At 41.8% G+C, this 126707-nt stretch overlaps 2 protein-coding genes, 1 non-coding gene and 1 pseudogene across 5 annotated transcripts; all 4 read left to right on the top strand.

Annotated features, from left to right (window-relative positions):
* The first annotated feature begins 17150 nt into the window (after positions 1–17150).
* LOC122489259 (desmoplakin) lies at positions 17151–65886 on the top strand. 2 transcript variants are annotated; one of them, XM_043590862.1, is made up of 24 exons: positions 17151–17469; positions 31704–31806; positions 34157–34305; positions 35306–35480; positions 38772–38900; positions 40085–40135; positions 41301–41462; positions 42271–42375; positions 43414–43509; positions 44082–44207; positions 44538–44690; positions 47280–47434; positions 49834–49960; positions 50744–50945; positions 51211–51437; positions 52309–52475; positions 53171–53309; positions 53866–54059; positions 55120–55282; positions 55969–56052; positions 56609–56716; positions 57524–57622; positions 58669–60963; positions 61952–65886. In XM_043590862.1, exons 1-24 carry the CDS (start codon positions 17276–17278, stop codon positions 65198–65200), a joined length of 8652 nt encoding a protein of 2883 aa, XP_043446797.1. In that variant the 5' UTR covers positions 17151–17275; the 3' UTR covers positions 65201–65886. The 2 variants fall into 2 exon arrangements, with proteins under 2 accessions (XP_043446797.1, XP_043446798.1); XM_043590863.1 differs by having other exon boundaries at positions 17152–17469; positions 58669–59166.
* Positions 56103–56209, top strand: LOC122490650. Its single transcript, XR_006299194.1, has one exon. It is a non-coding gene; the product is annotated as a U6 spliceosomal RNA (small nuclear RNA).
* A 4125-nt stretch (positions 65887–70011) lies between the features above and the next one.
* On the top strand, positions 70012–88770 carry SNRNP48 (small nuclear ribonucleoprotein U11/U12 subunit 48). 2 transcript variants are annotated; one of them, XM_043590861.1, is made up of 9 exons: positions 70012–70456; positions 73841–73954; positions 74202–74262; positions 75558–75632; positions 80708–80896; positions 81336–81457; positions 85160–85248; positions 86088–86252; positions 88505–88770. In XM_043590861.1, the coding sequence occupies exons 1-9, from the start codon at positions 70283–70285 to the stop codon at positions 88551–88553; spliced, it is 1038 nt and encodes a 345-aa protein (XP_043446796.1). In that variant the 5' UTR covers positions 70012–70282; the 3' UTR covers positions 88554–88770. The 2 variants fall into 2 exon arrangements, with proteins under 2 accessions (XP_043446796.1, XP_043446795.1); XM_043590860.1 differs by having other exon boundaries at positions 70014–70519.
* Positions 88771–90407: 1637 nt separating this feature from the next.
* Positions 90408–90531, top strand: LOC122490687 (annotated as a pseudogene).
* Positions 90532–126707: the final 36176 nt, after the last annotated feature.

The raw sequence follows: 126707 nt of genomic DNA, 5'->3' as shown, positions 1-126707 counted from the left end.
GAAGTTGCAGGGATGAAAAGTCCAGCATAGGGAATATAATCAATAATATTTCAATAACTTTGGTGACACGCGGTAACTAGAATTGTCATGGGGAGCATTTCATAGTGTGTACAAATATCATACCCTAGGATGAACACCCGAACTAATAGGATATTTTATGTCAATTATACTTCAATAAAAACTATCTTCCATGTTATGAAAACCCATTACGTCACCATCAATTAAGTTTTCTGATTAAAATGACAACTTTTGAATCATCTAAATCCCTATTATTAAAACTAGTCAGCGGGGGCTCCAGGGTAGCTCAGTCAGCTAAGCATCCGACTCTTGATTTTGGCTCAGATCATGATCTCACGGTTTGTGAGATTGAGCTCTGCAGTGGGCTCCGTGCTGCCTGCTTAAGATTCTTTCTCTCTCCCTTTCCCTGTCTCCCACTTGTTCTTCTAAGTAAATAAATAAATAAATTTAGTCAGTGAATTCAATATTCCATGGTGTCATTTTAATATTAATTATAGTCATATTTTCATATAAGAGAAATAAGCATATGTTAAAAATTGTTTATTTAAAGATTTTATTTTTTTTTAATGTTTAATTTTTATTTTTGTAAGTGAGAATGTCAGCGGAGGAGGGGCAGAGAGAGAGGGAGACAGAGGATCCAAAGTGGGCTCTGTACTGCCAGCAGCAAGCCCGATGCAGGGCTCATACTCACCAACTGCAAGACCATGACCCAAGCCCGAAGTCAGACACTGAACTGGCTGAGACACCCAGGCACTCCAACATTTTATTTTAAGTTTATTTATTTATTTTGAGAGAGAAAAAGAGAGACTGGGCGGGGGGGGGGGGGGAGGGACAGAGAAAGAGGACGAGAGAGAATCCCAAGCAGGCTCCATGCTGAGCCTCAGAGCCCAATGTGGGGCTTGATCTCATGAACCATGAGATCATGACCTGAGCAGAAATCAAGAATCAGATGCTTAACTGACTGAGTCACCCAGGTGCCCCCCACCAAGATTTTATTTTTAAGTAATCTCTATACCCAACAGTGGGGCTTGAACTCACAACCCCAAGATCAAGTCACATGCTCCACCAACTGAACCAGGAACCACTAAAGACTTTTTTTTAATGTTTGTTTATTTTGGGGAGAAAGAGAGACAGTGAGCAGAGGAGGGGCAGAGAGAGAGGACCAGAAGGCCAGAAGTGGGTTCTGCACCAACAGTAGCACACCCGATGTGGGGATTGAACTCATGAACTGGTGAGATCATGACCTAAGCCAAAGTTGGGTACCCAACCAACTGAGGTATCTAGGCGCTCCACCCCTAAAGATTAAAAAAAATTTTTTTTTAATGTTTATTTATTTTTGAAAGAGACAGAGACAGAATGAAAGTGGGGGAGGGGTAGAGAGAGGGAGATACAGAATCAGAAGCAGGTTCCAGGCTCCAAGCTATCATCACAGAGCCCAATATGGAGCTTGAACTCATGAACCGTGAGATCATGACCCGAGTTGGATGCTCAACTGACAGAGCTACCCAGGTGCCCCCTAAAGATTTTTTTTTTAAAGACTATAAGAGGGGCCCTTGGGTGGCTTGGTGGGTTAAGCATCCAACTCTTGGTTTCAGCTCAGGTCATGATCTAATGGTTTGTGGGTTCAAGCCCCTCATCAGACTCTGTGCTGACAGCACAGAATCTGCTTGGGATTCTCTCTCTCCCTCTCTCTCTGCCCCTCCCTTACTCACACTCTCTCAAAATAAATAAATAAACTATAAATACATAAATAACGATAAGAAATTTAGACCTGGAAGGGGGAAATGAGTAGAAACCCAACTGTTAGAATGTATGGCTTTTTAGTTATCAGCCTGAGTCTGAGCCTCTGTTTTCCTTGAATAAGGGTGGAGTGTCTGGGTTTAGACATCTGTTTGCTGAAACCACAGACATCCCATTTACTAACTCATTCATGAATTCATTTTCTGAGCCTTATTATGTGCTAAGCATTGTGTGAAGGCTGGACTTTCCAAGGAAAAGTTCTGTTCTTCATATAGGACAGAGACTTAGGAGCTCAATAGAATATTTATAGATCTGACCTTTACAGTACAAGAGACACCTCACCTCTTAAAATAGACATTTGTTGCTTTTAATTATGGCATGCACATAATGAGAGCTCTACATACATTTTGGGATGAAGATAATAGTTTTGTGCATGTTTCTCTATAATAAATAAGTATAAACTTTGGATGGGTTAGATTCAAATAAATCCAGATCATTATTACTTTTAAAATTAAACCTAATCACTTTGTCAATTAGGCAACAACAATGGATTGCAGCCTAATGAGTGGGCCTGTTTCTTCGTGGGGTAATTGCTTACTGGATTTTAGGCTGCCCTCTCTCCTTTCAGCTCTACTACTCTGGTGAGAGTCACAGCCTACACTTGTGTGTTGCCTATGGTTTAAAGTCTCATGTCAGGAGGATCTTTAGGCCTCCTTAAGGAAGCATTAGGTAGATGTATGAAAAAAATACTGAACAGTGTTTTCCTGTTATGCAGTAAGTCATATATTTGGTGCTTCCAATGATTTCTTGCAGGCACATTCACAAACACTCTCTAACCAGATAGTATAGCCTTGCTTTATTTTTTTTTTAATTTTTTTTAACGTTTATTTATTTTTGAGACAGAGAGAGACAGAGCATGAATGGGGGAGGGTCAGAGAGAGGGAGACACAGAATCCGAAACAGGCTCCAGGCTCTGAGCTGTCAGCACAGAGCCCGATGCGGGGCTCGAACTCATGGACCGCGAGATCATGACCTGAGCCGAAGTTGGCCGCTTAACCGACTGAGCCACCCAGGCGTGCCTTGCCTTTAGATAAAATACAAAGATTTATGATAAAAGTTTCTACAGAAGGCAAGAGAGGTGAGAGGGTGATTCTCTTCTTCCCATGGCATCCATTCTGTTATCAATTGACAATTAGTACATTTTCAGCTTTGACCAAACCCGTATCTGTTAGCTCAAACTTTTGTGCGATCTGTATTATGGAGAGGTAAGTGCCAGTTAAAATGAATTTGCTGAATTGGGTATAAATTTGTTCCACTGAATCCACTACTGTTAATCCCATTAACACCTGTACTAATTGCATTGCGTAATCAGTGAGCTGGGACCCAACCCCCTTTTGTATTCTTGTTGAATACAGAAGACACATACAAGTCAGAGCTCTGCCCTAAATTAAGATTCCTCTTCATAAAAGAATTCTGGACTCAGAAGGGAAGAATGCACTTTACTAGGTGACATCATCCTGTCTACTCTCAGCTCAGGGTCAGCAAACTCCTATCAGTGGTTTCTAGTCTCTGCGATGTGGATGCCTGAAGAGACCAGAAGCGTTTGTCATGGGTTTGCAAGCATTAAATATAACTGCATAAATAATATTTTATACCTACGTGTATTATTTCTCAACAGTATTGAGATACACAATTGTATTTGCTCCGTCAGTTGCAGTCAGAAGTGTAACTTTGCTTACGTGCAGGTTTGCAATTTTTAACAATAAAGTGGTCCTCATAATTTAAAAGTTTGGGAGTCATTGTTTGCAAGTGTTAGTGATTTGTATTTAATGTATGGATGGTCTCCTCCTAGTTCAATAAAGTATTGAGGTGTTGACATTACAAAGCTGTTACAAGTGGAAAAAATATATTAATCCTACTCTGTAAAAGTCATATTTTTTACCCCATCCTTTCCTAATTCCCTCTGTCTCTTGGCATTTGCAACTCTAATTGGGGAAATATGGTATAAGTATACAAAATACCAAATAACCAGTCAAGGAAATGTGAAGAGAAAATGTGTAGTACGTGATCAAAATTGTCAAATGCTTTGAGCTCAGAGGAAAGAGTGGGAGGAAGGAATGGGGAGAGAGAAAGAGAAAGAAGTGGGTAGTGTGGTGAGAGAGAATGTGTCACGTAGGAGTCAAGACCTTAGGACGGGTTTTTATAGACTCTTTTTCTTGGCTCCGCTAATTACCATGTGAATGACCATGGACAGGTAACCTGACACTGCTGAGACTCCATTTTATCATCAATAAAATCAGAATCTCAATACCTCCCTCACAGTGTTATTCTGAAGATAACTATGGCAAAATGTTTTAAATGCTTTGTACTACACCTGGTATATAGTATGTTCACAGTAAATGGTAGCTACTATCTGTTCTATTATATTGTCAATCCTGCCAGCATTGGAAGGATGACTTATTTATTTTTGCTTCCCCAAAATTTAGTACAATGCTTGGCTAAGTACTCAAAAAAAAATTTTTTTTTTTTTTTTACTAAATGAAGGAATGGATGGATAGACAGATAGATGATTAGATGAACTTTGAAAATGAACCACAAACTTTGGTGACCTGGGAGGATCTCATAAAGGAGGAAGACTTGACGTGAACCTAACAGAATGTGTGGAAAAGGTAGGAGGGCATTGCAGTGGGAGATGGGTACAAACCAAGGTATGGAGGCAGGGAAACACAGTGTGTGTAGAGGGTAGATTGGAATACAGTTGTGGAGGGCTTGGAATGGCAGGCTGGGGAGTGTGTCTCTTATCTACTGACAGTGGGGAGTCCAGGAAGGTTTTGAGGAGGAGAAGAACATGAGGAGAACTTTCCATAAGGTTAGTCTGGTGCTGGTGTGTGGTATGGAGTGGGGAAGGGAATGGGGCAATCCACTCTGAATAGGACATGATCAAGTCCCTGTCCATTGTGACCACTATGGGAACAAAGAGAGACAAAGGACAGAGTAAGGGAAGGGCTGTAGTCCCTGTGTCTTCTCTATCCTTTATGAATTTTTAAAAAAAATTTTTTTTCAACGTTTTTATTTATTTTTGGGACAGAGAGAGACAGAGCATGAACGGGGGAGGGGCAGAGAGAGAGGGAGACACAGAATCGGAAACAGGCTCCAGGCTCTGGGCCATCAGCCCAGAGCCTGACGCGGGGCTCGAACTCACGGACCGCGAGATCGTGACCTGGCTGAAGTCGGACGCTTAACCGACTGCGCCACCCAGGCGCCCCTCCTTTATGAATTTTTAATATGGCCATTGAAACCATTTACTAACATGCATAGTGACACTTGAAATATACACAATGGCATTTTCATTTTCATTGTAGCTGAGTGTTTAGCTGGAGAGGAGACCAGCTTAAATCAGAAGGTTACATTAATGAGATATATGGAGCATGTGGCATTAACTTAGTCAAGAAGTAAAGGTGACTTAGGGACCAGGCTGGGTTTTGTTTTCGTAGAGATTTTGGGAGATAAACAGTGGTTAGGGTTAGGAAATGGATTACTCTATGGAATGGATTAATCTATGGAATGTGAAACTGAACTGAGACAGCTCGATTGCCAGCAGGAGAGATTCACTTGAATGGAAAAAGGTGAATTAGATGAGGTAGAGAGCCAGGTGAGGGGTGGGGGGTGGGGCTGACCTGCTGAGAAGGGATGGACAGCAGGTGCTCGATGGCTCCCCTGGTGATAAAGAGCACAGGTGAAGCCTGGTGAGGTCACTCCTCCTTCTCCTGTCACTGGGGTGGCCTTGTGGACCTCTCTTGCCACTCCATTTTAATTTGACCAGGAGCAAGTAGGTGGAGCCTAGGAAGTAGAGTTAGAGCAGGCTGCTTGCTCTTGTTACATTTCCAGGAGAGAGGTCTGTCTCCGTGGAGGAAATGATTTTTCCCAGATAAAGAAACCATCTCTGGAAAGAAATAAAGAGAAAGAGAGATGGGAAGGAAGGGAGGGAGGAAGGAAGGAAGGAAGAAAGGAAGGAAGGAAGGAAGGAAGGAAGGAAGGAAGGAAGGAAAGAAGGAAGGAGGAAGGATAAGAGAGGAAAAAAGGGCCCTCTTTTCTCCTCATAAGGAAGATTCACTCATTTATTTACCGTATGTGTTAAATTAAAAAAAAAATCCACTTTCCTCTTCTTCCAATAACTGCCATGTTTAATGACTGCTGACCTTGTTCCTGTCTCTGAGAACCGTAATATACTCTTTTTCTCCTGCATTGGGGACCAAACAAGAATGGTGTTTAGGTGGAACTCCCTAAATTTTATTATCTAAAAATAGTAGAACATCCTGATTACTGAAAGTTTCATAAAATGTACAGAGAACCAGAGTGGTTCAGAGCTCAGAGTGGTTGCAGCAACTCTGCAAACATAAGTCAATAGAGCCAATGCTTCTGACAATCTGAGGGAAAATGATTTCCAATCTAGAATTCTGTACTCAGTCAAATTATCAGTCAAGTATGTGGTGGAATGAGGACACTTTCAGACACACGAGTTCTCAAAAAAAGGTATCTCCCATGCAGTTTTTCTCAGTAAGGTTGGTGGAAGGCAAGTGCCATCAAAATGAGGGAATAAACCAAGAGAATGAAAGACATAGGATCCAGAAAACAGAAGGTATAGCCAACACACAGCAGGCAAAGGAAGCGTGACAGTGAAGGATCTCCCAGGTCAACTGTGGAGAAGCGGGTCTGAGAAGCGGTCAGCTCGGATTAGAGCAAGCCGTAAGATTCCAGGAAGGATTTTTTTTTTTAATCACAAGCTAGTTTAACATCCATCACCACATATGGTTACAATAAAAAATGTTTTTCTTGTGATGGGAACTTATAAGACCTACTCTCTTTCAAATATGCAACACAGTACTATTAACTATAGTCACCATGTTGGGGCACCTGGGTGCTTCAGTCAGTTAAGTGTTTGACTCTTGATTTCAGCTCAGGTCAGGATTTCACAGTTCATGATGTCAAGCCATGCATCAGGCTCTGCTCTGGTAGTTCAGAGCCTGCTTGGGATTCTCTATCTCTCCCTCTGCCTCTCCTCAGCTCTCTTTCTCTAAAAACAAACAAACAAACAAACAAACAAACATTTAAAAAACCCTATAGTCACCATGCTGTACATTACATCCGCATGACTTATTTATTTTGTAACTGGAAGGTTTTTTTTTTTTCAAATGCTTATTTATTTTGAGAATGAGAGAGAGAGAGCATAAGCAGGGGAAGGGCAGAGAGGAGAGAGAGAATCCCAAGCAGGCTCTGCACTGTCAGCACAGTGCAATGGGGGGCTTGAACTCACAAACCATGAGATCCTGAACCAAAACCCAAGAGTTGGACGCTTAACCAACTGAGACACCCGGGTGCCCTTGTAACTGGAAGTTTGTCTTTTGACTTCTTTCTCTTGGTTCACCCATCTCCCACCACTACCCCCTCGCCCCCAACCAGGAAGGATTTCTTTAAGAAGATGAAATTAACAGAATACCTGTTGTGGATGTTTGTGTTGAAAAAATATTTACTCAACTAGGGGAGAGTTTGGGAATAAATTAGTAATAACAGATAGTGAAGCAAAAATAAATAAATAAATAAATAAATAAATAGGACAGTTATTAATTCTGGGAAGAGGGGAAGTTATAAAGGGAAGAGTAAGTTTATAATTATTTTACTACTTAAAAAACAACATAGTAGCATTATTTGTAATAGCCAAAAGGTAGAAGCAACCTAAATGTCCATTGACGGATGAATGGATAAACAAAATGTGGTCTATACATACAATAGAATATTATTTAGCCCTTAAAAAGCAGGGAATTCTGACACAGGCTACAACGTGGTTGGACCTTGAAGACATCATTCTCAGTGAAATGAGCCAGACAAAAAATAACAAATATTGTATGATTCACTTATATGAGGAGTCTAGAATAGTCAAATTTATAGAGACAGAAAATAGAACAGACGTTCCCAGGGGCTGGGTTAGGGGAGGGGATAAGGGTGTTAGTGTTTAATGGGTACAGAGTTTCTGTTCCAGATGATGAAAAAGTTCTAGCAATGGGTGGTGGTGGTTGCATACATTGTGAATATACTTAATCCCACTGAATTGTACGTTCAAAAACGATTAAAAGGGTAAATTTTAAATTATATTTATTTTATTACAATTAAAACATTTTTTTAAAAACCCTGTAAGGTGTTGTAGAAATAAATGAATTTATAATTTTTATTCTCACATTGATGAACACCAAATTTTTATGACTCCAGTATTGGGGAATCTCCCCTTCATTTTCAAAACTAGATATGGAAGCTACCATTTTCCTACAAAATTGCATACCTTTATTTTAACCATCTATTATTAGAAATGTATACTCCAACAAATAAGTGTTCTATGTAGCCGCTTCCCATCAATAACGTCTACACCTTAAGATCAACTTCATATGTCTTTTCTAACACATACTTTTTAATGTAAACAATCTGACCACACTGTATATGTGGCTTAAAAATTGCCTTTTAAAGAAACAAATCACTTTTTTTTTTTTTTTTTTCAACATTTATTTATTTTTGGGACAGAGAGAGACAGAGCATGAACGGGGGAGGGGCAGAGAGAGAGGGAGACACAGAATCGGAAACAGGCTCCAGGCTCTGAGCCATCAGCCCAGAGCCCGATGCGGGGCTCGAACTCACGGACCGCGAGATCGTGACCTGGCTGAAGTCGGACGCTTAACCGACTGCGCCACCCAGGCGCCCCAGAAACAAATCACTTTTTATGTAGAGTTTAAGATACAAAACATATGAACACAGGGGAAGAGAAGGAAAAATAAAATAAGATAAAAACAGAGAAGGAGGCAAACCATAAAAGACTCTTAGACAAACAGACCGAGGGTTGCTGGAGGGGAAGTGGGTGGCAGGATGGACTAAATGGGTGATGGGCATAAGGAGGGCACTTGTTGGGATGAGCACTGGGTATTATAAGGAAGTGATGAATCACTAAGTTCTACTCTTAAAACCAATAATACACTGTATACTAACTCACTTGAATATAAATTAATAAATTGAAAAAACCAAATTTAGGTGAATTCTCAAAAAAATGAATTTTAATTTTTTAAAATTTATTTATTCTTTTCAAATAGGCTCCACACCCAACATGGGGTTTGAACTCATGACCCTGAGATCAAGAGTCAAATGCTCTATGAACTAAGCCAACCAGGGGCCCCCATCGTTTTGTTTGTTTGTTTGTTTTACTTTACAATACATTTACCTTCTTTCTACATCCCTGATTATATAAACACATTCATTTTCTTAACATTTATTTGTATTGATAACACTGGGATGAAGATGTTTTTCATATTAATATAAGTCCCTCTTACAAAGACAACTCCCTTTGTAGTTAAAAAGGTTTTAAAAAAACCCTCCTTTTGTATATTACATATTTTCTCACGGCTGCAAAACCAACAGAAATATTGATTTTTTGTTTTAGGATGCAGTAATTCTAATTTTGAATCAGGAGGTTACTTTTCCCTTACTCAGTAAAGCAAAATAAAAGATTGTTTGGAGATGACAGGTGACATGTCTCCTCAGTACCTTGGTGGGAAAGGACTCCAGATGCTTTGCTTGATTCCACCCGAAGCCAAATTGCTAAGCAGTTAAAACTTCAGGGAGCTACCAGACAGGTTTAACGAGAATGGCAGAATGGCGCGTCTCTCTCCACACCCACCTTTGCAAGACAGAACTGCTTCGCAGGTTTGCTAAAACTGCTGCAGATCTGTTCTCTCTTTCCCAAATGTGAAACGTTTCTGTCTGACGTCAGCATGGTTTGCACGTTCCAGGTGAAACTTCTTCCAATCAGTAAAAAACACACAAATCAGATCCAGTTGAATTTGTTGCAATGGGCATTAATTGATGGCAGAAGAAACAATCCTGTGGGCTCTCCTCCTGATGTGCATGACTTTTTCTTGAATCCAAAGCTTGCTAAAGGGAAGGTTTTTCATTTGGAGATGAGTGTTCAGTTCACTAAATCCTGAGGAGCTCATTAAAGAAACCAGAAGTGGCCCAGTCTCTTAGAGCTTCCACAGCACCCATTTCCATGGATTACTCAAGGTTTCAGGAAACAAACCTCTGGTTTCTGACGTCTGTAACCCTTATACTGAGGGCTACAGAAGGATTGCCAGAAGACCCTGCAAGGACTTGCTGGGCTATGACAGGGCAGGATTGTTGTCCTAAACATGTTTGATGTTGTTGTGACTGTCTTCCACGAAGCGATGGCTCACTGCTTCATTTCTGCCTCACCCTGTCTCATTTTCCATCCTCAGTGGATACTATTTGCCACTGATGTGAAAAATTCTAGAATGGGGAGGATCTCTCATATAGAACGTTCCAGGATCTGCACATAGCCACTGTAAAAGAACCTTTAAAAACAACAAAATGGTACGCACCTTTTAAAATAATGCTAATAAGACATTTTAAACGAGGCTGGGAAATGTTCATGGTATAATGCTAAATTAATGCTGGAAACAAATTTATATAATCTGACATCAGGTAAGAAATTCAGTGGAAAAGAAAACTAGAAGGAAATCTACCAAAAAATGCATAGTGTGATCGCTTCATCTGGGTGGTATAATTATAGACAAAATTTTCTTAGCTTCTCTGCATTCCTTTCTACCATTTGTGAGTTTTTGTTTTACACCAAAGAAACATACTTTTACAATGATGGGGGGAAAACCCAACTTTGGATTCATCCTTCTAAGCAGGTCTTTTACTTGATTTGTTAGCAAACTCTCAGCTCTAATCTAGATTTTGCCCCTCATAGGCTGGGAACTTGATAAGGAACGTAAATTCTTGTCACCTCAGTTTTTTTCTGGGTGCCGTGGAAGAATCTGCATAGAGTTTTTTCCCTGAGATCTGTAATCTTACCAAGTCTCCGACAAAATGAAACTATTTCAACCCTAGATCAGGAGAGTCTACTGAAGCTGAGAATTTTTCTCTCCAGCTACCGCTCTGTTTAGATGCTCACTTTGTGTCTTTGTGAATACTAGCAGTTGGTTTATGTTTCATATTTTGTCTCCTGCTTTAGATACTTTAGATGTCAAGATAATTAAAGATAGGAACTTACTCTTTAAATTCCCTTATGTGGATATTTCTCTTTGCAGCAGGGAAACAATGTACATGCAATAAATCCTTCCTGATGATAAAATGATAATGGTTGCAGGAACTTGCTATTTTGCCTGCGAATGTCTCTAATTTTGAAAGATGATCACTTCAGAGATCAGGTGACATTTCCTTTCCATTACACTCTACCCAAAGTTAGATGTCAGATCATCTATGGCTTTGTTTCCATCCTGATTTTACGTTGTTTGTATATGAATCTCTAATTTCACTTTTTCTAAATGATGAAAGCTGTATTAAAAAAACAACAACTAGGGGTGCCTGGGTGGCTTAGCTGGCATCCGACTTCAGCTCAGGTCATGATCTCACAGTCAGCGAGTTTGAGTCCTGCATTGGCTCTGTGCTGACAGCTCAGAGCCTGGAACCTGCTTTGGATTCTATATCTCCCTCTCTCTCTGCGACTCCCCCACTTGCGTTCTGTCTCTCTCTGTCTCTCAAAAATGAATAAACGTTAAGAAAAAAAAAACTAAAACTAAACAAAAATATGCACTGTGATTTAAAGACACCAGGAAAAAAAATCACCTCACCTATGCTATAAGAACAGGACTAAAAATAATGAACATGTTTTTTTGGTGTGACTTCTGTAGAGCAGGCTGATTACTTTTACTGCATTTCCAGACATCCTATATGTCTAGTGTAGGAGGATAACAATCAACAGGATAGTTTGTTGGGTTTAAACTGATAACAAATCACTGCTCAGAAATAATATGCTTTCATGTCTGATTGTACAGGAATTTTGACATAGTGGAAAGGGCATGAGGCCAGAAACAGACAGAATTCTAATATTTTATTTATTAAATAACTCAGGAAACTTTCTTAACCTCTCCAGGACTATTTTCTTTCATTAAAATGTGTGTTTTGGGGGTGCCTGGGTGGCTCAGTTGGTGAAGTGCCCAACTTCAGCTCAGGTCATGATTTCATGGTCTGTGAGTTCAAGCCCCACATCAGGCTCTGTGCTGACAGCTCAGAGCCTGGAGCCTGCTTTGGATTCTGTGTCTCCCTCCCCTGCTCACACTCTGTGTCTCTCCCGCAAAAAGAAACATTAAAAAACTAAAAACAAAAGAAAATAAAATGTGGATTTTAGTTTATATGGCGCTTTCGTTGGGGAAATCTTTCTGGGGCCAGAGCATCAGAAGGCATGGGGCAGGTCCCATGGGTGGACACTGGGTTCCACCAAGCTACGACTAGTCTGGCACTATCATGATCTATTTCGATTGCTGGCTGTTTTCATAGGGTTTCTTTTATAAAGGGAGTTCCAAGGTTCTAAAAGTTTTGAGAAGAATAGGTATAAAAATTCTTTAAGGCAGCTTTGTTTCAGAAATTCTCTATGGAACATAAATTTTGAATTCCTCCTATAAAGGCTAAGTAGCTAGTCACAATTTTCTTCATGTGGCTATTAGCACATTGTATATTGATGCGACATTTGCTGATAACTGGCTTTACCAGCAATAATCTGCATCCTGGTTTTATATTTATAGAAGTCTGCGTAAGTGTTCCAGTCCCAACATGACAGATCGACAGTTCCTAACAATCATGGCAAGCTTAAGAAATTACTTTGAGAGCATATTGAAAAGGCTAACTTAATTGGCACATGTATTATATTTATTGACTGTGTGGCTTACCTACTAAAAATTAATGTGAGTTATTGTTTAGGATGGTGGGTCAGAAGTCACTTGGCCAAGGGTAAGGTGGCCTCTAGGTGGTCCATAGCTGTGCTCACCATCATCCATACCCTTAACCTCAAGACGCCCTACCTTGCAACATGGGCTCTTAATGAAAAAGAGGATCAGGCAGGACAGCATGGATGAATCCCCAGTATCCATGCTATCCAATTAGAGGCAGTCAAAAAACATACTCTTAAAACCTAAATGATAGGGGCACGTTGGTGGCTCAGTCTGTTAAGCGTCTGACTCTTGGTTTCGGCTCAGGTCATGATCTCATGGTTTCATGAGTTTGAGCCCCGTGTTGGGCTCTGTGCTGACAGTGAGGAGCCTGCTTGAGATTCTCTGTCTCCCCTTCTCTTTGTCCCTCCCCCACTCACGCTATCTCTGTCTTCTCAAAATAAATAAATAAACTTAAAAAAAAAAAGGATAGTACCATTTATTAGATATCACCTGTGCGAAAACCCAAACAAGTGGCATCAACAACAAAATCTTTTCACTACAGTGGCAGAAAATGGATTTGAGATGTTTCTCTCAGCTTTTAAAATTTTTAAAAAGTTAACCACCTTCTCCTGGTAGAAACGGAAAACCACTACAAACAGAAACACCTTCGTGTTCCTGAAGGACATTTGAACCAAGGATAATAAAAGTAGAATGGGCTAATGTATATGTTTGGCCAACGTTTTCCTATTTCTGAAGTGAAATTTATATGGTTTATCAAATTGCTTTCTGCAATGAGTAGTTTCAACTTGAAGAAGGAGAGATCAATCTTATTTTGGGGATATTGAGAACCCAGATTTAATTATTTGTGGAGGATTCTAATTTATTCATACAAATGGAAGAGTAAGAAAGAAAAGGCAAAGGTATATGCAATTACCAAGAATTAAATTATCTGCTATTTTAATAGGCATTTTACTGGCATTACAGTTCCAATCCTAGCTTCTGTGGTTCTCATTTGTTAAGATACTGTTCCCCTGGCGGGCAGAATAGCCATTTTAACTCATGGGTTGTAAATCTTCTCTGTGGCCAAGGGATATCATTTAACCAACATAGAGATATGAGAGTTCCCATGGGATTTTGAGCAAGTAAATGATCCCTCCTAATCTCATTGAAATCAAGGTGCTCTGTTTAGTTTCAAAAATATGCTCAAGATATGACTGATGCCTCTTACCTAACCACAAGGTCATCTCTAAGGGCAGCCCGAGAGAAAGTTACATGTCAGTGATCTGTCTCTAACAGTACAAGGGGAGGTATCTACAAGTGGCAGGGAAAAAAATAGCTGACCTTAGTCAGGTCAGCTCGTGAGGACTTTGCCAGAGTTTGGATTGGGACCTTTTAGAACTTGGTGGTAAGAAACAAGCTAAACCTTCTGCTGTGCTCCCACAGTTCTATAAACATACCTTTGTAATAACGTATGTAACATATTGCAGTGATTTATTTTTCCTATTACAGATGTGATATCCCATAGAACAGAAGCCCTGCCTTATTCACCTTCATGTGATCAGTGCTGAGCTTATTGTGTAGCACATAGTAGATGCTTAATAATTGTTTTTAAAATGAATGAACGTTAAATGTCTCCCAAAGGGAGTTTTATTGATTCATGGGGGATTAAAGACAAAAACACTAAAGGTTAAAATTTCACAGCTAACAAAGAGCTTTTGGTTTCATGGGTGATACCTTAGCTTTATACAATATTTCTATTTTCAAGAATGTTCACATATTATAAAGTTGGCAGGGTATGTATTATTGTTTCCCTCCTGCATGTGAAGAAATTGAGCTGTTGCCCAAGTAAATTGTGGCACAAAGATCAGAACTATGGTCTTCTGATCCCCAACTTCACCGTGGAGCCTTCCATGAGATGAGCCAATTTAGACAACTAATGTGTGTACATCTGGATTCCATCTCTCATGCCAATCTTCTATTTCATCCTTTTCTCTTCCTTTATCATCCTTAGAGAAAGATAAATGGAAGCCATTGTCTTCCCAAACCTGGAATGTTTGGTTAGCTGGAAGCTATTTGCCTTCCTGGGAATACCTAAAGGAGTTCAGGAAGTCAGAAGATAGGCTGCGAAGAAATGGCAGCCAGAGGTGTGTAATTGGTGGATTGTACTTTTCACCTCTTCTCCTGTTTTGTAAACAGATTGAACAGCGCTGTGAGTCTGGGTGGCGTTGGGTCTATGTGTAGCCGGTGAGTTAGGTGGAGCTTTGGTCGTCACTGGGATGTGGTTCACAGATGTGTCTTGTTTTTAAGGAGAATTCCGTGCAATTGCATGACCTTCTTATTACACATTATTAGAATAAAGGGATCCCTGAATCTTTTTAATTCAAGTTTTACTGTATATTTAATGGCAGTGATTGTGCCTTATTCATCTTTGTATTTTCCAAAGTCGAACATTGGCCCTCCCATATAATAGGTTATATAATTATTTGCTGAACAAATGAGATGCATAGGGGCAAAGCATCCTAAAGCAAATTATGTGCATTATGCCGTGGCATCCCAAATGGCTTTTCTCCGCTCCAACCAATGGATATTATGAGCTATTTTGTGCTGATACTAACATCCAGCCATTGAATATTCAATTTTCAGAGGAAATACCGTTCCTGCCTGTACATCAGTGTTCGTGTGATCATCTGAATTTAAACTTTATCACATTCACATTTACTAAAAAAAAGGGGAAAGTGACACAATGGCGGAAATTACTGAGTGTGCTAACAGTAGTTAAGCTTTTATCTCATTGTGCTTAAACTGGTCAACTCAACTCTGTGGTGGATTGCGAAGAAAAAGAACAGGGCAATTCATTTGTTAAAGATTTGTGCCTAGGGGCACTTGGGTGGCTCAGTCGGTTGGGCGACCCACAGACTTCAGTTCAGGTAGTGATCTCGCAGTTTGTGAGTTCCAGTCCCAAATCCGGCTCTGTGCTGACAGCTCAGAGCCTGGAGCCTGCTTCGGATTCTGTGTCTCCCTCTCTCTCTGCCCCTCCCCTACTCACACTTGGTCTCTTTCTATCTCAAAAGTAAATAAACGTTAAGAAAAATTAAAAAAATTTTGCGCCTAAAAAGTGAGCTGTAATTAGGGGTGCTATAATACGGGAACTTATATAACTAGGGGAACTACAATATGAGAAAACTCCCCGGCTGCCGTCACAACTTACACATGCAGCTCCATTTTTGTTTTCAGTTCTAAACATTTCAGTATATTGTATAAGAAGTTAAGTTAACGGATGTTGCTAGGGAAGATGACAAATATTTATTATCAGGACCTTTAAATGGTGTTTATTAAAGAGTAATTTTAACAGTTTTCCAAATTACAAAAACAGCTCTTTGTGGATAGTGTGACTGAGCCTGTGTCTCAATCATGGTCACAGAGACTGCAGTGTGGTTTGCACCTGGCCACTAACTGGGAGGGGCCCTGGAGTAAGTTGCTGGAATGTTCTGGCTCAGAGTTACTCGTCTGTACCAAGCGGATGATGTCTGTCCAGGGCTCTTCGCTGCTTTCATTTAGACTAAAGTCCCAGGAAGGCCTCCGCCACTGACTTGTGACAAAAGTTGACTTTCGCAAGGGATGGGTCTTGAGAGAAGGTGCTCAGGGGCGCGAGATAAGCATTCCCAAGGCTCTTTCACAAAATCTGAAAAGTGAGTCTAAAGGTGGAAGTCCTTTGCAATTTCTTGTTCCAAATGACCATCAACAGGCAAAATAAAATGAACTACAACTTAGATTTTCCCATTACTTCGTAGAAAGTGGGTAGTGTTTTCTTCTCTATCTTCATAGCAAGGAAATGCATTACTAATGGTGAAAACTTCTCCAGAAACTGATGGCTCCGTGTAAAAATCGTTTTATACGTCAGAAATCGAACTTCCAGACAATTTTTCTGGATTACTGGAATACAAAAATTCATAAAAACTCCCCAAACGAAAATCTCATCATCTAAGCATGCTCTTCTCAATTATGTTTCTATTCAAAGCTTGGCTGGCACGGTTTCAAGGGATTGGCAAAAGTAAATGTTTAATAAGTAACCGTCCAATCGAATGGCCCTCGTTTTTCGGCTTACTTCCGCCCGGGGACCGAGGAAATCCTGAAAAGCAGGGGCCGCGCTTTCCCGGCGGTTGCAGCCGAAGCGCTGAGCGAGCGGCCCCCGCCAGCGCAAGTCCTCCCCTCGGTGGCCGCGCCCGGCGCTCGGGTCTCGGGGACCCGCCCCTGCTCTCGTTCCTCCGGCCTCGGAGGCGCAGGGCGGAGCCGCGGGCCGGCGGGCACAGGTGGGGAGGGGCGGCCCGAGCGCGTCGGTGACACCCGCGGGGGGCGGGGAGGCGCGGCGGGCGCACCCCGCCCTGGGAAGAAACCGGCCAGGTGTGGCCTTGGTGCCGGGTGCCAGCGGGGAGGAGACTCGCGCCCCCACCGACCAACACCAACACCCAACCGCGACCCAGCTCCTCTGAGCCCTCGCCGCCCTCGGAGCCACAGCTCTTCCTCCCGCGCCTGGTCCCTGCCCGTCGTCGTCCCCGCGCCCGACCTCCGCCCGCCGCGCCGCGCTCGCAGCGGCCGGGACGGCCCTGGTGGCGAGGAGCGTCCCCGCGACCCTTCTGCCCCCGCCCCAGTTCTCGGCTTGGGGCCTCTCTTTTGAACCCCTCCACCTTCTCCGAGCCGGCCCGCCCTCGCTTATGCCTCGGCGCTGAGCGGTTCTCTGAGTGCTCGCCAACATGAGCTGCAACGGAGGCTCCCACCCGCGGATCAACACGCTGGGTCGCATGACCCGCGCCGAGTCCGGCCCGGACCTGCGCTACGAGGTGACCTGCGGTGGCGGCGGGGGCGGCGGCGGCGGCGGCGGGGGCACCAGCAGGATGTACTACTCCCGGCGCTGCACGGTCACCGACCAGAACTCGGACGGCTACTGGTGGGTACCGGCCGGCGGGCAAGCACCGGGAGCCTGGGACCGGGGGGGGGGGGGGGTCTCCGTACTCTCCTTGCCGAACCCCAGCATGTTAGGAAAGGGAGGCACCGAGCCCTCCCTCCTCTGACCGACGAGAAAAGCCAGGTCCAGAAAAAGGAAAGCCGTTTTGCTCGAGTTCATGAAAGCATTGCTTGTTCGCGCCGGGGCAGAGCCAGGTGTCCTGCCGCCCTGTGCGCTGCGCACACCCGGGTGGGTGTGTGTGCGAGCGGGGAGCGGAGCGGCTCCTTCCCTGCAAACGGGTTCTCGGTCCCGCCCTTCTCCCTTCCTGCCAGCCAGGGCTGGAGGCTGGCCAGCGAGGCGTGCAGGAGGACGCCGCAGGCCGGCCGGGCCGTGGGGGTCTCTGCCTCCTGGATTGCCCCCTGCGCCGCCGGGTCCGGCTGGCATCCCTTTTGTCCCCGCCGGCAGGTGGGAGGTCGGGCGGGCGGGGCTGCAACGACAAAACCCAATCTCTCCAACTGTAACCAAAAGTAGAATAGTAAAGCAGCGGGGGCTCCGGCTAGCCAGAGTCGGATTCGGGGCTCCTCGGGCTCCAGTGGCTTACTCCAAATTCCTGGTCACCCCGAGACCACCCCAGCTCGGGCGCCAGGACTGCTGCGCCAACCAAGGGCTTTTGTGTAGAGGCCGTGCGTCCGGCCGCGCGGGGTCCGGTCCCGAGAAGGCCCCGCCTGGGCCTCCCCTGTTACCCAATGGAGCTTCCCCGCAGGGGCAGCAGGCCGACCCCAGGGCCCAGTTCACCCGGGACGCTCCGGTCGCCCTGGCCCCGCTGCGCCGCAGCCCCAGCCGGCGAGCGTACCTGTGGCCCCGCGCCTGCGCCCTTTGTTTCCTCCTTTTAAAACTCGGAGGAACGACCTCGGTGTATTGCTAGCAGAGTGCGGGCGCAGGGTTGGCTTTTGGAGCCGGCGAGCGGGAGCGGGGACCTGTGGCGCGGAGGGCGCCGCTTCTCACAGCGCGAGCCCGCGACGCTGGGAGCCTGTCCCGGTCAGGGGGCCCAGTCGGGGGCCCAGTCGGGGGCCCTGCGGGATGGGGGCAGGGTCTTCTCAGAAACATCGCGGAAACTGATCGCGGGGGTCATTTGGGAGGGTGGGGGAAGATCATGAGGCTGCATTGACTCGGTCCCTAGAGCTGGACTTGGGATGCCCACGGCAGCCGTGAGAATTCCGCGGTCCGCACCCTCCCCCCGCCCCCCGCAAGCCCTTCCCCAGTAGGGCTTTTGGGAAACAGGCCGGCGTTCCAGAAGATTATTTACCCTGCCTTGTGGCCTTAGGCTGGGGAGGAGCAACCTGAATACACTCCAGGGGGTTTTTGTTTTACCAGCAGTTTTGAAGGCAGGACCAGTCAAGTTGCGACCTGTTTCCTGCTTCGATTTATTTATATATTTATTTTCCCCGAGCATCTTGATATTTTATTTTCTCTTTTTAGAGTTAGCGAAGACTTGTCTTAGCCTTGGCGCTCTTGTTTTCTGAACAAAATGCGCCTGGGGATTTCCAGGAAAAATGTGCCAAGTAGTAGGGAGAATGGGGAGAAAATTTTACTAGTTATCACTTTGATTTTTAACCTTGTTTTAAAACTTGGCCAAGCATTTAAATCCGAAACTCCACTTTTCCCTCTCAGTCTTCCTGTATTTGGGAAGGACGTTCTTTTCATCTACCCATTTAAATCCAAGTCAGAATTTTGCAAGGATTCTTGAGCAGCAGTGCTTTCTGGCATTTTACGAACCAAGTGTTTTATTTTCGTTTTATATTTTTAAAAAATATGAACCTGTTAATCTAGAGTCCTTATATTTTAAATTGACAATAAACATTACTGTTAATTGACCATTTCACTCCCTTGGCTCCTTGTAGAAGTAAATTTGTAATGAATTACTCTATTGGTTAACGAACTGCATAAAGATACATGATTTATAAGGATTCTTCATGGAAACACTACATTTTGAGGGGGCTCAATGTTTTCTCATAGCATTAATTGCCAACCTAAACGCTGTTTATAAACATGCCAAGTTTTAAGTCTCTCTGAGAAGGGGAAACAGACTGGAGTTTAGAATTACTTACTTTTGGGGAGGGGTGTTTTTCTGCACTTTGAGGTCGATCTGCTAGGGCAGCGGGGTGTCTTGCTTGGAGGCCTGAGTCATTGTGGGGCCATTCTTTCGTGATCCAGTAATGGAGATTCTCCCAGCCTGCCCCCCCCCCCCCCCAGTGGTGCCGCTAACCCTTGCCGGATTCAAGAATTAGCACACGAAAAAATTGCCTGCAACTGCTGACTTCTGCATTTAAAAAAATAATGGCGACTGACTTAGGAGACTTGAGGCTTTCACGCACCCAGTTTCGTGTGGTCCTTTTTTTTAATGGTTTTGTGCCCAGGGATTTGTTGTCCCCCGGCACGTACTTTCTAGAAGTAGGATGCCATGTATGACCCTGACTGCCCTCTGCCAAATGAATAAGGATTAAGAATTTAATAAGTGCTTTCTGACCAAAAGTTTTTCTAAATGAAGGTTTTTTGTTTGTTTTTAAAGCACCAAAACCTGTATGAAACTACTGGTTGAATTTAAACTTGTTTCTTTAAAACACTGCCACTTTAGGGGCGCCTGGGTGGCGCAGTCGGTTAAGCGTCCGACTTCAGCCAGGTCACGATCTCGCGGTCCGTGAGTTCGAGCCCCGCGTCAGGCTCTGGGCTGATGGCTCAGAGCCTGGAGCCTGTTTCCGATTCTGTGTCTCCCTCTCTCTCTGCCCCTCCCCTGTTCATGCTCTGTCTCTCTCTGTCCCAAAAATAAATAAACGTTGAAAAAAAATTAAAAAAAAAAAAAAAAAAAAAAAAAAATAAAACACTGCCACTTTATTGGCAGAATCAGATTGCTGATTTTTTAAACAATCTGTGTTTGTATCTAACCTTCCCCTAAATAAACTAATTTGAGTGTGTAAGGAGCCTAAATCTTATTTTTCTTTTTAAAATGACTTTAAAACAACGTCCTGTGTCTGTGCTTTGCATTGATAACACTTGTCAGTTCTTAAGACAGTATTTTATTTCATTTGTGGTTCTCCTTCTTCAGTGCCCACCCACCTTTTGTGTTTTCTTTATTTTAGGCTGAATGGAATCACAACTACTTTAACTTTGTTTTGCTCTACTTGATAAAGTTTGGTAAATGTTACGTGCTTGATGATGTAAGAGATATATTTTTGAAAATTTAAACTGTGGATTTTCTTATAGGATGTTACATTAATATCGCTTTCAATGAAAGCCAACTTACTGTCGCCTTGTTCCTACAGTTAAAAGAAATGATAAATCTGTAGTGAAATTTGGTAGCAAAATTCAGTTTGGTAGACAAAGCCCCACAGTTAGATCTCTCACTGATCAAAGTGTGGATATTGTAGGAGGATTAAAAGCCAAATATAGTCATTAAGCTTCAGAACTATGTGGTTATAAAGTTAATGCTTACTTCTCCCCAGAACTCGTGATTTCCAAACCAAAATACATGTGATCTATATTTTAATATTTGATATATATTTTAAAGTTTGTTTTAAACTAAGTGTCTTCCTTAGCAGGAGATAAACAGGTCCATTTGCATTGAATTTTAGAACTGGAGAGAGGGCCGAGGTGTACAAAGTTTCACTCTTCCACTTTAGAGAGAAGTCGAGTAAGACTTGCCCTAAATCCCAGAGTCTGCTCATGGCTAAGTTGGCAAGAGAACCCAAGGCTTCTCACCTTTGCCCTCCTGTCATTCTGTGCCTTTAGACCATGTGTACCTTGGGTATTAGACTGGACAGCCCTGTACTTAAACAATGAAAGAGTCTCAATTCCAGTCATTCATTCATTCATTCATCCAGTGATTACTGAACATCTGCTGTGTATTAGGTGTCAAGGAGTGTCAAAGGTGAAAATACAAAGACTTCTTTTTATTTATTTTTTTTTAAATTTATTTTTGACAGAGAGACAGAGCATGAGTGGGGGAGGGGCAGAGAGAGAGGGAGACACAGAATCCGAAGCAGGCTCCAGGCCCCGAGCTGTCAACACAGAGCCCGATGCCGGGTTCCAACTCACGGACTTCGAGATCATGACCTGAGCCAAAGTCGGATGCTCAACTGACTGAGCCACCCAGGCACCCCCAAAGACTTCTTAAAAGGAACATAGCTTTTTAAAGAAAAATAAGTACTATAATACAAAAGTATAGTAGAAGGTATAAATGACCGAGAGGCTCATACTGTACTGGAGGTACTAGTGAGATTTTATAAAGAAAGTTGTGCTGAATTAGATGTTGAACAGTTTCAGCTGATAAAGATGGGTGGGCAGAGAGAGCATTCCAGGGGAAGGAAAGTCTGGGAGGTGAAAAAGCAGCAGGTCTGCTTTTTGAGCAAGTGGGAAGCAGTAAGACTCAGAAGAAGGGTAGGTTGTGGCCAGAGCCTGGGAGACTCCGTGGTGGGGAATGTGGATACAATGTAGAGGGGAGCCACAGCAGGACAGGTTTTCTTCGAAGCCAGTGATGGTCTCCTACGTTGAAGGAACAGGGACATAAGACTATCCTCGCAAGCTGTAGCACTGTTTCTGTGGTAGCAGTGAGCAGGGTGGAGAGGTGATGAAAGCCTGACAGGGTGGGGGCCTGGCCGCAGGATAGGAAAGTAGATGGAGTGGAGTGGCAGCTTCAGCTGAGAACTGGATGTGAGAGGCCGGGGAGAGCCTGAGAAAACAGGCCTGGAGTCGGGTGACTCACAGAATGGATCTTCTAAATATTTTTCTGGGAAGCGATTGCAAAGTACGATTCAGTTTAGCTCAATCTATGGCTGATAACACTTCCATGGTTATTATCTTTGAGTAAGTTACATATTTTATAAAAATATCAGATGAGTGGTTAATAATAGCTACCATCACCTGGCAAATACCTACAGTGTGCCAGGTGTATTATATATGTTTTCTTAAGCCTCCTGACAAACTTCCCATTTTACAGATACAAAACCGAGGTTAAAGTAGTTAGTTTATGATTTGGCCTGCGTCACACAACTGGTTAGTGGTTGAGCTGCACTTGAATCCAGTATACTACAATGGATCAAGAAAAGATCAAATCCTGGTTATTAGAATTCATCTTTTGGGGGCGCCTGTGTGGCTCAGTCGGTTGAGCTTCCAACTTCGGCTCAGGTCATGATCTCACGGTCTGTGAGTTCGAGCCCCACATCAGGCTCTGTACTCACAGCTCAGAGCCTGGAGCCTGCTTCAGATTCTGTGTCTCCCTCTCTCTCTCTGACCCTCCCCCGTTCATGCTCTGTCTCTCTCTTTCTCAAAAATAAATAAACATGAAAAAAAAAAAAAGAATTCATCTTTTGTCCTGGTAAACTCTTCTACCTAAACCGAGTGTTTGCTTCTTTTTAACCTGTTGCACTCCTGTGAAATATTTATTTCATAACCAATGTATTCTTTTGTTAATACTCCAGTAGGGTTTCCATCGGCCAAGGAAAAAACACAGCATGATGCTGTATTAAGCCAACTCATGTTGGTCAGACCTACAAAGCAGCTTTCAACAGCAGTTAATTTTTTTCTCTAAATATGGGCATAATTTCATTGTTGTTCAGGTGATTGAAATGTCTTGGGGAGGAAAAAAAACTGCTGATGCCCCTGATGCCTCAGTGCTGACTGCTTAGGGTGGAGCAAAGGAGGGCTTGGGTGTGACCTGGGGAGTCTAAGTCAACCCTCAGCCAACCTGTCTTTCCAGATGAGGAGGTTCTAGAAGGAGTGCTTCAGTCTGGAGGCCCAGGTGCTTAGGGCACTGCCCCACCCTTTGCTTTTCTTTCTCCCTCCTGCACTTGGTGGGAAATGGTCAGGTGTGGTTCTGATGTTGAAGGCACCGCCCCACAGACCCTAAGACTCAGCGAGCCTCTCTTTGAGACAACATCCTGTAAAATGTTAGTGCCGCCTGGCAATTTACATCTTACCACCAACAGCTTGGACTGGTCGGGTCCAGAACCTGCAAGGACCTCATGGATGTGAAATCTACATTTCGTGAAAATGATGATGCTTTTGCAAATAGGTCTAAGTTCTTGCTTGGAATTACATTTTTAAAAAACATTTTATTTACTTTTGAAAGTTTATTTATTTATTTTTTTAGTAATATCTTCCCCCAACGTGGAGCTCAGACTCGGGATCCCAATGTCAAGAGTCGCATGCTTTTCCAACTGAGCCAGCGAGGTGCCCCTGCAACTAAATTTTTTACATGCAAACATAACATCCCTGACTTCATCTGGCACCTGAAAAAAATTAAAAAGGAGCTGACTTCTTGATGGATAAGCAGATAACCTGTCAATGATTTTTTTTTAGGCTTCAGAATGAATGTAAGTTTTCTCATAGGGGAATAATTTAAAATAGAAATCCTTATTGTGGTATTGAGTTTGTAAGGACCAAATATTCCTAAGTCATTTCTGCTTCATGAAGGATAAGAGGACATCTTTTTCTAAATTTTCTCATCTCTTTAGGAAATTTCTTTCACGTTGTTAAAATGTATCAGTTTCTTTGAATCCTCTCAAGGTGTTATTTTCACATCTTCTCTTTTTTTAATGTTTATTTATTTATTTTGAGAGAGACAGAGAGCAGGGGAGGGGCAGAGAGAGAGAATTTCAAGCATGCCCTGCCATGTCAGTGTAGAGCCCCACATGGGGTTCCATCCTACGAATTGTGAGATCATGACCCGAGCCGAAATCAAGAGTCAGATGCTTCACCTACTGAGCCACCCAGGTGCCCCTTTTAGGTCTTGTAATAACCTCTGAAATGCCTCATATTTACTGCCTAATCCATTTCTTCTTTTTCTTTCTTTCTTTCTTTCTTTCTTTCTTTCTTTCTTTCTTTCTTTCTTTCTTTCTTTCTTTCTTTCTTTCTTTCTTTCTTTCTTCCCACCTCACCCCGGTTTGATGCAAAACATCTTTGGGAAAAGTTCAAAATTATGCATTGAGACAGATGCAAAATGAAAAATAAAACAAATCTGAGAAGCCTAGCCTAGCAAGCAGCAGCAGTGAGGATTGAATTTCTTCTGGGCTTTGTGGGCCTTTACTGGCTCCTCTGAGTGTCTTGTCAACCCCAGGAGGTGGGTGTGTTCCTACATGTTGCAGACGCAGAAACTCCAGGCACTGGGAGTCTAAGTCATTTATTTGCTCAAAGTCCCAGGCTGTACAAGTGGAAGTAGCTGAGCAGAGAGCGGAATCTGTCTCCCCGACCTCGAAAGTGTTTATATGAAGTTAATGGTATGTGATTCGTTTGCCCCGTGATGCTCTAATCCATGGAAAACCGTGTGAAGATAATGAACATGGGAAGGATGTGGAACTTTTTTTAGAGACTGCTTCCAAAGCTTATGGGTGGGGACAAAAGGAAGGCTCAGAGGAGACCCCTTTCTAAAATTTATAGAAAAAAACTCTCTTTGTACGTTGTTGGGGTGGGAATGGGGGTAGGGGGCAGAATAGATGCGCCACCTGACTTGGCTTTGGAGATCTGGGTAATGAGAGAGTGGTAGTATCCTCAGATCAGCCTTTTTATTTACCGTCGTTTTGCTTCTCCTTTACTAAACCAAACAAATACACATTAAGTACCTTCTGTGTGCAAAACTGTGTTGTTAGGTGCGTGTGTGAGTCAAGGATGACTAAGATGTGAGACTTTGCTCGACAGGAGTAGGACGGACAGGTGTGTAAATAACTAGTGCAGAATGAGGGCAGAGGTGTGAACCTGAGAGCCTAGTGGAAGAGGCAGCAGTTTGGTCTGTAAGTTCTGAAGGACTTTGAGCTTGTTCAGTGACATTTCGACTGATACGTAGTGTGTTTATTGTGTCTTGGAGGTAGGATATTGCCCTGAAATGAAGAAGTAAAGATGTTTTCTTTTTTCAAACGTTACCTTTCCACCCTTTTTACTTAAGATCCTCTAAAGAAACTCAGAATAGTTTACGTGAAAATGCTTTGAAAATTAGAAAGAGCTGGGGCTCCTGGGTGGCTCAGTCGGTTAAGCGGCTGACTTCGGCTCAGGTCATGATCTCACCGTTCGTGGGTTCGAGCCTCACATTGGGCTCTGTGCTGACAGCTCAGGGCCTGGAGCCTGTTTCAGATTCTGTGTCTTCCTCTCTCACTCCTGCTCTCTCTCTCTCTCTCTCTCTCTCTCTCTCTCTCAAAATTAAATAAACATTAAAAAATTTGTTTAAAATTAGAAAGAGCTAAGCAAATAGGCTTTAAGATCCATATTCATGCATTACATAATGATAATTTCCAACAAATATTTATTGAGCTTTTCTAAAGCCATTATTCTGTGAACCTGAATACAAAGAGACATAAGGACCCTGTGTTGATGGACTGAACAAAAGAAAGGCAAGAGATAAAGATGGTGGTAGAGCTAGACAGAGAGGGAGAGAGAGAGAGGAAGGAAGAAAAGAAGGAATCCAATAGGAGAGAAAGTGTATACACAAAAGCAATACAGAATTAGTGGGCACGGACCACGTGTGCAATGAGCAGTACCGACTATTATAAAATGACTTTGAAAATCGGAAAGTAAATATTAAATTTTTTTCTTTTACCTTGTAAAGCTGCATGCACTCAAAATATTTGTCTTGTGTTTTTTGCTTATATTCTCGGCAACAGGCATTAAACTTAATGTCTCAATACAGCTAATGTTGAAGTCTTATTTCTAAAGAAAAGAATGTTATTTGGCAGTAGGAAAATAAAACATGAAAAGCTCTCTAATATTGTTCACATAATCATGTGGTCTGTCCTTAAAATTTGGATTAAGATCCAGAATGGGCTTTCCTTTTAGCCATTGATGAAGGGAACTTTATGTAAACAGTTAGAACCATTACTTGTTTAAACAAGTTTTAGAATGAATTTTTTTTTTAATGTTTGTTCAGGCAGGTTCTTTATAGTATGAACCACTTGCCTTTGTATGTTTGAAGATAAAACAGAATTTCTGAGAAGTTAAAAACTTTGAAGGACTAATGTTATTTTTTCAAGGACAGTAATTAATTTTAGTTTAGAAGTCAGTATTTTTGATTGATTTGACCCAAGTAAGTTTTGTCTTCTTGTGGGCTTTTTTAAAACATTTTTTTTTTACATGACATCTTTCATCTCCCATGCCACTGATGTGGAATTAAAAAATTGAACTTTGAGCTTTGTTAGTTCAATTCCCAACATGGTTTAAAATCGCTGCACCCCAACACCTATACATACCAGTATTGACAATTTTTTTTGAGGCCAGGGATTTTTAAAATCTCTATATGCTTGCTAAATACGTACTTTTACTTAAAAATTATTTCTTCATCTGTGGTAGAATTTTGCATTTTTCCAGTCACCCTGTGAACTGAAGAGGAAACTTCATTCCCTACCATTAGAAGAGACTTTTGTATTATGATCAGTAGGAGTGAGTTTGGTGGTTTCATAAAACAGTTACAGAGGAGTGAGCTAAAGAAATCTTAGATATCCTACCTAGCCTAACAGATGAGAAAACTGAGGTCCAGAAATTTCTGATGTAAAAAAAAAAGTTCTGAAATCGTGATGTGGTCAATTAAAAATATGACTTGACTTAAAAAGTTTTGAGTGGCACACAGCTGTAACAAAAAGGCACGTGCTCCCTGAGCAAGCTCTCAGGGAGCAATATTCACTCTTTTCTGATTTTTCTCCTGGCTGTCATGCTGACGGATCCTGCACAGTGTTGAGCGTCTGATGGCGGACTGACTTGATGAGTCACAGTCCATTCGCCTGCACTTTCTCCCTGATTGAAGTACAGCCATTTCTACGTGGAGTCTTCCTAGGGCCGCAGACAAGCAAATGGAACGTGAAAGTGGATTCTCTTTTCCCCAGTCACTAAACCTCAGTCAGCCTGAGCCTCCCTGCCCCTGATTTTGCTGGACCCACCCATTAGAAAAGCCTATACCTGGCTCCCTCTCTCACCTAGCTCTGTGCCCAAAGGGTGTTCCTGGCCACACTGCAGGCTGAAGTGGGATTTTTACAGATGAGAGACAAGAGGGGTAGATTTCGCTTTGAGAATCAGAGGAAGTCTTGGGGTGCATGGGTGGCTCAGTCGGTTGAGCAGTTGAGCCTCTGACTCTTGATTTCCGCTCAGGTTACCATCTCATCGTTCATGAGATCAAGCCCCGAGTCCAGCTTCACGATGAGGGTGGAGCCTGCTTGAGATTCTCTCTCTCTCCCTGTCTCTGCCCCTCCCTGTGACATGCGTACATGCGTGTGTGCGTGCGTGCTCTCTCTCTCTCTCTCAGTAAATAAACTTAAAAACAAAAAAAGGAACCAGATGAAGTCTTGAAAAGTCGTAAGTTGAAATTTGGTTAATTAGGTCATATTTTCCTATGGACATATAGCAAGATGGAAAATTCTTCATTATGTTTTTCTAACACTTAGCTTTCCCTTTTTTTTGCCCCTTAAAAAAATTCAATTTTTGTACATTTCTCTTTCCTGTACAGTGGTTAATCTATTCGCCTAATTGCCAAGCAACACATAAGGGGTTTTAGTGGATGTCTAAGGCATGCATGGTGAACATAGGCAAGTCCTTTAGTGAAGCATGAAGGTTTTTTTTCAGAATTATTAGCAACATATGGGGTTACCTGTTTTTTTGATTAAGCTCAGATCTTTGTAGGGGAAAGGAAGCAGATGACTTATCTTTATATAGATGTCAACTGCTCTCTGGAGTAAAAATGTCTTCTTTTTTTTTTTAATTTTTTTTTTAACGTTTATTTATTTTTGAGACAGAGAGAGACAGAGCATGAACGGGGGAGGGGCAGAGAGAGAGGGAGACACAGAATTGGAAGCAGGCTCCAGGCTCTGAGCCATCAGCCCAGAGCCCGATGCGGGGCTCGCACTCACGGACCGCGACATCGTGACCTGAGCTGAAGTCGGATGCTTAACCGACTGAGCCACCCAGGCGCCCCAGTAAAAATGTCTTCTAAAAGCAGGAGGGAACAAAAAACATGTAGAAAGACCATGTATTAAAAAAATTTTTTTTAAATGTTTATTTATTTTTGAGAGAGACAGAGACAGAATGTGAGTGGGGGAGGGGCAGAGAGAGAGAGAGAGAGAGAGAGGGAGCCACAGAATCTGAAGCAGGCTCCAGGCTCCGAGCTGTCAGCACAGAGCCCAATGCAGGGCTCGAACTCAGACCCGAGCTGAAGTTGGTAGCTCAACCAACTGAGCCACCCAGGTGCCCCAAAAGTCCATGTATTTTTAAGCCAACATCGAATTCCCTCACCTCCCTTTTTGCTGGATACAGTTCATTCCTATGTCATGGAACTACTCTAATAGTTGGTTTAAAAGCAGCTGGTGAGTTTTCTGTTTTGTCATCAAGTGAATTTAGTGTCATCACCTCACTCTTAAAAAGACTCGTATGTACACTTTGGTCCATTCATCCACAGCTGAGTTTGGCCTCCCTGCCTCTTTTTTTTTTTTTTTTTTTTTTTGTACATTTTTATTTTAGGATAATTTTAGATTTATAGAAAAGTTGCAGATCCACTAGAGAGTTTTCATATGCACTTCACTCAGTTTCTTCTGTCAGCCTCTGTCTTGCAGCTTAGTTTGTGATACTTTTTACAGTAGCCCATGCTATTAAATCATTTGAGGAACTCTGACTTTACATTGCACTAAGAGATAGCCCTTTCGTTTATACACCGGGGACTGGCTTGCTTTGTGGGAATCACTCTCTGGACCAGATTGCTGGAAGCAATCACGCAACATTTCAGAACAAAGGCACTCTCATCGCCTTTCAATAAAGAAAATAAATATAATTACACGGGACCTTCCTAAATTCCTTATCCATCCTCGGGTTCTAAATGAGGTTTCTGTATTTCCTAATTTTTTCCTTTGTCTCTTGAATTTCTTTTCTGTGATTCTTAAGTCCATTGGAATTTTGCACAAGTTTTGACAACTGATGCAGTCCTGTTTACATCTCAGCGATATGAGAAGTGTGCCAGGTTTCTTGTATAATTCTGAGTGGAAGAAAGAGAAGGCTGTGCTCATGGGGGGGTGAGGGGCAGGGTGTGTGGGTTTTGGTAGGTGGGCAGTTCAGGCAGCATTGTGCCTGGGCCTGCCTGGAGAAGCCGTGTCATCATCCGGGAGTGGTTCCCAGGGAGAGCTTCCTCACCCACGTACATCAGCTAGTGCTGGCTTGTTGAGAAGCCTTCCTTGGAGAGAGGGACCGAAATAGGTGGCAGAGAAAGTCAGTTGCTTCCCCAACATGAAAAGACGCAGAATCAGGTGCTGTGGGAGAAGTTTCTTGTGATCTTATCCCATCTACCCATGGGATAGCCTGTGTTTTACAAATCCCTCCTTTTTTTCAAAGTGACATTCTTTCTTTACAGCACACGCAGACACACCCACCCCCCACATGCAGGCACATATACACATAAGAGAAAGTCCAGTGCGTCCAACAGGCATCAGTTTTATCTGCAGGTGTAGACCAGTCCTGGCTGAAGCCCTGGTGGCTCTGAAGCCCTGTGAGGAACTCAGGAGGCCTTTTCCCAAACATTCAGCAATAATTTAATATGCTTTAAATCTCTTTCCACTAAGCCTTAGGAGGCTATGCTGTAGCATAATGAATGTATCTTGGCAAATTAAAAAATAATACTTTTATTCTACGTTGCTCTTTTTATGTATATCTGGAGCACATTATGGTCTCGTAATCTCTTTCTTTAAAATATAGAACATCTACAGGGGTGCCTGGGTGGCTCAGTCGGTTAAGTGTACAACTCTTGGTTTCTACTCAGGTCATGACCTCATGGTTCATGGGTCGAGCCCCATGTGGGGCTCCGCCCTGAGCGTGGAGCATGCTTGGGATTCTCTCTCTCCCTGCTTGTGCTCTCTTTCTCAAAATAAATAAATAAACTTTAAAAAAATATGGAACATCTACAACAACACCTTTTAAAAATTTTTTTTAATGTTTATTTTTGAGAGAGAGAGAGAGAGAGAGAGAGAGAGACCGAGCACAAGTGGGGGAGGAACAGAGAGAGAGGGAGACAGAATCCGAAGCAGGCTCCAGGCTCTGAGCTGTCAGTACAGAGCCCGACGTGGGGTTCGAACTCACGAACTGCAAGATAGTGACCTGAGCTGAAGTCAGACGATTCACCTGGGTGGTGCCCCGCGCCTTTTTTGTTTGTTTGTTTAAGGTTTCTGCCATGCATCTGCCAGGAAAATGTTTCATGTGAGATGTGCATTTGGGTGATTATCATTGTAGAGGAAAATATTCCGTAGGGTCATCTTGAAAGGAAAAGCAGCTTGTTTTTGCATTCAAGATGTTTAAATTTCCTGTTGCTTTCCTGACACATATTTCTTTATCAATATTTTTTGTAGAATAAACTCTTCTCACACCTCCTACTGTTTTCCTCAGCCAGACTTTACTGTGAAACTTTCCTGTTCTGGGTCTGATCCCTTGAGGTCTTCCCTTGGAGGGCCTTGCATGGATAATCCGCATTATCAGTTATTATGGGATGAAGCAGGAAAGGTGATGGATAAGCTGCTGGAAATGTGTTTTTATAACTCAAGGGAATATTTCTGGGTTGGATCTTAGACCTGGGGGTAGGGAGGAAGCTTGCTGTGAAGGACATTATTGGGCTAATTAGTAAGATTGGAAAAAGTTCTATAGATTAGAAAATAATGTTCAATTTTGAATGTCTTGATTTTGGTAACTGTACTGTGGTTATATAATTGAATGTTTATTCTTAGGAAACATGCTGAAATATTTTGGGGTAAAGAGTTTATGAATATTTTTAAATGCTTCAGACAAATGTATATAAGTTTTTTTCTTAATGTTTATTTTTAATTTTTATTAATGTTTATTTATTTGTGAGAGAGAGAGCGAGAGCGAGAGGGAGAGGGGCAGACAGAGGGAGACACAGAATCCGAAGCAGGCTCCAGGCTCCGAGCTGTCTGCACAGAGCCTGATGTGGGGCTCAAACTCATAAACTGAGAGATCATGACCTGAGCCGAAGTCAGATGCTCAAGCGACTGAGCCACCCAGGCGTCCCCAGACAAATGTGTATATATGGCAATAAATACACCTGCAGAGAGGGGAAGAGCGATAAAACAAACATGCAAAACGTTAACAATGAGGGAATCTGCACAAAAGGTCTACAGGCGTGTTTTTGTTTCATTTTTGCAGCTTTTCTGAAAGTTTGAGATTATTTGGAAATGGGGAAAAAAATAAATTTCACATCGATTTCTTTGTGTTTGCTTTGTCAGTCAAACCGGGACGATGTCCAGGCACCAGAACCAGAACACCATCCAAGAGCTTCTGCAGAACTGCTCGGATTGTTTGATGCGGGCCGAGCTGATTGTACAGCCGGTGAGCTTTCTTGTTCTTCGAGAATGCCATCCACCTCTACCTTTGTCCCCGTTAGCTTAGACTTCTTGTCCTGATCTGTGCATCCTTATTCACTGATGTCCTGCATACTTAGAGATTATCTTTTTCAAAACAGACTAGAGAGGGAGGTGTATCTTCTTCATCTATTTGTTGGTTTAACAACGGCCATCAGTTTCCAACAAATGTTTACGGATTGCCACCCTTTTGGAATTGCAACAACCTGTCATTTATTTATTATTTTGATGATTATTGTCATGCTTTCTCTTCCTAGAAATGCAACCTGACATGTTTATGTCACTGGATTGTGACGCATGCCATCAATATAATAAGTTTTTTTTTTTTTTGGTCAGGAAATATTACTGTATTGGGAGAACAATTCTATTTGAGAAAAGAAAAAGAAAGGAAGGAAGGAAGGGAGAAAAGGAAGGAAGGAAGGAAGGAAGGAAGGAAGGAAGGAAGGAAGGAAGGAAGGAAGGAAGGAAGGAAGAAAATGAGCAATGGAAAATTGAGGAAAAATGGTAACATTTATGAAAGCCTCATGTTATTTCTGAGTATTAGCTTAAGTTCTCATTGAAACAGGCTTAGCAATCATGGATTGTACTTGTAAAGTTTTAATTTTAAAACACTGTAGCTAGCATTCAGATTTGCTCTGGTTTTGCTAAAAACCAGAATGGTGGGGCTGTAGACACCTTTTCTCTGTTTCCCTTGATTTATCGTATCTCTCCAGGGAAGGAATTGAGTTTCAATCTTCCCTATGCTGACATTAATGTAGGGGTTACACCTGGAATCTGGCCCATCACAAAGCTCCCCCTGTGAAATACAAAGAGGGATTTTAACCAAGTAAATTTATGTGTTCTGTCTGGAGAATATCTTAATGTTCTAATTTCTCAATTTTAGAGATCTGTGTGGGTTCTAGTTTATTTTACCCAGTTAAAAAATGACTTCACTTTAATCAGTATAAAAGGATATTTGGGGCTCAGCAAACTAGCTTGACTCTAGTTCTGGTTGTTCCAAGTCCCTGGTTTATTTTTTTATTTTTTATTGACTTATTTTTTTAATGTTTATTTTTGAGACACAGCGTGAGTGGGGGAGGGGCAGGGAGAGGGAGACACAGAATCTGAAACAGGCTCCAGGCTCTGAGCTGTCAGCACACAACCCGATGCGGGGCTCAAACCCACGAACCTCGACATCATGACCTGAGCCAAAGTTGGACGCTAAACCGACTGAGCCTCCCATGAGCTACCCCGCCCCCCCCCCGCCAAGTCTCTGATTTAAAACACATTCTTCATCACAGAGCTGTGATTCCTTTACATAAAGCAAAATAGGAGGCTCCATGCTTCAGATTCTGTGTCTCCCTCTCTCTGTGCCCGTCCCCTGCTTGCACTCTCTCTCTCTCTCTCAAAAATAAACATTAAAAAAATTAAAAACAAAAACAAAAACGGGAGTCTTCAGTGACTTAATATTGAATACATACACACCACAGTCCTGGACACGATTTGTAGTGGCTATGGAAACGTTTTACATTGTGGTTGTAAAAATGTACCTGGCATCATATTCTCAGTGTATTTTGACTTATATGCATTGAAGTGTAATAACATCAGGAATAGGTAGCATACTTGCTTCATTTGGCTGAAGTCGAATGAAAACAGCAATTGTAAAATTCGAGGGAAAGCTCAACTATGGCCCTGAAGCAGCGGCCTCTTGCATGTGAAAAGAGGAAGCTTTCTTTTTTTAAAACAATTTTTAATTTTGAAATAATTATAGACTCATAAGAAGTTGTAAAAATGGTACAGACCACCCTGGGGTACCCCATCACCCAGCTTCCCCCAGAGGTGACATCTCACACGACTGTGATGCATCATCAGAAGTGGGAAATTGATTAGCCCCATACCATGAATTAGATAGCTTCCTTTTAAGAACTGAAAATCTGTGTTCCTAGAAGATTCAGGAAAAGCTCAGTGTGTGTGTAAAACACTTTATCCAGTAGAGTGTTCTGACCCCAGTGAAATTCCCATTGGATGGATGTTCTTTGTAAATATGAAAGATAGCATTTAACATATTGAAGCAAGGGAAAACTCAGTGTTCCGTAACTTTGCCTTTAAAGGCCTAGTAAAAATTTAAAATATAGTCCACAAATTTTGCTTCATGAATCCGCCCATATTTACCTACCTGTCCCACCAAATTAATAAGGTAATTTTCAGTTAGTCACATGCAAAATGGCATCTTCTACTATTTGTCAAGTTTACAGCAGAAGCTTTTGCTTCCGTGAACACAAGTGAAAGTCTTCCTCTCCAGCATCGTGTGTTGCCTTCATGTGGATTCTTTCCTTTAGGAACTGAAATATGGAGATGGGATACAGCTGGCTCGGAGCAGAGAATTGGATGAATGTTTTGCCCAGGCCAACGATCAGATGGAAATTACCGATAGCTTGATCAGAGAGATGCGACAGATGGGCCAGCCCTGTGATGCCTATCAGAAAAGGTATTGCCTTTATCACAGAGCACACTTACCGGCAGGCCTCATGAAGAAGAATGTCATGCACCCACTGGCACTCAGTCATGTGGCCCAGGTCTTCCCTTGAAGGAACCACAGCCATTCTGGAGGAAAGGCTGGGCACGCTTGGTGTTTGTGCAGCTACTATATACAGTAGCTGTATAGTGATTCTATTCTACTTTCCTCTTATGTGGAATCACAAAGCTGCCATGAAAAGAATTAAACAGAGGTGCCCGAAGGAGTGGGCTTGTATTGATTGAGGGGTTGAGTTTGTTATGAGATGTTACGTGTACCTCCATGTTTTAGGGGGCAGCGAAAACCTTGGGCACAGCATTTGACTTTCAAGAGTCTAATACCAAGGCAAGCCCTGTTTGATGCATACAGAACTGAGGCGCGTAGAGTTGAAAAAGCAGTTCAGAGCAGAGATGGGTGGTCTTGATTTTGCTGTCATGGTACTTGGGGCCCATGGCACGAGGCAAATTCCCAGGGTGAAACTTGGGGGGAAGCAGGGGGTGCTACCGGGTTAGGCAAAGCCAGCAACACTTTCTGTGATGTTTCAGACTCGGAGCATCATAATATTGAGGTTCTTGTATGTGATTGAGATTCAAGTCATGTGGTAAAGAAAAGAAATCTTCAGGGGCACCTGGGTGGCTCAGTTGGTTAAACTGGCTCTTGGTTTTGGCTCAGGTCACGATCTTGCACCTTCATGGGTTCAAGCCCTCCATCGGGTTCTGTGCTGGATGTGCAGAGCCTGCTTGGGATTCTCTCTCTCCCTCTCTCTCTCTGCCCCTCCCCTACTCACCCTGTCTCTTTTGCTCTCAAAATAAATAAACTTAAAAAAAAAAAGAAAAGAAAAGAATTTTTTAAATAAGACATTTGTGACCTCCGTGCTAATACAAAGGAGACTCAGAAGGGGGGACATTTGTCCAGAACATGTCTTCATAGGCTGTTTTCCTGCCACAGTGTAATTGTTTTCCTTTCCTTTCAGACTGCTTCAGCTCCAGGAGCAAATGCGAGCCCTTTATAAAGCCATTAGCGTCCCTCGAGTCCGAAGGGCCAGCTCCAAAGGTGGTGGAGGGTACACCTGTCAGAGTGGCTCCGGGTGGGATGAATTCACCAAACGCCTCACCAGCGAATGTCTGGGGTGGATGAGGCAGCAGAGGGTAAGCAACTTCCAGACGAGGTTGGTTCTGGAGTGTTCCACACCTGGGTGTCAGGTGTATAGAACATGGCAGGGTTGGCCCCAGTGGTCTGGCCACAGAGTGGTCTGGGACCTCAGTTGGCAGTAGAAACTTGCTGTTTTCCGTATTTTCCTGATATACAATTTAAATTGAATGCTTCTTTTTTGAAATAAATAAAACTTCAGCGTTTTTTTTTTTTTTTCTTCTTCTCTTCTGTGGCTTAGGGAATCAGCCTCATTGTTTTATGGTCCTAATTTATCATACAGGTAACATTTAACAGGTATAATTTAATAAGTAGATTTTGAATATCTAGCTCTTACCATTCCCAACCTGAAAATGTGTTGGAGTTCATGGGTCATTGTTCTTTCTACTTGAGCAGTGGTAAGGTGGTAAGTGACCTCATCTGTGTTACTGATAGGTACTTAAAAAAAATCTTGTAGAGGTTTATTTAAAATGTTAAATTGGAGGTGCTGGAAACAGTAAAACTGGATATTCTGGTTTGGGCTCATCGGTTGCTTACCTTATACTTTTGAAGTATCAGTTGCCTTGTGCAATCATTACGTCATGGGTGTGGGAGGGGAGTAAAATAATGGCAACCAAAGTATATGCTGAGCCTTTCCCTACAACTGCAGTTTCTACAAAGTGTTTTCCAATGCTAATTATTGTTTTGTTGTTTTATGTGGTCATTAGGCCCTTTAATGAACAGGTGGCATTAGAAATATATCATAATCATGTAGATGGGGATTTTATAATGAAAAACCTGATGCTAATAACCCACCCTTCTCTCGAGAAGGTGGATACAATAGAATGATAAGTTGTGCAGACATCGTTTGTTATCCCATGTGGTTGTGGTTGTAAGAAATACTGGTTTTGTTGTTTGTTGTTGGACCAACTGAGCAGTGGGTTCAAAGTTTCTCAACCACTTAACATTTTTTGTATATGTTTTTACCTAAGTGGCGAGGGTTACGGGTCTGTACATTCATTCATTCAATTAAGCTTTTCTCCTACTTGTTATAAAGACTATATAATACTATTATACAAGGTGGGGCTTATAGAGGAGAAAAGTCAGTTACAATCCCAGAAACATAAATAAGAGTCCTATTTGCATGTTTTCAGATTCTCTTCTCATCTTTGAACACACATTCCTTGAGCTTTTTTGTATCTATTGGCACCATACCAGAAAGGGTGTGTTCAAAATTATGTTTCGTAGTCCTGGAAATGAATGTTATTGAAGAAAACAAGACATGTACACCCAAATGCCAGATTTCTGTCCAGAACAGTGTGGGGTTAATTGCTGTGTTTGAGCTGTAATAAAATCCTGCTCAGATAGGGCTGGGGGAGGGGTGGTGCTCCAGTCCCTGTGGAATGGAGCCCTCAAAGGAAGGCTTGCTTGGCAGAACCGGTGGGGCTTGAGCTACATCATAAGTGATGTTAGGTGAGACAACCTTTGAACCAAGTTACTTGTTTGGTGTGAAAACATCCCATCGCCTAATTCCTCCTTAGTATGACAGTTATATAAAATGACAGCCCATCACCGGTCATTTTCTGTATTCATGTTGGGTGTAGCTTGGCAAGAATCCTTTGCAGCAAAGGCTCAACATTTTTAAGTTTGGAAAATGGCATCGTCCCGTGGGCTCACTTTTCTGTCATGGTGGGGGAGTGTTGTTTTAATAGGTGCCATTGATGAGCAATGCAGTTCAGATCAGCTGGCCCCCATGGTTTGAAAGGAACTAGAAGTAGTTTTATCACTTACTGAGGGTTTGCTCTGGGATTCTCTCGGGGCCCTTTTCCTCTTATCCCTCTTCCCCCAAGCACAGCCTGCATTCTTTCTCACTCCCAGGAGACTGGGCCACAGGCCCAGCTAGCTGATAAGGGAGCAGCAGTGTCCCCAGCCACATGATCAGTAAGCAGTCACACATCTCCTGTGCCAGGTTTTTCTTGTTTCCCAGATTTGTGTCTCTGCTGATGGGCTGCTCAGATACTATACACCTGGCTGGTAATGAGGGGCGTGCACAGGAGCCTGGTCATCCTATTAACTTCCTAGTGCACTCACCTGTTTCTGCTCGAAAGCCGAAAAGAGCAATGGAGAGAAAGGTCAAAGTCCCTGGTAACTTTCAGCAATCTGACTGAAATGGCTCCCCTTTCTGAAGGCTTGCCAAGTGTATTAGAACATGGATGTGGCTTAGAACAATGTGTGTTATGTTCTTGCTGCAATACCAGACTGGGATGTTTGCCCTTGGCGTGTGTAAGAGATGACACAGGTGATTTGAAAATTTACATGAGCTCGTGCAAAAGAAACGTGAGATAATAGACCTGCCTCAGTATGAAACTTGTGGAATAGTACGCTTGTTTCTTATTATGTGGCATTCTTAAATTTGAAGTAGTGGGGACTCAAATTAGAAAGTCAGGTTTAATTCTTAAAGAGCTAACATGAGACTTTGAGTATGTGCTATAGTAACTTCTCTTTGAAGTGGGCCATAGGGAGTTTTGCATCCTGAAAGGTAATGGTAAATGCCAAGTTTAAAGAGTCAACAATTAACATGAATCGCAATAATTTAAAGAAATGAACAGTGAAAAATACTTTGAGGTCAGCCGTTTAGCTTGGGAAGTAGTACATGACTGACCTTAATGAGCTATTTCTGATGCACATTTTAAAATGAATATAGGGGCACCTGGGTGGCTCAGTCAGTTGAGGACCCGACTCAATTTCAGCTCAAGTCATGATATCACCGTTCGTGAGATCGGGTCCCGTGTCAGGCTTCACTTCACTTCACTTCAATGACAACGCAGTGCCTTCTTGGGATTCTGTCTTTCCCTCTCTTTCTGCCCCTTCCTGCACCTCAAAACGAATAAATATTAAAAAAAATAAAATGACTGAATATAGGAACTTCTATCAGTATTTTCTAATATATCATACACATACTATACAGATACATGCCACTTGCATGTGCACAGGTAGATATTTTTTTCGTTAGAGGACATAATCTAGCTTTCAAGGGTCTCCTTCCTGCATCATCTCTCCTCAGCCGTGTTGAGCTGGGGTTGAACAAGTTGTGGGAAGTATTGGGCAAGCCCTGTTTGCTATTCAGGAATTCCAAGCCTTTACAGTTTTTGGCAGGGGGGGGTGGTTCAAGAACATTGAATATTTACATCTTCATGTTTATCTGAATGGAAGCTATGGCTGTCCCTTGATACTCTGACCCCTGTTGCTGGGGCTAAGGTGAATCTAATGGAAGGGATTGGAAATGAAGGGCACACTCTTTCCCTTGGCAGGCGGAGATGGATATGGTGGCCTGGGGCGTGGACCTGGCCTCCGTGGAGCAGCACATCAACAGCCACAGGAGCATCCACAACGCCATTGGGGACTATCGCTGGCAGCTGGACAAAATTAAGGCTGACCTGGTACTTTGAGATGTTTTCAGTTTTAGAATCTTAGAAAAGTATATGGAGGGATTGTGGAATTTCTTGATCCTGGGCGTTTTTGTCTGAAACATTAGCCTAAGATTTCTTCCATAACAGACTGGAAATTTCTAAAAATCCCATTTCATAAATGGGGAAGCAGGCTCAAATAGACCTGCTAGAGACTGTGTTAATACTCGAGGGAGAGGTAAACAGAAGGCGAAAGGTGGACACACATGCATTTGGGCACAGTTTGTAGAATAGGGTATTTGAGGGTGGTAGGGTTTTTTGTTTGTTTGTTTTTAGAAAGCAGAGCATCTCTTAAATAGAGAGCTACAATTATAAAATTTGTGTGCTTGGAAAATCCTTTCCTATGTGGTAATTCAATGGATTTCTAATAAGGGAAATCGTGTCTCTTCCTGACACTTTTCCTTTGTCAAAGGGCTGACTTGCATCTGGCTCAAGAAATACAGGATGAAATAATCACTCGATTTTAAGTACTTGGATCCCCCTGACCAGATCTCCTGCTTTTAAACCTCTCACTTTTTTACTTAGACCAGAGATACTCATCCTCACTTCTGCCTTTTTTCCTCCCTTACTTTTGTCTACCTGAATATCTCACCAAATTTCTCCCTTTTTTCTCTAAGGTCTAGAGAGTCCTAAGTTGTCTTGTGAAACTTAACAAATGAATTAACATGTGAGTCTTTAAGTGATCAACCTTTTGTGGTGATAGCAACAAAAGCACAGTAAGGGGGCGCCTGGGTGGCTCAGTTGGTTGAGTGTCTGACTCTTGATTTTGGCTCGTGATCTCATGGTTTATGAGTTCAAGCCCTGCATCAGGCTCTGCATGGAGCATGGAGCCTTCTTGGGATTCTCTCTCTCTCTCTCTCTCTCTCTCTCTCTCTCTCTCTCTCTGTCTCTCCTCTGCTTATTCTTTCTCTCTCTCTGTGTTTCTCTCTCTCAAAAAAAAAAAAAAAAAAAAAAAAAAAACCAGTGAGGGAAAAGGTCCCTATGAGTAAAAGGGATTTTTACTGAGAGATTTTCTGAGATTTTTCTAGAGCAAATACTTCTTTCTACTGAGGAATCTGAAGTCAATATCTGACAAAAAGGAGGTTTAGAAGGGCTGCTCTTTTTGTACAAACCCACGAGGGGAATTAACTACTTGCTCGCTGTTTGTCTTTTTCTAGCGGGAGAAATCTGCCATCTACCAGTTGGAGGAGGAGTATGAAAACCTGCTGGTAAGCAGACTTATTTCTGACATCTCTGCATTCAGTTCAGTTCAGTTCCATAAAAGTGGAGAACAGCCTGGGCGTTAGCACCTAATAACCCAGGAAGTACCCGGAAGTAATAGTTAGGGGCTTGTAGATGCTAACTGCATTTCCACTGCTGGGGTTCCTTCAGAAGTGAAGTTAGGAGACTTTTTCTCTGAAGACAGTATTCACTGATATTCTGTTTATTTGCAAGTTGAGGGTCACGTATATAACACAGATTAAATACTTGGTGTTAAATAAAGCTTTTCCATTGGTCAATTGCAGCCTTTTTATGAAGTATAAACAAAAATAAGACTTGTTTTCCCTAGATAGAGAGTGATTAGACCGTCATCACCATTTTATGACAAACGTGAAATCAGTTCACTTGACTGGTAAGAAGAGCGGTTGCCATTTTTTTCACCTACTTGTGACACCCTGGCTTCACGTCCTCAATATTTTCTTGTTGGCAGTGATCCTTTTAAAATAATGTGGCTAGTGGGACACAATGTAGGACACAATTGTCCTATTAGATCCGGGGCATGACTGATGGCACCTTGAAATTTTGGGGTGCGGCAGAGGGCAGGAAAAACTTGGCTTATCTTTCTAAGCATCCGTTTTTCCCTTTGTAGTCTAAAACTAATTCTCAAAACCAAACATCAGTGTCTGAATCAAGACCCTTTTGGGTTAGGCTATTCCACTGAATCTAAAATTGCTCCCTTGTTGATCATAAGTTTGGATGGATTTTTTTTTTTACATCCTAGGTGGTCAGGGAAGATTTTACCGATTCATGTGATTTATTTATTTTTTTATTTTTTAATTAATGTTTACTTTTGAGAGAGTGAGAGAGACAGAGCATGAGTGGGGGAGGGGCAGAGAGGGAGGGAGACACAGAATCTGAAGCAGGCTCCAGGCTCCGAGCTGTCAGCACAGAGCCTGACACGGGGCTCAAACTCATGAACCGTGAGATCGTGACCTGAGCTGAAGGCAGACGCTTAACTGACTGAGCCACCCAGGCGCCCCTGTATTTGTCTATTAAAAAAAAAAAAATTTTTTTAAATGAAAGGGACCACACAGATTTATCTATGGAAACTGCAGAGGACACCAGTAAGGTGTATACTGTTATCCTAATGCTGCTTTTGAACTTGCCTTGCAGAAAGCGTCCTTTGAGAGGATGGATCACCTGCGACAGCTGCAGAACATCATCCAGGCCACGTCCCGAGAGATCATGTGGATCAATGACTGTGAGGAGGAGGAACTGCTCTATGACTGGAGCGACCGGAACACCAACATCGCCCAGAAGCAGGAGGCCTTCTCTGTAAGCTTGCCCCTCGGAGTTGTAGATGCGAGGCTCTTGCCTGACAGGGCCCTGACATGGGGACAAAGGTCTCAATAATTTAATCAGCTATGTGGAATTTGCCTCAGTTGAAATGGTCATGACAAGCCATTCCTTTCTGGAAACTTCTCAGTGACTCTAGAGGGGCAATGCATTGCTTACCATCCTGGAAGACAGTAGATAAGAGTCAGAGTTATGCATTTGGATATCCCAAAGTGTGTGTAGCCCAGTAGGATGGTGGATTCAAACCTAGGATTAGGAAATCTCACCATTAGTTGTTGCTGTCCCTTTGCCTGTGTGGATTGGGACAAGACATGTCTCCAGTGTGACATCTGCCATGTACTAGATGATCTCAAACATCCTTTCTGGTCTTTATTTATTTATTTATTTTTATATTTTTTAAATTTTTTTTTTAACGTTTTATTCATTTTTGAGACAGAGAGAGACAGAGCATGAACGGGGGAGGGGCAGAGAGAGAGGGAGACACAGAATCGGAAACAGGCTCCAGGCTCTGAGCCGTCAGCCCAGAGCCTGACGCGGGGCTCGAACTCACGGACCGCGAGATCGTGACCTGAGCCGAAGTCGGCCGCCCAACCGACTGAGCCACCCAGGCGCCCCCCTTTCTGGTCTTTAAAATGCTATGATTCTTGAGGACACCATAATTCGACTGTTTGACATTGTTCATTTCCAGAATGCAGTTTTGTATTCTAATTTTCCCTAAAACCAGTAGAAGTGATGGCCGGCTAATGGTGACTTTGCTCTGATGGATTTGTTTTTCTTTCGTTTACAGATACGCATGAGCCAACTGGAAGTTAAGGAAAAAGAGCTCAATAAGCTTAAACAAGAAAGTGACCAACTTGTCCTCAATCAGCATCCAGCTTCAGACAAAATTGAGGTAGGCTTCAAGAGATGTTTTCAATAGAGAGTAAAGGGGAACTTTTTATAAAGTAATACCATACAGATTGAATGGTTCGTATGTATCATAAAGCCATGACAAGTTTATTTTACATATTTTGGGATCAAAACCCTAGACTCGGGGCTGACAAGCTTTTCTGGAAAGGACCAAATAATTAATATTTTAGGCTTGCAGGCCATTTGGTTTCTGTTGAGATTACTTAACGCAAACATTGTTGTGTGAAAGTAACCATAACAACATGTAAGTGAATGAACATGACTGTGTTCCAACAAAACTTTATTTATAAATACACGCAGTGGGTCCAGTGTAGCCTTTGGGCCGCTGAGCTCTGCCCTAGGCTGCCATCTGTGGGCTGTGCTAAAGGCCAACATTAGCTGGTAGCAGCACTGTAATGGCCATACTGGTTGTTAGAAACTGGTTTTCATACCAGTTGATAAACCCCTCAAGCCCTCTGCATGGGTTCCTTGGACTTCCTCATTATCCAGAAGCTGTATAGGAACAGGGTGCAGTGGAAGGACCCTGCCCCAGTGCCACCCAGTGTCTGTTCTGATTCTGATTGGTCAGAAACTATGCCATTTGAGTGAATATTTTGGCTAATCTCCTAATGGTATCTATTTGCTAAAACTGTTTTTAATTTCTACCATACCAAGAGTTCCCTATTGGGAAATTTTTTTTTTTTTTAATTTATTTTGAGAGAGCGAGACTGTGCATGTGCACAAGTGGGGGAGGGACAGAGAGCGAGAATTCCAAGCAGGCTCTGCGCTATCAGTACAGACCTCACAATCTGTGAGATCATGACCTGAGTCGAAACCAAGAATCAGACAGTTAACCATCTGAGTTCCCCAGGCACCCCCTGCATTGGGAAGTTTCTGTTTTCAATTTTTAGAAAAATGTTTGCTTGATTTGGTATTAGATAAAACATATTTTGTAGCTTTCATTCAGGCTCACATGTCAATCAAAGAATGGATGTCCTTATCATTGAGTGGCAATGTGACAGCTGATGGTTTCTTGTTTCAGGCATATATGGATACTCTTCAGACACAGTGGAGCTGGATTCTCCAGATCACTAAGTGCATTGATGTTCATCTCAAAGAAAATGCTGCCTACTTCCAGGTTTTTATGCTTAGTAGTAATTTAATTGTCGTATAGGTCTTAATACCTTATCTTCTTTTTTTCTAATTTTTTTTGATGTTTTATTTATTTTTGAGAGAGAGAGAGAGAGAGACCGAGTATGAGTGGGGGAGGGGCAGAGAGAGAGGGAGACATAGAATCTGAAGCAGGCTTCAGGCTCTGAGCTGTCAGCACAGAGCCCGACCCCAGGCTTGAACTTGTGAACTACGAGCTCATGACCTGAGCTGAAGTCGGATTCTTAGCCAACCGAGCCACCTGGGTGCCCCAGAATACTTTATCTTTCGAATGTGCTCCTAGAAGCACTGAATACAGTCTTCAAAATATTTTACAAATCCTATTTATTGGCTTTTTGTGTCAAGGAGCACAGATTGGCAACTTGATCATGAGTCACTCAGATGTCTCTGGCTGTCACGTAGGTTAATATACCTTCTGCTGTAACCTTTTCCTTTAGCCACCTATTAAATAGGCTCCGGGAAGGTACTCCTTGAAATGGAAATAGTAGTTGCCTACTGAGTTCCTTTTCCTTAACATGTGATCACTCTCATCTTTAATAGTTTTTTGAAGAAGCCCAGTCAACTGAAGCCTACTTGAAGGGCCTTCAGGACTCCATCAGGAAGAAGTACCCCTGTGACAAGAACATGCCCCTGCAGCGCCTGCTGGAACAGATCAAGGAGCTGGAGGTATCGTCGCAAAACAAAGACAGAATACTGATTACTTACCAAGAAAATTCCTTTGGAAAGCATACTTCAAATTCTATTGGCAAAGTCTTTTCACACAATGATATTCTTTCCTGCCCACTTCATTCATGGCTCTGTAGCTGCTGAAGTGGTTTGTTATGAAAGGTTCCTATCGTCCCTGCAGATAGATAAACCTGCAGCCTTTTGTAGCTGAGGCAACTGTAGCAATACCTAATTTGTGACATCGTAGCAGCTATATTAATGTCATTTGCAGGTCTTACCTGAAATGCACTGAGCATCTATGCTAAAGTACAATCTTATTTCCAATTGCAGAAAGAACGAGAGAAAATCCTGGAATACAAGCGTCAGGTCCAGAACTTGGTAAACAAGTCCAAGAAGATTGTGCAGCTGAAACCACGCAACCCAGACTACAGAAGCAACAAACCCATTATTCTCAGGGCTCTCTGTGACTACAAACAAGACCAGGTGTGCATTCACTTATTCAGAATGAATCACATGTTTTCCCTTTCTTTGCTTAGAGATTTTTGACATCTAGGGAGTAGAGTTTAATCCACGTATCAGTGGGCAGCCAAGTCAATGCCTTGCTTTCATACACAGAGCCAACAAATTGTTGCACTGCAGCAGCTTTACTCTGACTCTTATCATAGCTCTTGATAATTAGGACAGTGGTGATTATTTTTTAAATGTTTATTTATCTATTTTGAGAGAGACAGAGAGAGGCAAGTGGAAGGCAGAGAGGCAAGTGGTGGCAGAGAGAAAGAGGGAGTGGGAGAATCCCAGGCAGGCTCTGAGGTTACAACAGAGCTCTACGTGAGGCTCTGTCTCATGACCCTGGGATCATGACCTGAGCCGAAATCAAGAGTTGGATGCCCAACCGACTGAGCCATCCAGGTGCCCAGGGCAACAGTTATTTTTAAACTTTTCATTTTAAGTATTAATACTTCTCTTCTTCTAATATGCAGAACTTCATCTGTGATTACCCTTTAAATCTTTTTTTTTAAAGTTGATTTATTTTGAGAGACAGTGCATGAGAGTGGGGGAAGGGACAGAGAGGGAGAGGGAGAGAGAGAGAGAGAGGGAGAGAGGGAATCCCAAGCAGGCTCTGCCCTGTCAGCACAGGGTAGGGCTGGAACCCATGAACTGTGAGATCATGACGTGAGCTGAAGTCAGATGCTTAACCCACTGAGCCACCCCATGCCCCACCCTTTAAATCTTAAATTTTAAAATCTTAAAATTTCTGTAAAGAACTTTAAGTTTCTGACATGAAAGAAAGCGGGAATGTGAGCATTATGCTGCGTTTGAAGTGAATGTGGTTACAGACATTATGAATTGATTGAGCATATTAATCCTGCAGGCTCTGTGGTAAATACAAGCATTTATATGGAAAGAGGACTTGTTTTTACTAATTACTTATGTGATTTTCACAGCTTTTTTTCTTTTTTTTTTCTAATTTTTTTTAATGTTTATTTTTGAGAGAGAGAGAGGCAGAGCAGGAGCAGGGGAGGGGCAGAGAGAGGGAGACACAGAGTCAAAAGACATAGAGCCTGACTCAGGGCTCAAACTCATGAGCCATAAGATCATGACCTGAGCTGAAGTCGGATGCTTAACTGACTGAGCCACCCAGGCGCCCCCGCACAACTTTGTTTTCCTGTAAAAATTATGGAGGATTTAAGAAATATATGACCAGCTGTTTAGATACATGTTATAAAACGGTGGAGTTTATTCTAACAGGTGGAAATGTTTTAAGAACTTGCATGGTAAGGGGCACTTGGGTGGCTCAGTCAAGTAAGTGACTGACTTCGGCTCAGGTCATGATCTCACAGTTTGTGAGTTCCGGCCTCACGTCGGGCTCTGTGCTGACAGCTCGGAGACTGGAGTCTGCTTTGGATTCTGTGTCTCCCTCTCTTTCTGCCTCTCCCCTAATCTCACTCTGTCTCTTTCTCTCGCACTCTTAAAAATACATAAACATTAAAAAAAAAGAGAGAGAACTTGCATGGAGAGAAGCAAGTTGAAATAGAGGTATGAAATACATAAATATCAAGCTTATTACATTTCACTAGTTAAGATAGTTGTCCTATTTGAAGTGTACCCATTTCAAGAAGCTATGCAGTTGATTTAGAAAGCGAGCTATTCAGGGGGCTGGATGGCTCAGTCAGTGAAGCATCTGACTCTCGATTTCGGCTCAGGTCATGATCTCACAGTTCGTGAGATGAAGACCCATGTGGGGCTCTGTACTGACAGCACAGAGCCTGCTTGGGATTCTCTCTTTCCCTCTTTCTCTGCCCCTTCCCTGTTCACGCCTGTGCACTCTCTCCTCCTCTCTCTCAAAATAAATAAATTAAGGGGCGCCTGGGTGGCTTAGTCGGTTAGGCGTCTGACTTCGGCTCAGGTCACGATCTCGCGGTATGTGAGTTCGAGCCCCGCGTCGGGCTCTGTGCTGATGGCTCAGAGCCTGGAGCCTGTTTCAGATTCTGTGTCTCCCTCTCTCTCTCTGACCCTCCCCCATTCATGCTCTGTCTCTCTCTGTCTCAAAAGTAAATAAATGTTAAAAAAAAAATTAAAAAAAAATAAATAAATTAACTTAAAAAAAAGTAAGCTATTTAGATGTTATAGTTAATTTAGAAAGTTATTTTCTGGGAAAGAATTTCAGAATTTCCTTTTTTTTATTTCTAACTTTTAAGAGCAAGTGAATGAGACAGGTAACTCCCACATACCCAAATCTAATATATAAAATATGAACTCACAAAAATAGAAAAGCCACGGGGGGAATTTTTGCTTTACAAAAGGATTTCTCACTTTACTGATGGATTCCCCAGGCTGTCGTTGGAAAGTTACTTTACCTAATTCATTTTATACACACCTTTTAGGCTCACATGTATTATTTAAAGCATCAGTATTGATGGGATGTGTAAAGATCATCTTCATTTAAGGCAAATAATAAGATAGAAGCTCAAACAGTTTGCATATTTCATCTCTATTTCTCTCTTTGAGAGAAAAGATAAGAATGTGTGTACTCATGAGTAAAGCCAAAACACTGGACCGCTTGCCTTACAGAAAATCGTGCACAAAGGGGACGAGTGTATCCTGAAGGACAATAATGAGCGCAGCAAGTGGTATGTGACGGGTCCGGGAGGCGTGGACATGCTCGTCCCTTCTGTTGGTCTGATTATACCCCCTCCGAATCCTCTGGCTGTGGACCTTTCTTGCAAGTAAGTTGTTGAAGTTCCTAGTGGCCACAGTGTGAATGCAAGTGTGGAGAAATAGGGGGCAAATGCTTATACAAGAAATGTAGACCCACCCTTTTTCACTATAATCCCCTCCTTTGAAAAAAGGAGCCTCGGGAAGGTCCCCTTGCATTGTCATGTAACTTTATGTTGAAGATACTATAGTTTATATTGGAAGGTAAAGAAGAATGTCTGACTGTATAGGGGGACTGGAGGAAGCCATTCTTTTAAAAAAATATTAAATATTAAGCAACCCACAACTGTCCAAGCAATGGGCCAAATGAGAAATCAAACAGCAAATCAAAATATGTCTCGAAACCAAAGAAAAAGCAAACACAATATTTCAAAATGTATGGGTTGCAGCAAGAGCGGATGTTAGAATGAAATTTATGTTATAAATGCTTGTATTAAGAAAGTTCAAATAAACAACATGACACCACTAGGAACTAGAAAAAGAAGAAACTTAGCTAGAATTTAGTAGAGGAAGAAAAAAGAACAAAGAAAATCAGAAAGAAATAAAATAGAAATCAGAGTAAACAATAACAGAACATGGAAAGTAATAACCAGTTTTTCCACAAAAAGAAACAAATTGGCAATGCTTTACATTAACTAAGAAAAAAAAGAAGACTCAAAATCCAAAATGAGAAATGGAAGAGAAAATAGTACAGCATATAACCACAGAAATACATAGTGTGATAATAGATTAGTATAAACAATTATATGTTAACAATTCAGATAACTTAGAAAAAAACCCAGATAATCCCTAAAAATGCACAAGTTACCATGATTGAATCTCAGATCTTGAATCCAAAAAATAGGAAATCTTCTTAGACCAATAACAAGAATTCAAGTTCAATTAGAAATCAAAAATCTCCCAGCACAGAAAAGCCCAAGACCATATGGTTTCGCTGGTGAATTCTACCAAACATTAAAAACTATATAATTAATGATGATCTTTATCAAAATCTTACAAGTAATGGAATAGAGGCAATACATTCAAAATCATTCCATGAGGCCATTACTACCCTGATACCAAAGCAGGATAAAAATGATACAAAAGCAAAAGAGTCTAATTTGTCCAATATAAGCATTGCTACTCCAACTTTCTTTTGTGTGATAAACATTTCTCCACCCCTTCACTTTCAATCTGCAGGTGTCTTTAGGTCTAAAATTAATCTCTTGTAGGCAGCATATGGATAAGTCATTTTTTTTTATCCTTTTTGACACCCTATGTCTTTTGATTAGAGCATTTAGTCCATTTACATTCAAAGTAATTATTGATAGATCTGTATTTATTCCCACTGTGTTACTTGTTTTGTCATTGTTCCTGGAGATTTTCTTTGATCCTTTCTTGTCTTTGTCACTCTTGGTCTCTCCTTTGCACTCGAAGAGCCCCCTTTAACATTTCTTGCAGGGCTGGTTTAGTGGTTATGAACTCCTTTAGTTTTTGTTTGCCTGGGAAACTCTTTATGTCTCCTTCTATTCAGAATGTTAGCCTTGCTGGATAAAGTATTCTTGGCTGCAGATTTTTCCTATTCAGTATTTTGAATACATCATGCCACTCCCTTCTGGCTTGTCAAGTTTCTGTTGAGAAATCTCCAGCTAGCATTATGAGGTTTCCCTTGTAAGTGAAGGACTTCTTTTGTCTTGCTGCTTTTAAGATTTTTTAGCACTGGATTTTGCAAATTTAATTACAATATGTCTTGGTGTTGGCCTGCTTTTGTTGATTTTGATGGGAGTTCTCTGTGCCTCCTGGACCTGGATGTCTGTGAGGAAACCATTCTTACCATGTATCTTGAAGCATTGTTTCAAAGTTCTTCTTCCCTTCTTAGACAATCAGTAATTTTACAGGTCGCCACAAAAATAAAATGACCTTCTTAGGAATGCCTGCTCATCAACAAGCAAGTAGAGCATTCATTTTACAGATTGTTCACAGCAGATTCTTTTCCACATTTAAGTATGGAAATCTTCAACTGTACACAGAATAGGGAGAGTAGCATAATGAGCCCACACACTCACTCCCAGGCTGCAGTAGCCATCCACATTCCATCACCGGTTTCTCCCTGCCATCCTGCATGGTGTTAGACCTCTGTCAATTAAAAAGTTGCTGACAAACAACACAGTAACAAGGAAATGTGTGTTTTGAGCAAAAGTGAATTATCTACACTGATGTGGATCATTGAGAATGAACTTTGGGGGAGGAAATTAGTCCAGACCCATTGAAATGATGAGTGTCTGGAAAGTATATATTCACTGTATACGTTAACTATTACTCTGTTGGTTCTTGTTTTAGTTTTAGCACAGTATATGAGCATAGCAGGTTTCCTGTTTGGGTGGAAGTTTGAAAGCCGGGCTCCAGTGTGTTTTCCCCTTGTGCCTTCCAGGATCGAACAATACTACGAAGCCATCTTGGCTCTGTGGAACCAGCTGTACATCAACATGAAGAGCCTGGTGTCCTGGCACTACTGCATGATTGACATCGAGAAAATCAGGGCCATGACTATTGCCAAGGTACATCCTGAGGACCACGCAGGCTGCCTGGAGGAGGCGCCAAGCTGTCCCCTGTGGTGCTCACTTCTGCCAGGCAGACCTTTTAGCAGGGCGGCTAATCTGTTCGTGTCTCATCTGAAGAGTCAGTTCAGCCTGCCTGCGAGGCTCATCCCAAGTAGGATGGGAGGGATTTGCACACGGCTGGCTCTGTTACAAAAAGAAGTACTGACTGAAGCTACCTGACAAGCCAGAAGTACCCATGGAAAAGACACGTGGTCCTGTACTATCCTGGATCCTATTGTCCTTTGATGCAGTGGAAAGCTAGGTCATAAACTATTAACTGGATATCACAGAAGTGAATGGTGGGACAGAATTCATGGCATAACACTCAAAGCAGTCCTTCCTCTAGATCAGTGGTTTTCAAGTTGTGGTCTGAAGAATCCCGGCTTAAGGGGTTCCACTAGGGATAACAGGGCCAGGAAAGAGGTACAGAATGAGTAAGTCTGGGATCTCCTTTGTCCCCCTTTTCTCTTTGTGGTCAGAGCAGCTTTGCTGTGATCTGCTTTAGATTTGTGACTTCTGAGTAATATTTCCTTTGAAGAATAAAATTCTGTAGGAAAAATAAATTGACAGCCCACTGCTGTGGTTCTGAGGAGCAATCTCGTAATTCTCCAGGACCTTTTATATCTTAACGGGTCTTTAACAAGGATTGCCTTAAGCCCCCTCTAGCATAGGGCATTTCTGGGCACTCCCCTTGGTCACCCTGTGGGGGTAATCAAACACTCCTGCCTGGTTTACTTCCAGTTGAAAACCATGCGGCAGGAAGATTACATGAAGACAATATCTGACCTTGAGCTTCATTACCAAGAGTTCATCAGAAACAGCCAGGGCTCGGAGATGTTTGGAGATGATGACAAGCGGAAAATGCAGTCCCAGTTCACAGATGCCCAGAAGCACTACCAGACCCTGGTCATACAGCTCCCTGGCTACCCCCAGCACCAGACAGGTTTGGAGCGTCTATTCTCTTTGTTATCAACCACACACACAGCTTTAACAGAAAGTAGTTTGCACGAAACCGCACACACAGCTTTAACAAAATAGTTTCGGAATGAACTTTGAAAAATAACATATCAAAAGTCACTCATACACTAAATTTTCAGACTCAAATCAAAGAAGGAGCTGCAGTTTAGTCAGTACAGATGCTTTTTGAGGACAAGTACCCTTCTAGCTAGGAATTCTCTGACTTTTGTGGTCCTAACATATTTTTACAGTAACCACAACTGAAATCACTCATCATGGTTCCTGCCAAGATGTCAACCATAATAAAGTGATTGAAACCAACAGAGAACATGACAAGCAGGAAACATGGATGCTGATGGAGCTCCAGAAGATTCGCAGGCAGATGGAGCACTGTGAGGGCAGAATGAGCCTTAAGAACATCCTGCTAGCAGACCAAGGGTCTACACACCACATCACAGTGAAAATAAATGAGCTGAAGGTAGGCATCCGGTGATATTTTGTTCGATTCCGGGTATATTATTTATCTGCAAGCTAATTAGAAAACCCTCCTGGTTTAAATACTTATAGGCAAGGAGCACTGATTTTCAAGAAAACAGGCTTCTAGCGGGATTTCCTTTTTTCTTTCCCTTACTTCCATATTTGTAGAAGGTTACCAGGCTGGGGATTAAAACACCTTCATGTTGGTTTGTGGATTGTTGAATCAGACTCCAGCGTTTTTCCTTTGTGCCCACATAGTACTTTGTTCATTTTTAAAGTTTTCATAAACATTAATTTGGTTGCTGCCTGAAACCACCTATGATATGGGCTAAACAAGTAGATTTTTTTTTTTTCAGTTTAGTTGTTTATTTTGAGAGAGACAGATAGAGTGTGAGTGAGTGGAGAGAGAGAGTCCCAAGAAGCCTGTCAGTGCAAAGCCTGGTGTGGGGCTCGAACTCACAAACTGTGAGATTATGACCAAGAGTCGGACGCTTAGCTGACTAAGTCACCCAGGTGTCCTGAATTATTTTTGTTTATAGACAGGAAACTGACATGGAGAGATTTGTTTGGTCGGGGGAGGTTAAACCTCAAAGCTACAGAGAGAGCCGGGACTACGGCCCAAGTGTAGTCAACTCCCAGCCCTGTGATCTTTCCTGCTCAGCCATGCCTGTGCACTGCATTGGGATATCTAAGATCATATATTCTGAGTAAGAGGGCCATGTTTACACAGTGCTGATAAGGCCTCCTCAAAGAAGGAAATGGAATGTCAACTCTATCTCTTGAGTCTTTTCCATTTAGTGGACTTCGTCAGGACAAAAAATGATCATAAGACTCACACAGTTCAATCAAGAGCTTTTCTTCTTTTTTGACAGAGTGTGCAGAATGATTCCCAGGCAATCGCTGAAGTTCTCAACCAGCTTAAAGATATGCTCGCTAACTTCAGAGGTTCAGAAAAATACTGCTATTTACAGAATGAAGTATTTGGACTGTTTCAGAAACTGGAAAATATCAATGGCGTTACAGATGGCTACTTAAATAGGTAAATGCCCCTAACATTTATCACAGATGTTTTACTTTTCTCAAGCTTTGTCAGACTTCATTTGCTCTGTATGCCTGACTTACTACAGTCTTGCCTTACAGTTTTTTGTGTTCATTGCAGACTTTTGAGATAGTAATTTTGAGATAGTACTTTTGTAGATACTATGCTTTTGAGATAGTAATTTTGAGATGTTAATTCCACTGTTGTGAAACCTAATGTGTTTTACAGCTGAGATATATGCTGTAAGAGTCAGGACTTAGAATTCTTCTTCAATTAATGCAGAATGGCTGTCTGAAAGATGATACAGGGGGTGGGGGAGGAGTTGATGGCTCCTGCAGCTTAGAAATAGGCAAAATAAATTTTATCGGCTTCTTTTTTTTTTTTTAATTTTTTTTTTTTTAACGTTTTTATTTATTTTTGGGACAGAGAGAGACAGAGCATGAACGGGGGAGGGGCAGAGAGAGAGGGAGACACAGAATCGGAAACAGGCTCCAGGCTCTGAGCCATCAGCCCAGAGCCTGACGCGGGGCTTGAACTCCCGGACCGCGAGATCGTGACCTGGCTGAAGTCGGACGCTTAACCGACTGCGCCACCCAGGCGCCCCTTGGCTTCTTTAATTAATAGTGGCAAGAGCCAAATGTTCAAAGGCTAATTACGTCACTGGCAATATTATTTGCCTCCTTTGCTCTTTACAGCTTATGCACAGTAAGAGCTCTACTCCAAGCTATCCTGCAGACAGAAGACATGTTAAAGGTTTACGAAGCCAGACTCACTGAAGAGGAAACCGTGTGCCTGGATCTGGATAAAGTGGAAGCTTACCGCTGCGGACTGAAGGTAACTGAAAGTTCTATTCAGTTTATAACCACTGTTATAAACAGTATTATGGGAAATCATGCAGGACTACTCAGTACCCAAATCCAAGGCTTCACTAAGTTTTCATGAGTTTGAGGATTACTGGATTTCATCAGCCACACATGGTTGATATCTGCCGTTATCTCTAGCACACTGCTTTCTAGAGTGTACTATTAGGAGCTATGTTCGGATGTAATTTGTGGTGAGATTTGTTTGGGGAATGCAGAGTTAAACATAATTGAACTGGTTTCTTCACTATAGGACTTTTCTTCTTCTTTAATATATTCATATGTATTATAATTATTCAGGAATGGAATAGAGTATGGTATTTAGCATTTCTCAAACAAATATACACACTGAATCCTTTATTAAGGGGGTAGCTTAATAAGTAAGGAGCTATTTATTGACATAAATAATGGGAAATGCAATCAGCAAATATATTTTTCTGGCTTGATTATCACTTAAAGATACAAATATTCCAAGAGATTCCAAGAGATCCAAATATTCCAATTTGTACTCTTTCTTTCTCTCATGACAGAAAATCAAAAATGACTTGAACTTGAAGAAGTCATTGTTGGCCACCATGAAGACAGAGCTGCAGAAAGCCCAGCAGATCCACTCCCAAACCTCACAACAATATCCACTTTATGACCTGGATCTGGGCAAGTTCAGTGACAAAGTCACACAGCTGACAGACCGCTGGCAAAAAATAGACAAACAGATAGACTACAGGTGTGCCAACTTCCTTCCCTACTTTCTTCCCATTTGGTTGTTCCAAGATAGCGTCACTTGAATTTGTCACTCTAAAAGCAGTGGTTTGGTTTGCTGTGTAAGTTAGGCGTAAGAGGCGCTCTGTTCATGGACTGTCTGGAGTCAGCTTTGTTGCAAATGAGGGAAGCAGGTACCCAAGCTTGAACCAACCCATACCAGGTACTCTCCAGGCTCTTAGGGAAATAGTGGAAACCATTGATCAGGCCCTTTAGGGCCCTATAAACTCTTGCTAGGATTGTTGGAAGGAGTAAATGTTTTGAGTGAGTGTTCTTCTGGAATTTAAGAAAATTAAATCTTCTACAAAAGAAATGCCTTCTTCCAAATGAGGGTATAAAAAGTCTCTTCACTTTTGCAAGTAGTTCATTTTACTAACAGTGCTTTTACCTTTATTGATAACTAATTCCTATCTCATACAATCTGCCCATTGAAAGTGTATAATCCAATGGATTTTATTATATTTAAAATTATGTAACCATCACCGCAATCTATGTCTAGAACATTTTCTTCGTGCTAAAAAAAGAGCCCCGTACCCATTATCACTAATTTCCCATTACCTCCCAATCCTCCAGCCCTAAACAACCCCCAGTCTTTCCTCTGTCTCTGTAGATTTGTCTATTCCAGACATTTCACATGAAGGGATCATATATCATGTGCTCCTTTGTGACTGTTTTTTCCACTCAGCATAATGTTTTCAGGGTTCATCCTTGGTGTAGCATGTTTTAGTACTTCATTCCTTTTTATGACTGAATAATATTATATCGTATAGCTATACTTACTATATTTTATTTTATTTTATTTTATTTTATTTTATTTTATTTTTTTACTTTCATTCATTCATGATTTTTGGCTATCATGAAAAATGTCACCATGAAAATTCATGTATAACTTTTGTAGGGAGGCATGTTTTCAATTCTCTTGAGCATACAGCAGGTGGAATGACTGGGTCATATGATAACTCTGTTAAATACTCTCAGGACCAGTAGCACTGCTTTTCTGATTTTATCATATCTATCTTCTGCAGATTATGGGACCTGGAGAAACAAATCAAGCAACTGAGGAATTACCGTGATAACTATCAGGCCTTCTGCAAGTGGCTCTATGATGCCAAACGCCGTCAGGATTCCTTAGAATCCATGAAGTTTGGTGATTCCAACACAGTCCTGCGATTTTTGAATGAGCAGAAGGTACAAGCCAGTTTGTCGCTTCCTTAGATAACATTGAGGGTGCACTGTATTTTCCTCTAGTTTTCATAGCAGTGTCTAGGTTTGAAATGATATATTTTTTTAAAGACTTTTTTAAATGTTTATTTACTGAGAGAGAGTGAGAACGTGAGCAGGGAACGTGAGCAGAGACGGAGAGGGAGAGAGAATCCCAAGCAGGCCTCATGCTGTCAGTGCAGAGACTGACGTGAACCATGAGATCATGACCTGAGCTGAAATCAACAATCGGATGTTTATCCGACTGAGTCACCCAATACCCTGAAGTGGTGTTTGATATTACTAGTCCATTTGGTGAATGCTTGCATAAGGCCCAGTGGAAAAACAGTTGAGATATTGAAAGGAAATCATCGTGGAAATCAATTGTAAAAGAAATAATGTAACATTGTAGTAAAGTATCTTTATAAATTGAGGTGATAGGATCAGAAAAGTGTACAGATTTGAAAGATTCCTCCTAGAGAGTAAGAAGTCGAAGATCTTGCTTACTCTTCTGAAGGAAAAACATGCTCATCTTCTAAGGCTGACCTGTGAGAATACGAGTTCACTGCACGTAGTCATAAACTGTGGAAAACCAGTTGTTCAGCAGTGAAATAGCATTTATTTAAAAACATTTATATACTTCAACGCTTATAAATATTTTACTTTTTGTCTAGAACTTGCACAATGAAATCTGTGGCAAGCGAGACAAATCAGATGAAGTACAGAAAATCGCCGAACTTTGTGCAAATTCGATTAAGGTATGTTCATTTCACAAAGAATGTTGGCATCTCATCAAGAATAATGGTAAGTGCTTGCTTTGGCGGCACACCTACTAAAACTGGAATGATACAGAGAATATTAGCATGGCTCTTGTGTAAAAATGACATGCAAATTTGTGAAGTGTTCCATATTTTAAAAGTATATATTATTAACTGCATTATTTTCTGATTTACTCGAAAGAGTAAAAACTGCTTGAGGATAGCAATTGTGGCTTTTATATGTTCTCTCCTGAACATACCATGAAAAGTTTGTTATCCATTTACTTGAATTCATTTCACATTGGCAATATCAGTGAAGTGCCTGGTCTTCATTCTTTAGACTGGTAATATGGGTAAAAATCTTCCTGTAGCATATAAAGATGTACTCCTTGGTTTAATAATGTAATGTTAGTGACTTGGACACTATCAATGCATGGTAGCCTTTGAGGTTGGTCATGAGAAACACAGCTTGATGATTTAGAACCATGAAATTGTAGCTGTCAGTGACTCTGTGAAATTCATTGAGTATATTTGTCTTAAACCTTTTATTCTGTAGGATTATGAACTCCAGCTGGCATCATACACCTCAGGATTGGAAACCCTACTGAACATACCTATCAAGAGAACCATGGTTCAGTCTCCCTCTGGGGTGATTCTGCAAGAGGTATGTACATCGTTACGTATTTCTTAGAGCCAGCCCTTCCTGCACCTTCATTGTCCCTGCCTTCCTCCTGTCTTCCCTGCAGACCCTGAATTCACCCCTAGTTATAGGGTCTCCACTCCCAAAGGGTTTAATAGCAGGTTATGCTCCTTTAGTAGGAGTCATCAATACTGGAGTGATTTTAGGAGGCGGTTAGTGGAAGTCTGGATCTGTTGTTTATATAGTAGGATCTTGGTAGAAACTGGGCTTAAATTCTGGGTTTAGTGAGGGAAGCTTTTAACAAGTAGAAGATGTCTAGTCGATTTTTAAAAGACAACTTCTTCCCAAAGATGACAGAGAACACCACCCATCAGATGGTTTAGGGGAAACACTCTAGAGGGATAAGGATAGGATACAATGTTGTTAGCCTTTTGTGGTGCTTCCAGATTTTGGAATTAGCACACATGAAGGAAGGGAGTTCACTCTTTATTTGTGTTAATTTTTAAGTGTTTATTTGTTTTTGAGAGAGAGTATGTGAGCAGGGGAGGGGCAGAGAGGGAGAGGGAGGGAGAATCCTAAGCAGGTTCCACACTGTCAGTGCAGAGCCAGATGCAGGGCTCAAACTCCCAAACCATGAGATCGTGACCTGAGCTGAAATCAAGAATCAGACACTTAACCAACTGAGCCACCCAGGCACCCCAGGAATTCACTCTTAAATTATAATTTCACTATTTCATTGATTTAGGAAACAAAATTGGTCAGCTTGCATGGGACATTTTTTTAATGCAATAATTGTTTTTTTCTTTTTTTCTTTCACCCCTTTTTTGCAAGGCCGCAGATATGCATGCTCGATACATAGAACTACTTACAAGGTCTGGAGACTATTATAGGTTCTTAAGTGAGATGCTGAAGAGTTTGGAAGATCTGAAGGTAATTTACTTAATTTATTTCCTTGGAGCATTGGAAAAGAAAATGGAATAGAACCTTATTATTACTGCCTCATTAGAACATGGATCTGGACATACTCCCTGGTATATACTCACTGTTGTAGAATTTGTTCAAAAGTCAGGGGTTAGTTCTGTGCTTCAGGACACTGCTCTGAATGGAGTTAGGTGATATTTACAAAATTCTAGCTGCTTTACCTTACGAAAAAAACCCCACTAATTTCATTTACTGTTTGGTCAAGGATTTTGCTTTTTTTGTTTGTGTGTTTTTTCTCTCTCTCTTTTTTTTATGTTTACTTATATTTGGGAGAGAGACACAGAGCATAAGTGGGGGAGGGGCAGAGAGAGAGACAGACAGACAGACAGACAGACAGATAGAATCTGAAACAGGCTTCAGGCTCCCAGCTGTCAGCACAGAGCCCAGTGCTAACTATGAGATCATGACCTGAGCCGAAGTCAGATGCTTAACCAACTGGGCCACCCAGGTGCCCCGTGTGTTTTTTAAATTAAGGAAGAGAACATTCTGGACTGGCTGGATTTGGATTTTTTTTTTATCAACATACAGATTTGCTTTATCAAATTTTTATGTTTTTATCAACATTGAAAACATCTGATTGTTTAATTTATTCTTCATTTCCAATACATGCATTGAGTTTGTATGGAAATTTAATACCTTGAAATAAAGGAAACGTACCTTATGAAATCTTAAGCTTTTGATCTTGGAAGAAATCACCTCATTTACACATGAGGCAGGGGAACCTCAAAGACGCTGTATTATTTGCTAAGATCATACAGGCAGTTGATGGAAGAATTACGACGAGAATACAGATTTCGTGGGGTTTTGTCCAGTAGCTTTTGCTTTGTGTCACTCTTTCTATGTGTGCTTATGTGTGTGGTGTGCGTGTGCACATGTGCAGGTGTGGGAAGAGACATGAGAACACACAATGGTCTGGGAGGGGGGAAAAGACTGTTTCTTTTTTTAGGACGTGAGAGGTTTTCCTTTCATCCTAATTTCTGATTTCACTTCCGCAGCTGAAAAACACCAAGATTGAAGTTTTGGAAGAGGAGCTCAGACTGGCCCGAGATGCCAACTCTGAAAACTGCAATAAGAACAAATTCCTGGACCAGAACCTGCAGAAGTACCAGGCGGAATGTTCCCAGTTCAAAGCCAAGCTTGTGAGCCTGGAGGAGCTGAAGAGGCAGGCAGAGCTGGACGGCAAGTCGGCCAAGCAAAACCTGGACAAGTGCTACGGCCAAATAAAAGAACTCAACGAGAAGATCACCAGGCTGACCTATGAGATCGAGGACGAGAAGCGAAGACGGAAGGCCGTGGAAGACAGGTTTGACCAACAGAAGAATGACTATGACCAGCTGCAGAAGGCAAGGCAGTGTGAAAAGGAGAGCCTTGGCTGGCAGAAAATGGAGTCTGAGAAAGCCATCAAAGAGAAGGAGTACGAGATAGAAAGGTTGAGGGTTCTGCTGCAGGAGGAGGGCGCCCGGAAGAGAGAATATGAAAGTGAGCTGGCAAAGGTAAGAAACCACTATAATGAGGAGATGAGTAATTTAAGGAACAAGTATGAAACAGAGATTAACATCACGAAGACCACTATCAAGGAGATATCCATGCAAAAAGAGGACGATTCCAAAAATCTCCGAAACCAGCTTGATAGGCTCTCGAGGGAAAATCGAGATCTCAAGGACGAGATTGTCAGGCTCAACGACAGCATTCTGCAGACCACCGAGCAGCGAAGGCGGGCCGAAGAAGATGCCCTGCAGCAAAAAGCCTGTGGCTCCGAGATGATGCAGAAGAAGCAGCATCTGGAGATGGAGCTTAAGCAGGTCATCCAGCAGCGCTCCGAGGACAATGCTCGGCACAAGCAGTCCCTGGAAGAGGCTGCAAAGACCATTCAGGACAAAAACAAGGAGATTGAGAGACTCAAAGCTGAGTTTCAGGAGGAGGCCAGGCGCCGCTGGGAATATGAAAATGAACTGGCTAAGGTAAGGAACAATTACGACGAGGAAATCATCAGCTTAAAAAACCAGTTCGAGACTGAGATCAACATCACCAAGACCACCATCCACCAGCTCACCATGCAGAAGGAAGAGGACACCAGTGGCTACCGAGCCCAGATCGACAGCCTCACCAGAGAAAACCGCAGCCTATCCGAGGAAGTAAAGCGACTGAAGAACACGTTAGCCCAGACCACCGAGAACCTCAGGAGGGTCGAAGAAGACGTCCAGCAGCAAAAGGCCACGGGCTCGGAGGTGTCGCAGAGGAAACAGCAGCTGGAGATTGAGCTGAGGCAGGTCACTCAGATGCGGACGGAAGAGAGCCTGAGATACAAGCAGTCGCTCGATGATGCCGCCAAGACCATCCAGGATAAAAACAAGGAGATCGAGAGGTTAAAACAACTGATAGAAACGGAAACCAGTGAACGGAAACGCCTGGAAGAGGAGAACGCTAAATTACAGAGGGCCCAGTATGATCTGCAGAAAGCAAATAATAGCGCGACGGAGACGATAAGCAAGCTGAAGGTTCAGGAGCAAGAGCTCACGCGCCTGAGGATCGACTACGAGCGGGTGTCCCAGGAGAGGGCTGTGAAGGACCAGGACATCACGAGATTCCAGAGTTCTCTGAAGGACCTGCAGCTGCAGAAGCAGAAGGTGGAGGAGGAGCTGAATCGGCTGAGGAGGACCGCCTCGGAAGACTCCTTGAAGAGGAAGAAGCTGGAGGAGGAGCTGGAAGGCATGAGGAGGTCTCTGAAGGAGCAGGCGATAAAAATCACCAGCCTGACCCAGCAGCTGGAGCAAGCATCCATCGTTAAGAAACGGAGCGAGGACGACCTCCGGCAGCAGAGGGACGTGTTGGACGGCCACCTGAGGGACAAGCAGAGGACCCAGGAAGAGCTGAGAAGGCTCTCCGCGGAGGTCGAGGCCCTGAGACGCCAGTTGCTGCAGGAACAAGAGAATGTCAAACAGGCTCACCTGAGGAACGAGCATTTCCAGAAGGCGATAGAGGATAAAAGCAGGAGCTTAAATGAAAGCAAGATAGAAATCGAGAGGCTGCAGTCTCTCACGGAGAACCTGACCAAGGAGCACTTGATGTTGGAGGAGGAGCTTCGGAACCTAAGGCTGGAATACGACGACCTCAGGAGGAGCCGGAGCGAGGCGGATAGTGATAGAAATGCAACCATCTCTGAACTCAGGAGCCAGCTGCAGATCAGCAACAACCGGACCCTGGAACTGCAGGGGCTGATTAATGATTTACAGAGAGAGAGGGAAAATTTGAGACAGGAAATTGAGAAATTCCAAAAGCAGGCTTTAGAGGTATTCACAAATATTTGATCACAGCTTCCCTGTCCTTCAAATAATTCCCTCCATTTTCATCTCATCTCAGCTGTGCTCCTGCTAACTGGGATGGCCGCTTACAGAAAGTCTAATTTTTCTCCTTATTGCTGTACTACTAGCTGTCATAACCCAGGCCACTGCTTGAAAGCAATTTGCCCTCTTTGCCCTTCTGTCCTGTTCCCGCATCAATACCAATCTGTGTGTCACCTCTGTTTGGCCGTGCTTTTCAAACTTTAGCACACCATCAGGTTTAACACCTGAGAGCTTGTCCTCTGACTATTCCAGTCTGTTTTCTAGAAGATAGCTCTTACTTAGCAAGCTATGACCTGCATTTTTTCATTAAAATTTTCCTAAATAAAAGCCATGGTAAAGGTATTGTCTATGCAATTTTGAAATCACTTTTTCTTGCTTGCTTACACGGCTTTTCTGCATGCATGACATGTTCTCTTTTGATCACGACCCTGATGTGTTTGTTTTTGCTAGGCTTTTCTTTTAACCCCTAGTTTAAAAATACCTTCTTTAAGTTCTAATACGTTTGACTTCTATAGACAATATTTGTGTGGGGCTGGGTGTAGGGTGTGTATTTATTAGATTTATTTTGTTTTATTAAACATGTTAGTATAGCTGTAAGAGGGGAGATGTAGGTATAGCAGGTGTGATAACCTGGGACAAAATTCCCCATATTTTTTCAAACCATTATTTCTGTTAAGAGTAAGACAGGTCTATAACTTCTCCTAGTTCCTTCTAAAAAAAAAGAGTAAGTATGATGCCATTTATCAAAGTGGCAACATACCTCTACAGAATTTTTTTTTCATAATTTATAAGATAACAAAATAGCAGTATATCCAGGGAAAATAGAGGAAGTTCAAACTAAGTTTTATTTTTTAAGTGTAGGAAAAGAGGAATTATAACCCTATGGTACGATCAAAACGTTATTTCTTCCCATTTCTTTCTTTTTAAATTCTAGGCATCTAATCGGATTCAGGAATCAAAGAACCAGTGCACTCAGGTGGTGCAGGAAAGAGAGAGCCTTCTAGTGAAAATCAAAGTTCTGGAGCAAGACAAGAGCAGGCTGCAGAGGCTGGAGGATGAGCTCACTCGCGCGAAAGCAACGCTGGATGCGGAAAGCAGGGTGAAACAACGCCTCGAGTGTGAGAAACAGCAAATCCAGAATGACCTCAATCAGTGGAAAACCCAGTACTCCCGCAAGGAAGAGACGATTAGGAAGATCGAGTCGGAAAGAGAAAAGAGTGAGAGAGAGAAGAACAGCCTTAGGAGTGAGATCGAAAGACTCCAGGCAGAGATCAAGAGGATTGAGGAGCGGTACAGGCGCAAGTTGGAGGACTCCACCAGGGAGACGCAGTCACAGCTGGAAACAGAGCGCTCCCGACTTCAGAGGGAAATCGACAAACTCAAGCAGCGCCCCTATGGGTCCCATCGGGAGACCCAGACAGAATATGAGTGGACGGTTGACTCCTCAAAGCTGGTGTTCGATGGACTGAGGAAGAAGGTAACGGCCATGCAGCTCTATGAGTGCCAGCTAATTGACAAAACAACCTTGGACAAACTGCTGAAGGGGAAAAAGTCCGTGGAAGAAGTTGCTTCTGAAATCCAGCCTTTCCTTCGGGGTGCAGGGGCTATCGCTGGAGCATCTGCTTCCCCTAAGGAAAAGTACTCTCTGGTAGAGGCCAAAAGAAAGAAATTAATCACCCCGGAATCCACAGTCATGCTCCTGGAAGCCCAGGCAGCTACAGGCGGTATAATTGATCCCCATAGGAATGAGAAGCTGACCGTTGACAACGCTATCGCTCGGGACCTCATTGACTTCGATGACCGTCAACAGATATACACAGCAGAGAAAGCTATCACTGGTTTCGACGATCCGTTTTCAGGCAAGACCGTATCTGTTTCAGAAGCCATCAAGAAAAATCTGATTGATAGAGAAACCGGAATGCGCCTGCTGGAAGCCCAGATTGCTTCAGGGGGTGTGGTGGACCCTGTGAATAGCGTCTTTTTGCCGAAAGACGTAGCCTTGGCCCGTGGGCTGATTGACAGGGATTTGTATCGGTCCTTGAATGATCCCCGAGATAGTCAGAAGAACTTTGTGGATCCAGTCACCAAAAAGAAGGTCAGTTACATGCAGCTGAGAGAACGGTGCAGAATCGAACCACACACTGGTCTGCTCCTGTTGTCAGTGCAGAAGAGAAGTATGTCCTTCCAAGGAATCAGACAACAGGTGACCGTCTCTGAGCTGGTGGATTCCGGTATATTGCGACCATCCACTGTAAATGAACTGGAATCAGGTCAGATTTCTTATGATGAGGTTGGCGAGAGAATTAAAGACTTCCTTCAGGGTTCAAGTTGCATAGCGGGCATATACAATGAGACCACGAAACAGAAGCTTGGCATTTATGAGGCCATGAAAATTGGCTTGGTCCGACCTGGTACTGCCCTGGAGTTGCTGGAAGCCCAAGCAGCTACTGGCTTTATAGTGGATCCTGTTAGCAACTTGAGGCTACCAGTGGAAGAAGCCTACAAAAGAGGCCTGGTGGGTATTGAGTTCAAAGAGAAGCTCCTGTCTGCAGAACGAGCTGTCACCGGATATAATGATCCTGAAACGGGAAACATCATCTCTTTGTTCCAAGCCATGAACAAGGAACTCATTGAAAAGGGCCATGGCATTCGTTTATTGGAAGCACAGATTGCAACCGGGGGGATCATCGACCCGAAGGAGAGCCATCGCCTGCCAGTTGACATGGCGTACAAGAGAGGCTACTTTAATGAGGAGCTCAGTGAGATTCTCTCTGATCCAAGTGATGATACAAAAGGATTCTTTGACCCCAACACAGAAGAAAATCTTACCTATCTTCAGCTAAAAGAAAGATGCATCAAGGATGAAGAAACAGGGCTCTGTCTTCTGCCCCTGAAAGAAAAGAAGAAAGAGGTGCAGACATCACAAAAGAATACCCTCAGGAAGCGCAGAGTGGTCATCGTTGACCCAGAGACCAACAAGGAGATGTCTGTTCAGGAGGCCTACAAGAAGGGCCTTATAGATTATGAAACCTTCAGAGAACTGTGTGAGCAGGAGTGCGAGTGGGAAGAAATAACCATCACTGGATCTGACGGCTCCACCAGGGTGGTCCTGGTAGACAGGAAGACAGGCAGTCAGTATGATATTCAAGAGGCTATTGACAAGGGCCTCATTGACAGGAAGTTCTTTGATCAGTACCGATCTGGCAGCCTCAGCCTCACTCAGTTTGCTGATATGATCTCCCTGAAAAATGGCGTGGGCAACAGCAGCGGCATAGGTGGTGGCATCAGTGACGACGTTTTCAGCAACAGCCGACATGAGTCAGTAAGTAAGATTTCTACCATATCCAGTGTCAGGAACATAACCATCAGGAGCAGCTCTCTGTCTGACCCCCTGGAAGAATCAAGCCCCATTGCAGCCATCTTTGACACAGAAAACCTAGAGAAGATCTCCATTACAGAGGGAATAGAGCGGGGCATTGTCGATAGCATCACTGGTCAGAGGCTTCTGGAAGCTCAGGCTTGCACAGGTGGCATCATCCACCCAACCAGTGGTCAGAAGCTCTCACTTCAGGATGCAGTCTCCCAGGGCCTGATTGACCAAGATATGGCCACCAGGCTGAAGCCCGCTCAGAAAGCCTTCATTGGCTTTGAAGGTGTGAAGGGAAAGAAGAAGATGTCAGCAGCAGAGGCGGTAAAAGAAAAATGGCTCCCCTATGAGGCAGGTCAGCGCTTTCTGGAGTTCCAATACCTCACTGGAGGCCTTGTTGACCCAGAAGTGCATGGGAGGATAAGCACGGAAGAAGCCATCAGGAAAGGATTCATCGACGGCCGAGCAGCTCAGAGGCTGCAAGACACCAGCAGCTATGCCAAAATTCTGACCTGCCCCAAAACCAAATTAAAAATATCCTATAAGGATGCCATGAATCGCTCCATGGTGGAAGATATCACTGGCCTACGCCTTCTGGAGGCCGCCTCTGTTTCTTCCAAGGGCTTGCCTAGCCCTTACAACATGTCTTCTGCCCCAGGCTCCCGATCGGGCTCCCGCTCTGGCTCCCGCTCCGGCTCCCGCTCCGGCTCTCGCTCTGGTTCCCGAAGTGGGTCCCGGAGAGGAAGCTTTGATGCAACAGGGAATTCTTCCTACTCTTACTCCTACTCCTTTAGCAGTAGCTCTATTGGGCACTAATAGTCAGTTAGTTGCTACTTCCTTGGCTTCACTTATGTGAATTTTCACTTTACTAAATACTAACAAAAGAAAACCTAGTGCTTGCAGTATAGTGATAGAGTTTCAATGATTAAGAAGATATAACCTTGGTTGAAATCAAATACTGTTCTGGCTTTTTATCTTCTCAGCTCATCTAACATATCTAATACACTGGATGTAGTGTGTCTGAAATGGTAATCAGTTGTAAGGATAGCACAAATTGAATCTAGAGTTCGTTCCTTCTGTGTTTAGTTTTTTTGATCGGTTCTTGTACTTCTTTTGGCCTATAATACAGATTTCTGTTCTTGGAGATGAAATTGAGTTGATCATTGATATTCTAGACATCATTCTGTTTCTCATCTAAATATTTCCATTTTCTGTATTAGGAGAAAATTACCCATCCCATTCTCCCCAGAATACTCCACCCCAAACCCAAACATTTTGGAATGAGTCTCCTTTAGGTTTAGATTGTGGATTGTGTAACCTATATACTCTTCAATGCACCTGTTTGGTTCGGCATTAATTTGACTATATGTGCGTGATAGCAGCAATCTTTGCTTTTCTTTGGTCAAACTTTTCTGTTTATTTTGCTTGTCATTTACTATGTACTTTAAAAAGGTGTCTTTATGAAGTTTGCGATTCTGGCAATAAACTTTTAGACTTTTGAAGTTTCTGTGTTTTGATTTTATATGTTTATACATACGAGGCATTTATCAGCATCTTTCTGTTAATATGTCTAAAATCTTATGTTTACTAAATGCCTGTTAAGGATGACCATTAAAAAAAAAACTATCTTAGTTCTGAATTCTTGTTAGAAGTTGGTCTTTTGTAGTTTTTTTCAACATTCTCAAGTGCCTGTTATGTATGTACCAGGCAGAGTTCTTGGAAAGAAGCCCATGTAAAGAGGCCAGGCCGCATGTCAATACCCAGTTCTTGTTTATCCTGGACAGCGAATTCTAAGTAGCATGGGCAAAAGTCACCATAATACCATTAGAAAAAAAATGAAGTGCCTAAGATTCTATTTTGGGTATTCTCAAAATATATGGTGTTTCATTTTGTCCCCTCAGACGTATGAATTGTCCTTGAATCTATAAAAATGAGTCCTGAAGGGTTTTTGGCTCTCTGTTGAAGGACAATGAGATAAAACCTCTTCTTTGTATCAAAAGAAGCTTTTGAAATTCAAACACTTGTTATTAAATCAATATGACCTTACTGAATACCTATTATGTCTAGTATTAGGTTAGATACTATGAGGATTCAATACATTGATATTCAGTACATACGACTTCAAGATATTTGCAGTCTGGATGGGGACAGAAGACACCTATAAAGCAATCAGTGGAAGAACTTTCATATATCAGCAATATGTATTAGTATAATCAAGTACAGTACAGACTAGAAAATAGGAAAACAAATGAAATGTTAATTGTGAAGAGCAAAAAAGATCATATTTAAGATAATACTTAAATTATTGGGGCTTTTGATACTTCGGATGAAAACAGCATTCCTTCCTTCCTTGTCTCACCTGCTTCTCCTTGCTCCCCTCCCAATCTGGAAGACTTGAAATTAATTTTTTTTTAATTTTTAAAAAATATTTATTTATTATTGAGAGACAGAGACAGAACATGAGTAGGGGAGGGGCAGAGAGGGGAGACACAGAATCCAAAGCAGGCTCCAGGCTGTGAGCTGTCAGCACAGAGTCCAATGCGGGGCTTGAACCCACAAACCACAAGATCATGACCTGAGCTGGAGTTGGGTGCTTAACCGACTGAGCCACCCAGGCACCCTGAAATTAATTTCATTCACTAATAATTGACTTCTGTGTGCTACACATTGTGCCCAAAGCCATGGATCCCCTGGTATTAACACATTGTAATATAAAAGGAAGAGAAAAATAAGTGGTAAATGCTGTGTTGGGTGAAATGAAGAAGGATCTTCATGCTAGAGCTAGGAGACTGTATCAGTCAGCTTGGGCTGCCGTAACAAAATGCCATAGACTATGTGACTTAAATTAATTTTCTCAGTTCTAGAGGCTAGAAGTCCAAGATCAAGGTGTCCTTAGATTGGTTTCTGGTGGGAGCTCTCTTTCTGAATGGTAGGCAGTAAGGAGTGGGGCGGGGGAAGCCCTGTTGTGTCTTCCTTGTCTTAGAAGGACTTGAGTTTTATCACATTAGAGTCTCTTCTTTATGACTTCATTTAACCTTCATTACCTTCTTACAGTCCATAACTCCAAATAAGTCACATTGGAGGTTAGGGCTCCAGGATATGAATGGGGGTGATGGTGGTGGTGAGGACAACACACAATTCAGCCTATCATAGAGGCCTAATCTAGAATGGGACAGGAGATCTCTCTAGAAAAAATGGTGATTAAACAGATGAATAACTATCCATGTAAAGCAGTTCTTAGGGTTGAAAGAGTATACCTCTAAGCTGTTGGTGAAAGTTGTTATTAAGCTCTGAGACGAGATAGGCTGTGTCCTAGAGACAGGACTTGCTTGGCCTTGGATAAGTTTTGATTTGGCTCATTTATAGTGAGCCTCCACAGAAAAGGGGAGTATATATACAACTTTTCAATGACAGTCATCATTTCACATTCAAAAATAGTCTCACGTTTTCTAGGCTAGTTGAGCTAAACATATAAATGCTGATAAAGGTAGGTATGCTGTGGACAAAGTATGAATAAACTGGAATTCATCCCTTCATATCTGCTTGCAGCTCTTGGCCTATTTCCGTATTTTTGGGTACTGCTTATTTATACTCAAAACTTTTTTTTTTTTTTTTTTTTTTTGGTGAGAGAATTGTACTATCTGAAATAGCTATTCTGTCCACAGTTTCTCCATCTGATAGAAGTAAGTGCAAAGGGAAGCAAAGATTTGACATTAAGCTTGAAAATAGTATAAAATAATATAAGAGGGATTAGGTTCTGGGAGTTAAAACCATTTGGGGAAATTAAAAGGGTTGATTCCAGGTCTTGGATAGGAAATGTACAAAGTAAGCTTGGGTTAATCAAAGCAAGGAAAAGGAATCAAACCAACCTTCCACTGGTCAAGGTTGGGACAATTTGAGAATCAGTTAAGAATTGTGATGGTAACAGAGTATGTAATAATGAATTAAGAAACCTCAAATCAATAATGATTTTAAAATTCCCTTGATTCAGGGCGCCTGGGTGGCTCAGTTGGTTGGGCTCAGGTCGTGATCTCATGGTTGGAGCCCTGTATTGGTTTCCATGCTGACAGCTCAGAGCCTGGAGTCTGCTTGGGATTCTGTGTCTCCTTCTCTCTCTACCCCTCCCTTGCTCGTGCTCTCTCTTAAAAATAAAAAAAACAATTTAAAAAATTTTAAAAATCCCTTGATTTCATAGTGAACAAAAAGAAAGTGTGCTAAGAATGCCAGCTAACAAATACAGAAGCTATGACAATACTAGAGAATCATCATTTATAACTCCTAATATAATGACAGATTCACTGAAGTATTGTATCAGTTTGTTGGGGAAGAAGACTCATATGGCTTCAAAGTATCATCCCACAGAGGAAAATGTCCTACAGCGGAGTGATACAGCTCTCTACTTTTACCAAGTGATCAAATTTAGCATTACTAATAGAAGGAGAATTTAAGGTGGGTGTCCTTTATGAGATGTAATAAAGAGGCATACACATCTCCTTGCAAAAATTAAAAAAATCTAATCATAGGGGGAGAAATCTGATAAATCCAGAAAGAGGAACATTCTATGAGATAACTGGCTGAGGCTCCTGACAAAATTCAATGACTTAATTTAAAAAGGAGGGTGTGGGGTGTGCCTGTGTGGCTCAGTCAGTTAAGCATCTGACTTTGGCTCAGGTCACGACCTCGTGGTTTGTGATTTCAAGCCCCACCTCAGGCTCTGTGCTGACAGCTTAGAGCCTGGAGCCTGCTTCGGATTCTCCCCCTCTCCCCTCCTCTCACTCTCTCAAAAATAAATATATGTTAAAAAATTTTTAAAAAGGAGGGTGGGGAGACATTCCAGGTTAAAAGAGACAAGAGCCGATTACAGTTCATGGGTTGAAAAAACTAATCAAATGGCTGTGAAAGGAATTTTGTAGACAATTGGGGAAATTTGAATATAAACTGAACATTAGATGGTTTTACGAAATTATTATTTATCTGAGGTTTAATCATGTATGGTGGTTATGCAGGACAATATCCTTATTCTTAGGAGATGCATACAGACCTATTTGGGGGTTGAAACAGCTGCACCTGACCCTTAAATAATTCTGCAAAATAAGTATGTGAGGTTGTGTGTGTCTGGAGAGAGCGAGAGAACGCAAACGTGGGCAAATGTTAACCAGCTGGAGGACGGCTTTGCAAATTCTCCTTGTACTACTCTTTAAACTTTCTGTAGTTATAAGCCATTAAAAAAAAAAGTTGTTTTTTGTTGAACACGTTGAAAGAGGTTTAGTCAAAAAGACCCAAAGCTCATGCATGCCATCATCAGACTCCTCTGATTCTTTTATTTGCTCCCACTTTCTTCTTCTTAGAGGGGCAGCAGTGGTGGACGGGGCAGCACTTTTGCTGGTGCAACGCCAGCCGCTGGGGCAGGTACACCAGCCCCTACGTTGAGATGAGGTTCCTGATGGTGACACTGGCCAGAAAGGTTCAACATTTAATGAGGGCATCGATCCTATCCTCCGTGACTGCCATCTCATCGTCGTGCAGGATGAGGGCTGAGTAGACGCAGGCGAGTTCCGAGACAGAGGCCAAGCTTCGGGCAAGTGTCCAGTGGGAGCTGCCAGGGGCCTGTACTAGTCGCCGGATTAAGTAAAGGCCTCATCCCAATATGGCCTGGTTTCGTCGGAAGGACGGAGCATCTTAGAGGCAACTGAGCAAAGGGCGACATAAACTTTTTTTTTTTTTTTTTACAATTGTGGGGTCCGGCTGGAATGCAGTTCAGAGAAGCCCCGTCGCAAACGCAACCGGGAGCAATTACCAAGTTGCACCACCGGGAAGAGACCTGGGAACACCTCCCTAAATGACAGCTCTGCTCCTTCCGGGGCCTTTTCCTATAGGCGGTTCCAGTCACGTGGCGGCATGGCCCCGCCCACACCTCCCAGAGGCCCGCGCGCGGGGCGGGCTGTTCTGCCGCTTCTTTCTGGCGGGCCGGGTGCGGCCATGGAGGGCGAGCCGCCTCCTGTGGAGGAGCGGCGGCGGCTGCAGCAGGAGCTTAGCGAGTTCGTGGAGAGCTGCTGCCGGACGCTGGAGGAGGTGACGGCGTCCCTGGGCTGGAGCCTGGATCGGCTGGACCCCGGGGAGGAGGGGGCGGCAGAGGTGAGGGCGGCTTGCGCGCAGGGTCCTTTTGGGGGCTCTCCGCCTGCGGTCTTTTCTGGCGGGGGAGGACTCCGCGTGGGAGCCCCCGCCCGTCTGCAGCGCCGTGGTGGGCGCCCGGGACCCGGCCTGGTGCGCCTCGTCGCCGGCGGGCCTCGGGTGGGGCGCGCGGGAGCCGCCGGAACGACGCGCACCCGCTACCTGTGCGGCGCTCCTAGCGCGGAGCTTGGGTTTGAGGAGGTGAAAATGCGGTGGGTGGGGAGGGGTGGCAGGTCTGGGGTTTACCTAGAAAATAGGGGAGTCGGAGTGCTGCTAGCAGACGTGTTGGCCGTTTGCTTTGTCATCTGTCACATGGATGCCGCAGTTGCACCAGATTCGGCGTCGGGAGAGAGCTTGGGAGTTCAGCTGTCTCTGCCTTAAAGTTGTACGCTTCCGCCTGGGACAGCACCGATTCTAGGATTATTAGAGGATGTCACTAAGAGATGGTGACTAGCAACTCTTTTGAACGTTAAAATTGCTTTTAAAAATGTAGGCACGTGTATGAGAGTGAACAGTCCTGATATTTGGTTATTTTTCATGGGATGGGAGGAACGGAAGCGCTTCACTCGGATAATTCATGATCTCTAATACTCTTTCTGGGTTTACCGAGCTCTAATAATTTCTCCCAGGTTTAAATTACATGACTGACTCCCCAAAGGCAGTTAGAGTATATTTAGTTTACACACAAACAATTCACGTTTCTTAAAGTCCTGGTGGAAATTTTTAAAAGATTTTTTTTAAAGTTTATATAATTGAGAGAGACAGAGACAGCGCGAGTGGGGGAGGGGCAGAGAGGGAGAAAGAGGATCCCAAGCAAGCTCCCCTCTGCCAGTGCAGAGCCCTAAGTGGGGTTAGAACTCACCAAACTGAGATCATGACCTGAGCGGAAACCAGTTGGATGCTTAACTGTCTGAGCCACCCAGGTGCCCCTAAAAAGATCTTTGTTGTTTGTTTAGAGGGGTGTTTGAAGCTGTGAATTCTATTGAGTGGATCCTACCATGCCTTTCCTTACCACTGAAATTTCTAATAACACTTAAATAGCACTTTGCTTATGCTATTTCTTATATAGGTTAGTTACCTCGTTTAATGCTTCTAATTACCCTATGAGGTAGGTACTATTAGCCACATGTTATAGATGAGAAAACAAAGCCAGAGAGGTGGTAATTTGTTGCCTAGGACACACTGCTAGTAAAGGGCGATTGGGATTTTGAACCCAGGCATTCTGGCTCCCGAGAGTCTGTGTGTTTAATTGCCATGCTGCCTCTCTAAAACTTCTTTGTAAAATTCCAAAATTATGACAATTAGCTGTGAGTGTACATCTAAATTTTACTGAGCCAAGGTCTGCTATTCAAGACAGTGACTGGTTTAAAAATCCTGGTACGTGATAGTCATCATTCCTGGAATAGGTGCAGTCCAGATAGTTAATGAAGCCTCACTTTTCTGCAGGAGTGTTTTAATGCTCAAGTACAGTGAACAGTAGTCACAGGTCCTGTTGCAGAGCTTACTGTCTGGGTGTGGTGACGGGGAGTGCAGAGAAATCAGCCTACATTATAATGTGACTCAGTCTGTGACTAGCTGTAGTACAGGTTATTGGAGGCTGTCGTAGGACTGTGGAGGTTTCCTGGATAAGGTGAATTCTCAGCTGATAAAAGTATGCTAAATTAGCTGGGTGAAGCACAGGGGAAGCATCAACAGCAGGGGAAAAGGATGTGACCAGATCAGGAAACCTAAGGTGGTTAAGGATAGGTAAGCATAGGCTATAGAGAAAGAGGGGGGTGATGGTGGGAAGGGTCCAGATCTTAAAGGTCCTTGTGTCAGCCATAGTAAAGAATCTGGATTTTTTTTTTTTTTATGAGCTATGGAAGTATTTTAAGCCATACTATATCATCATATTTGCCATTTAATAAAATAATAATTGCTTACATTTATTGACACTTGCTATGTTCCAGGCTCTGTTTGAATTGTTTTATGTGTATAAACTCGTGTATAACTTATTTAATCTTCGCAATAGATCTGTGACAGAAGTCCCGTTTTACCCATTTTTTAGATGAGGAAACTTAGGCAAAGAAAGGTTAAGTACCTGAACCAAGTTCATGTAATCAGTAAGTAGCAGACCTGGAATTCAAAGTAGCTGCATTGTGGAGAGTGGAAGGGACAACAGATCTGGAAGCAGAGCAGTTAGGCAATGGCTGTTGTAATCCAGAAGAGATAATGATGATGTCCTGAAGTGGGGAAGTGGCAGAGAGGATGGATTATGTGGTAGGATTTCAGAGTTATTTAGTGAAAAGGACTAGGTGATTGATTAGATGTGAGTGATGAGGGAGAAGAGACGGTTTTCTACTTGAGAAAGTGGGACCTTTCACTGAAACTGGGAAACCCAAGAGGAATAGGTTTGGGGGTCAGGAGACCATGAATATAATGAATTTATTTTTGTTATACTGGATTGTTAGTGTTTTTAGTATAAGGTACTCAGGAGAGAATCCAGGTCTAAAGATTTAGATTTTGGGAGTCCTTACTATATACTAGAAATTGAAGCCATGAGATCTTCTAGTAAGTGTATATCAAATGGCACAAAGTCACTGGTTTGACTTACATAAAACATCAGCATTTATAGGGGTACAGGTAGAACAAGGAAGGCATCTTTTTTTTTTTTTAATATTTTAATGTTTATTTATTTTTGAGAGAGAGAGGGAGGGAGGGAGGGAGACATAGAATCTGAAGCAGGCTCCAGGCTCTGAACTGTCAGCACAGAGCCCAATGCGGGGCTCAAACCCAAGAACTATGAGATCCTGACCTGAGCCGAAGTCGGATGTTTAACCGACTGGAGCCACCCAGGTGCCCCAAGGAAGACGTCTTTAGAGGAGACCAAGTAGAAGGAACCAGAGAGGTAGGACATGAAGACTGTATGAGGATGACAGAAATGAACAGTTGGATTGTAACCTTCTAAGAGTTCACATATTTTAAAGAGTCTGACATGTGCTTTGGCTATAGTAGTAAGATGATTGTTAGTAACCTCCTGACTGGTAGTTTGTCTGTAAACAAATCTTTCAAAGGGTTGGGCTTTGAAGGAGTGGAGAGGGGGCTATAAAGGAGAGAGAGATTGAAGGAGGGAGGTTTTTGTTTTTGTTTTTAATGGGCACATACATCACACAGGGGGTTGGGAAAGAGGCCTCCAGAAGAGATGAATGGATAGTACCACTTAATCGAGTAGTAAACTTTTAATGGTATAATCATTTATTTAAATATTATGTACCCCTTTTTTTTGCTTCTATTTCTTTTTTATAGGATGACGTTGTGATATGCCCCTATGATTCCAATCATCACATGCCTAAATCATCTTTAGCAAAGCACATGGTATCTTGTAGATTGAGGAAACTGGGCTATACCAAAGAAGAAGAGGTACCCTATATTTATTATGTATATATGTCATGTAATTCCTACATTAATAAATTTACAGTATTTGGAAGATATAGTGTGAGGTTTTCTGTCAAAATAATAGTTATTTGTGGGGTGGAATGGTACTTGCCTAATTTCGCAGACTTTATTAAGAAATATTTAAATGATATCTTTTGTTCATGTCAAATCTTAAAATAGTCAATTATCTGTTACTCAAGAATACTAACTTTTTTTTGTTTTTACCATTTAGGATAAAATGTATAATTCTGATTTTTTCTATGAGAATGTGAAGATACCTTCAATTACTTTGAGTAAGTATTAATTTAAATATAATTTAAATTTTTTTTTTTTAACGTTTATTTATTTTTGAGACAGAGAGAGACACAGCATGAATGGGGGAGGGGCAGAGAGAGAGGGAGACACAGAATCGGAAGCAGGCTCCAGACTCTGAGCCATCAGCCCAGAGCCTGATGCGGGGCTCGAACTCGCGGACCACGAGATCGTGACCTGAGCTGAAGTCGGACGCTTAACCGACTGAGCCACCCAGGCGCCCCAAATTTAATTATAATTTAAAAATATCTTACTATAGGCATTGATATTTCATTTTTGAATTATCAAAAGAATCGACTTTTTAGTATGCTTGTGATTAAGAAGGACATTTTGTACCTTGAGAGAATGTAGGATTAATTAATGTACAGTGAAAGTAGTTTGCTTAATCTGAAATTTAGAGATGAGGCTTTTATTAATAGGTCATGGAAAGCTTTGTACAGTAAGACAGATACTTTCTTTCTTGGTTATAACAAAAATCTGGCCACAACACAGTTTGCAGACTGAGTATGGAAGTGTGTTCCAGGTGTTAACAGCATAGACAGAGGTTAAAATTTCAGGCTGTAGAATCAGAATGCCCTGATTCAACTCCTGGTTTTGTCACTAATAGATTTGTGACTTTCAGAAAGGTAATTTAACATTTTTGTTGCCTAAATTTCTTCATAAAATGGGGGATGATGATAATAGCACCTTTGTGAGGATTAAATGATATATATGTAAAATGCTTAGAAGAGTGCTTGACGCTTAGCTAGAGTCAAGAAATGGTAGCTATTATTGGTTGCTAAAATTTGCAACAACTACTGCAGTATGCCTGATGGTAATGTTTTCTGAACTGCTTGAAGTCTTGTTACTTACTGGGTTCTAGCTAGATCTGAAAGAATTCTGCGTTCAGATTACGTGGGGAGTGATGTGGGTGTTTTGTTCTTAAGATTCTGGGGGCGCCTGGGTGGCTTAGTCGGTTGGGCGGCCGACTTCGGCTCAGGTCATGATCTCACGGTCTGTGGGTTCGAGCCCCGCGTCGGGCTCTGTGCTGACAGCTCAGAGCCTGGAGCCTGTTTCAGATTCTGTGTCTCCCTCTCTCTGACCCTCCCCCGTTCATGCTCTGTCTCTCTCTCTGTCTCAAAAATAAATAAATGTTAAAAAAAATAAAACAAAATAAAAAAAAAAGATTCTGGAAGATTTGTCAATGTGCCCAAAGAGCTTGGATTAGAAACCAATTAGTTAATTTAGTTGTGGACACTGATGATTCATTCTGTGTTTATGGGTGCTTTTTTGACAGATAAGGACTCACAATTCCAGATAATTAAACAAGCTAGAACTGCAGTTGGAAAAGAGGGTGATTGTTATAATCAAAGTAAGTAGCATCATAATTTGAGCTAATTAATAATTCAAACTATTTTTTAAGTACATGTTACTAATTTTTAAGAAAAATCTTGTGCAAACAGTTACATGGGAAAAATTAAGTTTTACATTTAACATTAGGCCAATGTGTTTGGTGTCAGCTTCATTTGTTAGATATTTTCTGCTCAAATATAGCAGAATCCACTGGGCTGCTGTCTTAGCTAGGGTTTCATGGCTTGGAATCACCTAATAGGTGAGATTATCTTGTAGATCATTTTTATTCTAGTTATTTGGTAACTAAATCCCACTGAGATTGTCTAACCCTGAGATTTCTTTCCTTTCTTGAGAATTAGCCCATTGTTAAATGTAAGGATATTGAAACACAATGTAAAAGGAAAGGCTTAGGCTGAAAGAGAATTTGAGAATAAAGCCCAAACACAAGGTTTTCCATACAGGTTCAGAAAGTTTGTGGACCCCTTCATGCCCAGTCCCTTCTTCCAGGGACTTACTTTAGCAGAGACTAGGTTAGAATTTTTAAGTATGAGCTTTTAGGAAATGAAAAGAAAACGAAATCCATCCAAAACATAGAAGTAAATGAGTAGATAGAGCTAATAGATTTCTGAACCTAGATATAACATGTAGCCAAAGCATTACTGGCTCCTTCTTATAAGGGTTTCTGAGTTGTCTTTGAACCTTCTAAAGATAGATTTCTCTGGGCATCTTACCTTTTTTTTCCCTCCCCTCATTTTTCTTTCTAGCTCAATTATATTCATTAGCCCGTAGTTAGGATTTGTTTCTCCCTTGCTGAAGTTCAGTCTTTACCCTTTGTTATAAGCCAATATCTGGACTTGATTTTTTCTTAAGCTGCACTGTGGCTTCAGGAGGAGGAACTCTCTTACCAGTGGTGTATATTACATTGGTTCCATGCAACAGCCAGAAGCACATTTCTTGTATTTCCTGTTTTAAAGCTCCCATTTTTATGTACTTTTTGCCAAATTCTAGAGTTTTTTTTCTTTGAGGGAGACATTTGACTCTTACTTGAAGAGATTACTGAGCTCTGATCAGTCAACCTTTTCTTTTGGCCCTTATTATTGATTCTGTCTCTTACCCCCAGTTTAGTTAACAAACCAATAAAAATGTAGAGGATTTTGCTGTTGTCTTTTTGGAGGGGTTAATAGTTAAAGGCCTTTTTGACTTTAACTAGTCAGATAGATTTGCTGAATTTATTTTAGAGTTGAAAGAGAACTGGAAAATCATCTAATCTGGCATCTGATTTACAGATAAGGAAACAAACCCTATCTGAGAGAAATGATAAGGTTCTGGTGTGTTTGCTCTGAAAGCTCTCAATATTTTATTTTTTTTTTAAAGGGATTCTTTTTTAAAGCTGTTTTATATATTTTGTTTCTCTTTCATAACTAACTTGAGATAATCTGGACAAATACTTTCCCCTCCATATCAGGTGAAGAAATTAGAGACACACAGAAATGGGTTAACACTCCTTTGTTAGATAATAGCAAGTCTTGGTAATAGCAAAGCTGGATTGAGGGCCAAGTTCTGAATTTTGGTACACACTCTGAACTGAGTTACTCTGTTTTCTGTTAGAAAATTTCATTTAGTGAAATTTATGGACTAAGATTCTAGCTGTTGCTCATATATTCATTATTTATTATGTCTATTATAAATAAGTACAAGGTAATCACAGACTTCAAATCTGTACCTACTCACTGCTATTAGTAATGTTCATTGTTTGTTCTAGTTTGTAAGCCTATTTTAAGGAAAGAAACTAGTTGCTTGGCCTGGTACAAATGACAGTTTTCCTGAGGTTTTGTTTCCTTTTCTGTAGTATAAAACTATCTTACAATGTTGTTTAAAGCAATGGAGATAATGAATGCTAAACTAGCACTAGCTCTAATATATGGTAATTTCTATTGTCTAAGCAATTTAATTTCTAAGCACATTAATGTATAGAAAGCCATATTAAGATAATGAAATGGGTGAGAATTTTATATATGTGGGTAATTTAATGTTCTCAAGTTTTTAAATTTATATTAACTAAGTAATAAGGTGGATTAGACATTGAATTTAGTTCTTTACAGAAGCAAAGAATTACTTTGAATAGTTATTTCAGTAGAAGAGTTAAGAGGAACTTTTATTTTGTTTTCACACTCTATTAAATTAAACTGTTAAGAATTTTTCTTAAATGATCTGTAACCCTCTTTTTAAAACTTTTTTTCATCTTGTGTAGAGCTCTGCAGTTTCTCAATAGACATTATTTTTGTGACCCACTTATGTCTTAGACATTTTAAAATCTTACAGCCTAGAACAAGAATCTTTTTTAATATGTTACTGATTTATTTACTTTGAAGGAAGAGTGACTAACATAAGCAAATTTACATTTTCCCATTTAATTAATATTTTGTGTGTCTTGTACTAAGTTGTAAGTTTTTGATAAGTTATATTTATGTTTCCATTTTGTCAGTCATACCAGGTCTCCACTCAGTTTACAGAATTCTCAATTCATGAACTTGTGAAAGCTTGATGCAACCATGAGATGTACTTACCTGTTATCAACCATGAGATGTTAATTTTATAACCAACATGCTAATTTTAATCATAAACAATCATTTTACATTTAGTGGCGTATCTTTTTCTTTCAGTATTATTTGCTGTATTTCAATTTCATGACTATATTTGAATCATGGCCATGATTTGAAGATCAGTGTATTATACTAAACCCTTGAGAGACCTTAGTAGATTGGTTCTAGGCCTAATCTGTTCTTACCACTTGTGTGACTTGGGCAAGTCATTTTACCTCTATGGGCCTTAATTTCTTTATCTCTGATGTTGGAAATTGACTCTGTATGTATTCTTCCTAAAATTCTGAATTTGTATCTTTGAGCCAGTACCTTCTATTAATGTTTAATATTATATATGTCATACGTTTAAGATGCTCTGTGATGGCAAAAGTGACTAAAAAGAAAGAATTAGAGTTACTAAGAAGGTAGATTAGAGTTTCAGTTTGGGTGAAGAAAAACTTCTGGAGACGGACAGAAGTTATGGTTGCAAAACAATGTAATATACTTAATGCCTCTAAGCTGTACACTTAAAAATGGTTAGATGGTAAATTTTATGTTATATATATATTGCTACAGCTTTTAAAAGGCTACTACAAAAAAAAGTAGAGGATCATGGAATTTAATATGATTACAGCACGTCTAGGTGTATTTCTAAATCCTGTAGAAGCTTGTGTTTGAAAAGTTACATTTTATGGAAATGTAAGCTTATTTGTGTTTATCCTTTTTTTTTTTGTCAGAAATATCTATGTTCTGAATTATTTGAATGCAGTTTGTTGTTTAACTTTTCCTGTACTTTTTCTTTTTCAGTAATTGGGGTGAGTATAAAGAGGAATTAGGAACCTGAATGTACTCCTTATTTAAAGATATGCAGTATCCTTTTTGCAAATGATATCCTTTTAAAAGTATCACTCAAATTTCTAAACTTGATCTTAACCACTGTCACAGTATTAGAATCTTTGGAATTTTCGTTGAATTTCAAGGAATTTAAGTATCCATTATCACCATACAGAAATTTAAGATGAATGAAGACAACTCAGAATAATTTAAGGAGGAAATTATATTTCTTTGTCTAAAAATAATAGGCAAAGGTTTATGTGGATCTTGTTTGTAATATATCAGTGTTTTCTAATCTTTGTATTTTTCTCCCAGATTTTTATAAAAGCCTATATTCAAAGGAATTAGGCTTATCAAAGCTAATTCATTTTTATGGTACAAAATTAAATGTTTTCACATCTGCCTTCATAAAAAAGCTTTTCATAGTGTCTACCACAATTATAGTAAAATTGATTGACTTGAAAGGAAACCCTTCTCTACTAATTCAAAACCCTTCGACTAATACAAATGACCCTGTATTGTTATCCGCATCTATTCATGGACTCATATTCAGTGTAGCCCTCCTCCTAATGTAGACAAATGTAAAGTCATCTCTTTTTTGTGTTGTAGTGCTTAGTTGGTAGTTTGCTCTTACTTGAATTTTTCTTTTGCCTCTTTACCTGGGAAGTTAAGGCTAGACTTTATCAAATAAAAGTATCTGGGAAGAGCTACTGATCTTACTTGTTCTGTGAACCAAAGTTATTACTTTAGGGTAGTAGCTCCTATTTATTGTTTGCATCAGTAAATAATGAAGGCTAGAAAGAATTGTGTTAAAACAATTGCTTTATTTACAGTTACCATAAATTTTTATTTCTTTGAGAAAATTTGAATCTCAAAACAAAAATTTTCTTCAATGTTTAATACATCATATCAAGGTATTGTATTTACTTTCTTTCATTAATGAGCAGATTTTAGAAAGTTCTGTGACTGTTGGGGGGGGCAGTGCTCTTAACTCTTTTAAATTAATTTGGTTGTGTCAATATGCTTCCTCTTCCGAAAATTAAAACAAATTTAGTCTCAGTTTTACCTGTCTTTCTCTGGTCTGAGGAAGTTTGGGATTTCTGCTACCTAATTAATTGTGTTTTGGTCCCTGGCTCTAAGTCATTGCAAAAGTAGGGTATATTTTGAATACGGAGCATCTAACTTGATGTCTCATATAAAAAAAGACATTTTTTTACACATTTTTCATATTTCTATAATATATTTTCAGAGGGACTACAACGTGTATTACCTATTAAAAGCATTTTTTCCCAAGCTCTTATGGGAAAAAGCATATAAACAGAAAGAAAGTTACTATTTTTATCATATGGGTAGCCTTTTAAAAATTGTTACCCAGAAGGTTTCCTTATGAGCAAATTATCTCATGGTTATTATTGCTTGCCTTCATGGGATGTGTCTTAACATTGTTGGAGAGAATAGCAAACATCCACAGTACATGCTTTCTGTGGGTATGGCTTTGAGGATAAAGTCACTGTTTATTATTTATCACACAGACGGATATTTTTTATATTTTAGGGATTACTGTGAAAACAATTGTGTTAATGTTGCATTATTACAGCGCATGTTTAAAGATAAAGAGTAAATTTTAAGTTCACAATGCTTCATGTATTGTTTATTCTTGTGGTTTTATTTTTACTAGGGATTTATTCTTCATTACCTGTTGAAGTTCCTCTGAATCACAAACGGTTTGTTTGTGATCTAACACAAGCAGATCGTCTTGCCCTCTATGATTTTGTAATGGAGGAGACGAAGAAAAAGCGCTCGGATTCTCAAATTATTGAAAATGACAGTGATCTCTTTGTAGACTTGGCTGCCAAAGTCAATCAAGGTTTGAGATGAATATTTTATATTTCTTAATTGTCATTTCGCTCTTTGAGTATTACAAAGATTTAGTTGTTAGGCCACTTTGAGTTGAAAGAGGATGATTTTGCATTATCCGATATTCACATATATGTTAAGATATTTACTCAGGGCATGAAATTTTGCTCTCTGTCCTTTGTATTAAGCATATTTTCCTTCTATAAGAATGTCACTTATAGCTGTGCTGGTCTTTTAATCTTTATACCTTAACAATCTTAGGTTCAACTAATGGAGAAAAGGAAGGATATAAAACTTAGTCTATTTGTATAATATGGAGTTTTTAGGATGTTTTTGTATGCATGGAAACATGTTGAAATATTGGATGATTGCGGTCTTTCTTCCTGCTAATTAGTTAAGAATCTAAAAGCTTCCAAGGATATAATAATTTTGTTTTATTCTTTTATTAGATAATAGTCGAAAAAGTCCAAAGTCTTACCTTGAAATCCTAGCAGAAGTGAGAGATTATAAAAGAAGACGCCAGTCCTATAGAGCTAAGAATGTTCACATAACCAAGAAATCATATACTGAGGTAAGCTTTACATAATCTCTTAGAGCTTTGTTGAGAACAGAATGTCCCTTTGATAGTTTTCTAAGTCTGTTCTATGGATTTCCAGAGTTCATAGAGGTTTTTTGAAAGAAAATAGCTTCAAGGTGGCCACCTTGAGATACAAATACCTGATTTGTATTTGCTCCATTATTTTCAGATCCGCTGTACCAGGCAAATAAGTCCTTTTCAAGGTACAAAAATCTTATGTAAAGAGGTTGTACAATCTTAAAAAATACCTACTTTTGAGAAAGCATTGTATCATGATAAGTGCATAGATTTGGCCTTAGACCTGGGTTTGAGTGTTGATTGTACTCTTTATCATTCGCTATTTGACTTGCACAAATTCTTTGAGCTTTTTAAGTTGCAACGTTTTTCATTTTATATATTTTATGTAGATTTTGTGGGGGTGTTATAAGAATTGATTGAGATAATGCATGTAGACACAGAAGTTGGCCAGCAAACAGCCGTTGTCTTTTCCTTACAGAAATTTTAGCATGCTTTTATGTACTCTTCTAAATGTTTGGGCTTAAGAAATGTCTGGTATAAATTATTTATGTATTAATCTCTTGATGTATATCCAAAGTTATTTTCAGAGGTCCTTTAGTGGATGGTCAGAGTTGATGAATTTTTTGGTACATGAATTACCTTGCCCAGACTCTACAAATAATCTCCTTATTGAATCTCTAAATTCTTCCCACATTATTTCTTACTTCTCTCTATGATTTCTAAGACCTTCCATAATCTGACCTTATTTTACCAAGCATTTTCTTTTGCTTTAGTCAAGCATGTCTCTTAAACTCTATCTGATTACACACATTTATTCTTATCTACATGTCCAAATAACATGTTTTCTCACCTGAAATGCTCTTTGTTGTTATTTTAAATCTTGATATAAATTTTAAGGCCTGTTGTTTCCATGAGGTGCTAGTTGACTCAGTCATTTGTTGATTTATTGTTTTAATGCTCTCTGTACCACATAGCTTAGCATTTAATCTTATGCTGTTCTTTGTATAATTAAAGTATATGTTTCAGTCTTATCTCTTCCAGTAGAGGTCTGGGACCTCATCATATTACCTAAGTATTCGTACAGTCTCTCAAATACTTGGTGGTTCGTCAGTTGTTTCTTCTCTGGTCTCAGTACCTTGTAACCAAGTGTAAGTGTTGCTGCTAGTGTTCTTCACAATTTTATGGTTAACCTTTTTGTTTTGTTTTGTTTAAAGTTTATTTATATAAGTAATCTCTGTACCCAACATGGCCCTCAAACTTACGACGACCCAGAGACCAAGAGCCAGCCACACACTTTTGGGACTAAGCTAGATAGGCGCCCCTGTGGTTAACTTTTTATTATGGAAATATTCAAGCATATGCTAAAGTGGGTGGAATAGTCTAATGAACTCTTTTGTCCCTGTCACTCAGCTTCAAAAATTATCAACATTATGGCTTTGTCATTTTCTTTATATCCTCACTTGCTACCTCCTTCCTCCACATTGGTAATTTTGGAAGCAGATCCTAAATACCTTTCATCTGTAAAAACTTCAGTGTTTACAAATCTTTCAGTGATTTATCATATTCCTGGTCATGACTTTTCCAACATTTTATCTATTTCTAGCTTCATTCATGTCCTCTATTATTTTTGTTTGGACTAAACCTGAACTTTGTCAAATTTCAGAAAAAAGTTACCTACTGTAGTTACTGTGCATAACACACTGCTGTTGGGTAGTTAAAGATAAATGGCACACAGACACCACCCTTAAGGAGCTTAGAATAGTTTATACAAGTGGAACAGAGCTTTCAAAATACAGCTTGCATTCAGTACTAAAAGTGAGATCAAAGTATATGGGAGAAAAGAGCGATTATTATTATTATTATTTTTTTTAATTTTTCTTTTTTCAACGTTTATTTATTTTTGGGACAGAGAGAGACAGAGCATGAATGGGGGAGGGGCAGAGAGAGAGGGAGACACAGAATCGGAAACAGGCTCCAGGCTCTGAGCCATCAGCCCAGAGCCTGATGCGGGGCTCGAACTCACGGACCGCGAGATCGTGACCTGGCTGAAGTCGGACGCTTAACCGACTGCGCCACCCAGGCGCCCCAAAGAGCGATTATTTTTAAAAGATAAGATTGGTATGGGCTTCATAGAGAAGATAGCATTTGAAGGAAAGGGAGAAGCAGGAAGGATAAAGAATGTATGTTCATCAGCTCTTTCCTATGGCGAATCTATGCAAGGTTAGGTCTGTGGAAACTGTGTCCAGTAATACTTGGGCTTCACAGAGTTCATGTAGAGCTAGTCAGGGAGTCATGGAGGGCTACTCGGGAAGTGCTGGAGCTAGAATTGGAATTCAGGTGTCTGTGACTCATGTCACTCTCTGGATTGTATTTGGACACATCTAAGATTTTCTCAGGAGAATATGGTGGAGGAGGGGAAGTGGTGGATGAGGATATTCCAGGTGGAAGGGTTAGTGTTCCTAAAAATAAATAGAGGTATAGTTTTTGAGATACCCATTAGTAGTCCAAGATGGCTAGCATTTAGGGTTTCTGAACCTCCAGTAGGAGATAAGGCTGGTTTCAGCTATGTGATGTAGTAAAATCATGAAAGGCTTCAAAGGCTCTATTAAGGAATTTGGGCACTGTTCCATTTTACTTTGGGAGCCACTGAAAGTTTCCTTGAAGTAGGGAGAAACTCAGTCAGAACTGAACTTTTTAGTGTTTGTCTTTGAGATTGCCCCTTGTCCCCTGTACCTTCTTAAAACATTTGCTAATTAGGCATGAGGGAAATGTAACCTTCTATTTTAGTTTCATCTGTGCTTCTCAGTTCACTAGCCCTGTGCTTGATGGCATGGATAAATAGGAAAGAAAGAAACTTCCAAATGGTTCTTACAGGTAACGGGTTTATATTAATCTTATAGGAAAGTATCTGTGAAGTGACTATAATGTTTCATATTTTGTCTCTCATCTTAATTACAAGATTTTTAAAAAGCTTTATTTGTAAATAATCTTAAACATACAAATAAGTTGCAAAACCAAAAATAGTACAAAGAACTCCTAAATATCCTTTACCCTGATCACCTGTTAACATTTTGTCCCATTTGCTTGTCATTTGCACTCTCTCTTAATTTGTATATTTTTCTCTCTCTTGATCTCTGTCTATGCGTTATTTTTTTCTAAACTATTTAAGTTTCATAACCCATGATTTTTTTGTCACTAAATACTTAGTATGTATTTCTTAAAAATAGGGATATTTTTCTTAATCATAAAATAGTAATCAACTAGCAAGTTTAGCAACGATTATAGTACTTTCCTTTTTCTTTTTTAACATTTATTTTTGAGAGAGAGAGTGGGGGAAGGGCAAAGAGACAGGGAGACACAGAATCTGAATCAGGCTCTAGGCTCTGAGCTATCAGTACAGAGCCCGATATGGGGCTTGAACTCATGAACAGTGAGATCATGACCTGAGCCAAAGCCAGCCGCTTAACCGACTGAGCCACCCAGGTGCCCCTATAGTATTTTCATTTACCATTCATGTTGTAATTTGGCCACAGAATTTTTAATATTCTCTAAACTCATATCCCACAGTTCATTCTGTCATAACTCTTAGTAAATATTTGGATGATTGTTAGCAGTGATTTTTCTAGCTTAATTTTTTGAAAAAACTTTATCTGAGACTGGGTGCTTATCTCTCCTAAGGTGATTCGGGATGTCATAAATGTGCACATGGAAGAACTCAGTAGTCATTGGCAGGAAGAACAGGAAAGACCAGAGGATGATGCTGAAAAGTATGTCATGGTGTTTACTGGTGAAAATATTCTCTTTTTAATCTGTTACTTTATAATCATTTGACTAAATTTTAGCATTTCCAAGACCATTAATAACACACTGTAGTTAACTAATATGCTTAAGTTGTTCCATGTTGTCCTTCCTCAAGATTATTATACCAGGGTTTCTCTGTGACGTTGCCCTTTGACAGTTTTGGAGAAACAAATATATTGATGAAATATTAAAACAGTAAAATATTTAAGAGCTATATTTCTTTAACTGTCTTCTCATATGGAATATAAGGTTATACCTATTTTTTTTTAATGTTTGTTTATTATTTGAGAGAAAGAGAGAGTGAGAACGAGCAGGGGAGGGGCAGAGATCAAAGGAGAATCTGAAGCAGGCTCCAGGCTCTGAGCTGTCAACATAGAGCCCGATGTGGGGCTCAAACTCACAAACTGTGAGGTCATGACCTGAGCCAAAGTTGGATGCTTAACCCACTGAGCCATCCAGGTGCCCCAGCTTATACCTATTTATATTGATTCTATTGTTGTTCTGATATAGAATATTCAACTTTAAGCTGGTGTGTCTGTGTGTGTTTGGTGGAGACCAGTGTTTAACTGTTCTGGGACACCTGGGTGGCTCAGTTGGTTAAGCATCCAACTTTGGCTTAGATCATGATCCCAAGGGTCATGAGTTTGAGCCCCGTGTCAGGCTCTGTCAGAGCCTGGAGCCTGCTTCAGATTCTATCTCCCTCTCTTTTGTACCTCCCATACTCATGCTCTGTCTCTGTCTCTCTCAAAAATAAACATTAAAAAAAATTAAAGAATAAAACTGAACTATTCTTTCTGTTTTTCAGGAATGAAGAAAGGCGATCGGCTTCAGTAGATTCACGGCAGTCTGGTGGAAGCTATTTGGATGCTGAGTGTTCACGACATAGAAGGGATCGGAGTAGGAGTCCACATAAAAGAAAAAGAAATAAAGATAAGGATAAAAACTGGGACTCAAGAAGAAGGAAAGAGAGGTGAGTCTAACACTGCATCATCTGATGTTGAACTGTTTACTTTTGAAAAGTAAATAGATCTGTCTGTTGTAGAGTATGTTGAGAAAATGGATTATAAGAGTAAATTACAGTACAGAGAGTAAGTAATTGATGAGAATTCATATCATTTGTCTTACGTTAGTTCAAATAACCACAGCTCTGGTGGCATAGTTCTCTATATGACTGATTGGATGTGGGTTTCCCTCTTTTACTCCTAGTTAGTTTCCTAGTCATGACATATGGAAGTAATGTCTAGGTAGGAGGTTAACTGTCAACAAGGTGTTTGCCTAGATCTCTTTTTTCTGCTCCATCCTCCCTCCTTTTTCTTATTATTTCTTTCTCCTGCTAATTCTTGAGTTAAAGGGTATATAGGGTCAGAGAGAAGATCCAAACTTTAATGTCAAGTCAATTTTGCCCTTGTTAATAACTCTCATAGAATTTGATGGCTAGAAAAATATGAACTAATACTAAAATAATAAATTTAAGTCATTTGTGGTCTATTCCTGTAGTCCAGCTGCCTCTGGGCATCTGCCTGGATCTCACTTTCATCAGGTCTCTAATTGAACATACTTTTTCTCATTCTGCCCCTCTTTTCCCAGCATTCCATATTCTGATTAATGGGATGACCATCATCTATTCACCTAAGCAGAAGTCAAGGATTTATTTTAGTGGCTTCTATTTTATTCCTACCATTTAGTTCCTAATTGCTGTCAGTTTTACCTGAAGATGCTTTACATGCACCTCCTTGTCTCTGTCCTTACTGCTGTCCATCTGGAAAATGATAGTTTTTCCTAATTGTTCTATCTGCTTGTAAGCTTGTCTCATATGGAGACATCCCTACTCTACTGCCAGAGTGAACTTTCACTCTTAAAACTTTTCAGTGTCAAAATTCACATTGTTTAGAATGGCTCTTAAACCCTCCAGGATAAGGGCTCCGCCTACCCATCCTTGTATTTTGCCAAAACCCCATGAAATGCCAAAATTATGCTGTAGCCAGCCTGAATTACTTAGAGTTCCTCATCTATACTGTGCCACATTTGTGCCTTTCTCTGTCAGGTTCTGCTGCCTAATTTTTATTTTTAAAGCCTGCTTGGTGAGCCCTTCCTTGTCCTTTAAGACCCAGCTTAGTCATTTCCATGAAACCTATTCTCACTGAGGCAGAGCTGATCTCTCCCATCGTGTCAGCACTCTGCTTAGCATGTTCTTTTTATTGAACTTATGTTATTACTCTCCCTACTAGACTGAGCTCCTTGAAGGCGGGTTGATGTCTTACTTAGTAACATATGCCCAGTGTTTGTCTAATAATGGCCTCTCAAATGATATCTTTTCTCTCTTCAGGGCCAATAGTGATCAGGAATTAGTAATGCTTATTGGTTCAATAATTTTGCTCATCTCACTGTCATTCATTTCATAGGTTTCAAGCTAGCTGTGATTTTATCCTATTCTTATAAATAAGAAGTATTTGCTTAGTAATCCCTTTTGATTCACATAATGAATGGTATTTTATAATAATTATACACAAATTAACTCTTAGTTATCAGAGTTATTCTTTTACTTCCTTATGGTTTGTTCATGCTTCTTCCATTTGAGTAATTCTTAGCATCTCTGGTCAGTTTTTATTGACTTAAATACATTAGCCTCAAATATAAACATGAAATAATTTTCCTTTAGAGAGGATATATTTAGAGTTTAAATATAAACTGAGTATCAGTAGGAAATACATCCTTCTCAGTAGTGTAGGACTTATCTTTGATATCCACACTTGAGGTGGAATGAATTGTAGGGAGCTGAGATAGGAGCCAGCATAAAAATATCAGACCATTTCTGACTTCAATATTTTATTTGAAATGAATTCTCCCCTTCTCATGAGTGTATATTCAAAATCACCTTTAAAGTGGAACTCCAAAATGCAACTTAAAAAAATCTCATTTTGCTTGTCCCCATGTTAATTTTGTCCCTTGGTTTTAACGTTTAATTTTCTACATTTACTCTTAAACAACTGTTTAGGGGCATCTTGCTGGCTCAGTTGGTAAAGCATGTGAGTCTAGATCTCAGGATCATGAGTTCAAGTTATGTTGAGTGTACAGCTTACTTAATAAAAACAGTGACTGTTTAGTTCTGAATGCATGTTATAACTTGTTCTGAAGTATATTACTAGTGAGTTATCGTTTTAACATTGATATTAAAATGTCCATCATTTGTAATATTTTTTTTTTCCACTCCTGTCATTTCAGGGATGGGGAAAGACACCATAGTCATAAAAGAAGAAAGCAAAAAATATAAATGAGGTATTTGTGCATGTATTAATTATGCTTATGCCATGATAACCAATATGCCAATATTTTAATTACAATTGCTTTGAGTAAAAGAATGTGTTTCTATGACTTGTTTAGTGCTCAGATTATTGATTTTCAGTAAGTACTTATGTTTCTAACCATGAGTACACTATCATGCCCTATAATTTTGTTTCACTTATATTTTAATAGATGATTGCTTCCTATTACTGATTTTGTTTCATTCTTTGTTATAGTTTATGTATCAGAAAATTCTTTAATTAAAGTCAGTACTTAAGCTATATAAATAATACACAAATACATTTGCATTAAAAAAAAATTAAACCTTTCAGTTAGGTTAATGTCCCCTTGGAACACCACCTATAATCCCTGTGGCCACCCCAGGAACTACTATTTACCACTATACTGGTAAATTGTAATAGGGAAAGACGACTTACATATCTGTCAGAAGGGAAATAGCCTGGTTAAATAAAATATGGAATAGTCATGGGATTACTATAGTGGACCTAAAAGAAATAAACTTTATCTAGATTAATATGGATAGATCTCAGAAATATAAGGCTGAGTGAAAATAACAAGCTGAAGAAAGATAGATACAAGTTATATTTATGTACAATATAATACTATACATTTTCTGTGACCATATATGTATGTAAATACATCTTTAAGGGTTTAGAAGAACCCATACCAAATTCATAATAGTGATTATTTGGGGGAGGAGTTATAGATGGGAGAGGTTAGGAGTGAAAACCAGGATTGAGAAAGTGGTCGAAGAAGATTTTAGCTTTATCCATAATACATTAATTTTCAAGAATCAGATGCTTATGTTTCACTTGTTAATTAAAATTAGATTTTAATTAAAATTAAAAATACACTGTATTTTCTTTCATGTAAATCATTTTTATTGAGGTTTACTGCTTCTATAAAATAAAATACATCCGTTTTAAGTGTAAGTTTCATTGACTTTTGACAAACTTTTACCCCTGCCAACAAAATCACCTTAATCAAGATAGAGAACATTTCCATCATCCCCAAAAGTTACCATATGCCCCTTTTACCAGGCAGTTTCTCTGTCCCCCCTCTAGGCAACCACAGACTGGTTCTTGTTGCTGTTGATTAGATGTATCTTTTTTAGAATTCATATAAACAGAATCCTACAATACGTACCTTCTTCTACTCCACGTGTTTTTAGATCAATCCATGTTGTATGCATCAGTCGTCCCTTTCTTTTTCTTAGTATATTCTGTTGTTATGATGGATCACCCAGGTGAGACTTAAGCATTAAATGTTAATCATCTCATGTCTAATAGCAACATCGTGATTCTTGGATACCCAGGATAAAGACTCCAAGGTGGGTTCCAAATAGAAATGAAACTTTAATTATTTCAATAAGTGACTGATAATGACACAAAGGTTGACTGGATTTAGATCAGATTGGCTGTTAGGCTTCAGGTATGAGAAACAACTCTCAGATTTATAAGTTGGAAATCAACTGTTCACTTGCCAATTTGAAGTCTTACTACTGCTGTTGTACTTCATTTCTAAATATATAAAATTCAGATTTAAAAATCTTAAGGATTTTGGCATTATAATGTTGAACCATATAAAATTGCTGCTTTTGTGGGTCAAAACCATTTGAATTACCAGCAATTTTATATATTGTAACTTAATTTATCATTTTGTTTTTCAATATGATTTCATTGATTTTGCTGAGTGGAAGAAACTGAAGAGTAAGATTGAAAGGCATACTTGGGTTTCTGGTAGAAGAGAGAAATAAGTGGAAAGGAGAAGTGGGGTGGTGGGATTGGGGAAAAGTAGGATAGTATGGAAAAATGTAACCAGAGTGCCCGTTTTAGCAGCACATATGCTAAAATTGAAATAATACAGAGAATAATACAGAGAAGATTAGTATGGTTTCTGGGCAAGAATGACACGTAAAATGTAACCAGGGTTCTTTACAGATTTTTAAGTATAATATCAACTACTGCGAACTATCCATTAAAATATAGATGTAGATGATAAGAGGCTTTGTTTGATCCTTGCATGTTTTAATTTTCCATGCTTGCCTCTTTGTGTTTCAGACTCCTTCACTGGATTATGGCTCCTTGAGAGCAGGTTTTACATTTTTATCAATATAACCCCCCCAGTGGTTGTCAATTTATTATCTTAAATTTTGACAAAAGCATTTGCAAGCCCCTGTCATTTAATATCTAATTTTTGATTCATAAAGTACTGATATTAATAATAACTATAACTGTTACCCATTTTACCTGTTTATTTAATCCTATTTCTGATGGTACCTTCTTGCCTACATTTATGATCTACTGGCTATAACAATATTCTCTCCTGAAGTCTTTTAAAAGCACTAAGGATAGCTAACATTTATTGAGCACTCACTATGTAGCAGACTCTGTTTTGCACATACACACACACACACATACACACACACACACACACGGTGTACGTAACATAAAATTGACCATTTTAGCCAATTTTTTATGTTTATTTATTTTGAGAGAGAGAGAGAGAGAGTGTGTGTGTGTGTGTGTGTGTGTGTGTATGAGTGGAAAGAGAGAGAGAGAGTGTGTGTGTGTGTGTGTGTGTGTGTGTGTGTGTGTGTGTGTGGAGGAGAGGCAGAGGGAGAATCCCAAGCAGTCTCTGACAGCCTGTGTGAATGGACCCCATGAACTGTGAGACCATGACTTGTGGCAAAATCAAAGGTCTGACGCTTAACCAACTAAGCCACCCAGTCTCCTCTACCATTTTGGCCATTTTCAAGTGTATAGTTCAGTGGCATTAACATTCATGTTGTCACTGCCATACGTTTCCAGAATGTTTTCATCATCCCAAACTGAAAATCTCTACTCATTAAACAGCAACTCTCCGTTTACCCCTTCTCCCAGCCCTTGGTAACCACCACACTACTTTCTGTCTTTAGGAATTTGACTATTCTAGGGAAGTCATGTAAGTGGAATAATAGAATATTTGTTTTTTTGGTGTCTGGCTTATTTTACTTAGTGTTTTCAGGGTTCATCCATGTTGTAGCATGTATCAGCATTTCATTTCTTTCAAGGCTAACTAATATTCCATTGCGTGTATATTCCATATTTGTTCGTCATTCATCTGTTGGTGGATGTTTGGGTTATTTCCAACTTTTGGCTACTGTGAATAATGCTGCTGTGAACATGGCTGTACAAAGATCTGTTTGACTCCCTGCTTTCACTTCTTGTAAATGTGTACCTAGAATTAGAATTGCTGGGTCATAAGGTAACTGTGTTTAATTTTTTGAGAAACCACTACACTGTTTTCCACAGGGTCTGTGCATTTTACATTCTGACCAGCAATGCTCCAGAGATCCAGTTTCTCTACATCTTTGGTATTTTCTGGTGGTTTTTTGTTTTTTGGTAATAGCCATTCCAATGGGTGTGAAGTGGTATTTCATTGTGGTTTTGATGAGCTCTTTATATTAAACATATTTAGTTCTCAGAAAACACTCTGACACACCACTAAATACTGATATTATCACCATTTTAGAAATGAGGAAACTGAAGCTGAAGGAACTCAGTAACTTTCTCTCATTCTCAAAGACAGTGGTGGAGCTGGAGTTCTAGTCTAGGCAGTCTTGCCCCAGGGTCCGTGCTCTTTCAGTATTTCTCTCTCATAATTACTCATGCACTGCTTCCATCTCCGACTAGGTTTTAAAATTTTTTGAAAGTAAAGTACATAATGCTTATCTTTGAATCCCCAAAGTGCTTCGTATGATTCCTTGATTAATGTAGGTAATAAATGTTTGTGGATGAGAAAATTTAGGCATAGAGATGCTTAATTATTTTCCCAACATCATACAAACAATACAGCAAAGACTGGAACTAGAGCCCCTGCTCTTAACCACTATACAGACTTTTATTTATTTATTTATTTATTTATTTGATTTTGATTTTTTAAGTAATCTCTACACTCAACATGGCGCCCGAACTCACAACCCCAAGATCACGAGTTGCATGTTCCATCAACCGAGCCAGCCAGGCACCCCTATACAAACTTTTATTAACTGTGGATACTTTTTAATGGATTCCCATCATGTTAATGTCTGCCATTTCATAGCAGTCTCTGTATATCCACCAAGTTCTCTGAACTCCTTTATAAAATCCAAAAAAAAATGAACATTTTGCCGCCTGCCATTTTGTTAAATTCAAGCTGATCCATAAATGAACTTGCTTTGTATCTTGATACCCTTTAATTGTGCACTAAAGTTCATTGCATCAATCAGCTTTACATTTCACATGAACTCATAAAAATCAAAATCTCCCAGCACCTCCCCAAATTAAGACTGCTTGATAGTTAAATGATAGATTCTTAGAGAAATCTTAGCCAACATAAGGAAATTGGAAACAACTGAGGAAAAACTCAGACCTGCTTAATCCCCTGTCTGCTGCTTCCCATTTCCTGCTTATCTTGAGGAGGAGGATGTGGGTATGGTTTTTCAATCTATCATAGGATAATAGTGCTAATGCTGAAACTCAAGAGAGAAGGGATCTGTGAGCAGAAAGAAATTAAGGAAGCTTCTCAAATATTTAGTCTTGGTTGCTTTAATGTACTTGTTGTCAAGGTGGCTGCTGTGCAGAGCCCAGGACGCTGATTACATTCAATAGGAAACTTAACTCATCACTCAGAATTTAATTAGATCAATGATCTCCAGGTTTTGGCCACTTTTGAGTAAGGCTGATTGGATAATCTCAGGCCTTTTAGTGAAAATTAGTTGTCAAATGGTAAATTTTACATAAGATGTTTTAAATTGGCTTTGAAAAATATTTTCTAATCACCTATATATTCTATCACACAGAAATATTAATACTATAAAAGTGTGTGTAGGGTTTTTACCCATGTCTTTGAGGATGCTTTCTTTTAATGTTTAGTGAATTCATAAAGGTCCAAGAGGTCTGATGTAAAGCTTTGTTGCGTTGAGTATAAAAAAACAAAATCTACTTGTAGTTGTTTGAGTATATTTATAGGGCTAATTTCTTTTTATGTAGCTTGCTTTTGAGTTGTTATAATTGAGCCAGCAGGTGTGTTAATTACTAAACTAAACCTCACTTATTTGTTACATTAATGATTGTACTTCCTACTCTGGTCACAAATTTGGGAATTTGGTGTAATGGAAAGTCCTCACAGCTTTTGGTTATTTAGATTGGGACCAGGATTTGTATTTCTGTCTTTCAGGAAAGAAAAAAGTAAGATTTGTCAGATGTAAGGGGCTGCATGCTAGATTCATCTTTACTGAGTGAGTCAGTTTCCCATTCAAAAAACCAGTATGGCCACCTAAGAGAAAGGATGCTGCCATAAAATAGAATGTAAACTTCTAAGCTTATTTTTAGTTCTTTGGTTTAGTAATAAAAGGCAGGAGGCATTTCCACTTTAAAAAGTTGCTGCACATAACATCTGGACACTATTAAATTAAGGAAGGCTGCAGGCTCCAGAGAGTCCTGCCTTCTGAGGATCATACATTGTGGCACCAATTAAGGGATTTGGGGTTGGGTTGCTTGAGTACTGTGTTTATGAGGCTCGTTTCCCATAATCATGGCGCTTTGGTAACCCAAGTTGTTCTTCCAGCTCGAAGTCATGATTCCTCTTTTAGAATGAGAAAGCTAATTAAGGGGAGATTTAGGGAATACAGAGAGATGGGCTTTATTTGCTGTTGCTGACACTAATATAAATGAAACACTTTTAAATAACAAATTCTTCACATAATGGAAGGAATACCCTATCAAAGGAACCACTGTGATGAGTCAGATGGATACAGTATAGGTCTGCCTCTTTCTTCACTGTGACCGTGGGTGAATTAATCTTTCCATGCCTCCTATTCCTCATCTGTAGATTGAGAGTAACAGTATGCTCTCAAGGGTAGCTCAGAGGTTTCAAGATAATGAATATGATTTGCTTCACCTGGTGTCTGATAGATGTTAAGTACTAAGTACCTGCCATTATTATTTGTAGCATACTTGTGAATATTTTCTTTCTGCTCTGCCTCATATGTTTTGCTTGGCTTAGAGACCAACCTCTCTTAGGCCTTCAGAATTCTGTCTGACTATAATATTGGCACATAAGCCAATACATCATTGAAGACTCTGTAAAGAAGTGCGTATAGGGAGGTGCTTCACATTACCTACCTCCAGGGTATATATACAGCTGGTACGCACCTGAATGGCTGACCAGTGTAAAAATACTGAAATGCTTCTAAACTGCCTAGTAAATAACTGCTGTCTCCCATTTCCCCCTCTTGCCATAGAGTTTCCTGACTCTCTCCTAGGCACCGCCATGATCCAACAAATAAGGGCTGATGTCTAGCACAGCTGTCGGCTTCAGCGTACCCTGCTCCAGAGCTAAAGCTGGTTGGTGGCTGTTCTGATTAATTGGTGACTATGCAGTCAGCCTCTCCCCCAAATAGAGATACCGTTGTTAGCATGGAATGTATTATTCCATTTCTCACTTTTCCCTATATAGTATGCTCTGTATGTAGGTTGTGATATTGTGGGAATACCGATCGTGGACATGGTTACACATACTTAAATCAGCCACAGCTGTCTGCAGACAACAGTAGTGCAAGTGTGGAAGGGGGAATTGGAAGTATATTGTTGTAAGGGTTTCACACTGTACATGTATAGTAGTATTTGAATACAGACTGTGGTAATTAAATATATATAATAAACCCCAGAGAAGCTGCTAAATAAATAAAACACAGAGGAATAGCTAATAAGCCATAGTAGGGAGGAAACAGAATCATTAAAAACAATCTAAAAGAAGATACAAGGAAGAAGAAAAGAACAAATAAGACAAATAGAAAACAAATAGCAAGAGGGTAGATTTAAACCCACTCATACTGACCTTATTAAACATTAAGTGTAAATATTCTAAATACTCAAAAGACAGAGATTGTCAAATTAGATAAAAAGGCAAGACCTAGCTATATGTTGTCTATAAGAAACCCATTTTAAATATAAGGATACAAGTAGGTTAAAAATAAAAAGATAGGGAAAATGTGTCCTGCTAACACTAATCAAAAGAAAGTATATTACAATCAAAGTAGACTCAGAACAATGAATGCTACCAGAGATGAAAAGGAACATTTCAAAATGTCAAAGAATTCAGCTCATCAAGAGTATGTCACAATCCTAAATATATGTGCACCTCATAAGAGAGTTTCAAAATACGTGCAACAAAGATTGGCAGGACTGAGGGAGAACCAGGCAAATTCACAATTACAGTGGAGATTTCGACTCTCCTCCATCAGTAATTCATAGCACGGGCAGACAGCACATGAGTGAAGAGCAGAAGAGTTGCACAACACTGTCAACCAACCTGACCTGACATTTGTAGAACACTCCATCTGGACAACCAGCAGAATATTCTTTTCAGACACACTTGTGATAGTGACCAAGATCACATTCTGGGCCATAAAACAACTCTCAGTACATTTGAAAGGATTGAAATCATACAAAATATGTGCTCACATATGACCACAACAGAATTAAACTAGAAATCCATAACAGATATCTGAAGAATCCTCAAACATCTAGAAACGAAACAGCCTACTTCTAAGTAACTAATGGGTCAAAAATTATAAGGCAAATCAGAATGTATTTTAAACTGAATCAGAATAAAAACAACATCGAAGTTTGTGGGAAGGACATTTATGGCATTAAATGCTTAACTAAGAAAAGATGAAATCTCACATTAATGATCTAAACTTCCACCCGGAAACAGTAGAAAAAGATCAAATTAAACAGAAGGAAGGAGACAATAAAGAACAGATGTCAATGAACTAGAAAACTGAAAAGCAGTAAGGAAAGTAAATGAAATCAAAAGCAGATTTCAAGAAAATGTTGAAAAAAATTGACAACCCTCTAGACAGATGGATCTAACCAGATTCTAGCCAAGAGGGAAAAAAAAAAAAAAGACACAAATTACTGATACCAAGAGTGAACATGGAAATGTTGCTATAGATTCTATAGACTTTAAAATGATAAAAAGGAAGGGGTACCTGGGTGGCTCAGTTGGTTAAGTGTCCGACTCTTGATCTCCGCTCAGGTCATGATCTCACAGTTTGGTTTATGAGATCAAGCCCTGTGTTGTGCTTTGCTCTGACAGCACAGAGCCTGCTTGGGATTTTCTCCTTCCCTCTCTCTCTACTTCTCCCCCACTTGAACTCTCTCTGAAAATAAACACTTAAAAAATGATAAAAAAAGTATTATGAATAATATGCTAATAAATTCAATACCTTAGATGAAATGGATAAATTCCTTGAAATATACAAATCACTTAGGCCCACTTGAGAAGAAACATCATTTGAAATCATCTTATATCTATTCAGTAACTACATTGAATTCAGTTAAAAACTTTCCAACAAAGAAAACTTCAGTCCCAGGTGGCTTCACTGGTAAATCCTACCAAATATCTGAGGAGGAATAATATCAGTTCTTCACAAACCCAGATAATTGAAGAAGGAAACTCCCAGCTGTCCCCCTGATAGCAAAATCAGACAAAGATCTTACAGGTAAACTGTCGACCAACAGATCTCATGAGCTTAGACACCTTAACAAAAAGTTGGCAAAGTTTTGCAAACAAATGAATCCAGCAACACATTAAAAAAAAAATAAATAAAAGCAACAACAATGTATGATCAAGTGAGTTTTATTCCAGGAATTTAAGGATGGTATATTTAACATCATTGAACATAAAGGTAATTCACTATATTGACAGACTGAAAAAGGAAAATCCTATTATCCTCTCTAGATGCAGGAAAAGCAGATGATAAAATTCAGTACCTATTCATGGTTTTAGAAAACAAAACATTGTCAGCAAACTAGAAATAGAGGAGAACCTCCTCAACCTGATAAGGGACATCTACAAAAACCCTGGATTTAACATCATAATTAATGGTTAAAGAATGAATAATCTCTTAAGATTGGGAGCGAGACAAAGGCATCTGCTCTGCCCTTTCTGCTCAATGTTGTACCAAGGTCCTAATTGGTGCAATAATGCAGTAAAAAGAAAGAAAGTGTATAGATTAGAAAAGATGAAGTAATGTTGTATTTATTCACAGGTGACATAATCCTCTATGTAGAGTCCTATAAGGAATTTATTAAAAAAAATCTAGAGCTTATTTAGCAAGGCTATATAGTCAATATACAAAAATCTTATAATTTTTGTATGCTAGTAATGAAAATTAGAAATAGCATAAAAAAACATAAAATATATGTAGAGAGGTAAAATGTGTGTAAGACCTGTACACTGAAAACTATAAATCTTGCTTAGAGAAATTAAAGAAAATTTAAATAAATGAAGAGAGATGCCATGCTCATAAATCAGAACACTCTAAATGTAACATACCAATTCTCATTAGATTGAACAATAGATTCAATGCAAGTGCAATGAATTCCCAGCAGGCCCTTTTTAGAAAAAGCATAATGTATTTTTTATTATAAAGTATACATAACATTTACCATTCTAGCCATTTTTATTTTATATGTTTATTTGAGAGAGAGCACATGCAAGCAGGAGAGGGGCAGAGAGAGAGAGAACCCCAAGTAGGCTCCGCCCTGTGAGCGCCAAGCCCAAAGTGGGGTTCCATCTCAGGAACCTGTGAGATCATGACCTGAGCCGAAATCATGAGTCAGACACATAACCAACTGAGCCACCCAGTCACCTCAAACCACTTTTAAATATACAGTTCAGTGGCATTAAGTACATTTACATTGCTGTGCCACCATTATCGCCAAACGTCTCCAGAACTTTTTCATTTTCCCACACCAAAATTCTTGTACCATTAAATAGCTCCCTAATTCCCCTCCCCCAGCCTCTGGCAACCACCATTTCACTTTATGTCTCTGACTTTGCTACTCTAGGAATCTCATTTATGTAGAATCATGGAATATTTGTCCTTTTGTGTTTGGCTTATTGCACTTAGCATAATGCCCTGAATGTTCATCTATGTTGTAGCATGCTAGCAGACTGGCTGGCCTGCTTTGTTTCTTTGTTCCTTTCTTTTTCTCATTCTTCCTTTCTTCCTTTCCCTCCATTCTTTCTTTCCATTCTTTCATTCCATTCTTTCATTGAAAGATTGATTTAAAAATTATATGGAAGGGGTTCATGGGTGACTCAGTCGATTAAGCATTCAGCTCTTGATTTCAGCCCAGGTCATGATCTCACAGTTTGTGAGATCGAGCCCTGCATTGGGCTCTGTGCTGGCAGCATGGAGCCTGCTTGGGATTCTCTCTCCCTCTCTCTCTGACTCTCCCCCTGTTCACTCTCTCTTAAAAAAAAAAAACAAATATGTCTGTGTGTGTGTGTGTGTGTGTGTGTGTGTGTGTGTATGTATGGAAATGCAGTGGACCTAAAAGAATCAGAACATTTTAGAAGGAAAAAGGATAAAGTTGGAAGACTTATACTACCCAGTTTCAAGATTTATTATGAAGTTACAGTAACTAAGACAGAGTGGTATTGGCATAAGGATAGACATGAGTAGAACAGAAGAACAAATCCAGAATTAGATGCACAGAGATGTGACCAGTTGATTTTTCATAACCTACTGAGATTCAGTGAGGAAAGGATAATACTTTCACCAAAATATGCTGGAACAACATGATATCCATATGAAATGTAATGAACCTCAATTTTTATCTCATACCACATCAACCTGAAGTTTATCATAAACTTACATATACGAGCTGAAATATAAAACTTCTAAAAGGAAACATAGCAGAAGTTATTTGTGACCTTGGGTTAGGCAAAGATTTCTTAAATAGGACACATAAAAGAAGACAGAGAAAGCCATTAAGTTGGATTTCATCAAATTAAACGTTTGCACTTGAAAAGGCAAACTGTAGAATGGGACTAAGCATTCACAAAACATGTAGCAGACAAAGGACATAGCTAGAATTATGTAAAGAACTCTTTTGAAACAACCTCCCAAAAATGGACAAAAGATTTGAGTAGACCCTTGACAAAGGAAGATACCTGAAAAATAAGCACATGAAAAGATGCTGAACGTCATTACTAAGGGAAATGCAAACTAAAACCACAATAAAATAACACTACACACCCAAGAATGGCTGAAATTAAAAGACTGATAATATCAAGTGTTGCTGAGAATGTGGAACAACTACAATTCTCGTTTAATGCTGGCAGGACTGTATAATTGTACAGTCATTTTAGAAAACTTAGAGTGTTTTTTTCTTCTTTTTAAAAGTTAAATGTACATTCACCATACAGTCCAGCAGTCTTTTTCCTAGACTACTCCTAGAGTGTTTCTGTGTTACCAAGGATGAAACATATCCACACTCAGACTTGTTCACAGATATTCATAGCATCTTTATTCACAGTAGCTCCAAAGTGGAAACAACTGAAATGTCCATCTGCTGGCAAATGGATAGGCAAATTATCTGTCTATTCAATAGAATACTACTCAGCCATAAAAAGGAGTGAACTACGGATACAGCAATGGATGAATCTCAGAAGCATGTTAAGTGAAAGAAGCCACATGTAAGAGTATATATACTATATGATTCCCCTTATATACAGTTCTAGAAAAGGTAAAACAGTGATAAATCAGTGGTTGCTAGGGGTTGGCAGGAGGAGGAGACTATAAAGTAGCACAAAGAAGCTTTTAGGATGATGGAAATATTCTGTGTCACTATTGTGGTGTTGGTTATAAGACTGAATACATTTGTTAAAACTTTCCAAATCACACACTTAAAATTGGTGAATCTTATTTTATTGAAGCTATGCCTCAGCAATGGGAAGAGAAAAAAAAAAGGAAAGCAAGAATATGATAGCATCCCCCCCTCCAGGAGCTCCCAGTCTATGTAGGGAGTCAAGATAGTCTGGAAGAAACTTAAGGCAACGAATGATTAGGAGTCAGGTATAGTTCAGTTAAACATGTTCTATCATGCCTAGGACTGGTAGCTGTAACCCCATGCCCTGGGATGGTTATCAGTAATGCTCAGTTATGCCATGAGGGAAGCAAGTCCAGCTTCCTTCGAGGAAGGAATTTAAGAGACTTTCTTCTTAACAAGTCAGCCTGTCTTACTTTTATCAATCTGGAAGGACTCTGGACTCTTCCCTGGGTAAGGCACCTTGAAGCAACTGTACTTTGACTGGATTATGTACAGTGTATCCAGCCTGGTGCTGGGAATTTGAAAGAAACACACTTTAGGACAATCACTGGGAGAATAGAAACCAACAGTTGAGAAGTACTGGGAAGTTAACAGTATAGGTGAAGACACAGACTACATGTGGAAAATGGTGTTATTCTACATGAAGAGTATTTGTGGGCATATGCCTGTGGGTCATGGGTTTCGAGTAGCAGTCTATTGGAGATGAAGTACCAAACTTAGTGGTTCTAGTAATAACCCTGAAGCAGAAAGAAACTAACTCTGAGGCCACAAAGAGAAAGGGATCTAATTTGAGATGGATGCTGAGACTTAAAGAGGTGGAAGGAAAAGAAAGAATTTTCTCCCTGTTACAGGAGATATATGTGGACAATCCACTTGAGAAAATAGCCCCATCTCCTAAAAAATATTACAGGTGTAAAGAGTTTGATTTCTTCAGAGAAAAAGTAGAATTTGGAGCCAAGGAGGCAAAACTGATAGCTTTGTTGAATCATGGTTTTATCAAGAATAGATACATTTCCCATAATTTTTTGCCAGGTTAGAGTGTGACTAGTATATACAAGGCAAGTTATTCCAGGAGATTCACGAAAAAAGGTCTGCAGCTTTAGATTGTTTTATTAGAGGTGATCATCAAAGACAATGATTAGGGAGGATGTTGACAGTGAGGGAGGCTGTGCATGTGGGGGTCAGGATGTATGGGAGCTCTCGCTCAATTTTGTTGTGAACCAAAAGTGTTCTAAAAAATAAAATCTATTTTTAAAAACAATTATTTGTAAATGTGGCTTTGTTTGACAGGGTAAGAATTGAGTTTGGAAATTTTCAAAAACTTCTTGGAGGTCAGTTTTCTGAGTAATATATAAACATAAAAGGAACAGTGTGCCATGTTTTTCTGGCTCCAGACCCACTTCTTTTAATTGAAGCACATTAAAAGTCAAAATGAAAGAGCAAGTCTTGATTTCAGAGCATTGGGCTTTCTGAGTTAGGAAAAGCTGGTGAGCTGGTCTCTGATGAAGGGAATAGCTGCTCCCAGGAGGCTCTCCCGCCATCTCACCCTTCCTTACCTGTCTTACTCGGCAGTGTAGGGCCTGTGGCCCAGCCCCTGTACTGTCTGTGTGAGGAGAGGGGGTGAGCAGCACTGGGAATCATCCGGGTGCCTGAGGGAATTGATGGAGGGAGTGGGGCACAGGCGAGCAGACAGCAGCTAACTGCCTCTCAGAGCTCAGACGGGACAGGCAGGCCTCCGGATTTGGCATCTCTTAGAGGGTCATGGAAGTGTTAACCATTGTTCTTTTACCAGGAAGCTGCAATGAAAAGTGTCAGGACTTCTGGCCTCCTCTTCAGTTCCCCGAAAATTCTCTAGCTATGGGAACATTCCAGAAACTGTCAGGAACATCACTGAGACACACATCTAGACCGGAAGTGGAGGCTGGTAATAACAGCAGTAGCAACAACAGCAATGATGACGGCTGTCATTGGGCACTTGTTCCGTCTGAGTACCGTGCACCTAACATGCATTACTTCACTTAATCCCCACAACACCGTACGAGATAGGAACTGCTATCATTCCCACTTAACAGATAAGGACCCAGACTTAGAGCTCCAGGGACATGTCCAAGACTGCGCAGCCACCACAAATCAGAGAAGTGACCCCAACTCAGAAGTGTTTACCTTTGGAACATCTGCCCCTAACCGCTGTACTTACTGTTGCAGTCATCTGAAAGTGATCACTTGCTTTGCTTTGGTCCGGAGTCAGGGTAGATCGTGCCTGATCCAAGGGGACTGGACCAGAGAGAGGGGCTCAGGAGTGTGGAAGGATTCAATGCCCTTGACAATGGATGTGGGCTGGATGTGACAAATCAGAGGTATTCTCTTATCTCCAGATGTGTCTGCCTCGCCCAAATTCCCATCTTCCCAGCATGGCCTGCAAGCAAATAAATGTCTAATGTCTCATTATCAGAACTCAGAGTGCAGTTGATTTACACGTTTTTAAATAGTATGTGTGGAAGTAGGCAATGACCATATTGTGCTTCTTGTACCCTGTTCAAAACCTTGCCTGTGTGGAACTGAGCCTTCTCTGGTGATCTGTGAGTGTGGCAAATCCTGCTACAGAAGGAAGAACAATTTACAGTAATGATGCTAGAGTCTGCTAGAATGCAAGCTTTATGTGAGCAGGGATTTTATTTGTAAAAAGTTGTATCTCCAGGATCTAAAACATGTAGGAAGTGTTCAATACATATACGTTTAATAATAATTACTAACTCTTCAAAGTACTCGTTCATCTACTATAATACTTGAGTAGGAAGGATAGTTTCTTTTTTTCTTTTTTAATTTTTTTGTTCCCCTCGCATTGTTGAGAAGGTGTGAGGAAATTGAGCCTTAGGAAAGTTAAGTGAATTATCTTGGTTCTAATAGCTAATTAGGAGAAATAGACTGGGGCCCTGGCTTCCCATTTCCTATTCTGAGTTCTTTCCTACCATTATCAGTCTCATTGGAATATGTTATTTCTGCCCATAGTGGGTTATGCTTTTATTTCTGTGATTTCTGCTTTGGGTCTACTGGCTCCAGGGTTCAGAGGAAGCATGGTCATTTCCTGTGGTGAACTACATGGGCAATGTTCGGAGTGACCGCCATGGCATAGTGACAGCTGGGCATGCTCACGTCTTTCTGAACAGAATAGTGCTGTACTTCATTGATTCTGATATAAATACCTCTCTTACTTATTTTAACATCTCTGAAACCTGGGGCGTCTGGGTGGCTCAGTCAGTTAAGTGTCCGACTTCAGCTCAGGTCATGATCTCGTGGCTTCTGAGTTCGTGCCCCACGTTGAGCTCTGTGCTGACAGCTCAGAGCCTGGAGCCTGTTTCGGATTCTGTGTCTCCCTCTCTCTCTGCCCCTCCCCTGCTTGCACTCTGTCTCTGTATCTCTCTCAAAAATAAACAAACGTTAAAAAAAATTTGTTTAACATCTCTGAAACCTGAACAGGTTTGCGATCACTGTTGTCACGAAAAGACATTGAGTTTTTCTAGAGAGGATATGTGTCTGCTTCTGCCAGCGCCCTAGAGGTGCTATCACCCTGAGGTCCTTCAGATTCAATTCTTTGCTTGAAGAGAGCTCAATTCAGACCATCAGGGTGATTTTTTTCCCCCTTCCTTCATCCAGTACTGTGGCTGAGCCTTGCTGTCCTATTCTGTGGGAGGAACACTCTTTGGTTGGTGTTTGAGTTCTATCTAGGTGGGTGTCACTTATTATTAGACTTGCCATTTGGGATACTTTTCTTTCTTAATGGTACATAAAATAATGGGCCTCTTGTGATTGATGACTCTTAGACTTGATGACATATGGAGCTTCCCTTTACTGAATTCTTCCTATTCATGAGACACTTTGCATACATGTCTTAGGTTCCTTGGGAACAGTGTCTGAGACTAAGATTTGATGCTGAGCGTGCTCTCAGGATCTGCACCTGTGGGATGGGGAAGGAAGCCTGACTGGCCAGAAGGGGAAATTTAACTCCAGTGCAGTCAGGACAAAGGCCTTACCTGATCCTAGAGGGAGTAGAGATTCTGAGACTGGGGTGATCCTTCTGAGCTGTCTCTAGCTGGGGCAAGCAGCAAGCAGACCTTTATACTCCCACATCCACCATTCACTGGGTGCAAGCTCCACCTTCTACCCAACACCCTGGATGGTCTGTAACTTTGGACGCGGTCTCCCTTGGACCAAAGGCAATTTGGGGGAGTATGTCAGATAGTGGCTATCATCTGGTGGCTGGGGAAAACTGCCTGCATTCATAGGGGAGATCTGGGTGGCACACCACAGCCAGCAGCACATATATCATCTCATTCACTCTTCACCCTATGGGAATTACTGTCATCGTCAATATCCAGTATGCAGATGAGGACACTGAGGCTTGGAGAGATTGAGCAGCTAATGTAAGTTGCAGAAGATTCATATCCGGTCCTGACATTAAGACTTAGCTCTTGACCATGAAGCTTGAGGGCTGCACTCTTGGCATCTCATAGTACATTCATTGGTAGAAAAGAAGGAGGGAAATGCGCATGTCTGGCCATAGTAAGAATTTCTCTGTTGGAATGAAAAAAACAGTAAGGCTAGGTTTTACACAGAAGTGCACAGGAGGTAGCAGGGACTCACTATGGTGATGAATGGGGGCGGGGGTGGGTGGGCAGCCAGACTAGCTTATTGCTCTACACTCCATGCAGTCTATGCCTATGTTTAAAAATTTTTTTTTTTTTACATTTATTTATTTCTGATAGAGACAGAGCACAAGTGGAGGAGGGGCAGAGAGAGAGGGAGACGCAGAATCCGAAGCAGGCTCCAGGCTCTGAGCTGACAGCTCAGAGCCCGACGCAGGGCTTGAACTCACAAACTGCGAGATTATGACCTGAGCCAAAGTCGGACGCTTAACCTACGGAGCCACCCAGGTGCTCCAGTCTATGGCTATGTTTTATCTCCTGCCCTCATATTCATGGAAGGTGCTAGAGAAAGTAGCTTAGTCCACACTTTAGAAGTGAAATCATTAAGGCCAGGGAAGATGGTAGTTTGCCCAGAATCATTCGAAGGGGTGACTTGATGACCAGGGCACAGATGTGTCACCTTGTCCCTGTGCTCCCCATGTGTATCCCAGTGGAGGCTTCTTTTTTTCCCCCCAAATATTCTATTTTTTTCTATATATTTATCTATTTTTTTTTGAGAAAGAGCGAGCAGGGGAGAGGGGCAGAGAGATAGACTGAATCACTAAGCAGGCCCCACACTCAGTGCAGACCCCAACACAGGGCTTGATCCCACCACCCTGGGATCATGACCTGAGCTGAAATCAAGAGTTGGATGCTCAACTGACTGAACCACCCAGGTACCCAAGAAAGATTTTTTTAAGTAATCTCTATACCCAATGTGGGACTTGAATTTACAACCCTGAGGTCATGCTCCACCCACTGAGCCAGCCAGGCACCCCCACCAGTGGAGGCTTCTTAACGGGAGGGTGAGATGTTGTCCCCTTCACCTTTGAGGTGAGCAGGGCAGATGATGGTTAGATGAAACTTTTGTCTCCTCACCCGCTTGGAGAAACCAATGTCACCAGTCTTGAAATTGTCCATGGGAAGCAAGAAGTAAAGCATTTCAGAGAATTTCTGAAATTTCTAGGGCTCTGTTGGCTTGCTTAATCATTAAGAAGGAGCAGTGTATTTGCAGGGAGGAAAAAATTTCAGTGAATCTGATGTGAGAGCCATAAAAGACAACTCTTTTAGTTGAAAGGAGCATTCTTTTACTTTATGTAGGAATTTCACTTCCTCAGATGCTTTGCAGACCAGCTACTTCAAAAAGCCATCTGTGTTATTGCTTGGTAGATAACAGTGGGAGACATTCCTGTTTGGGGACAAAATTCACCTAGAAGAAAAGAAACAGGTTAGCTGTTCCCTTTTATTTGATTCTTCCCTATGCCAAGAGGGAAAACAGGTATCAGTTTTCATTGTTTGCTCTAGCTGGTTACAGGCCAGTGATGGGTTCTTTACCTAAGCTCCCTGGGTTGGGTGTGGGGGATTGGGGCTCATTCTACCCTCCTTCTCATTTGTCTTTCTGCACTGTAGAGGCTAAAAGCCATGCCTCTGGTTTGCAGCAAGGGTTAACGATGAGATTGCGGGCTTCCAGTCAGATGGGCCTGTGGGCCATCTGCAGGTAGGAGTGAATGCAGCATAAGCTGGCATCCCAGGCAGGAAGCAGGGCCTGTGTTCTGCAGGTTTGGTTCTTGGGGAGATTTCCTGGTGTTTTTTGAGCCAAGGGCATTTCTCTCTGGAGAAAGCCACAGTAGCAGTGGCTTCCTTATCATTGAATCTCTGCTAAGCTGTGTGATCCTGGATCTTTGTCACTCAGCAGCTTCCTGATTCCCCAGCTCCTGGTTGTGGCCAAGGTGGTAATTCTCTTGGCGGGCCAGTTCTCCGGTGTTGTTCTGGGATTTATTCCTGAAAAGCCAGCCTGGGGCCTGTTCCTCCAGCCTTTTTCAGTAGTTTTGTAAGCACCTAACCCCTTGATTAATAGCATGCACTGTCTTAGGCCATTCAGGTTGCTGTAACAGAATGCCATAGACTGGCTGACTGAAATAACATTTAGTTCTCACAGTTCTGGAGGCTGGGAGGAACAAGATCACAGTGCCAGCACATTCAGTGTCTGGTGAGACCTGGCTCGCTGTGTCCTCACATGGCAAGGACTCTCTGGGGTCTTTTTTATAAGGGCACTAACCCCATTCCCGAGGGCTCCACCCTTGTGACCTGATCACCTCCCAAAGACCCCAATGCAATTACCACAAACTGGGGATGAGGTTTCAACATACACATTTTGTGGCAGACACAAATGTTGTCTTTAGCATGCATCTTATGATTGATGCCTCTTAGACTTGAAATATGGTAGCTTCTCTTTCTTGAGTGCTTTCTACTAATGAGGCACTTTGCATAGATGTGTTGGGTTAGGTTCCCTAGGAGCAGAGTTTCTTCTGTGGGGTGCCGAACAGCAGCTGAGGCACGGTTGTATTTGACCTTTGTAACTACCCCACGAGACAGGTACTGGCTGGTCCCAGTTTCACAGCTGAAGAAACAGAACTCACATGGCTCGAATGACTTGTCAGTGGGAATGCCGGTTGCAAGCCCAGGTACATTCCCTCCTTACTGCGTCACCCCATCCCGCCTTGCATGGACTACGTGGTCACCTGGTATTTGCTTATCCTGTTTCTGGTATAACATATTTGCGAGAGAAAAATGACAGCAAACTCATCTTCCAAAGTACTTCATTAAAAAAAAATTTTTTTTAATGTTTATTTATTTTTGAGACAGAGAGAGATAGAGCATGAATGGGGGAGGGTCAGAGAGAGAGGGAGACCCAGAATCCCAAGCAGGCTCCAGGCTCTGAGCTGTCAGCACAGAGCCGGACGCAGGGCTCAAACTCACGGACCACGAGATCATGACCTGAGCTGAAGTCGGACCCTTAACCGAATGAGCCACCCAGGTGCCCCCCACAGAGTACTTCATTTTGTGTTGTTATTCAAAAAGTATCTTTGAAATGAAATTTCTTAGTTTTCTGCTATAAGCTTCTCCACAAATGTATGATACTCATTTCCTCCTGACTGCAATTACATTTCTTGTCTTTCCTTTTAACAGAATCAGGCTCATTCCCTGAGTCCCACCCAGAAGGCTTCCCACTCTCTTCACTGAAACATGAAAACAGCACCTCTATCATCTCATTAATCATATAGTGTATATTTTCAGGGTTCTTTCCTAGATCATAAACCCTTTGAAAACAGGAACAATTGCACTTATATGACAGTAATAATATTAGCATCACTGTAGGGCACCTATTTGTGCCAAGCACTTGATGGGCATGACCTCTCCTCCTCCTCATAGCACTGCACAGTGGACATCGTCTTGTGATCTTGTCACTTGGAATTTTGAGTCTTACTGGAAGGGGGTGAGTGGGTTTTTGTCATGTGTCAACCCTGTGGAAGCCTCCCTGATCACGTCTCCCTCCTCCCACCCTGCAGACATCCACACTCCTGCCTTCTGTGGTTTCCATGCCCTCGTTTCTCTACTGTTGTTCCAAACATGTGCCCTCAGACATTTTCAGTCTTGGCTTTGAGCTGTTCTGCGTGTCTTCTTCCACCACTTACTTCTTCGCTCAACGGTATGTGGGGTGCAGCCTCGCTCCTGTGCGGAGTGTGCTCACGGTCACTCTGGTCTGTGTCCCGCTGTGTGTGCGTCCACACTTCCTCCTGTTTGGGGACGTTTGGCACTCCTGGTGCTTGCTGCTGCAAACACTTTCCTGCGAGTATTCCCTGCTCATCTCCTGGAACACAGGTGAGCACTTCTCCGGAGCACAGACCTCTGGAACCGCTGGGTCTGCGTGACTCTTCCCAGTTCTGTTTGCTGGCAATTCAGATGCATCTGCACCCCCTCCCTGACCATCCTGAGGGGACAGGAGGCCTTGCTTGTGGCCTGAATGTCTGTGGTCAGGTGCCCTGGGGAAGGAGGAGGAGAGGAGGAGGAGAGGAGGTGTGGACGGTACTTCCTGCCGGCAGCCCAGGGAGGCAAAGCAGGGACAGCCTAGCAGGGCGGTGCCCTGGCACCTGCTCTCCGGGGACCTGGAGACCGGGGCCTCAGGCTGCAGCATGGCGAAGTCACAGAATCCACTGCGTGGTCACTGCTGGGCTGTGGGACACTAGAGGATGTTACATTCGGAGGCCCTTTGGCCTCGGTTCCTTGGTGGACCCACAGGCAGTAAGCAAAACCGTGTGGCTCTGGGGGCGTTGTCCAAAGCCTGGCTGCTACTTCGTGCTGCTCTGGCTCCTGCTGCAGGGTCCAAGGTCGTCGGATGTCTGTCCCCGGATGTCAGCCCCGGCCACCCTCTGCAGTCACCTCCCTGGCCTGTGTGCTCCCCCGCAGCCTTAGACACTCGCCCAGCCCTCAAGCCCACGGTTGTCCCGTGACCCCTTTGCCCAGGGCTGGCTTTGACCTTCCTGGAGGAGGAGCCTGTGCCGCTGGCCTGTCACCAGCAGGGCCCGGATGGGTGATGTCAGGGCCCCCCCAACCCCCCACCCTCCAGCCAGGGAAGGGCCAGACTGGGAGGGGGGGCGCTGTGAGCAGAAGAGCCCTGGGGGCTGCCCCTGGGCTGCTCCAGCCTCTCCCTTTGTGGTGGCTGGTGGGGCAGCCGGAGGATGGTCACGTGGGTGAGGGGAGCTCCCCCTCCTGGGATCCCCTTCTCCCCCATCTTCCCTCCTTGGCCTTGACTCCGCGCTGAGACCTGGCTTCCCCCTCAGCTGCTCCTGTTGCCTCCCTCTGTGAGGGTGACATGAGGCTCCCATCTGGCCATCCACCTGCTGGCGTCTCTGCCCCTCTTGCAGGCCCATCGTGCAGCCCCTGTGGAAGGTTGCGCCGCCCCTGCAGCCCTTTAGGACCCCCAGGGGCCTGTGCCGCTGCTCCCGCGGCCATTCTGCCTCCCCCCTTCCTGGGCCTGGGCGGCTGCTCCGTCCTGGGCCTGCAGATGAGGGGGCCTCTGTACTCACGGCCTGGCTGTGGGGCCTGTGGCCGCTCCTGCTGCTCCTCACAGCGGACCCTCTGCCACAGCTGTGCACTTGGTGACTGCGTGAGGGGTGGTTGCGCTGGGCGTCCCATGAACAGAGTCTTTGTGGGGACACGTGGATTCCCTCCCTTCTCCCGACTGTCCCCTTCCAGCCTAGCCAGAAGAGGTGGCCTCAGACACCTCAGGGAGCATGTGGAATTCAACTTTACCTTCGTCTCCTCTCCATGGAGCCCTCGGCTTATCCTGAGAGGAGAAAGAAATGAGGTCAAGAAGACAGTGAGGCCAGAGCATCTCAGATGGAGAGCATATAAAGGAAGACCCTTCGAGGCTGTGAGTCCATTGTCCTGGGGAGTTCGGGGAGGGCTCCCTTCTGCGGCACGCCCGAGGGGCAATCTTGGACAGCAGGAGAGCAAGACGGAAGGTTCTGCTTGTTCAGCAGGAGAGCGTGAAAGTTCCCCATGAAAATCGTTCACTGTTCTGTTTTGCACATTGTGCTTGTGTCTGTAGAACCGATTCCTACAAGTGAGACTGCTGGTCAGGGGGCGTGCTCATGCACACGTTACAGGTGCCCTCCCCCCTCCCCCCCCCCCCCCCCCACGTTGTGCTGGTATGCAGTGTAGGGCAGTCATGGGGAGACAGACTGAAGCTCAGACAAACCAAGGACTTTCTCCTGGTTAAAATGTCTCACAACTGCTGAGACCGTCTATGTCGGGGCAGGAAGTGTTCCAGAAGTGCATGGATGACCAGGGTGTTGTGGAGGGGATTACAATGTTGGGAAATGCAGCTTCGTGTCATGCTCTGGAGAAGCCCTAGGACTCTCCAGTGTGGCATGTCCCCCAGGGGTGACTCTAGGCCCTGAGCCCTTTCAAATGTGATACATTTTCCTGGTGGGCCCAAGAGGGCTCAGGGGCTTCACAGTGTCAGCTGTTGGCCGCATTCCCATCCTCCTGCACCTGCAGACTTACAGCTGAGCTCGGCTTATGCTTTGCCCCAACAGGCGTGCCTACTGTGTCCTCAGCTGGGCTGGGCTGGCCCTGATGCACCTCCCCTGTGGTCTCAGGTGAGACCTGACCTTGACCTGGCCTGACCTTTCCCCATAGACCGTGAGGTCTTCTCTGGTGTCTGAAGCGGGGACACTATTGCAGGTAAGGTACAGCCAGTGACAGACTTCAGGTGTAGCTGCTGTCTCTTATGATTGTGGATGGAGATCCTGAGAAACCTCAAAGAAAGGAGGCTGGTTAGTGCTAAGGTCGTTGTGGAGCCCCTGCCCTGTGGCCTATCGTCTGCTCCTTCCTTGGGCCAGCAGCATGATGTCAGGTAGTGGGCGATGGGGCTGGTCATGTGATGCCCCTGCCGCCATTTATCGCACCCAAAAGTCACTTCTCTCCTGTTGGTCTGAACAAAGTCAAATGTTGGTGCATGCGTGAGTACATCTGTCTCCCCTGCCTGGCTGCCTCTGTGGGTTCCCGGGGAGGTGCTGAGCATGTCCACTGCACAGCTGGGGGCTGTGTGATGCAGGGACATCCATCTGTTGCTCAGGGCTATTGAGACAATTCTGCATCTGGCTTTCATTTCCCCACAGGGCCTGTGAGAGTTAATTCATTTTCCTCTGGGACCTCAATCCACTGACTGGCTGTGCTCATCTGCCACTGCCTCTGTGACCTGCCCACCACACAGCCTTTCTCCTCGACCCCTGGCAACAACCTCTTCAGAGCAGGGCCATCACCTGCAAGGTGGTGGGGTGGCAGGCCTCACCCCTCGGGGGATGCATGCAGGAATGGGGTACACATCTGTTTATAATCTCTACTTCGTTGATGAGAAAATCAAGGTGAAGAGCCACAATTCTGCCTATGTCTCATCATGTCTGAGATCTCTGGGTAGAACCAGGATTCCCTACAAGGGGCTGGAAGTGCCTGGCTATCATAGTTCTGATCCTACTGTGGGTCATTAGTAATACTGGGTGAACGACCTTTGGTCATTACGTTTTTGTGACCCAGGATTTCAGTGTACAAGAAAGCCAGTGTGGCCTTAGGGTCCTGGTCACTGAACACTGGACCTGTGTGATTTGGTGCCACTTTCCAAACGTTGGCCGGGGAACCTGAACTGGGCTGGCTATATCAAGATCATAATGGGGGCTAATAAAAATTACAGATTTGGGGTCTCCATCTCTGAAGATCACAATTTACATAAAGTCTGGGATAGGACCTTGGAATCTATATTTTAAGCAAATTTCCCAGATACTTCTGATGTCAGTTAAACTTATCAACTAACTGGATTGAGAAAGCACAGAGAACAAAAGTGGCTAATTAAAGATTGGTAGGAGGGCGTCTGTAGATTATGATGATTTTTCTTGACTATGTTAGAGGTTTGCCGACAGAAAGGAAAAAGAGAAGCAGAATTTTATGGTGTCAGCCACACTGCTTGTGTGCTTTTGTTGGTGTTGTTTAATTAAAGTTCACTGACTCTGAAGGGACTGAATGCAAATTCTTAAACTCTATCTTTCAAAACCACTGCCTACTAAAGCTGTGGTTCACACACCTCCCTACCCCCTTCACATACAATGTGTACCAAATGAATACAATTTAAGGACGGAAAACTTTCTGATGAACAAGAAGAGGTCCTGGGTTTGCTTTTTGCAGGTGGAAACATAGAACCTTGCCCTGGGCTTAACCCTCAGGTATTTTTCTTGGAACGGATGGATGAAATGAGTACTTAAAAAGAAAAAAGTTTTAAAAGACTTAAATTTTTTTTAATCTTTATTTATTTTTGAGAGAGAGAGAGAGAGTGAGCAGGGGAGAGACAGAGAGGGAGACACAGAATCTGAACCAGGCTCCAGGCTCTGAGCTGTCAGCACCAAGCCTGACACAGGGCTCGAACTCACAGACTGCGAGATCATGACCTGAGCCGAGGTCAGATGCCCAAACGACCGAGCCACCCAGGCGTCCCTTAAAAGACTTTTTAAAAGACTTTTTCATATCTTAGAATGTTTAGGGCTAGAAAAGCCTTTGGAGTTTATCTGATCATTTCTCCCCCCTCATTTTATAGGTGAGGAAACTGAGGTTGCCTCACATATTAGTCCTCCTAATGCCGACACACAGACTTCAACAACAGAAATTTATGTTTGCACAGTTCCGGAGGCCAGGGAGTCCAAGATCAAGGTTTGGCTATGCGGTTCCTGATGCGAACCCTCTTCCTGGCTTGTTGACAGGCGCCTTCTCACTGTGGCCTCACAAGTCAGAGGGAGTGAACTCTGGTGTCTCTTCCTACAAGTGTACGAATCCTATCAGATCAGGGCCCCACTCTTATGACCTCATTGAACCGTAATTACCTCCTCACAGGCCCTAACTCCAACAAATGTAGTCACATTGAGGGTCAAAGCATCAACATTTAGATTTTGGAAGACATTATTCAGTCCCTAGCATCCAGCTGGTGTGGAACAGGACCAGGCCTACAATCCAAGTTTCCTAACTTGAAGTCTCACTCTCTTCTGAATATTCATAAATACTACTTCTCTTGATCACACTATCGAAATGGCACCCTTATAGATTTGAGGGAGTTAGTATAGGCTTCTTTAATCATCCATACTGGATCTACTTTGTTGCAAAGCAGGGGTTGGCAAGCCACTCCCCACAGTCCAAATCCAACTAGACACCTGCTGTTTGTGGGCTAATAATGGTTTTTACATTTTTAAGTGGTTGGGGAAAAAGTCAAAAGAAAAATAATATTTCATGACATGAAAATCCTATAAAATTCAAATTTCAGTGTCCATAATGACTATTTCTTGGAACACCATTGTACCTGTTTATATATTGTCTATGGCCATATGGGAGCTGTAAAAGCAGAGATGAGTACTTGCAACCAAGATAGTTGCCCTCCAAAGCCTAAAATACTTATCATCTGCCCCTTTTTGGAGAAAGTTTGCCCACCCCTGATCAAAAAGGTTGGGTTTTGTTTCTAAAAGAATGACTAATTGTGTGTGTGTGTGTGTGTGTGTGTTTTAAAATAAGTAACAGCGTCTTCCAGCTTTTATTCTGACAATATTCTGGGTGTCCTTTCTGGATGTCCATGTAGCATATCCCTATAACCCCAACGCTTTTGTGGGGCTAACCTCGTAGATGTTACATTGAGCCCCGTGCTCAGGAAGAGAATCTGTGCTTGGGGTTCAGTGCTCTGCCATTGTCGTTCTGAAATTCTTAATAGCTTTTATCATTGAATTTGTGTCTTGTTAGAGTAGTCCTATGGGACACTGGGGCTTAGAGCCCTGGTTCACTCTCACCTCCCACCTCACTGAGACAGCCCCTCATTCCCAACCCTGGCCCCATGAGAGCTTGGGCGCCTTCACCCCAGTGTTCCTATGGGAGTCAACTGTTGACCAGTGACCATCCTCATGACTAAAAACAAATAAAACCCATTATGACGGGTCAAGAAAGAGATCATGAAAGACAGGAAAAATCTTTTTGGTTTGCCTGCTTTTTGAACAAGGGCTCTGCATTTTTATTTTTCCCATGGCCCTGCAAATTATGTAGCTGCTCTGTTCTTATGACTCATAGCCTAGTGGTTTTATTGAATATAAAGAGCTATTTGTCCAAATTAGAGAATGTTATAGCACATAAAAAGGGAGATAAATTACACTTGTCTTTGCTCTTTTATTTCCACTCCCAGTATTAGCATTTTAAAATAATCACTCTTTTGATTTACTAACATTCTTTAATATTTATTTGGCAATGAATCAAGGCATTCATTTGGGAATTAAAGACTAACATCATCAAAAGTTATGAATTTTCCTCTTGGTGCAGAGTTTAGCCATATTACAGATAATTAATAAATGTTTCTTTTTATGGTCTTTCCATTTAATAATGATCAAGTGATACACGACTTTACTGTTTTGAGAAAAAAATGCAGAAGTTTTAAAAAACAAGTTACTTTTGATGAAATGAACTATGCATAACTTGAGGGACAACTGTTTTTTAATAACAACTTTGATATATTAGAGATCAAACTAAGTGCCTACAGCAGGAGCATAGCACATTTACACATTCATATAATAAGCTCTCAGAATCTCATTGTCACACAACTTCCCAGGCAATTCTGATGAAAAGGTCTGATAGTTGTTCACTGGCCAGCCTTGGAGAACCACTGCTTGATTCATCGATCCATTGGCTTAAAGGGATCATGTTTTAATACAGTTCATCCTTCTTCAGGGGTCTTAAAAATTGTGATCTTTGAAAGGCACCTGTCTGGCTCAGGTAGTGGAACGTGCAACCCTTGATCTCAGGGTTGTGAGTTTGAGCCCCACATCGCCTGTGGAGATTACTTAAAAAAATAAAATCTTTAGGGGCGCCTGGGTGGCTCAGTTGGTTAAGCGTCCGACTTCGGCTCAGGTCATGATCTCACAGTTTGTGAGTTTGAGCCCCGCGTTGGGCTCTGTGCTGATAGTTCAGAGTGTGGAGCCTGTTTCAGATTCTGTGTCTCCCATTCTCTCTGCTCTTCCCTGCTTGTGCTCTGTCTCTGTCTCTCAAAAATGAGTAAACGTTTAAAAATAATTTGAAAAAATAAATAAAATCTTAAAAAAAATTATGATCTTTGAGGCAATTGTTTGATTAGAGGTTGGGGGAAGAGGGAGAAAGAATTATCTAGAAAAAAACAGCTTGTTTCAATTATTCCTTAGAGGGGAAGGGATGTATAACAAGTAGAGAAGATTTCTCTTCATAAAGGACCCAGATGAATAAACATGGTATGTTTATGCTTTTAACAAACATATGTTTAGATGAGTGAATTTTTAAATAATTTTGAGTTTTGGTGTGCCTGGGTGGCTCAGTTGGTTAAGCCTCTGACTTTGGCTCAGGTCATGATCTCACAGTCTGTGAGTTTGAGTCCTACATCGGGCTCTTGTGCTGACAGCTCAGAGCCCGGAGCTGCTTTGGATTTTGTGTCTCCTCTCTCTGCCCCTCTCCCACTTGTGCTCTGTCTCTCAAAAATAAATAAACATTTAAAAAGTTTTCTTTAACAATTTTGAGTTTCACTTTCATGTTAGAAGCTCATATCTGTCTCTATTCATTGGTCTTCCAGGGAAGAAGGCAACAATTCATGAGGATTCTTGATTATTCTTGATTATTAAGCAATTGGGCAATGATTCTTGATTACGGGGCAATTGGGCAATGCTTTTTCATTATTAGACAGTTCAAGATTTTACTAGTCAATTTGTAGTTGATATACATTTCCTGCTTCTACTCCCATAGTGTACTTCACCCCCATCAACATCTCCATCATAAGCAGTGGCAAGGGATTAGAAATGAAATACAAGCACATTCAGTGTTGCTGTGCTCATCTTAGGGTATAATTTCAGGATGCACTTAATATAATCAGTGTCTTTGTGGTTGTTAATGCTCTCTGGCTTTAAAATGAAATGCAAAGCAAAACTCATAATCAGATAGCAGCCAATCACACTCTAGAGAGAGTTTGCATAAATGTATTCTCTCTGCTGGGTTTTGAAATTTTGGAACATATCCCTCATCATAAAATGAAAGGATTTGCTTACCTTAAAGGTCTTAGGTTTCAGAATGCAGATGATGTTATTGGAGTGGGTTCTGATAGCATAGTAATCATACTACTCTTGCTTAGGCTGGCTCTAAGCCTGCTCTGGTCATTCTGAGGTATGTAGGGGGAACTGGTTTCTTCTGTCTGTCATCTCTCTGCTTCTGTGAAAGGACCAGGATAGAAGTAGGGGACAGACTTGGCTGCTGGAGCATCAGGAAGTAGAAGCCAGTTAAGGCTGGTACCAGCTGTGACCAAGAGCAATTTACCTTTGGCTGTGGGGTAGGTTCGTAGGGAACTCTGGATTGGAGGCGTTGGGCCTCCCCAAAAATATGTATTAGCCACATGGCATTAAGAGACACTGTAGTTTTGGGGTCACCTGAGTGGCTCAGTCAGTTAAGCGTACGACTTTTGGCTCAGGTCATGATCTCACAGTTCGTGGGTTCAAGCCCCGTGTCCGGCTCTGTGCTGACAGCTCAGAGCCTGGAGCCCGCTTTGGATTCTGTGTCTCCCTCTCTCTCTGCCCCTCCCCTGCTCACACTCTCTCCTTCAAAAATAAACATTAAAAAAAGAGAGAGAGAAAGAGAGATACTGTGGTTTTCTATAAAGTATGAAGGCCAAACAGAAGATTAGGATTTAATTCCAATTCTTTTACCAACTAGCTTGGCTTTAGGCAAGCAGTATGACTTCTATGAGTCTTACTTTCCTTATCTGTTAAAAGGGGAATCTCTAAGATCCTTCCTGATGATATTAGTTTAGGTCTATTATCCTATTAGGAAAACGGCCATTATCATCACTGATCAGAAATACTGTAGGATTAACAGAGCATGAAAAGAAATACTGAAAACATGATTTGTTTGCAAGGTATAATAAAGAATACATCTGGTTTTTGTCCCCACTTCGTGGCATAGAGCTTCAAACCCCTGGGAACTTCCAGAGTGACAGGAGTGTCTTTGTTATGCTAAGGAGACAGTTCCTGGTGGGTCCCAAGGTAGCTTCAGGACAGGATCTGGTCACCAGAAAAACCCACCACTTAAGAGTTGGAACTTTGGGCCAGCCTGTCCTCCACTGGATAGGAAGGGAACTGAAGATTGAGCTCAGTCATGTGGCCAATGATTTAATCAATCACGTATAATAATGAAGCCCCCTATAAAAACTCTGGACATTGAGATTCAGTAGAGCTTCCCAGTTGGTGAACATGTTGGTGTCCTGGGAAAGTGGCGTGGCTACATTCCATGAGGAGAAGGCATGGAAGTTCTGTGCCCTGTCCTGTCTTCTCTGTCTTCCTGCCCCCAGACCTTGCCCTATGCGTCCCTTCATTTGGCTGTTTTTGAGTTGCACCCTATATGCTAAACTGTAATCAGAAATGCATGTGGCCTGGGAACCCACCTTGTGGCTGGCATCTGAAGTGAGGGCAGTCTTGTGGAGCATGGAGCCTTTAAACCTGTGTTAGTGTGATATTAACTGCAGGTAGTTAGTATCAAAATTGTGTTGCAAGACACCCACTTGGTGTTGGACAGTTGGTGTCAGTTTGCCTAGAATTAACATGAATTATAATATTTTATATGGACTTTCCACCTTTGTGCTTTATTTCAGTAGAGCCAAATAATGACTGTATTTGTAACTGCATATGATAATTTATATATTTAATATAAAATTATTTGATTACAGTCTTAGACTCTGTTCATGGATACCCAGCCTTTAGTTTATGTTCATTTATTTTGGTCATCTTCTTACATAGTATGTTCATGACTTAGAAAGGAATAAACAAATAAAACTGAGGGAGAGCTTTAAAAAAATTTTTTTTGGCTTAAAAAAATAATGCATAAGTCCTCAGGTATAAATGCAAAATTATTAATTGATAATTCAGATGGTAGATGTCAGTGTAGAACTAGAAGATAGAAGTGTTTGGAGAAAGAGTCCAGGTTCTGATGATTTGAGAAGGAAAGTGTCTGTGATAGAGACTAGATGTGTTCATCAAACTCGATTTTTCTCTACTTCCTGGGCACGTGAGAAGATTTCCCAGATGTTTAATGGTGATGTTAGGACCATATGAGTAGTTTTGGCCAATGGGTTATGAGCAGAAGGAACAAGTGTCTCTTTGAACCAGAAGGCACTTAATGAGCAGGTGTGAATGCTCCATGTCACATCAGACTCTGAAGCAATGTTACTATGGTGGCATCATGAGACGCAGATCGTCTGGCAGCCCGGATTGCTGAGTGACTACAGCACGTGGGATGTGCAAATGAGGAAGAAATAAATCCTTGTTATGTGAAGCTACTAATAGTTCAGGATTAATTAGTTACCATAGCACACCCTAGGTTATCCTAACTAATGTAGTGGCTTTGGGTACGTACTTTTTTAGCATGGCTCTGAATACCTGTCCTGGGTTGGGCTCTTGAATGAATCGTGAGATTCTTGGTGGAAGATCTGAGCTGATGTAAAAGAACAAAGAGGCAAATGTTATGACGTGTGCATGTTAGAAACAAGGGGCACTATTTAGCCGGGGTTACATGTTGGTGTTTCACATAGTGACCAGATATTTGAGCTGCAAAGACCCTTAGGGATCATTCAGCTCACTAGCAGACATCACTGGTTGCATCCCTAAGTCCATTCCTCACCCTTGCTTTCCTGCTTACAGAGCCCATGTGCTCAGGGAAGGGACTTCCTGGCTCCTTGGTCTAAGCTAGTCATGTGACCTAACACCTTCCCCCGTTGATTTAGGAGTGGTCATGTGACTCTGTTCTGGCCAGTGTCACATAAGAGGCCGTTTCCTGGGGGCCTCCTGGGGAAGGCTTTTCTTGCTCTTAAAAAGTGATATGTTAGAAAAAGCATTCACTTTTGTACCTCAGCACATGGCTGTGTGAAGCATGATGCTTGGGACATAAGATGAACCCACACACTGAAGGCTGCAGTGTGGTGAGAGCTTTGGTTCTTGGTGACAGTGTTGAGACTCAGAATGAACCAATCCTGGAAGAGCCCCGCATCTGGACTTCTCGGCAATCGAGATGTAGTGTCATTGTTTTTAAGTCATTGTCACTTGCATCCCCAAGCCTACTCTCTGGTGTGCCTAGTCCCATCACTTGACATTTTACAGGTGGAATCTGCCATGTGTGGACTTTAACTCTGTTTCACTATTTGTAAGTTCTAGAAGAAATCTGTATATAAAATGTTATCACTGCTCTGGGGCGGCTCAGTTTGTTAAACATCCGACTTCAGCTCAAGTCATGATCTCACAGCTTGTGGGTTCGAGCCTCGTGTCGGGCTCTGTGCTGATAGCTCAGAGCTTGAACCTGCTTCAGATTCTGTCTCCACCTCTCTCTGTCCCTCTCCCGCTCATGCTCTCTCTCTCAAATATAAATAAACATTAAAAATTTTTTTAATGTTATCACTGCTTAAAAAAACAGCTTTATTGCTACAATTTACATACCATATATAATTCTCCCATTTAGAATGCACAGTTTGATGGTTTTTGGTATATTCACAGAGCTGTGCATACGTCACCACAGTTTTTGAACATTTTTATTACCCTGAAAAGAAACCCCTGTACCCATTAGTGGTCACTCACAGCTTGGGCTGTCCTAACAAAATACCACAGACCGAGTGGCTTAAAAATACAAATTTATGGGGGTGCCTGGGTGGCTCAGTTGGTTGAGCATCCGACTTTGGCTCAGGTCATGATCTCACAGTCCGTGGGTTCGAGCCCCCAATTGGTCTTTGTGCTGACAGCTCAGAGCCTGGAGCCCGCTTGGGATTCTGTGTCTTCCTCTCTCTGCCTCTTCCCTGCTCATGCTCTCTCTCTGTCTCAAAATAAATAAAAAACATTAAAAAAATTTAAAAAAATAGAAATTTATTTCTCACAGTTCTGGAGACTGAGAAGTCCCAAGATCAAGGTGCTGGCAAAGTAGATTTCATTCTAAGGTTTCTTCTCTGGGCTTGTAGGCACTGCCTGTGTGCTCATGTGACCTGTTTGTGCACGCTCAGAGAGAAAGAGAGCAAGCTTCCTGGTATCTCTTCATAGGAGGGCCCTAATCCTATTGTACCAGGCCCCGCTCTCATGACCCCATTTAATCTTAGTTACCCCCATCCCAGTCCTAATCTTCAAATATAGTCACACTGGGAGTTAGCTTCCATCTACGAATTTTGGGGGAACACTATTGAGCCCATGTAGTACTCCTCATTCCTTTCTCCCTCCCCTGACCCCTGGCATCCACTAACTTGCTTTCTGTGTCCATAGAAACACTGGCCATCCATTGTTTCATAATAGGTATGATTTAGGATCCCTCTGCTCTCCACCCAAATTCAGAACAGGATGGACAGAGGGGCCAGATGGAACAGTAATGTTGGCTTTATTAATGCTGATACTCTAAGAAAACACAGCTGAAGTATGGGGGACCCCGATGGCATCCCACTCCCAGCTGTCCGCACAGCTGGGCAAATGCACACCCCTCCGTCAGGCCCTGTTCCTGTGCAGCAGACACCTGCCTTGTGCAGGCGGGGAATCCCCAGCTCCTCCTCCCAAGCTCACCCATCAGCCCGGCGTGTCCCCAGGAGGAGTGAAAGGGGCAGAAGGGGACAGAAGAATTTCCCATGGAGCCTTCACGAGAGCCACACCCCAGCAGCAGGGGCTATGACAATTTCACTTTTAGAACTTCCCTTGTGTCTTGATTTGTAGTCATTTAAAAACTCTCTCAATTCCATGTTGCAGTAACATTCGCTCCTCTGAGGTGTGTGAAATCCACATTCCTAAAGCTAAAGCTACAGGTCAGTCTGTGGCCAGGACCCCTTTCCTTTCTTGCCGTGGGCAAAGGGTACAGGCATGTCTTTCCCCTCACAACACCTTCAGCCAGTGGTTTGAATTCCATTCAGACATGGATGCTCTTCCAAGGCCTCTCTATTCTCAGAGATGATACTGCCCATGGGCGGGGCAGGGGCTTTCCACCCTCTGTCCTGTGAACGCTCGCTCCCAGCAGGCCTCTGAGTGCTTGGGTCCTCATCCCAGCTTTATCTTGTTCCTGAGTAAGTATCTGACCCATGCTAGGAAAATACTGTCATGTGCTGATCTCAGATGGCTGCACAAAAATCCAGAACTAAAAGCAGACACTGTCATGCCTAACACAGCTTATCAGGGTTGATTTTCTGTACACGTATTTATCTATTTGCACATAGTTGTTACCCAGGTCAATCTTGTCCTGGTAGCAAGGCACTTAGGTTCCTCCAGAAGGACTGCTTTGATAAAGAAGAGCGAGGGAGATTAATGAAAAAGGCATTGATTTTCTCTCTTGAGGCAATAATCCCAAAGATTCTTTGTCTCTTGGGGGATGGAGTCATGGTGCTGGCCATAGAAGTGAGGCACAAGAGAGGAAGTCTGGTCTGTGTCTTACACCGCCCTTATTATCTCCACACTCACCCCTGTTATCTCCACATCCACTTCGCCCACACTCATCTCTATTATCTCCACACTCCCACTCCCGTTACCTCCACACTCACGCACCCCCACATCTTCTCACTGTGAATTCTGGAATTGCCAATCCTACAACACGAGCCAAAGAGACTCTGACTCTTCACGCAAATTTAAAAATGCAAGAGGTGGTGGTAACTTTGACAATTTAACTTTTTCTGTTTACAAGCCATCTTCTTCCTGCTTTCCTGGAGTTATTATGCAATTCTTGAGGCAGCCTCACTTACACTGCAAGTTGCCTCCTGGCTCAGGGCTGTGGTTTGTCCTCTGCCTTTACGTCTTACAGTTACTGAGTTACTATCCTAAAAATCAGAATAGGTTCCACCTCTGTAATTGCTTGGTGTCATTTAATATTTAATACACACATTACTCAAGATTAATGTGTGTATTATGACTCAATACGCTTAATGTGTGTATTAATTACTCAAGATTAATGTGTGTATTAAATATTAAATGTTTCACCCTTACTTTCCGAGTTCATCTTCCTACTTAGTACAAGGGCACCATGTCAATGTGTGTGTGTGTGTGTGTGTGTGTGTGAATGTATACACACATATGCACACTCCTATACACTGCTGTGGCAGATTTATTAAAATCTTACAGATGGGAGTTCAGATTGGATTCCTGATAACACGCCAGGGCCATCATGATGAGGGAACAGACACTTCTGTTCTTCCTCTGACGACTGAATGTGTCACTTCTCTCCTTCTGCCTCTAGTCCTTTCCCTAAAACACCTTCATACCCACCATTCTCTGTATTCAGAATGTGCTGAGTATGACCAGAAGAAAATGATTCTCCGATCTCCCTCTGAATCTGGCTAGATAAAATTGTCTATCAGGGAACATCTCCAGTATTGAAATTTAACTCATCCCATAAGGGTCTTCTCAAATGACTCCCGACCTTTTTGGCCAGAGCCATTTCCTGGTGGTGTTGCTTTGTATTACACTCGCCAGAAATCAAAATGCCCCGAATGAGTCTTCATCCTCACGCTCGATGCGTCTTTGTCGAATGACGGCAGGGATGTCGTCCCCCCGGACAGAGTCAGTGCCTGGCTCTGTGTCTTGCTCCTTGATGATGCTCGGTTCAGATTTCTGCAAGAACGAGTAACTGTTGACATGGCACCTGCTGATGTTCCGAGCCCTGGAATGAGGGAGAAGTCCCCGTTTGTGCCTCAAGGAGGCTGAGGATGTGAGAGGAGACACAGATACCGAGCAAAACATGTGGGTGAGCCCTCTTTGCATGATTTCCTCCAAATTTTATTCTTGCACTGGTTTCATTACGCCACAGAAGCCCTTATTCGTGCAAACTACCTCCTTCTGATTGCCTGATACAAAAAGAGTTTTACGTTACACAAACACCTTTTGCACATATTGTAGGAAAGGTGAGAAATACAAGCAAGGCCCCCCAAAATCACGTGTAGCCTAACTCTGCGTCTCAGAGATTCTACTGCTGTGTGTGGTGTGGTCTTTGTCGCTCCCCCCTCCCTCCTCCAGCACACACACCGAGCACCCACTGTGTCTGTGCCTTGTTCCACACACCATTCCGGGGACACCACAGTGAACCAGAGAAGGTCCCTGCTGTCATGGAACTCACAGTCCACAGACTGGACAAAGAAGAAAAATATCAGGGATGCACAATCCTGTGCAGGCAATCGGTGTGCCATGATAGTGACAGACTGGGTGACGGCTGTGGTCGGGAAGTGAGGAAGGCCTCCCCCAGGAGGGGACATTTGAGCCATGGCCTGACTGACAAGCTATGGGCAGATGAGGTGCGGATGACGCATTCCAGGCAGAGACCCCCCAAGGCAGGGACCAGGCTGATGCGGCAGGAGTTCGCTGAGCGAGGGGAAAAGGAGCCAGTGGTGAAGGCTGAGCAGTCCTGAGGGGCCAGACCTTGAAAGGCAGACTGTGACCTTACAGGCTATGGCCCTGAGTTGGGACTGGATTTAGATATTTGAAACATTCTGGTCTCTGAATGGAGAATGAATGGAGGGCAGAGAGGGGTCAGAGAAAATCAGGAGAGGATTGCATTAGCCCAGGTGAGAAAGCAAGGACCACTGTTCTTCTGGTGTTTGAAAGAAAAAATGGACATACTTTTATTTATTTATTTATTTTTATTTTTGTTAAAAAAAACTTTTTAATGTTTAGTTTTGAGAGAGAGAGAGAACTAGTGGGAGAGGGGAAGAGAGAGAGGGAGACACAGAAACCAAAGCAGGCTCCAGGCTCTGAGCTGTCAGTACAGAGCCTGACATGGGGCTCGAACCCACCAACTGTGAGATCATGACCTGACCTGAAGTCAGACGCTTAACTGACTGAGCCACCCAGGCGCCCCAAAAATGGACATACTTCTATAAAACATCTTTGTATAGACTTAATGTATTTTTGAATGACCTTATGCTGTTTGTATAACTTTTAATCCACCACTAAGCTTTCTATTCATATTATGAACACATTTCTTTGTCATTTGATGTTCTTCAAGACACCATTATAAATGGCTAGTCATTATATTGATATGTAACCATGATACGCCCCAGCCTCATGAACGGATTTGTGATGACAAAGAGAAGGTGTGCATTGGACTCTCAAGGTCCCATGAGACTAGTAGACCAGGAAAAGAACAAATACATTTAAAGTAGATTCTCAATCACAGTCATCATAATGGTAATAATAGTTACCATTTACTAAGTGATTACTATGTGCCTGGTTCTGTTCCACTGCTTTACATGTATTAACTCAGGCAGCCCTCTTCAGTCCTAATCTTTATGAGGAAGGCACTCTTATTCTCATTCTTTTTTAAAATTTTTTTTTAATCTTTACTTATTTTTGAGAGAGAAAGACAGAATGCAAGCAGGGGAGGGGCAGAAAGAGAGAGGGAGACCCAGAATTCACAGCAGGCTCCAGACTTTGAGCTGTCAGCACAGAGCCTGATGCAGGACTTGAACTCGTGAAAGTGAGTGTGTGACCTGAGCTGAAGGCAGATGCTTACCGACTGAGCCACCCAGGGGCCCCCCATTCTTTTTTTTTTAGTGTTTATTTATTTTGAGAAAGAGAGTGGGGGAGGGGTAGAGAGAATCCCAAGCAGATTCCCCACTCGGTGCAGAGCCCCACGCGGGGCTCAATCCCACAATGGTGAGATCTACCTGAGCAAAAATGAAGAGACCCTTAACTGACTGAGCCACCCAGGCACCCCTATTCTCATTCTTATTTTATTGATGAGAGCAAGAAAGCACAGAACAGTAAGTCTATGTGAGGTATTTATCTTATCAGTTGATCCAAACGAAATTTCGTTTCTTTTTTAAAAAAGCATGACAGCCAGAACGTGAAAGCAACCCAAGCTCCCGCTGACAGATAAATGGATACAGAAAATGTGGCCTTACGTACAACGCGATATTATTCAGCTTTAAAAAGGAAGGAGGTTCTGACACATGTTACAACATGCATGAAACTTGAGGACATTTTGTTCAGCGAAATAAGCCAGACACAAAAGGACGAACACTGTAGCACTCCACTTACATGAGGTCCCCAAGGAGTCAAATTCACAGAGACAGAAAGTAGAAGGGCAGTTGCCCGGGCTGGGGGAGGGGATGGGGTGGGGGATGGAGAGTCAGCGTTGAATGGATGCAGAGTGTCAGTTTGGGCAGATGAGAAAGTCCTGGTGGCAGTGATGATTGTGTAACAGAGTGAATGTACTTCATGCCATTGAACTGCCCGTAAAAATGGTTAAAGTGCTTGATTTTAAGTTATGTATATTTAGCCACAATAAAAAAAAAATGCACACTTCTTTCTCCAAAGGAGTTCCTGGCATTTTCTGTCTGAAGCCTTCAAATTGAAACATCCCCAAACTTAATAAGAGTGAAACAAATTTGTTTGGCTAGAGGAGTATTCTTCAATCCTTCCAACATTACTTGGAATACCCTCAGACTGAATATTCTCGGCTTGGAAATGTTTATCTATAAAAGGAAATGTTTTCAGAGGGTGCAGTTTGAAATTAGGGGATGAAAATGAAACCTTTCCCAAACATAACGATGTCATTTGTTAACTGCGAATGAAGTGGCAAATAGAGGCATTTTTAAAGAATCGACACCAAAGCATTATGCTGCCCTTGTGTGAGGAAACAACAGAGCTGCTTGTCCTGGAACATGAATTTTGAGCTATTGGAATGCGGTGTGCCTGTAGCAGACACCGTTGGTGGCTGACCTACATCTCCCTGGCCTATCCCTGGGGTTGCCTGCGGACAGTTCTTGTACCCATCCGTGGCCTGTGCACCTGTCTTTGCGTCTGCTGGCCTCTGGTGAGTGCTTTGCCTGGTACACGTGGGCTAGAAGGGTCAGAGAGTTAAATACTCCCAGAAAGCGTGGGACTGCAGGTGGTGGGTAAAGACCCCAGCCCCCTCACTCTCAGGGGTCCCATGTGAGATGTGCTCTGCTTAGAGAAATTGAACCCAGTCGCCCACAGTGGAAACGCACTGATATACCCCATATTGAATTTTTTCTTCGTTCATGGTTCTTCCTGGGGTTTCCTCCCAAAGCAGCTATTTGGATCCATATCCTTTGTATTTAAAAAAAAATTTTTTTTTAACGTTTATTTATTTTTGAGATAGAGAGAGACAGAGCATGAACGGGGGAGGATCAGAGAGAGAGGGCTCCGAAACAGTCTCCAGGCTCTGAGCTGTCAGCAAGAGCCCGACGCGGGGCTCGAATCCACAGACCATGAGATCATGACCTGAGCTGAAGTCGGACACTTAAACGACTGAGCCACCCAGGTGCCCCCGTATTCTTTGCATTTTTGATAAATGTTTCTATTGTGGTAAGATATGCATAACATTAAATTAAACATTTTTACCATTTTTACGTGTACAGTTCTGTGGTATTAAGCTTATGCATACCATGTGCTGACACCACTTGAAATG

The sequence above is a fragment of the Prionailurus bengalensis genome, chromosome B2 (genome assembly GCF_016509475.1).
Source record: "Prionailurus bengalensis isolate Pbe53 chromosome B2, Fcat_Pben_1.1_paternal_pri, whole genome shotgun sequence".
NCBI classification, from domain to species: domain Eukaryota; kingdom Metazoa; phylum Chordata; class Mammalia; order Carnivora; family Felidae; genus Prionailurus; species Prionailurus bengalensis.
Note: the sequence above shows the minus strand (reverse complement) of the source record. Positions and strands in the feature narration are given on the sequence as shown.

Coding starts and splice junctions, on each gene's coding strand:
- LOC122489259 (XM_043590862.1), top strand. CDS start 17,276: ATGAGCTGCAACGGAGGCTCCCACCCGCGGATCAACACGCTGGGTCGC. Junction 35,481..38,771: donor GGTGGATGAGGCAGCAGAGG/GTAAGCAACTTC, acceptor TTCCCTTGGCAG/GCGGAGATGGATATGGTGGC. Junction 54,060..55,119: donor GACAAACAGATAGACTACAG/GTGTGCCAACTT, acceptor TATCTTCTGCAG/ATTATGGGACCTGGAGAAAC.
- SNRNP48 (XM_043590860.1), top strand. CDS start 70,283: ATGGCCCCGCCCACACCTCCCAGAGGCCCGCGCGCGGGGCGGGCTGTT. Junction 81,458..85,159: donor CCAAGAAATCATATACTGAG/GTAAGCTTTACA, acceptor ATCTCTCCTAAG/GTGATTCGGGATGTCATAAA. Junction 86,253..88,504: donor TCAAGAAGAAGGAAAGAGAG/GTGAGTCTAACA, acceptor CTGTCATTTCAG/GGATGGGGAAAGACACCATA.